General features: G+C 43.3%; 3 protein-coding genes across 4 annotated transcripts; 1 reads left to right on the plus strand and 2 right to left on the minus strand.

The window, feature by feature from the left end:
- Nucleotides 1-11,175: 11,175 nt before the first annotated feature.
- Nucleotides 11,176-18,716, minus strand: RAE1 (ribonucleic acid export 1). Of its 2 annotated transcripts, none has more exons than XM_041478519.1 (12): nt 18,626-18,716; nt 18,084-18,180; nt 17,849-17,953; nt 17,188-17,280; nt 16,709-16,795; nt 16,198-16,284; nt 15,883-15,954; nt 15,282-15,389; nt 14,873-14,979; nt 14,697-14,772; nt 13,981-14,175; nt 11,176-12,509 (listed from the first exon to the last, which is right to left on the minus strand). In XM_041478519.1, the coding sequence occupies exons 2-12, from the start codon at nt 18,171-18,173 to the stop codon at nt 12,423-12,425; spliced, it is 1,107 nt and encodes a 368-aa protein (XP_041334453.1). In that variant the 5' UTR covers nt 18,174-18,180; nt 18,626-18,716; the 3' UTR covers nt 11,176-12,422. The 2 variants fall into 2 exon arrangements, with proteins under 2 accessions (XP_041334453.1, XP_041334454.1); XM_041478520.1 differs by having other exon boundaries at nt 18,597-18,692.
- Nucleotides 18,717-19,827: 1,111 nt separating this feature from the next.
- Nucleotides 19,828-30,859, minus strand: SPO11 (SPO11 initiator of meiotic double stranded breaks). Its single transcript, XM_041478523.1, has 13 exons — nt 30,762-30,859; nt 28,582-28,695; nt 26,107-26,195; nt 25,428-25,494; nt 25,105-25,213; nt 24,429-24,515; nt 23,075-23,111; nt 22,742-22,851; nt 21,758-21,857; nt 21,218-21,255; nt 20,501-20,577; nt 20,197-20,308; nt 19,828-19,947 (listed from the first exon to the last, which is right to left on the minus strand). Exons 1-13 carry the CDS (start codon nt 30,857-30,859, stop codon nt 19,828-19,830), a joined length of 1,158 nt encoding a protein of 385 aa, XP_041334457.1.
- A 23,575-nt stretch (nt 30,860-54,434) lies between these two features.
- On the plus strand, nt 54,435-93,944 carry BMP7 (bone morphogenetic protein 7). The gene is made up of 8 exons (XM_041478402.1): nt 54,435-54,463; nt 55,101-55,588; nt 79,158-79,350; nt 89,236-89,384; nt 90,566-90,763; nt 92,017-92,093; nt 92,742-92,852; nt 93,361-93,944. The coding sequence occupies exons 1-8, from the start codon at nt 54,435-54,437 to the stop codon at nt 93,508-93,510; spliced, it is 1,395 nt and encodes a 464-aa protein (XP_041334336.1). The 3' UTR covers nt 93,511-93,944.
- Nucleotides 93,945-144,179: the final 50,235 nt, after the last annotated feature.

Here is a 144,179-nt window from a genome sequence, read left to right on the forward strand (position 1 = left end):
ACACACCTTTGGGCTGGGGCCTCTCCACCCCCGAGTCACCCCTTCTGTCTGCATGGCTTCCACCACAAACTGCACATCAGCTGCTTCCTGGGCTGCCCCAGCTAATGACAACCCAGCTGGCATTCAGTCACTGTCCTTTTACAGAGCTTCATTCTGCTCCAAATGATGGCAAAGATTCAAATCATCCAACCAGACTCTGGCAGAGTTCTCCAGAGAGACCAGCAGCATCTCTGTTCTCCATGCTTGTCAGGGGGGGAAAAAGAGCACAGGCCTTTTTGTTCTTACAACACGAGCCCCAGGTCTCTCAAAGGAGAAATCCCAGCTCCTCTTCTTCCCTCGAGGCAGGAACAGGAGTTTCTTACAGCGGAACAGAAGAAGGAAGGAGTTCAGGCTGAACCTGTGCTCGGTGAGCAGCACAAAGCCCCCGGTAGCGCTGGCCTGGCCTCGGTTCTGCCACATCCTGGAAAGCAGGAGGGGAAATGAAATCTCCTGTCTCATGGTGCAGCTATTGCAAACACAGCTCTAATGAGCTGTTACCACAAACACAGCAGGAAAGGGAAGAGAAAGTGAGGAGGGATAACTTTATGGAAGTTAATTAGTTTGCTTTTATTTTTTTCCGCCTCGTTCCTGTGAAAAGCACTCATCCTCCTCAAAACACCTACAGATAAAATCCAGCCATCAGATCAAAGCTGCAGGAGCTTGGCAGAGCCAGTTTGCTGACACATCCCCGTGCTTTTACTGCAACAATAGGAGTACCTGAGAAGAGAAGAATATATTTCAGCTTTCTTTGAGTTCTCTCAAAGATAACTCCTGTAAAGACAAGCATATCTCAAAGTATGAAGCGGCCTGGGGGAAGGCAGGACATTGCTTAGCACAAATCTAAGAGCAGACTGCAAGCAAGAAGAACACAGACCTGATATAAGCCATTGTAGGGGTGCATTTAGTCCTTTGTTATTAAGAAATAAAACTACACAGGTCAGTCAGTGAGGAGGCTGGGAGAAAAGTCATCTTTTACAGTGGGTGTACAACCATCCATATCCTCAATGTACAGGATTTGTATTGCACATCCAGAGCATCCTATTCTCATTCAGATTGGGAAGATTAATTTTATGATCATTCAACACAGTTAAGAGAACTCACTGGGTTTTTACTTACATTTGAATACATTCCTCAAGGCTTATGCAAAGTTGATACACAAAGGCTCCTTCTGGTGGACTTCAGCAGCATTATCCAAGAGGTGGAATGGAAGAGCTGCAGGTCACCAAACCAATGTGCTGGATTCCACTGACAATCCTAGAGAAGGTGGCACTGCAAGATGATCCAGGTACAAATCCATATAGAAATGGTCCCTGCCTGAAGGATGAAAAACAGATTATAGTAGAAAGTTATACCTTTGGGAGCACAAGAACAGGACAAAGGTGGGGAAAGAGCAGCAAGGAAAATGTCCCCTGTTCCTTGACCTCTGCAAATCCCTTCTGTTCTTGTCCCTCCTTGGCAGTGAAGCTCTGTGGTGCTCTCCTTGTAGACTTGTCTGAGCATTTTCCTTTCTTCCCCAGTGTCTTTGGGAAAATTGATTTGAGACACCCCAGGTCTGATCTGCGAGCCATTGAAGAACCTGCCTCATTTCTTAGCAAACTGATGGGCTTTATTTCTAAAATGGAGCAGGGCTGCTGTGGAGCTCTGACCTTTTTCAGTTCCTGCTGTGCTTAGCCAAGACTTCATTGCTGTAGGGCAGTGCCCCTGGGTTTTGCCATGGATACCCGCTTATTGCAACAACAGCAGATGAAACATCCCCTTAGAAGCTCCACAGTTAAATAAGTTAACTGGAGAGCAAGGGACTTACTGTGGGAACTGTTTGGTTTGTTGGTTTTACTAATGCTCAGTCTGGATGCTGGCCACCAGCGAGGCTGTGAACAGGGAGATCTTGAGGGAGCTGCATTCAGTGGCATTTGGTTTAGGTTATCGCAGGGAATTCTGCATCTGGGCCCTCTCAGATTTTTTGGTTTGGTGCCCTGAGCACACCATAACAATTGCTTAACCCAGAGCTGCTGCTGCAACAAGAATTGAAAAATGAAAATCGTTCTTCTTTGGGCCACTTGTAACAAAATAGTTGAGCAGAGGAGGTTCTCAATCAGGGCTGCTTTTTGGCTTTGGTTTCTGTAGGAATCCTCCAACAGGACTCTTTCCTCTTCTGAATATTCCAGAACTGGGCATGCTGAGTGAACTCTTTTTCCTTTTGCTGACTACACTGGTTACACAGAAGCAGATCATCAGCTCTAGTGGGCATCTAGATTGATCTGATTTAATGTTCCAGTAACCTGCATTAAAAAAATATATGGATATGGACATTGGTAACTCTGGGACTGAGAGAACAACAAATGGAACACCTCACTCAATTCTGCTGGACCACAAGCATATGTTAGAGTGTGGCTAAAGGAAATGTCATGAAAAATCTAATTCTACTTCCCCAAACTTTCCTGCCCTCCCATTTGATCTCCCTTCAGAAAATGAAAATTGCATATCTGTGCCATGACAAAGGACAAACAGAATCATGGTGATTGCAAATAAGATTCCTGAAAAAGAGGAGGCTTGGAGGAGACATTGCAGAGCTCAGAACTGCTTGGAGGAGCTTGCCACAGGAAGTGCACTGCAAGCCTTGGATAGAAATCTGGATGAAAATAAAGGCATAAAATATGGCCAAGGAAACTAAGAGGCTGTGCCATCACATTGCTCATACCTCTGCAACTGCCAGCAGGGAGAATGTCTGATATTCAGGAATCTTGTGCTTTGCTCTTTGTGCCACCATCACCATTTCCCAGGAGTTTCTCAGGGCACAGCTTGGCACTTTTCCTTCCACATGCCCTTGTGCCAGCCCTGTGTGTCAGGGGGAGGATGAAGCAGCTGTTTGGCACCAGCAAGGACTAGGTCAGCAAGGAAAGGTGCTTCAGTGGACCCTGTGGTGGTGTCCCCTCAGTGGTGAAGATGTGCTGCAGTGGGCACACCTACATTTCTTGGTGCTTTTTACTCTGCCCTTGGGGAATTTCTCCTCTGGCATCCCCAGTTCACTGTTTATCCAGGTACAGCTCCTGGGAGCTGTGTGTACAGACTCTCCCCAGCCCTGGCAAAACACTCTGGAGAGCTGGAATGACACTGGGCTGGGGATTGTCACAGTGTGACAGCAGGGAGCTGGGCTGGCTCTCTGAGCAATCAAAATACTGCCCTTGATTAGGATGGTGGCTTGTTTTCTGGCATTGCTGGCATCTCTGCCAAATAGTTTTGTCATCATCAGTATTGTAATGTCTTGGCCTAGAGCAATGGTAACCCTTGCCTTTCCTGTGACCTTGGGGATGATCTCTCTTTGCCCTCTCAGAGAGTGACTAATGAAAAGTGCAGATGTTCATATTGCAGCTAAATTATGCAACAAATTCAGGAAATCCTTCACTAGCTGGTGTTAGTTTCTTCTTTACTTCATAGAAGGCAGGAAAGAGATGATAAAGGGTTAGAAGCAGAAAAGGACCAGGGCAAAGCAAACAGCTCATGGTTTCTGGAACAGAAATGTCTCTCCAGATTTTCTACCACAACTCCTCCACTGGCAGTAAGCACTGGGGAGCAGGAGCTGTGAGACAGATCTAGAAAACATTTTCCTGCTACGACAGCATCTCCATCTCAGCAGAACAGTAAATATGTAGGCCAAAATACTGCCTGTTTCTCCATGTTTGCCTTTGGTGATGTCATGGAGGAAGAGTCTCTGTATCCCCAGATCTGCAGGGCACCGGGAGAAGGGAGAGAAGGATAAGGAGATGAAACCACTTGTTATCACCTGCTAAACACAACCTCCAATAAAGATTCTTTCCTTCCCTGAATTCCTGCACAGAAACTCTGTCTCTCTTTAATGGAAATATCATCCCATCTCTCTCAGGCTGGGATTTAATCATCAGAAGGGTTTTCCTCCCTCAAAAAGTTTTTTAGAAAAAAACATTCCATTTGAGTCAAACATCCAAACTACATCTCAAAATAGTTAAACAAATATTTTTGCTATTTCAATTTTATGCTGTACTTTGGGAAAATATTAATTGTAACTTCATACTTCTGAAGTTTGAAAACCATAAAACTTCGTATTAAAATGAACAAGAAATCATTTAATATTCTTTAAAGGAAGGAAGCAGAAAAAGCAAGGCCTTTTGAAACAACATTAATAATTATATTTTTTCAAATATTTATGGAGTTATGTTAAAACTAAGTGGTATTTTCTGATTTAAAAAAAGAAAATGCCAGAGGGCTTCTAACAATCTCTGCCAAAGCTGCCAGGGCCACATCTCATGACCTTTTCATGGGAGTGCATGTGACACTGGTAGCACAAACTGAGCAGGAACTGTCCACCCACTCCAACCAGGGAACAGTCAGGACACAGAGGAGCATTAAGCAGCTCTGGGATGTAGAGCACAGCTGTATGGACACAAATATTCATAACAGCAAAAGACAAGTGACTCCAGAGCTAGAGCACATCCATAGCATTGGGCAGACCCAATTTCTATCCCCCTTCCCACAGGTGAGCACAGCCAGGTCCCACCCATGGATCCCCTCCTTAACCCCATGGTCCTTTTCCCCTGTTTGCTGTATTTTAGTCCTCACTAATCCAGACTCTTCTGTCACATCACATCCAGTGAGATAAATAATCCATCTACTCTGATATCACTTTTCCAGCTGTGATACTTCTAGAAATTATTTAATGAACCTGGCCAGAAGAACATACACAAAAAGAAAAAATATTAGCATGGCAATTAACCTTCCTTAAAGTTTTTGTTTGAAACTCTTAGAGCCTTCTAGTTACCATGTCTACTCTATTTAAACACAAGGCAGTAAAGGTTGGTTGCAGTGGCTCTGAACAGGATATAAACACAATTGGAATGTCAAGACAACAAACCAACATACCAGCACTGGATGCAGAAGCTTTTGCCATGGAGCCTGGAAAGGTATTTAAAAAGAAAAACAGAGTTACCTGCACTGAAATCTGGGCAGGATGATTCCAGCTTCTGCATGATCTCAAAAAGTCCAAAATGGGCCTTTGACAAAACAAAAAGGATCAGTTATGATGGTGCCACAGCAGGGCAGCACAATCACTGACTGCAGGGGTCAAAGCTCACGTGGGCTCCTGACAGTCCAACATCCACATCCAGTCTGCTGGAGCAGAGATTCCTGATGGGGAAAAGCCATCAACAGCTCAACAGGCAGCAACACGATGTCCCCAACACTGCAGCAGGACAATGAATCAGCTGAGCATGACATGAACAAAGGCAGGCCAGTTCCTGCTAAATCACACAGCCCAGTCAGTGCCCATCCTGCCTCTGGTTAGTGGGGAAGCACATAGAGAGAGGTGCAAGGCAAGAAAAGGGCAGGTTTTGCATCCTCAGGAGAACAAAAAGGCTGATGGTATTTTGAAGTCAAGCTCGTGGATGAAGTGTGTGGATCAGTACTAAATCAGGAAATCCATTCTGCTGCTTGGAGTATGGTTTTGATTTTGCCAGTCCTGGGGTGCCAGGGCCAGTCTTACCTCAAAGGACATTTTCATCAGCCTGCAAGGAGAAAAACCACTCCTCTGTTTCCTGACCAGAGGTGTGGCTGTGACAGCACCATCCCTGCTAGGTAGCAAGTAGGTCACTGGTGGGAAATGTTACCCTGGGCCAAGCCACATTCAGAACAGTTTGGAGAGTTTAATCACCCTCTCTCATCTCCCTGCTGCTGTTTGCAGGAGCACCAAAGAAAGGCCCAGATGCTGAACGGGATGAGCTCAGCCACTGTGGCAGACACTGCAGGTCAGCACTGCAGAATTGCTCCAACACACAGCCACTGGCTGAACAAAAGCTGGAAGAGCTCAATGACAAGGTTTGGCTAAGCTGTTCTCTTTAAATAACTACCTTTCTGTGGTTTTTTGAAAGCTGTTTCAGCCCAGTTAAAGTGTTTCTGAAATGCTACATACTCGTGTTTGAAGCCTGACAATGTTCCTGACAAATGTAAATGTTCTTCTTTGCAATTATATAGATACTGCTCTTTAAATTAAACATTAATGCCTAAACAACCAACTGCTGTCTGCAACCCTGCTGCTACAGACCAAGCACGAACATTACTTAGGAAAGGGAGACCTCCAAGGAAAAGAGTCAGGTATCTGCAGAAAGCAATTACCTGTCAGTAAGTGATACCTGACTCCATATAAATCCCACTGTTACAGCAGGAGCATGGCAGACAGCTGTCCTTCCCAAGAAAAGAAAAAAGGTTGTAAAGATTGTATTTGAACTCCAGTTTAGTCATTTGAGAATAGTTTGAGCTACTGCATTATCTCTGCCCTTTACTGACTGCAATAATCATGGCATATTCTAAACCAAATGGATCTCCCTTTGCTGTAGATCAGTAGTGAGCTGCATTTTACAGGCAAGGGAAGGAAGGTGATTGAACCAGTTGGCAGTGGGTCAGAAAAGGACATTTGAGCTTACACCCTTCTGGGAGATGGCACAACTGTGAGGAGGTACCTTGGGAAGTGTTGAAGAAAATCCATTACCTGAGTTTTATTTCACAGTGTTCCCAGGAACGGAACATTGCCCCTCTCCTTGTCTGTCCAGCAAATCAACAAGCTGCATTTAATAAACATGAATGACAGAAAGCATTCCCTGTCAAACTACAAAGCATTTGTTAATGCACCCCCAAGGACAGGCTTAGCTGACCTGGGTGTTTAACATGCAGTTTGCAGCATTTTCCCATCCCTACAACAAACTCATTGTTGGATCTCAGCACATCCACACCTCCCAAAAGACACCCTGGGCAGCAAAGGGTAAACTTTCCCTACACCCCGGGAAGAGCATTACCTTAATCTCTTATCTAGGCCTGCTTTTCAGTGGCACTTGATACTGGAGCTATACCAAACACTTCCTTGAAAACATAAAGCCAGGGATTGGGTTACACACAACTGGAGATCTGTGCCACCAGTAAGACAAAAGCTCCTGTATTACCTGGCACATGCCTGCTAAATTATTGAAGTGTCCCTTCAAACTGAATATATTCACTGCATAATTAGTCAACAGAAGAAAACGGTCTCTCTTTACACAGCTAATGCTGGCAGGTATTGTATCTTTTATGCACTGTAACAAAAAGCATTTGCAGAACTGATGCAACACAAACATTTGGAATTACTCTGTCCATGCACAAGTGCTCCCAAGGCACATGCACCCCTTTTGTGGTGCTGCCTCAGTCTCACATTACCTTGCAATCAAGACCTTGCACAAGTGTTCCCAAGGCACATGCTCCCCTTTGTGGTGCTGCCTCAGTCTCACATTACCTTGCAATCAAGACCTAAAAATGTGAAATACTTTTCCCAGGTGTAGCACCATCCCCATTTCAGAATCAGGTAAACGGTGCAAACACCTGGAAGTTTGCTTTGCCCCTGAGGAAGGAGTGAGATCACTTTGGCCATTCAGTCCCATTCTGCACCAAGGGGCACCTCCCTGGGGCTGTGCATCAGTGCCACTCTCAGCTCTCACTGCTTGCAGCTGATGCCACTCCAGAGGCTCTGCTCTCCTGGGCTTGTTCCTGCTGCTGAGTTTTGGAGCACTGCTGCTCCACGTGCACACAGAGCACAGTGGCAGTCCCTGCACTTCTGCTGGAAGCACCACAGCAGCCTGCTGGTGTTGCTTCGTTTGTCCTGACCTGGCAAGGGAAGAACAGCAGCAGCTTCCTCTCGTGGAAGGGCTGTGCTGCTGCTGAGAGCAGGATGGGCCCTGCACTGCTGTATATAAACCTAAGCTTACCTGGAAATGCAAAGAGATGGCTTCCAGCTGTATGAACACCAGCTGCAGGATGAAATGCAGTTCTACCAACTCCAACCCAGAGCCCGAGGTGTGCAAAGACAACATTCTGTCAGTGAAAATACTACCAGGTTTTCCCCCTTTGAATTACACCTGTTACACCTGACACTAAGGGGACAGATGGGTTCTTTTAGGAGTCTTTGGCAGAATAAAGACAGCAGTAAACTGTAGTTACAATCAAGGTTTTCTCAGCAGGATATTCTGATTAGCATAGCACAGAATTTATTATTAGTATGGCACAAGATTTCTACAAGTAGCATGAATATGGTACTGTAAATAACAATCTGTAAATAACACAATAGAGAATGTATAATTTCTTTATAGCCTGGACCCTCTGCAAGCCTGAGGATCCTAACACATGGTTTAGTAAATCAATGTAACAATCACATAGACTTGGAAATCATGTCACAGAATGAGCCACTGAGTCCTGTGGATGCAGAGGACAGTGGAGGCACCGTGGCCATGAGGGGTCACGGGTCACTGCCCAGCAGCAGTTTGGGTCCCAGCTCTCCCCTGAGGATTTCTAACTCCATAATTTTACAGACAGAGCCCTGGGTGTTCAGCAGCAGCACCGGGCTGGCCAGGAGCCTGGGAGCTTCAAGGCCAGCAAGGAAGGGAGGAAGGGGCCTGGAGCCCAGGAACCGTGAGGCCAGCAGCCAGGGGAAGAAGAAACTTGTTTGGTTGACTTGGTTCAGGGGACCTTCAGAGCCTGATAGTGAGAGAAGGGGAACAAATACATGACCTGCTTGGTCAGATGTCTCACTGAGCAGCTAAGAGAGCATTGCATAGCTCTAAAGACTTGGTTTATATGTATGGATACCAGGTACACTCCTGAAAAACTCAAAAATAGACATTATTTCCATCTTCTTCTGAGCATTTTGGGATAACTTGCTTTTACAAGTAACTGTACCTTGTATTCCAGCAGCACTCCAGCTCCGTGCAGAGCCCCGGCTGCAGGGACAGCTCTGCTCAGGAGGCATCAGCACTGCCATCGCCTGGCACCAGAGCAGAGTTACAGCAACGGCTGCAAACTGCTGCATTCCATGCATCCTGCAGCTGCCGGGGTGGAGAAAGTTACTGGGGACTTGTTCCTGTTCTGAATTTGTTCCAGTCGTTATTGTGTGCTGCAGCTCCAGGTGATGATGATCATCACCTGGCTGGTAAAGCTGAATAACCCAAGGGAAATGCTTTACACGGTGAATCTGCACCAGAGTTTTGTGAAATATCAGTCTTACCCAAATGACTGCAAATGGCACTTAATTAGCCAATCTGGAGATTTAAAAATTAACAGCCGTTTCATTTTGCTCAGGTTCATCTCTGCAGAAAGCAAACAAATTGGAAATCTGTGGTTTCTATCATTTCAAAGGCTGGAGAGTGTAAAACCTCGTGATAGGGATCTGACACAATTCCTTGCCCAGACACCTCATCTGCAAACAGCACTTCCTCACCATTAAACTGAGCCAGGCCAAAGCAAGAGCTTTATTGAAATATCCCATGTACACCTAATCCCACCTGGACCTCAAACCCACTCCCCTCTGCAGAACAACTCAGTGACCAGTTTTTCTGGCCTAGGAGCTAAGCTGGAGTACTCACCAATTCAAGGTTGCATTTCCTGTGGCAGATGGTAAATCAATACTCTGCCTGCCTGCCATTGTGCAAACATGTCTTGTTTCATCTGTGAAAGGTTTCAGCAGACAAACTTTGCCAATGATTTCGTTTTCTGAAATACATTTCATTAAACCAATGTGCAAAACCACTGACACGTGAGAGCAGCAGCAGGAAACTCATCTGAAAATGTAAAATGTTCCCCTTTTGAGGGGTTTAACTGGGCTGCTCTTTATGCCAAAGATTATTTGCCTGCAATAAAATACATTGACAGCAAACTTTCAGAAAACTAAAAAGTTTTTTATAAATCAAGCATTCCTATGGTTAGCTTTGGGTACATGCTATCATTTTACATTATTCACTCCGTTTTTTTGGACAGGTAACTGCCATAGAATAGCAAGTTAATACATTTCCAGAAATGCAGTAACACTTTAAAGGGTGTGAATAAACTCTCATTTTTGATGCTTGAAGGGATACAGCTGTGTGTACTTTACAACAGAACCTCACAATAGTTCCAGGGAAGAGCAAATTGCCAATGTGCTCTCTTAACTTGGGTAATGGAAAACAATTCAGTTCAAAGCCTGACTCTCCTCCCAGCTGAACACATCTGATGTGCACAGCAACATAATGGAAACTATGTCCTTCTAAAATTAGTCTGAACAAGTAGCAAGTGATGATTAAATAATCCTGACAAAGAAAGTTCTCACTGACAAAGAAATTCAGTCCAGCAGAGTAAGTACTCAACATATTAACACATAATGTGTTATGAAACCAGACTCACCAGTGCTGGCCTCAGTGGCCACTGCAGCAGGTGCAGCTCCACTGCATCCCAGAGAAATGCACCTGCTGAACTCATCTGTTTTCTCTCACTCATTCACACTGTTAGGTATTTAAACAAAACGAGATTTTTTTTTAAAGCAGGAAACAATGACACATTCCATTCTTCCCTGTTTACTCCAGTGGGAGTCCTGCACACTTCAGTGATCACTTACACCTGATCTTGAGCCTGCAGTTGCTTGGTGGCATTCAGTTGACTGGGAAGTCTGGAAAAATGTGCTACCAACCAAAGATTGCTGCACAACAATCACAACCTTAGGGAAAAAAATCAACAGAAACCAAAGAAATGTTTGAGCAAGTGATCAGCTACTGATTGAAGTGCTGGGAACTCTTTCCTACCTTAAAGAAAACAAATTGTGCATGAATGTGAAATCGAAAACTATGTAAAACATAGAGGTAGCAGGGAAAAAAACCAAACTATCTTGAGAAATAAAACAGAAAATCCCTTAACAAAGCAGAGTTGGGTGTATTTAAAGGATTTTCCTCCATACCAAACAAGAAATACCCATCCAGCAAAAAACTGATGAGCACAGGGGAGAGTCTGGAGTGAAAAAGACAGTGGGCTGGAGAGTCTGAAGAGTCTGATTCATCTGTACTTACCATGTCAGGTGTCTGGCTGCTGAAATAGCAATGAACTCGATTAATCTCAGAACAAAAGGCCTTTCACACCACTTCTCCCAATTCTTTGAGGCAAACCCACAGGAATAATTCATAGTGGAACAGAAGTTGGAAAATGCATTGGATTCTCAGCTTAAGCAGCTGGAGGAAAAGGAGCTGACTTTCAGCAAATGTCCCTGAATTACAGTGAAAGGCCAAGAAGCTGCTTTGAAACAGGAAGCACGTTGCCTTGCCCACATTATTAGAACAGAACTTCTGAATATAAAAAAGCATTTAGTAAAAATTTTATTTGAAACTCAGCATGAATCCGTAACCACCAGCATTAAACCATAACAGTTTTACAGAGAATTTGTACAATATGCCATGTAATTCTATACATGCTCCCCCCAGCCCCTTTTTATTCAGTCATTATCAAACAAACAATAGTTAGACAGGAATAATAAGCATTCACTTCCAAAAAGAAAACTTTGGCATGTATACAACTGGCTAGTTAAAAGTAAACAGTGGTAGATTCAAGTCAGAAAGAGACCCACTCATTTTGTTTCACAGCATTTTTGATCAGGATGAAGCTTCCCAGCACTACTTTCTAGTTAATACAAAAATGAGTATTTTTTTTTCAGTCCTGAACACCCTCTTACAGGACAAAACCATGTTAAAATTCTCAGCTTACAACTCTAAAAGGTGTCAGCTTCAAAGAAGCTTAGGTCAAAGGGATTTTGCACACATTGGTTTGGTCATGAATAAAACCTTTAAAGGTTTGCTCGTGTTCCTGAACTCTGAGCTATTTCACCACTTGGCACCACTGCAACTTCTCCTTTGAACTAGAAAAAGCAGTTTGTTCAGAAGTCATGTCCACTGCAGGAGTTAGAAAAATCTGAAGTTTGCACTGGGCCCATCTTCTGCCTCGAGCTTCTGTCACTGCTCTTGGCCCCCTACATACCTTCCTAGTCATCTAAAAAAGGAGGGAAAACTATTTGCAAGGCATTTCTTCCTGGCATACAGCAGACAATGCTTCCATTTCAAAAACCAGAAAGCAATGAAAGAACCCCTGAATTATTAATAAGAAAAAAAACAAGCCTCCTTTGAGAAGAATTACTGGTGATTCTCCAAGTACTTACAAAAAATACAGTATTTATACAACTTCTCCAGAACGATTATAATTAACATATTTTAATGTAATACTAACAAAATAAATCCAGAGATACAAATGGTTGCACTTCAAAGCAGGAATATCCACCCCAGATGTTGATTTTGCTGCAATTTCATTATTGCTGTGGAACAGAGAGTGGTTAAGTCATGTCAATACGAGCCTTTCTTTCTTATACACATCAGAATATCTAATTTGGAAAGTGTTCTCCAGCAAGTCAGAATACATTTACTGCCATTTTTACAGTTCCTGCTAAATGTTTGTGATCCAAAGTTGACTGAACCATGGTGCAACAGGGCACAAATGGCCAAAGAGCAGAGGCAGGAAGGGCAGAACAAGGAGAGGAGTTCAAGTCAGACTCACTACTTCTTATTCCTGGGCTTCAGCTCTTCTGCTGCATTTCGCAGAAAAATGTAGTTTTTCTTCTGTGGATTATAGAATTCATGACCCTAAAGACAAAAATAATCTACATTTACTCCCTTCAAAGAAAAAATATCAGCATTACTTAAAATGTAAGAATATGAATATTCCATTAGTTTAGTTTATTAAGATTTAATCTTAAAACCTTTAAGACCAGATATTGGACCACACTGGTGGATTAGGAACAGCTTACTTGAACAAGCAATTACAAGAACTATAAAGTAAAATTTAAGAGACTTTTACCCATTTTTAAAGTATAAATAGTTTTAATTTAAAAAAATAACCACATATCTATAAGTTCTACTTTACAGATACAGCCTAGGAGCTCAGTATGATTTCTTTTAAATGTCATTCGAGGCAGAGAAAAAAGGAAACCTTTAATGGTCACCCAGCTTCACTTTATATTTTCTGTCTTTTAAATGACATAAGGTCACATTTTTTCCAAGTGGAGCCCAAGTTCTACAGGCAACTACAGAGTTTTCTGTTCCTCAGCTGCAGATGCAAATATCCTGTTTTGCATATCATTTTCATCCACATTACCAAATTAATACCCAAGTATGCAAATCAGGGAGAGTAAACACTAATAAAGCTACTGAGGTCCAACATGCAAGTTGGAAATTACCAACGCTGTGGACAAGAAATGGCTTTGGGAAGGAAGGTTAGTGCTTAGCACCAATTGATTTTACCATTTAATACTGGTTTACAGATCTGAAAGGAACCACTGCAGTCTACCCAGGCAGCAGAACTGAAGAATCCATCTGCCCTGGCACCAACAAATATTTTAATGTGGGCAGAGGACTAAAAACAATGCAGTGAATTAAAATTTAGCTCTCTGTGGTATGCAATTGAGTTAATCTATGTGATTTCTGCATTCATTTCACTCAAAACCACAAGGAACATTATCCTCCAAGCACCATGAAAATTAGTTATGTTCCAAGCTTGCTACCCTCCCTCCTTAAACTATTAGGAAGTATTGATTTTCCACAGATCATGGTTTGCTGTGGTTCTGCTGCATCTGTATTGTTAATTGTGGAAGAGAAATGCATAAATAAGCACCATCAAAAGCCTCACTAAATGGCAGTGAAAATTTAATAGAGAGCATTCAAGCACTGGGTAAGTGTTCATAATCACAGTGACAGCTTTTTTCCCTGCACCAGCAGCAGAGATGTGCATTTCACAAGCTCTGTGGGAAGCTGTCAGGGTGCCACACTGCCCTGTGACACTGCCCACGGCACAACGTGTGTGAGCAACCATAGCAACCTCTGAGTCAGGGAATTTACAGTTTGCTCATCCACATTTGTAAACCAGCATCATTTAGCAATCTTGTCCAGCTGGAGCTGAAACACCACAAATTCACAGCTTCAATGTTAGATTTCATCAGGTGGCTAAAATGGCCATTTTAAGTTCCCCTAATATTTATAAAAACCAGCAAAAGCCTCACAAGTAGAAGAGTCTTAGTTGTCAACTGGAAGTATGAACAAGAGTCTAAAGCCTTCTTACCTTTGACCAATCATAGCTGGAAGCATAAGCAAATATATTGCCATTGTGGTTGAAACAACAAGCAGATATTGGCTGGTCCAGCTGCTCTGAGGTTTTTAGCTTTGTCCGTGCATCTTTATCCCAAAAGCTGAATCTCCCATCAGACCCTACTGTGGCCAGAGTACCATGGACAGGGTGGAATGCAATCCCATTAACCTGCAGAGCCACACAGAACACCGTGTAAAACACCACACAACAGGTGATGGACACACTCACACGTGTGCTGAAGTCTATGAGAGTAAATACATTAAATTTCAACTAGATACAGCTCTTCTTTAAAATTTCTTTGGAGAAAAAAATCCCCAAAAACAACCAAAGAAAAACCACCAAAGCAACAAGAACAATTCCATCTTTTTGGCTTGGTACCTAATAATTCAATGCATAATGCCATTACACAACTATTGTTTCAATATCTGCAAAATCAACAAGTGTCAACTCCACTTGTTGACAAGCAGATTCAATGAAAGGCTGATCTAGTGCCTGTTTTATGGGAGTATAATTTTTTTTTATATACATAAAAATTGTTTTTTCTATTTTTCCTCTTAAAGAATAACTATTACAGGTCTTTAATGTGTCTAAGACAGCCTTAGGCAAGACAAAAGGTCAAGGAGAACAATTCAGAGCCAATTTTACATCAGGAGTGTACAGTGTATATCTGATACATGTTGGATACTCACAGCATAGATGTCCTGAGGTGCTGATGTGTTTGTTCCATTGGAGCGATGGCATTTAAAAGTGAAATTATCTTTTGCACTGGAAATTAAAAAATTAAAAATAATTTGAAAAAAAAAGCTTTTTATTTCCATCACTGTGGCCTGAGCAACAGAGAGAGGATGTTTTATTGAATACTTACGGGTTTGGGGGGTTGATATAATGAATAGCTACTCTGCCTTCAATGCTTCCAAGGGCAAATCCAGTTGGTTTGTTCACTTTGTCTTTGAAAATTGCAACACAGCGATGCTGAATTTGAGAAAGATACGAAGGAGTTTCAGACAGAGACATCTTTTCCACAGGGACACAAAACTTCCAAGTCATCAATGCAAGGTAAAGCAAAATCACTAGCAAGGTCAAGAGCTCAAACTCTGTTGAGAATTTGAGCAACAGTTTAAATTTCTAAATCCTTGTGAAGATGAGCAACAGATCACTGGAAAACCAGGCCATTGCCATGCTAAGATAACTTGGTTTTGAAACACTGTGTTTTTACAAAAAATGTCAAGCCCACAATGTCAATGATCTGTATAAATACAAATATTATTATTTACCTGGTGTTTCAGAGGAGATTCTATTCTTCTGAATTCAGAAGGTTGGTTCTCTAACTGATAAACTATCAAACCCCTTTCTGCAGTGGCCACAGCTGCCATAGGATGAACCTGGATAAGGTTGTAAAACAGGTTGGAAGAGAGACACTTGTGTTAATTGCATGGCAGAGCACCTGAAGGACTAGAAGGAATGAGAGAGGGAAATAGGAAGCAGATAAAGAAAAAAGTTCATTTATTCACATATCTTCAAAACAAACAGTTTTTCCCTGCCACTGAGAAATTTAACACACCAAAAACCTTCTAATTATGAGGGGATTCTTCCAGTGTGAAGTGCAATGGTGGTTTACAAACTTGTCCAGAACTAAGGGTAGCTCAGTCCTCATGCTGATTTTTGTGATGTTAAAAGGACACCAAGTGTGTTTTGTATGATGAAAATCCCTACTTTCCAGGGCCTGATCAAGAAGATCAGTTTATGTTCCAGTACTACAATCACACAGACATCAAACACCAACAGTATTCAAATCCTGTCCCACAGAAGCCCCTAAAACTTATTCCTACTCCCAGTTATCCAGCTGGCACCAGTTTGCCACAAATCCTGACTTACCACATCTGCACAGTAACACCTTTCAGGGAGCTGCAGAGTCATCATAGGAGTTGGTGAACGGGTATCCCAGAACTGAAAGGAACAGAGAAAAAAAAACAAACTTACCCCTGGAGCTCAGGATACACCTCAAATTACTACAGGACAGAGAATGCAACTGTTTCATTCTTGTTACAGTCAGAACACTGCAACTCCCTGTGAAGTGATGCTATTCCATTAATTATTAGAGCTTAATAAAATACTTTCACTTCATGTAAATATCTGTAAACACAAATTACTAGCACACTTTGTGTCCATTTGTTCAGGTAAAAATTATACCTTCAAAGTTTTATCCCAGCTTCCTGTCATCACACAGCTGTAATTGGGTGCTTTAATCCAATGGATGGTCTTCACAGGAGCATCATGCTGAAGAAGGAAAGGACAAACACACATGCAGGAAGCAATCATTAAAGAGAACAACTCTTCTTAAATTACCATTTTAGTCACCATAATTGCATATTCTACAAACAGACATTAACTTCTAATTTGAGAATGTAAATTGTAATTCTGTTGTTGCTGCAGTAAAAAGCTGGTACTTGTGAAGTCAATTGAATGACTTCTTAAAAATATTTTTCCCCTCTAATGCATCAGGGTTACTCAGTGAGATCACTGCAGCAGGGGAAAGAGCTCCCTCAAGTAAAACAGAGGAAACAGATGCACAGGGTTTTTAAACCACTTTGATCACCTGTTCAAGTGCACTTCACTATCACAGAAGTACAAAAATTAGAAAGGTATTTTTTAATAAAAACAGAAAAAGAAAAAAACATTTACTACTTTGGGCTTTACTTACTTGTGCAATCTGAATTGCTTGATTACTGTTGAGATCCCACATTTTGGCAGTTTTATCACATGAAGCAGTAAATACTTTACTCCCATCCTAAAAAATAGGAAAAAAACCCCAAGAGATTAGTGAATGGGAAAACTGTCAAGTGTTATTCTCTTCTAGAAACAGTGTAACATCAATGTAACAGGTACAGGGATTGCAAGACAAAGAAGAAACATAAATTCAAATTTATGTATTACTGTGTCATAAAAGAACAAACGGTGCTACTTTTATCTAGCTTTTAATACACTCCTAACTTTCAAGCTCACTTTTAGCCTTCTTACACCCATCCCACTAGGACACACTCAGCACACACTTACAGCAATTTCAGTCTGTGCAACAACCATGGGCTGCAGCTTCATATGGCACTATCTGCCTGCAAACCACACACCAATTTATTTGGAATTTAGGTAAAAAAGTGCATTTGTTTATAAATATCAACATACATCACTCCAGCAGGCATCGAGTACAGGCCCTGTGTGCATCTGCTGAGCCTTTGGAATTGTCTGTCCATTATCCTGAACCTCCCAGCAGCGAACCTGCAACAGGAGAAACAATTGCAGATAAACCATACTAACAGGAGCTTGAAAAGACTTGTCCTGAGACCCCAGCCCTCGTTTATCCAACAAAAAGTATGGCTATAAATACCAAAGTCTGGGTTTTTCAGAACTACTGAAACCTTGTTTTATTTTTTTGCTTATGTTCCTTTCACCTGTAGAGCCAAAACCCCACCCCACACTTCAATTCCACCTCGAGAGTGCCCTGCAAACCTGGAACCCCTCACCACACTGTCCTGGAGAGCCCTGAGCCCTCAGCTGGGCAGAACACAATTAAAAACATGCCCACATTTGTCTTCCCTCCCTGCCTGAGCCAGCTGGGATCTTATCCCATCCTTCAAAAAAGACTTGTTGTAACTTAATCAATAACTTAATCTTTTTGGGTTTGTGATGATTTATCAGCTTTGTTAAACCTAGTGCCTTGGTACCAGACATAAATTTTACAGCTCTTCAACAAGTTTGGTTTTCAGGTGCACTGCACAAGCTTTTAGGATCCCAATTTGCAGTTCAGGCACTTGATTCATCTGCATGTCTAAATGAGAATACTTACATCATTTGCCCATGATCCTGCAATGAGGAAATTACCCGGCAGCGTTGGTGGACTAAACGCTAAACAAGATATGCTGTCATCAGGTGGAGATGTTACCTCAATATCCTACAAAGGACAGGAGACAGAACAACTTTTGAAAACTGCGATCTGCGCTCTTATTCCTTCTCTAGAATGAGTCAGTGGGTCGTGCTGTGACGAACTGACACACCCAGCAGCACAGGGCCGGCACACGTACCTTCATCGGGTTGTGGTTATCGGCTGTCGTGCTGCCGAACATGCTGGTACCGCCGGTACCGAACCCCGACGTTGACCCGAACAGACTCATCCTTGCCCTGAGAACGAGTGAAAGGTTCAGCCCTGCAAGGCCCTCAGCGCAGCCACCACAGCAGCACGGCCCTGCGAGGCACCCGGGGATATACAAATACACCGAACAAAATACGGTAACATTAAATAAATCAATAATAAGACACTTCTCGTTGCTGTTGGATCCCCACAGCTCCCGGCTGCCCATCCTGCCGCGGATCCCTCTCGGGCCGCGCCCTGGCAGAGCCAACCCCGCCGTGCCCCTCGCTGGCACCCGGGGAGCCCAAACCCGAGCCCGGCCGGGAGTGCTGCTCCCCTGGCGCACACCGCAGCCGGGGCTCTCCGCCCACCCCTCAGGCCGCTCCTTTGCCTGGCCGGCAGCACCCAGCACAGGCAACGGGAAAGCCCCCTGTCGCTGCCGCGGCCCGGGGCCGCCCTCACGCACCGCTCCGGCCCGGGGCCGCCCTCACGCACCGCTGCGGGCCCGCTCCGGGCCGGGACCTGCGACGCGACCAGCAGCGAGCGCGGGACGGGCCGCGCCTCCTGCGCAGGCGCCGCGGGCGGGGCCGCGGCTGCGCCCTGCGTGGAGGGGCGGGGCGGGGGCGGCCAAGCCCCGCCCCAGCGAAAAGTGAATCCCGATTTCCTTCCCGGAGGAAGGTGTCGCGAGTTGGGGTTTTTGGGGATGTCCCCGAGCCGCAGGTGACCTGATCCTCCTGAGGTACAGCGGCTGCTGCACCAGCCCTGTAATTACATTCCCTGTAATTCCCTGGAGTTACAGTGCCTGCTGGGACTCTGCCACTGCGCTGTGGATAAAAAGGACGTTTCATTCAAGTCTAATACTGGTGGGACAGCCGTAAAAAAACCCAGCTGAATAAAGCTACTGAAAATATCGTCTGTAAGATCCATGCTGGTGGCTGTGGAGATCAATTTTGGAGGCATTTTCTATGCAGTCTGACTCCATCACGTAAAAATTAATGTACACTTTAATCACCACAGTTTTCTGCTTCTCTTTACTGTTTTACAGACAACAAAATAAATAAAATGAACAATGGATTCTGTTATGATGTGCATTATTAACAGCATTGTTTATTAAATTCTTAATCAGTAACATCTATTTTTTTTATCTGTTCATTGAAAACAAATACTAATTTGATTGCTGGAAGTTTTATAGCTGCTTGAGATATGCAGTAATAAGGAATTATTTCTGGCTTTTAAGTCCAAATTTACAGTAAACACAAAACCTAAAATAATTTCCAAAAAGAGGCACATATAATAAATTCTTAAGGGAGTCTTTCACTCCCTTCAACTACAAAAAGCTTGGTACAGCATCATGCAGTGCTTTATGACAGAAGGCAAAACAATTCCTGGATACATTTTTGAACTTCACATTTTTCTGGCCAGAAAGAACATATTTCATTATCTCTTCTATGTGTACTATTGCATATGGCACTTTTTCACAGCAGAAACCACAGAATGGGAGTAGCAGTAGTCTGCAAAAATCATAATTACTCTTATAGCTTGAACAAAGGAAGAGAGAAGATTATACTCCAGGTACAGAGATAAAGAAATTGAACAATAAACTGACAGATACTCCTTTGTCTCTGCACTTCTTTTTTTCTTAAGTGCAGTCAAATTAAATCAATATGTAGGAAAACATTTGATTTGCAGAGCAGCATTCACAGCCATCCACCAAACTGCAGTTTGTTTGGTAAATAGACTCTGGACAGGTAATCTGATGAGACAGAAGTTAAAACCTGAATTTCAGCCTTCAGTTTAGATGCTGCCATAATTTCCAGCTAAAAGAGGAAAAAAAAAAAAAAGAGGAAAAATTAATGTGTGTAGAAAGTTAAGTAAGAAAATTCCATCCACTCATGGTATGTGCATGCAGAGCTGCAAAGTGGTTCAGAGAGACATTCCAGGCTTTCTAAATCTTGCCTTTTTTTAGGGCTACAAAACCTGGCTGGTTCTGCTATCCTAAAATCTTGTCAGATACAGGATCTGTCCCGTGGGGAGTAAGAAATAGAAAACAGCAGGTTTATACAAACCTCTTTTTTCCACAGTGGCTGACAAGCAATGTAAGGTCTCTTCTGAATACTTGCTAATTTATTTTCATCTTGCTTTGTAAATGGAATCAAGGCATCTTTGCATATGTTTAATCTGGAAAGAAAATAAAATTCTTACATTTTCTCACACACTTAAAAACATATTTGTCCATCTTATTTCCTTATATTAAGCAAAAAAAATGCATGGAAAGGGTAATGGATTTAAATGGATTTTTGTGTAGTAAAATTGCATTTCCTGTCTGTGAAGGAGAAGGATACTTCTTTTTCTTCTGAGGAAATAACTCACCTCTCAAGATCAGATGGAAGGAGACCAAGCCACTTGACAGAAGGAACAGTGAGATGATGGGCCTCAAAGGACATTGACTGAAATGACAAAGGTCAGCTGTAACATTCAGTGATCTGTGGTTTAACTTGGGATGTTCTTTTTCCATTTCTCTCCTGAACAGTTCACCCATCCTGCCCTCTTCCTGCACCCATATCTGCCTGCCTTCCATGTAGTGTGTCCATACCTTGTCTGTAGCCATATAACATGATAATACTTGTTCCTCTTTACTTTTTCCATAATGTTCCACATTAACACAAGTATCCCTAAGCAACTTCTCAGTCCAGAATAAAATCTTTACCAATATAACATTATTTTGTGGAGAATCACCCATCTCACAATTAGGTTCTCCTGCTCCCAAGGTCCCTCCAGCCTTCATTCCTCTTCTAAGGCAGAAACAAATCTAAATGGTGAACCCTTTTCTATTTGGAAACTGCCTGTGCAGCAGAGAAAAACTGAAATATGGTTAAATGCAACACCTGGAATTACTATCCAGTTTCTTTTTGTTGCAGGAAGAAGCAGTTTCTGCAGACACACAAGGCCTAAAAATCACCTCTTTGTGTTGAATCAAAATGGTAAAAGGCAGCACCCATTCTGACAAAGGCTGTAGCATTTCATGCATTCCAGCTTCCAGGCTGGGCTATAAAACAAGGTATTTAAAGAGGAAAAAAATATACTCACCACAGATCCATATTTGTAGACACACATTATTTCTACACCTGGGTTGCAGAATAGCAAAAGTCAAGTGTCTGTTTGTCTGCACAATGGGCATGTTTAAGGAGACTGTTTAAAAATCAGTTTCATGGCACAACAGTTATGGCTTTATGATTAGTGAGGTTCTAATGGTTTACATATTTTTAGATTATGTCAAAACAATCAGAATCTCAGCATGTCACCTTCATGTAGTTAAATGTTTCACATTATCTGTGTGCAGTCAATTCAAACCCAAGGATAATCAGCTCTTTTACACATTGACCAACATCTCTTATTAAAAGTGTCTTTCTTTATCCTGTGTAATTCATATCTCTTAATACTATTTATTTGAGCAGTTGCTTCTCACTTTGCAGTAATCTCCCTAATTTCAGGTGGGATCAATGTAGATACATCACCTTCTGAGTGGGTTGGATTTTTGAGCTCTCAGAACCTTCTCATAAGAGTGAGAAAGGACATTCTAAACAAATTTTGCTTTCCTTTTCTGCCTTTGAGCCTCTACAGATTTACCATGTGGATCTGCATCCATAAGGGTGAAAATAGGAATTTGAAAAGAATCCCACAGCTTCCTGACCAAAAGTCGTGTATTAAGATCTGGTATGCCTCTTCCCTAAAGAAATAAAAGAAAAGTAGACAGTTTTTTATTAACTGAAACAACATCTGGCTACATATGTGTTTATATTTGCCATTTAAAAGCAAGCAAACAAACAAAATGCTGGCAGAAACATTTCTCCAGCAGCTGTTTTGCAGGGAAAGTTCTATGCTCCTATTTTGGCTTTGTGCAGAAGGAGGCCAGACTGGGAGCAGCTGGGCAGGTGTTCTGGATTATGGGCACTGCAGGAGCATCAGACATTCCTCTGTTCAAGGAGTTAATTTATAAGGTCTGGGAGTTCATGCATAGATGTAGCCTGCTGTCTGCATGGGCTGGTGTAAGAACGCCACTTTTTTATCTTAAACTAATATTTATTGCACTAATGGAGCGCTATAAAACAAGTTCTTGCTATGACTGACTGAAGCTGGACCATTTGTGGCATAGCATAGTAGAAGTGCTTATCTTTCTTAGGAATGGTGAAATGTTTTTTCCTCATTGTATGCATATTTTGTTTACACATTCCTGTTCATTCCCCTGGCTTCATAGCTCTTTCAGAACAGTCCAAAATCAACCAATTCTGTTTCATTTGGGTTTGCAAAACCTCAGGTCCTGAAGGACAAAAGGTCACTGAACAGCTGAGCCTTTCTGAGACTGAGCAGCAACTTTGCAGCAGCACAGGAAGCTGATAAGCTACCAAGCTCTAAGGAGATGTTTGGAGGAAATAAGTCTTTAGAGCATGCATTTCATATTTCTATGAGGATAATTAAATTTTAAATATTATTGTTAAATATGTTTCATATTAATTTTATTATGGCTTTTTGCCCAAGTTTGAGCAGTTCTACAATGTTAAAGTATTCCTTAAATTAGATGTAGCTGGAAGATATGAAATACAAGGTGCATACCGTGATCATGATACATGGGGACACTTTATTGAAGAAGTCATCATCCAGGAGTCTCTGGAAAGTTGCATCTTTTTCTACAATTAATATAAATTTGGCATGTGAGGTTAAATCTTTTGTGTTAAGGCCAGCTGTGTGTAAAATGATCCGTCACACCAATCAATTAAAACTAGCAGCTCTAAAATACCTGTTCTGGAGCCAAGAGCAGTGATCATGACTCAATTTCAGAGCCAACAAGGAAAGCAAAAATTACCAGAATGCTGTTTAACTTGGAATATTTCTTGTTTTTACTTTCTTTTTTTCCGTCTATGATTAGAGTTCTTGCTCAAAGGATACTTTTAATTCCTTGAACATTAGATGGCACAGTGACTGCCTAAAACAACAAAAATGAGATTAATCATTTTAAATAGAGAAAATGATATATTTTAAAATAACAACATTAGGTAATGAAGGACACAATTTCATCATGAAACCACCATTCCTCCTCTATATGATCTATATAAGATAATTTCTGACATTTTCACCTCTTTACAAGTGTATTCAGCCATTCATATGCACTATTGTGTAGTGGTCTAGGAGTCCTCCTGTCATAACAAGATACTTTTCAAAAGTATTTGTGCCACTGTTGCAGAAAAATTGTTCATCCTATAGGCATGATGGAGATAATAATACCCTGATTAATGTTTTATCTGTCTTAGCCAGAAAAAAAAGTTTGCTTGGTGTGAAGATTGCAAATTTAATACAGACTTAAAACACTTAAACATTCTTTTTGTAAGACCATTAAATTGATTCTTTTACTGGCCTCTAACCTGATTTTGTGAGTATTTTTGAGCAAAAATTTGAAGACATGGTGATGTTTGCTTTACATCTTCAGTTAGGGTTTGCTGAATCTGGCAAGCATATGGATGAGAAAACAGGAACTGGGGGAAGAACTTGGTCAAAGAGAATGTATATATGGAAGTGTGTGGTCTGTTTTAACTCCTGACTGTAAATCACCCCCAGTGCCAGGGTGGGACAACTCAGCAAATAAAAATATGGAGAACAGTAACAGGGAACTTAATGCTTACAAACAAGTGTAATGGACAGCTAAGGCTACCCTTCAATTTTGAAATGACCAACTAAGGCTTACAATGAACACATTTTTCAGAAAATTGTGACAGTAGTCAGCAAATCTGAGTTTTATTTCTGCTTTCATTCTCTGCACTGTTGTAGAAAATCTTTCAGGACTAGGCCAATTGAATCTCCTCCCATTAAACCAATTTTGATTGTTTTTTTCTCTCTGCCAAAATTCAATTTGCTGTGACAGAAATGCTTTATGTTCAGAATTCCCAGGATTCTTTGTTTCAAGAGCACTCATTCAACAGAACACTGTAATATAAAGCCTAAGATATGTAATATACACACCTTCCTCTGCAAGGATCCCATGGCAGAAGGTAGTGCTAAAAACCATATCCAAATATTTATTCCTGGTGACTCTAGCTCAGAATTACAATACAGAGTCTAAGCTCCAGAATTACAGTACAGTTAAGCAATATTTTCATCTGTTTTATTCACTCAGGTTGTAATGCCTCAATTTGTTCCAAGCAGAGGTTTGTGTAATAAATGTACACAGTAACCTGAGCTACAGGGAGTGCAGGTTATCTTGTACAGGCAGATGCTATGGGTTGTGTTTGTGGTTTATAATACATACTGTTGCACTGCAGGTACAATTCACTTTTGTACCATCTTCCTCAGTGTAACTTAAATTACCAGCAACAAAACCTTTAGTTGTAGACAGCTGGGAAAAATAAAAGTTGTACAGAGTAAATGGGAAGTTACTATATTGTACAGACAAAGCAAGAAATCTCTGAAAAGAATTCCCACTGGTACAAAGCAGTGATTCACTGCCATCAGCCTTTTAAACACTAAGCAGTGTTTTGTCCTCATGGACATAAGGACTTACAAGAAATAATCTTAGGTTTGAAGGAACCCTTGCAAGATATGAGTCAATTTAACAGATAGTTACATTTCTGATGTATTTTAACTTTCATTTAACCCCCAAATTATCAACTCATGTGAGTAGAAACTTGTAAACAGATGTCTTGCACTCTGAAGTTTAAGCACTGCCTTCTCTAGACCATAACAAAAGCTCCTGTGATTTTAGCTGGCAGTTTGTCCCAAACCCTTTAAAAAAGCAAACTCTATGAATTTTCTGTGAAGAAAAAAACCTTTTGAGTGCCACAATAAACCATAACTAGATTTCATTAGCACCAATGAGACTTTTTATTTTAACTATTTAATTCTATCTGACAACTTTTTGTGATGTTTCCCCTTGCAGTAATAAGATTTGGAAATTATGACAAAAATATTGACAAGAAGCCACTTACTACGTGTAGACTTCTCCGAGGTATCTTAAGCATGCAAGAAATGTCATTGATGATTTGGTCCACAACACTTTGGCTACCAAACAATAGAGTATCTGAATAATATATATCTCTATCAAGACAAAATATTGTATTTGTAATTATAATCCTGAAACAGCTGCAGGCTCATAGAATTTTATAAAGAATATGGTTAACCAGATAAACCTATTTATATAATCCCATTCTGTGTACAGGAATCCTGCAGGTTTGTATCCTACAGGCTGATTTTCACAAAAACATACTTAAAACACAGCTTTATTTGAAATTGCAGGAATTGACTCTGTTACCTTTTAGTCGCATAAGTGTTGCTCTGCACCATCTTATAGATCATTGATAATATTTTGAGCATCAAAGCTGAAAAAAATACATTTTACAAAATATTCTATCTATTTTCAGAAATGTGTATACAATAATTGGTCTTTATATAAGACCATATTTGTATCCCATAAAAAAAAGTTTGAAATGTACTGTGAAAATACAGAGAGATTGTACTATTCAATAGGCTCATTAATTTCTAGCATAATGAGAAAAAATATGAGGGGGTTAAGTGAGGGAACGTATGCACTAATGTCCAGGCCAAGAAATGAAATGACTGAGTTAGAAAAAGAAATGAGCTTATTGTCTGTATTCCAAGATTCCTTTCCTGGCCAGCTTTTTGAAGAAGGGTGATGTTTTTACATCAAGACTTATTGAATAAGCCTTTAGTTGATATCCATTAAGGGAGGGGAGAAACTCTAAGAAAATTGTATTAATTTCACTGTCACTCACTATAATTTAATAGATGAAAAAAAAAAAAAAAAAAAAAGAAAAGCTGAAAGGCTGATCATAGTATCAGCTTATATCAGCCACACACTTCCAAACTGTAGTGCATAATATTTTAATTTTGGATGTGTTTTAAGAAGTTGGGAACTAAGGGGAAAAAAAGAAAAGCCCAGGAACTCCACTTGGGACTTTTTTTAAACTTACCAAATCTTCTTGCTGATTGAGGGCAGTCACTTCTTATTTGTTTTGTAGTGCAACCTGGTATCATCTGTAGACCTACAGAATCTTTAAATCTGATGTAATGCAAATAAACACAATAAACTGCAAACTCCCTGAGTACAGGTGAATTGTTCTCTGCAAGGTAACTCAGACTCAGAAACCCCTTTCCTATCCTCAAATAGAGCAGTGCTATTTTCAGACTCAGCACAGAAACCATCAGCTTGGGTGGGCTTGGATTGGCCAAAGGAAAAAGGCAGCAAAGAGTTTCTCAGGAAGATGCTTCAAGACTGAATTAAAGTATAAAGCAGAAAAGTTTCCAGACAGAAATAGAAGAAAATAATTTTATACATGTTTAGAACTGTTAATATATCAGCATCAGTAATTACTTAGTATGAAAACAAAGGAAGAAATAAGAAGAAAAAATCTGAATCATTATTAAAATAAAAATCATCTGACACAAGTGACTTCCTGATGTAGACTCTAAGAAAAACTGTTACTATTTCAGAATACAATAATACTATCTAAATTATGCCCTTAAATTATTATCAGGGTAACTTAATTGTATTCTAAGTGTTGGAAACAAAAAGGGGCTGTATCTAAACAGTTGTTTAACCTAAAGGAGCTCCAGTATTTCATGCTTCACCATTTCACATCTGAAGGTGCACATTTCACTGAAAGAATCAGTTATTTTCTTAAGGACACTCCATTATTTTACTTTAAAGTAATTTAGTGCCTTATGATCCTGCCTTTAAAGCATTCTTTTCCATATCTGAGTTTTGCACGTCCATTTTAAAAGTGTGGATGGTTTAATGGCTATAATTTTATCCCCAAACCACATCGTGTTTCCAAATTCGTTTGTGCAAGGTTTTGCTCGGTGTGTCCTTTGGGTGGCAGAGCGCACACGCTGCACGAACCCGCAGGGACAGCCCGTGTAGCATCTGCCTGACAGCTTTAAAGTAACTTTATTGCCTTTGTGTTGCAACATTTTAAAGTTATTTGTGCTTTTTGCTTGCCTGTTCCCGACATTGTAACTGAAAAGGAGGAAAACTGTAATCAAGACTACCCTGAATTACTCTTAGGTTAAACCTGGATCACCCCCATTCTTCCCAGGATTGTGCTTACTCCAGCAGGGTAGTTTTCTGTAAGACATGTCTGAGATTACACTTCTCCACCAGAAATAATGGTTCTGCTTTTTTTGATGTGATTGATGACTCTTATTTTTAACATACTGTGATCTTAACTCCTTTTAATTTGAACATTTTCCCCCATATGTGTTCAGATGGTAAATAACAGCTCACATTTGTTTTTCTAGCATGGAATGCCATTTCCCCAAAGACTGCCAAAAATTGCAAAACTTTGTAAGAGTATTTTAATTTTACAGACATCTGAGTGAAACATTTTTGTCAAACTATCAAGACACAAACCATTAAATTCCCTGGAACCTACAAGCTTTTCAGTTAACTGATTACCTTCAGGCCCCTCAGGTTTTTTGATTGGCAGAAGTTTATTGTTCTCATTAAATGAGTATTCCACCAGAGTGTTATGCCCGGAAAGTTTGCTGTGCTTCCTCAACCTTAAGTGTTTGTAATGTGTCCATGTACAGCAAGCACCTCTGCAATCTTATCAAGCTGAATATCCTTTAACCCGCTGATGTCCAAAGCTCTTACAAGGCCAGACACAGATTTGTGTCTTCCTTTATTCTTTTGCTAATGTATTGTAGAAATCAGCTAATCTCTCAGGTTTGATGATTTTCAGTTTAAATGAACTCCTTGGAAAAACACTGTTGCACAAGCAACTTCTACAAGTGACAGAATGTGCTATAAAGGAGGACAGGCTTCTTTTTCTCTGATCCTGTCTAGGTCAGCTGGCAGAAGATCTGAAATTTAGATAACATACTGGAAACTTGGTTTGCTTTATTTTGCTGGTAGTGAACTTAGCACACCGGTAAGGCACACACCTGGGAGAGGTGAGATGCACCTTCTCTGAAGAATAAAAGAATGTGTTTATCACTATCATTTTGAGAAATAGGATACCATGAGGAAAAGCAGAGGAAAAGAAAGTAGGAAGCACTCAAAGGGTTTGAAGAAGAGAATTGCCAGTAATTTCTTCCAGCCTAAACCAGGTTTTTTCACTCTAATACAACCCATCATTTCTGGTTTCTACTGCTTCCAGAAAAGGATTGTTTATAGGACCTCCCTTTCCTTTCCAACCCCTATTACAGTAGTTTTACATTTCCCTTTGTGCTGTGGTCTGCTATTACTTAATACATGATGATGCCTGTTTAGAGTGGTTACTAAGCATTACTTTTTATTTGTCCATTACTTTTTAAAATTATTTCTTGATTCTAATGCTTATAGAATGATTATGTATGATTAACTTTTTTGGAAGTTACATAATCAAATTCATATTCATGGCATTTTTATTAATAGAAGGCAGGACTTTTAAATATTTACTACTTACTCTATGTTCCTCCAGTCTGTTCTGTTAGCCACTGTGAGAACAGGTGCTTTTTTTTGGGCCAGGCTTTGAAGTACACCTTGGATAACATTTTCTATTGCTTCAAGAACCTCAGAACTGAAACAAAGAGAATTAACAACACAGATCATATGATAAAATCTAGTTCTACTTTTTGTTTTATCAACTATCCCCACTCTTTCAAAAATCATGTAAACCAAAGCTGCTTACAGCATACTTAAGGTTCAGAAATGTGGAGAAACACTTTCATTTTTTAATTTTGTTTTGCTCAGTTTCCCTAATACCTTTGCCTTTCCCTTGCAAATGTAAGAATAGAGGACACAATTTAAAGTATATTTCTGTTCAATCCTGTAACCATCAAATTTTTCACCAGCTGAACTTCTAGACCAACTGGCTGGTTTGTGACTAATGATTAATGTTTTACTATAAATGAGGTAATATTGGCTTTGGCCATGATTTTGGCAAAGTTGTTTTTAAATGCTATAAATTTAAAAAGCGTTCAGGACTACAAATACTTCCTGTTGTACCATTGCACATTAACCTTTTGATCTGCTGCCCTGAACTAACTGCTAAGGATTTTAATTACATGAAGGCTCAGTCTCAACAGACACACCATGGAAAGAATCAAATCTGTATCTTTCACCTAAAAAGACAAAGCAGCCTTGCAGCAGATCCCTTACAGTAAAACTCCAGGCTGGTTTGAGTGTTATGACAGATGCTTTTTATTTTCATAAGCAATCTGACTCCAGCGTTTCAGCTGTCCTTAAAATTACAAGTGGACTCTGCACTATCCTAAGTCTAGGTAGGAATTAAAGAATTCATGGAATTTATTTTAGCTCAAAGTTTTATCAGCAAAGTCCAATTCTGTCATTAAGTAATATACAGAGAAAAGGTGAGTCAATACCAGTGCATGCCACACAAAATTAATTATCTCAAATCAGCAAGAATGATTTTTTAAATTAAGCAGAGTCTCCTTAAACAATAATGAGCTGTCATTAAAGCTCCCTTCTATCATCTAATATGCTTCTTCCATTTTATAGCTCAGCCTCCACACTCTCTCCACATTGCTGAAACTAGATTATATATTTTTTAGAGCAATTTAAAGTTCCAGAAGAACAAAAATTATTGTTGAAGACAATAAAAATCTGTATGGGCAGATGGGTGAAAGAACAGATAAGTAGAAATTCTAAATCCTGTCATTACTTTGATACTCATAAATATTTTACTTATTCACTTTATTCTGTCCACTGTAACTATCTTAATATTCCAGATGTATTTCAGAGTGTGCTGCAGAATTTGCAAGTTCAGGTTTGTGTTCCAATCCCAAGTTCCCCTTTTGCTAGCCAACAGAAATTGGAAATGTAATATGTAAAATGCAAAATAGGAGGAAGAGGACAGGAAGTCTCCGTGTACCCCCTGCTGATATTCTGTCTCTTTTTGCAGAGATTATCTGAATTTTAATAAGAAAGTATGTGACACTGGCCAAGTATGCCTACTTAAAATTCACTGTGGTTTAGTTAACAATGACATCTGAGCAGAGAAAGGGAAGGTGCTGCACAGCTCACGGGGTTTGCCTGATCATTTCCAACAGATTTCAGCAGAGTGGACACTTGTTTCTATATAGAAGGAGAACAGATCTTCAACATAAATGGCACAAAATATTAATATTATAGCACCTTTAGCAAGCTAACAAGATACACGAAAGAAACAGTTACAAATGAAAATCTACAGTGTAAGAAACTAACACACTCCAAAACTTAGGCCTGTGTATTGCTGAAGTCATGAGCCAGAGACCAAGAAATCTCTAAATAATAATGTTAATATTATCCTTTTATTTTTAAAATACTTCATGATACTCCCAGACTGTTCTAGCTGCTGAGGCTGATGTTACTGTGTGCAGAAAGACTCTTTAAAAATTGACAAGGGTTTTTTGTTGGTGTAATTCAGTATGCTCATTTTGTCACAGTTTTCTCTATTTCTGTAGCCACAGACTTTTTGGAGAGGTCTGAGGGAATGAAGATGCTGTTTGCAATCCAAGACCCCACTTGTTTTTGTACTGGATTATGTTTCTGCTTCAGCATGAGCCTATTTGGTGCAATAGTGTCCTACCTACTTAAGCATTACCACAGAAAGAGAGTGGAGGTGCTATTTTTTACATTTTTTACCTAGGGACCTGGCTCTCCTGACCAGACAGACTTGTTTCCCTGAAGCTGGCCTTGTTCCCAGCTGGAATTTCAGTGGGACACAGACCATGCTCCTCCATTAAAGCTGGTGCAGGTCAGTCCAGCTTCTCTGGGTAGGGAAGAAGCCCTGTTAAAAAGAGACAAAAAGAATTTAACACAGAAATCACAAAAAGGAAATCACACAAATGGCCTTTCTGCTTGGTGGATGTAGAACACATGACTTGAGCTCAAACCACAGGGTCACAGAAAAAAGGCAGAAATTTGCTGTAGAAACTAAAGTCAAGGTTTTCCTACCCCCTTGACTGACCAGCTTAGGGCTTCTCCCTCTCTTTATAAAGAGCAGGAGCTGGCACACGCTCTTCTGACCATCTGAGGGCTTTTTCCACCCACCCTCTCTGACTGAGGGCTTTTCCTGACCAACTTAGAGCTTCTCCCACCCTTCCAGACCAACTAAAGCCTTTTTCTTCTCTTCCCGACCAACCATGGGATTCTCCCACTCTTCTTAATTGACCAAGGACTTTTCCTGCCATTCCAGAATAACCAAGGGCCGTTTTTGGCCTTTCTGACTGACTGAGGGTTTTTCTCACCCTTTCTGAGCAGCTGAGGCTTTTCCCGCCCTTCCTGACCAACTGAGGGCTTTTCCGATCCTGACTAACCAGCTGAGAGATTTTCCCATCCTGACTGGCCAACGGAGAGATTTTCTCACTCTTCTTAACCTACCAATGGTGTTCCCCACCCTTCCTGACCTGCCAAGGCCTTTTCCCTGCTCTCCTGGCTGGCCAAGGCCACTCCTGCTGGTTTGGATTCCTGAGGGCTTTTCCCGCCCTTTTCTGACTGACAGGCGGTGGCCACGCCCACCCTGCCAGGCCATGGCCGGCGCTGGACGCTGGCCCTCAGGCCTGTCCATGGAGCTGATGGCTGACCACAAACTTCACAGCATGCCGGTTTCTGGAATAAACCCAGCCAGGCTGGCTTGGAAGTGGCCAAACAGCTGATCCATCCAGCTGCCATCTTCCTCATCCAGCCGTTTTCCTCATCCAGCCATTTTCCTCTTCCTGTAATCTCAAATGTCTGTTCCTGAATGGCGGGAAGCTGAGGGAGATGGAACTCCTGCTGTTGAAAAATCCACATCCTTCCCCAAAGTGGAATTCAACTTCCACTGAAGTTGAACTAAAGAGTTAGTGCTACTTTTTAACATTTGCCTTCAGCATTCCGAAGGTTTACGACAGTCTTGCGATATGTTGTCAAATCTTTCTCAATACGCTGTTAAAGTCTTGTATTCTGAACAAACAATAAACCCCAATTCTAAGAGTCATGAATCACTGGCTTCCAGAGAAGCTGAAATTTAAGAAAAGAATGCTAAATTTTGTAAGGGTTATGGCTGAACTGGGATTGTTGTTATTCATGTGGCGTTCCTGGCCAGAGGGCAGCGCTGCACGATGGGTGACACAGGCAGCCATAGACGGTGAATTTGGGAAGAAACCCCACACATTGAGTATTTTGGTGCATTTCACCTTTAGACGCTCAGCTTTTCCTACAAAAAATCCTGTCTGTCACTTCGGAATGTTTAAATTCATGGTGACTGCAAAGAGAAAATGCAGCGCTCCTGGGAATCCTGGTGCGGGCCAGAGGAGCAGCCCCCGGTCGCCCTTGGCACTCTCTGGTTCTGCGGTGCTTTTGTGTGCAGAGATCAGGGCTCCTGCTCCAGCAGCTCCACGGCAAAAAAACCCCAAATAACACAAACTTTAACTGCTCTTACCTTTGCAGCTACCATATGCCAAGTTGTATTTTTAGCTCATAACTGTGTCATCATAATTGATTCCTCATTAGAAGTCTCTCTGAGAGTGTTAGAAGTTACTTAGGAGATAAATATCATACGGCTTGTCCTTTCTAGGGAAAAATTTTCAAAGCTTGCTGTTGATAACATCACGTTTAGTGCACAGCAGTCAGCAGTATTGCAAGCTGTGTTCAATCCAGCTCACAGCCAACAGCATTTCAAAGGTGGTGATGCTTGGACTTGTTAGCAAATTAGATGATGTAGCTTTTAAAATGTTGCTCCATTAACTACTGCCACTGAACTTTTCTTCTTTGGTACTCGTATGAGTGAGCAATCCAAGTCCAGCCTGGGTAGGTAATTAAAAAATTCATGCATTGATTTATTCAAGGAAAACCTCAGGCTATGATGATATGAGCACAAGGTGCTTCAATTAACAAAGGGAAGCCAAAGAAAAGGGAAATAATAAACTGAAATTTTCAGAGCTTTCATCTTAAGTCTTTGGCCTTTAGGTATCTTGAGATCATTCCGGAAATATTTATGTAAAATCTCTGTAGCTCTTTCCAACAACTCTACATCAAAATCAACAGACTTTTTTTGATATAGAACTGCCAAAATTACACCATGCCCCCAGCAACAGATTGCAAACAGAACTAAATACACCAACTTATAAGAAGCCAATTTAACTACTTACTTTTTCTTCACAGCATCAAACAGCAATCATAAAAAAACTCAACTAAAATACTTAGTGTTTATATCTGAGTTAACAAAAACAAGTAACAATAACAAAAATTTCCATACTTCCAACTTAATACTGCACACATATATATAAATATAAATATCTCTAACCAGATAAATTTGTATCCAGAACATGATAAGTAAATTAACTACAATCAAGAAATGAACTAGCAGAGTCTTTTTCTAGAGTCCTCTTTCTTTTATTTTCCCTTTTAAAAATTTTCTTTTCAAAAAACCCACCAAAATTAAATTCCAAATATGGACTGCATGTTTAAAAAATTATAGAAATACGCTTCTATATGCATTTATAGATAAATGTGCATAAATATACACTCTAATATGTATTTGTATAGATTTATATACGTGTGTAAGAAGGAAAATTACTGGGAAAGCAAATGAGGAGCCATTTTTGAATGTTAAGATGAGAAGGAAGGTGTGAAGGCAGCAGTGGAGGGATGCAGTTCTCTTGTCCTGCCTCTACCAAGCTGTGCAGTAGATGGCACCACAGCTGCCAGAGAAAGTGTTACCACCCAGAAACTTAAATTTAACACTGTGATGAAACAGGAGCAGCATCTATCACCTGCCAATTGCATGAAAAGTTACTGATCTATTTCTGATGGGCAAAGCCCAGAGAAATAGGAGATGAAATGTCATTCACTGCTAACAGCTCACAACTTCAAATGGGATATCTCCTTCCAAATAACTTTGGTGGTTAAAAAGAACAACCCAAAAATAATGCACGTGTGCAGTCTACCTGGCTCCAGAGTGAGAAACACCTGCAAAGTATTTATTCTGTGGTGAGTCAAATCACTGTAAGAGGAAGTGGGGTTTTGTTCCCATCCCTTCTTTTGGTATTTTATCTTTCAGCCAAAAAGAAATTCTACAGACCATTCTTAAAAGGAAAAGTACATTTCATCTACCCTCTGTCAATTTTGAGATCCACATTTTCTTATGATTTTTGGGATAATAAAGTATTTTTGGTGGCAGGGCAAAATAGGTGTTTGAGACAAAGAAACACAAATTAAACAAAATATTACTTTTTAATAATTTAGCATAAATCCCACATGCACTCATAGTAGTTAAGCTACAAACAGGCAGCTCTGTGTGACTGAACATTTGAACACATAATTTTTACATGCTGAGAAGGCTGAGCTTGCCCAGCACTAACTTAGTCACTATTCCTCCCTCTCTCCTGAACTGGTCTCACACTAAGATAGGACACTCCTCCAGCCTATTAGGAAAAATTCTGATTAAAAAAACGTGTTGAAGGGGAAATATGTTGAAACAAACAAATGAAAGATATTTGTACTAAAATATAACTGGAAAGCAGGAATGGTTTCTATTCCATGCTCATATGACAGCTTGAAAATAGCAATCTTGAAAACAGCTGCACCATTTCTTCTGGCTTTCAAAAAGTAAACTGTCTTATTTTCTGTTTTCCTTTTGTTGGCAAAATCCTAGAAAGCATGAACACTCAGGTGTGGTTTTGCTCTTTAAGTACAAAAATGCCACCTGCTGTACATTAAAACTATTTGAACCGAAATCTGCTGCATTTATGGGAATGCTACACTAGTGGTGTCACGACCCCAGATTTCTGCCAACAGGTAAAACTTGGGGTGGACTTCAGACAGTTGTTATTAACTATTTAATAAACCCTGGGGAAAATGAAGTCAGAGGATGATGTAGGAGCTCTGACACTGAGTGCTGTGGGCCATATAAATAGTGGGTGGGGCAGTTGATTAACATTCTACTTCATTTTTGGAAGTCTCGATTAAAATCAACCTTATGTCATTCTTTAAAATGCATTTGGTGATTTTAATTGAGCTACTAATGTTAATTGGTCCACACCACAAAAATGCCAGGGGCACTGTGACGTAATTTTGGATAAATGGCAACCTTTGCTTTTGAGAATTTTAAGAGTCAGTATAAAGTATATCAAATAAAAAATAGCATGGATGTCTTATCTTAGTTTTTCTTTTCTTTTTTGTTTATTTTTTTTCCCTACTGGAGAAGAGAAAAACCATGATTCAAATATAAACACAAATTCAGCCTAAAGCATGTCTTACCAAGCTGCTCACAAGCAGTGCTGGATGCAGTGAGATTGCTGGTCAGCCTTCAGTGAAGACTCTGTGCTGCTTTTTCAGGATACAATTTTAACCCATTCAAACATTTTTCAAATTCTTTCTGCACAGACCACTCTTGACTCAGTTCTCAGAGCAAACTCAAAGTGTCAGCTGGATGTCACTGCTGTGACCCATCCCTGTACCTGGGCATGGAGGATGGGATGACATTTTGCCCTGTTTTCCTTGTCGCACTGCTGCTGGCCAGGACAGCCATCAAACACCCTGGGTTTGGTTTGATGGATCTTCTTCCAGGCAACTTTCTGCCTGCTGCTTTAGGGATCTAGGAGGCACTGGAACAGAGGAATCACCCAGATGTTCCACAGCCAAAAGTGTGTACAGCTCACAGCCACAGGAAGGTGTTAATGAAATGTGTAATAAAACCATGGAGTCTGTGCACATAAATACAAACTCCTATAATACAAAGTTCTCCCTGACTGATCTCACATATTGTTCCCAAAGGGAGTTCAGTGCAGAATTCGGGCCTTAAAGAATTGAATAGAACAGATTTATATTATTCTCCAAAGAGAAAAATCTTTTGGCAGAAGCAGGAGTTTGGAGCTGTTGACTAAGGACTTTTCTACACTGGAAAGCGGACTGGAATTGCTATTGCAGGATCAGCTATTCTACAATGACTTATTTGACCCATGACTTTTCCAGACTAGAATATCCACACAGGGAGATGTTATGGATAGTTTATTCAGAAATAACTATTTTGGTCACTTTTCCCACATGGAGAAATGCACAGTGTCCATGCATAGCAGTAGTAAGCTTGGTTTATTTTTTACAGAAAAATACTTTTTTGTCTGATATATAACATATGGCAAAATGGGAAAGTAGAAAGGGAATTTTGAATAAGATCATGATACAATTGATTAAGATCATTTAACTTACTAATATAAGATATATTATTATAATTTACTATGATGACCTACATACTAAGAACATCTTTACATCTGCAAGGTTATGTCCATTACAGGATGTTGCATCAGTTTAACTAAATCATTAAAAAACCCCTCATTTCTAATTAAGTCAATGCAAAAATATTAACAAAATTACTTGCTGTAGTCTCTGCTGGATCTCACATCTCAGTCATCAGCCTTGTAGTAACATCATACACATTAGAAAGAAATATACAACAGTTCTGTGCTTCTGCAAAATTCAGGCTTTTTTTGGTGTTAGCACATTAATTTTGATAAACAATAAATGAACAAGAAGTAGCCATTTGCTGCCAGCAATACCTTTGCTAGGTTGGGAATTCCTGTTTGTGCCTTGCATGACAAGTGGGTCTAGCACTTGTTAACAGAGTTCCTTTCTAAAAATCTGATGTAGTGTTAGTTTATTATTTCAACATTTTTCTGCATGTCCTCTACTCTGTAATGTTACAGGGTCTCTCATGTATTGTACTGGAATGCTACCATGTCTGGATCCATTCGTGAGGAGTTTTGAGTGCCAGGAATGCAAGATTAGGACTCTAGCATGTCAAGAAGGAATAAAAAATATAGAAATGACCTTGCTTAAGATACCATCAACCATCCATTAGTCCTAAGAAAATAATATCTAAAGGTTTTTTTATAAATTAAACTGAAGATTATCTTTCAGCTTTTTAGTGAAGTTTGATACTTCATCAGAACGAAAATTAACATGCTCATCAACCAGTGCAGATTCCTAGGTAGTGTGGAGAGCTGGATGAGATCATATCCTCAGCAAAATTATGGAATACTAGGAAGTTAATCAGGAGAGCCAATTCCTAACTCTCATTTTAATGATGGGGTGCCTCATGCCTCATTATTTGCTTACATGAAATGTAAGCAAAAAATAGGTGTTGCTGAACAGCTGCTCTTACACTATATTGGCTCTTCCCTCTGAAAGATTCAAGCAGGAGAGAACCATTCCTTTAAAAACATTGATTTTCTACATATGTCAGCTGTTTTGTGATGGCAAATACATCAAAAATCTTCATTTTTGAATGCATTTTTAAGAACAAGTGCAAAGCATTCAAATTCAGAGACTGGAGAAGGATGACTGACCAGGTTGTGTTGCAGATCATTCCTTTTTCTGTTTGAGAGCTAAACTGAAAGTGAACTTTTACTCTGAAATTATACACTTCAGTGTTTTATATGACACTCTTGTAATAAACATATTAAATTATATACTGTGATGCTAAAGCATTGTAATAAAAGTACTTGCTGCTGAGTGCTTGAGAAATTATGGAACAATTGTTTTCAAGTTTTCATAACTGTAAAATCCCCAATGGACTAGATGTTTGAGAGACATTTCTGTGCAGCACAAATGCATAATTTCCAAAAGCAAAACCTGTAAGTTTTGCCAACTGACCTCCTAGGTAGAGCCTTGCCCATAAATGCAGCGAGGCAGATTGGTGCTAACGATATGTAAAGTTCATCTTTGTACTCCATTCATTCTCACTTCATTACTGGCAAGATTAGTAATAGCCAATTTGCATTGATTTATACCAGCTATTTACAGTCCCCAGGGCACAGAAGTTATTCATCCATGGAAAAACCTGTCATACTCTCCTTTTTTTCTAGTCGTGCCTCTATCTATGTGGTAATAGAGGGATGGAGTTTCTGCCTCTGGTGTGTCCTGCACAGAAGCCAGTGTCTCCAAAGCCAAGCACAACAGAAAAATATGGCTCTGCCAATAGCTGGGATGGAGACCTAAAGATTACAATGAGAAAAAGGCTAAAGTTCTCAAATCGTCTTTTACACTGATTTGAACAGGCACGAGCAGCTCCCAGACACCTCTGTGTACCAATCTGGCAAGGAAAAAGGCAGTGAGGAGCAGAGCAGGGAGGCTGGACAAACCCAGATAGGCGGGGCTGGTTATGCTGTGCCCAGTTTTGGCTCCCCCAGTCCTAGAGCAGGAGAATCGACAGGAGGTTCAGTGCTGGATACTCCAGGTCAAGAGCACAGGGGTGAAATGGAGGGACTGAAGGTGCTGGGCTTGCTTGTCCTGGCAGAACAGAGGCCAGGGACTGGTCTGTGCCTGCACAGCAGTTTCAGAGATGACAGCCAAGTTCGGGGTAGGTAGTGTCATAGCACAGAACAAGGAGCAGTGGCCATAAATCACAGCGTGGGAGGTTCAGCTGAAAATTAGGAAAAAATGTTACTCATTTTTCAGGCATTCTTTGAAAAGCAAAAACAAAACTCCCTCAAAACCTACAAAAACAACACCCAAGTATGAGTACAGCTGAAAAAACCAATAGAAAACAAAAAATTGCCATCCTCTCGTTTCTTATTGTTTCAGATATCTCCTACATTTAATATTACACAGATTACAGTATTACACACATTTAATCTTACAGGCATGTTACATGCAGGTGTTACCTGATGTTGTTTAAAATTCTTTGTATGCAATTAGTAGTTGACAGAATGCCATTTTTTTGTTGAGGAATGAATTCTTTTTCTACAAGGAAACCCCAATAGTGCTTAATTTGCAATGCAATATTGACTATCATCTCTGAATCAAAAATTAGTTCTTCACAATGAATTCATTCAATTGTTTGGGCACTATTGCATCACTATGTCCAATGGGATTAAAAAGAAAAGTTGAAAAAAACTCAATTGAAAGGAAACTGCAAAACTCCATTGGCCCAAAAACCATGAGCAAGCTAATTAACTAGAGGCAGTTACTTGAATAATCAAGACAGGTTTTTTCTTGTATTTATTACCTGCACTTTCAGGTATTTGTTACATCAGCTGTGATATTTATCTAAGCATTGGTTTACCATATGTGTGTGAAAATAAAGGGGTTAATTTTGATCACTTAAACTACAGATATTCCATTTAAGGCTCTTTGTGACACCAGCAAGTTTTCACCTTTCCCTCAGGATTTTAAATCCACTAGCACTTTTCAGATGGCTTACAGCAATTTTAGTGCTTCCCAAACACAGTTCCAACCATTCAGCTGTTCGGTACCCACTGAGAAAATTGGTTTCCTTTCCTTTGCAACTTTTCAGTTTCCACAGACCAGTGGTGAATATTTTCAATACAGGCTCTCTATTCAAGAAACACAAAATGTTTACAACATGGGTGACATAATTATCTCTATACTGTTAAAAATCAAGGCATGGATTTGCCTACAGGGGAACTAAGGCTTTCTCCACAGAAAATTTGCAATTGTAAAGATACTGTCTGGAGATATATAAATATATATTTATGCTTTATTACACTGATTAGTGTTTAAAACTTTTCTTTTTTTGAACCCACTCCTGAGAGTTTACCCCTGTTGTACTGAGTCCATCAGTTTGGATCTGATTTAACAATGTCTCTGTGCTTCAGCATACTGCTGCAAGGACTCATGTGCCCACACATAAATTTTCTTGATGAGAGAAGCTTTTGTATGAACTTCTTGAAACAGTTGGCAACAAAATATAAGAAACATCTACCACACTTCGCTGGATTGGATTAAGGGATGAAAAAGTAAGAGGAGAGCAAACACCACAACACTTTGTAGTCCTGTTTGGCGACCAAGGGATAAATTGCATCCTGCCCTCTATTCTTAATAAAAAGCATAAGACCTATTATACTTGTTAATCCAAAGTCCACCTAGACTAATATTCTCCTTCTGACAGCAAGAAATACTGGCCATCATGAGAAGAGTACAAAACCAGTGTTCAGTGATGTATTCCCAACATGTTTATGACTCAAAGACTTCTGGAATAACTGGTGGGACTTCGTATTCAAGGACTTCTGGTGGTGTCTTTGTATTCATCAGGGGTGTTTTTAATGGATTTCATGCACATTTTTAGCATAACACATCCTATGACAGGGAGTTCCACAGGTTAAATACTCATTCTCAAAGATGTGTGTTCTTGAACCTAACATCTCCTAATTAGTTGTGATGCTCCTTACTCATGATGCTGAACCAGACAGTGAATAATCAGCCTTTTTCCACCTTTGCCATGCCACTAGGTTGAGGTTTTGGTGGGTTTTTTCCCAAATTTTAATGTATTTCCACACTGCTTCCCCTGATTCCTATTGTCATGGACTATGGAAGGAGGAAAAGAAAAAAAAAAAAAAAAAAAAAAAAAAAAAAAAAAAAAAAAAAAAGAGGGGGAAAAAGGGGAAAATTCCTTAACATCTGGGTGTACACAGGCAGGTTTTACCTCCTTTATATCCCTGCAGTCCTGCTAATATTTCAGACCATGAGAACCTGAGATCATAGTTTGGCTTCAAGGAAATTCAATGTACTGAAGTACACTAAGGAGATACACCATCCTCTCTCATCACTGGAGGGAATATTTTTGCCCTTGACAAAGAACTTGGGTGTCATTAAGATAAAATAGATTATGGAGAATTTGATATAGGTGTAAATGCTTCCAGATATTTAATCAATGGGGAAGCAGTGGAACAGGTTTAGGCAGCCTACAGGTTGATGACCTGTTCTGATAAAACCCGGCTGGACTATTGAAGTCATTCAATATCCATCCCTGCTGCAGTTTCTCATGGCCAGCTACTTACACGGAGCACAGAGTCCTGATTTTATTACCTTTTAACTTGCCACCCTCATACAGGTCATTGGAATGGGATATAAGAAAGTCGTTTGAAAGCAAGGCTGAAGTTTTACCTATCCAAAAAACTCTCAAAAAACCTCAACAATAAACAGCCCCCCAAAAAAATGCTCAAAAACCCCCCAAGAACATAACCAAAATATTATATATATCCAGACTGGGATGGAGAGGAGGAAACTGTAGGAAATATTGGCTATGAGTCCTACCATATGCATAGACATGAAATTTTGGCTGCCCACTCTATGAGCTAAAAGGTTGGATAGTAACAGTGCTCCAGAAAAGATTGAACCCTGGGGCTTACTGCGAGGCAGTGATGGATTTAATGAGCTGGGTGTGACTGGAGGGAATGAAGGAGATTCTTCTCAGGACGTGCCTGCACTTGAAACTCTGTGGATTTTGTGCATCTGTGTTAAATGATTTGAAAAAAACTGTTGTGTGGTGCACACACACACACCTCCTCACAACACTGCCCTGAATGCATGATATTCTTATTTCTGTCATTACAATTCCTCCTGCAATCACAACAGGCTTTTTAGGAGCTTAGTTTAATTCCTCATCTTGTTTAAACTCCTTTAGTGTTTTGTGTTATTTACCACATGTTCAGATGTGAACCGTTTTACCCCTTTCCTGTTACAAATAGAAAGAAACCTGGCAGATTAGCATGCAACTAAAGCAAAAATGCTCAGTGAAAAAGCTAATTCTATGGTTTTGCCTCTGAGCAGCAGGCTGCATTAAAAAGCACATTTCCATTTACGCAATAGAAGATTTTGTTAGTCAATAAATCCCTGCAATCTCAGAGGAAAGAATTAATCTTACATAATTGGAGTTTTGTTTCAGGAAATGAATTTATACTAAGAGATTCAATCTCTTAATTAAAAAGATTTAGTGTGTTTTTGTTCCACTTAGCAGTTTTATTTGTTCTTTAATTTGCAGGAGTCCATACTGGGAAATAATTGAATGAAAATGCCAGGAGGAATGGGATGTGCATACCAGGTCTGTGTGCAGACAAGAACCAGGATCTCTTGAGCTCTGCTACTAGTTTTGACTTTTAAAGACCTCAGAAAATCTCTGCACATGTCAGTTCTCTGTCAGTAAAATGAAATTCAGCAGTGGGTTATCTCAAAAGGCTGCTGTTAGTGCTGGAATCCAAAGAAGGAGCAGTTGGTAAATGCACTACTGGTATTACCAATGTAACAAAATCAAAGAGAGCAGGATAAGATTTCATGGATGGGAAACAGAGCCTTAACAAGAGCCTTTTTCAAATGTCTTCCTCTCCTGACAAAAGATGAGGAAATTACCTGTAAATGCATTAAATTGTATTATATGAGGGGGGAAAAAACCAAGCTGCCACCTTTATATTCTGCCAGGAGGAGAAAACCACCATTGAGCTTTACTAGGTACAAAAATGTTTGTATATTGAAAGTGATCCTGTGCCGAGTTCTTGTCTCAGTGTGGGAATTTTGTTTGCAAAAGAGCTGCTGGGATTGTTCTGCAAAGAGCATCCAAGCCTCTGGACACGCCTGCCCTTCCCAGGAACTCTGGCTGCTTGGCTTACTCTTTGTGGCTGGGAAGTCTGAAAAGAGTTCACACAGGAGCAACAGGATCAGAATTCCCCTCTCACCTCAGAAAAAGAAAAAGGTTTTGATCCAGTCAAAAAACTGAACTGAACCACAAACAAGCCCATTACACTCACAAAACCATTGCCTTCCTAACTACCGGAATAAAAATTGCTAAACTTGTTGTTTTCAACCAAATACAGCCAAATGTCTTTTAGACCTAATTAAAGATTGCTCTGGAACTATCATTTGCTATGGCTTAGGGAAGTATTCCATAGTTTCCATTGAAAACCGATGTAAGGAACCCTCACCCATGGACACAGGCACATATTTCATCCAACCCACCAGTACCAGTTCCAGGTCATGCTGATTAATGCTTTTCACATAAACACAGTTCTTATTTCAGATGTTAATGCCTTCTTAGTGCAAGGTGAAAGTCTATCCAATGTAAGAATCCCTTAAGAGTGTTAATTAAACAGGACAATAATAATCCACTGGTGATTTATAGTGAGGTGGATTACTAGAGCATAGTGGTTGGTCTGATAGGCATTTATTGCCTACTTAACCATTTAAGTATAACAAAAAAAAAAATCATTGTGGGACAAAAGGTGATGAATGTTTCTGCTAAAACAGTCCATTAAGATGATTCATTAACATTACAAAGAGGTCTGCAGCCTGTGTGCCACTTGGAGCCTTTAAAAGTCTGGGAAAGTGAGAGGCATTACCATAGGAAATGCTTTATGCTAAATGTGCGCTGATAGAATCTAAAGTCCACTTTCTGCAGATAACATCACTTTTTACATTTTGCACTACAAGGTCTGAGGATGCTTTGTACTTCTCAGCTCCTCGAGAATGTATCTTCCTAACAGAGGAGAGGAGCAATAAAAGTCGCAATGCTCTGGCATACATTGGCGTCCCTCTCGCTTCCCTTTGAACTGATGGGCCTGGAATGCTGAATCGCTGGTTGCACCACTGCGGAATGACATGGGAGCCATGAGTTATAGTCACAACAGCTACAGCTTTATTAAATGCACAGCAAATAAAGCTCCTATAATGATCTTTTCAGGTCAAATAACAGCAGATGCCTGCTGTGTAACAGCAAGGTGGTGTACAGCCCTGACTGCTGCAGGAATTGTAGGAGGGTTAAATCAGCGTGTAAATGCATCCAAAACAGCAAAATAAAGTCTTCAGTATTTTCCTAACAAATTATTCCCTGAAAGTGAAGCTAATGAAGCTTGTTTACTCATGGATTTATGTTGCTGCTCTTACATCTCCCTATTGGAATAACCCCAGGTGTCCTTCACCATATCCCACTCCAATCCCTCCAGCCTCCTTCATCCCTCACCTCCCCCCTGCAAGAACATAAGCAGGCTCCTTTATTCCCCGGGGAATACCCCAGCATGCCTTGGCATCTTCTCCCAGCCATTTCTTGACTTTTGTTTTTGATTTGGCAGCTGAATGAAGCAGTGTTTTCACCAAGGAATATCAGAGCAATGTGCAAATCAGTCGAGAGCCTTGCTGCTGTCAAACACAATGAACAATTGCTGAACTCTCCCTTCTCCCTCAGTGGGAGAATTAATAAGGATTCCTTCCTCTCCTTAGATGCTAATTCTTGCAAAACTGGTACGGACAACTGGTAAGTGTCTCCAAATCATCTACATAACCTGTGACAAATGTGTCAGCATCTTGGAAACTGGGTCAGACAAATAATTAGATTGTGTAAGTGATTTCCCTAGGGAACCAGACTAAGAGGTGTGATAGGATCTGCACTGACCAGAAGTCAGTAGAATCTTGTTTATAGTGTGTGCAGCACTTGTCCAGACTACCTGCATGGTCTCAAAAACAAGCTGGACCAGGTTCTAGGAGCACAACAAGACACTTGCATCAGACCTAATAAATTCTGCCTCTCAGTAGATAATTACCCTGGTTTATGTCTCAGTCAGCGAATTAGCACAGCTACACCAAATCCTGGGCTGGAGATGACTGAGATAGATTTGTTGTCCCTGCATGGCATGAATTTTTACTTCCAGATAGTTCAGTTAAAAGTGAAACACTAGAGATACTTAATCTGGACAGGGGAATGGAGCTAAGGGACACATGTGACATCAAACAGCTCCCCCCAGAACTGTTCAATATCTTCTAATTGTCTGGGGAGTTGGGCAAGCAACATTTAATGTCTGGTGACAAATATTGATTCTTCTAGGAAACAAGGCACTGACGGCATTCATGATCTGTGACCAGGCTGTGTTACAAAGTGTCCTGCACTGCACCAGCCTCATCTGTAGAAATGGGATAACTGTTTCCAAGCAGGGCCATTAGCCCAGTAACCCAAAAACCAGCCTCAGACTGGCAAACATCTTTCAGATGAGCTCTGCTGATTAATGAACAGAGGGTGCTGAGGTGTGGAGCTGTGCCCGGTGAAACTCACGCTCCCCACCTCTGCAAACTCCTTTAGGGTCCCCTGGGACACTTGCAAGTCTCAGTTCTTAGTCAAGAATGCCCAGGGGTGCCCAGCACTGGGGAAGAGCCTTTGTGGGAGGATCAGGCCTGGGTGTCAGACAGAAGGAAGGAAGGAAGGAATACAAACCAGTGGGAGGCTGGCAGGAGCACAGGCTAAACCAGAAAGAGAAGCTGAGCATGTGTGTCCAGTGGCTTGATGAGATTCAGAGTGGGAACAAGGATGAAAGGATTGGATTGAAAGATCCCTCTTTGCAAAGCAAAGGAGAAGGGTTGAAATTTCCACCTTTCAACACATTTTCTGATTTGCCCCCTCACACGTTGAATTTAACCTAATTTCAGTAAGAGCTGAGACAGTCACCAATATCTTCTTGTATTTTGCTCTAGATATTCCTTACAAAGTTTCCACAAACTTACCCACCAGATTTCATCACCCCAGAGCCCACTTCACTTATGATCTCTTCTTCAACCTACAAAAATACTGAAGGTAAACACCTCATATTTGTCAAACACAGAGAAATATCTCACCTCAAAAACCTGGTTGAGAATTTTTAGACAAAATGCTTTTTTCTATCATAAAACACTAACTTGCAAAAAAAAAAATTATATTTTTGCGGATTTCCATGGAAATACAGTTAGGTAGGTTCAGATATTTCCATGAGAAAAATCTGTTCTGAATGAGAATGGACTAGAAAAGTGAGGGGTGATTTATAAGATTCCCAAAGCCAGAAGTATACCCAAATATATGCTAGCACCCTACCAAACACAACAGAATAACTGTCTGTTCTTCATGCAGATATTTTATTTTCTTTTTAAAAATAAATAAATAAAATTCCCCAGGCTGAAGAGAAACTGCCTGATGAAACAGCTGGTGACTAAGTCTCACCTACAAAGCACAGGACTCCAAGCAAGCTCTTTTTCAACCCACTACAGAGCCCAGATTTCAGTCTGACAAAAATAATGTTGAAAACATTATGTCAAATGTCTGCTCCAAATCCCATAAAGCACTCCTTGGACAGGGCCCAAGTAAATACCCTAGCCACTGGATGCTGGCTATTCTGGGATGTCTCATTCTTTCTATTCATGTTTTGTTTTTTAAATCATTCTGTGACAAATCTAAAACAAATGTCAAAACCATTAATTTTTTTATACACTAGATTTTTTTTTCTGTTTCTGGTCAACTCTAATTCTCAGTGCACCACCCTTAACTCTTCAATTCATTTCTTCTCTTCTAACTTTGTCCAACTTGCTGGCCTTTAGAAGAGTGAGACATACTTAGCTCTTGCATAGGGAAAATTAATTTGATTTGTGCATTCTGTATTGTCCTATATCATTGATTTTTAAAATTACTTCACAGGCCTTTGGGGCCCATAAGCTGCTTTTACAGGGATCCAAAAAGGTAAATAAGACACATTGCTTTGGCATGACATAAAGAATTGGCTGCCACCAAAGTCTGCAAATTAGAAAACATTAAAGATCACTGTTTTATACAGATGTACCTGTGTCCTACTGCTGTTAGTATAGGTCGAAAGCTTGCAATAAGCTTTTATTTGCACTGGGATAAAAAAACTATTAACATTATTAAAAACTAAGTGAATCACAACATTTTTTGGAAGAGAGTAAGAAGAATACTTTGGCTCAGGAGATGCATGTATAACCAGATCCATCACTTTCAAGAGAAAGCAATTTTAAAACAGTCAAAGTTAATATAAAGTTCATGTTGTTACTTTTGTTTCATGTACCCATATGAAAACTGGACAAAATTATCATTTTGACACACTTGTTTTTCATTATTAAAAGTTATCCCATCTCTAATGTGATCCCTAAGCATGAGTGGCTAATCAAATGCTAATTAAAATCTGCTTCATGTGGCATTAGACAGTTAAAAATCCATGTAATTTTCTTTCCTGATTGATCTATTAATTCCCATAAACTTATTTAGCTAGATTAAAAAAATACATTTTTTTCTTTTGTCTATCCACTTCGACTTCTCTGAGGCAGCGAATTTTAGTCAGATACAGTTAATATCTTGTTCCTAGAAATTTTCAGTAAAAACTGTCTTCAAATGTGTATTTTTGAGAAAAGATATGACAAAATGAGTACTGTCCTTTCACGCTATCACATTGCAGTTACCATATTTAATCCTGAAAACTAGAGCTACCACACTCTGGATCATGCCTACATGCATACAAACAGGAAAAATGAAATCAGATCCATGGAAACACGGCAATGTGCTCACGGATCTCGGCCGTGCTGCTGTGAAAACAGCATTTTCACAAAAGGCAGGGTCTTGTCTCAGCTGCTCCTCCTCAGCACTGTCCTTTACCAGGAGCATTTTCTCTACCCCCAGCACAACAACCAGCCAGGAGACAATGGGGCTCTGCAGTTTATGAGCTCCCTCGATGGCCAAAGCGCTCTTCCATACCTACCAAATATAGCAAACAGTAAATGCTCAGCTTTTTGTTCTTGCCTCAAGGCTTAGAAACAACTTGCAAATCCTCTCAATTCGCTTTGCGTCCCCATTCCTTCCATTAGACTTGCTAACAGTATCTTTCACAAAGATTCTTTTGTTTCTACTGGAAATCTCTTAGAGATTTCTTTGACATTTCTCTTTCTCTCAGTATCCTGTCACAGGGCACTGGACCTTCATCCTGAGACTTACCCAAATCCTTCCTTTTTCCAGGACACACTAAAACCTTCCATCCCACACTTTACAAAGGAAGAGTGTAGGCACTATCCCTAACCAAAAAACCAAAACCTTAGAGCTATGAACTGCTGAACTCCTCCCAAAAATGGCAGAGTGCCTCAGACCCAAATCACACCATGGACTTTTTAAGATGTTCTGAATATTCTTACTTTTCTCCATAATTTAGCCTTTACTCAATATGCACTTTCTGTCTTAATGGATGTTCTTCTCTCTTCTCCTTCCTCAATTTCTCCCTGCTTCCAAATAAAGCAGTAGCCTATGCTTTAAGTTAGAAATACCCTTATTAAATCTGATATTAAAACACAAACCCCAACTTCTTTCAAACTGGCATTTCTACCTGCAAATGTAGCCAGTGTAAATTCCCAAACCGTCCAAATTAGGGATGTTTGCTGTCTGACTTGTCATCATTTCCCAATTACAGACAGTAAGATGCTCTGTAAACAGGTTTTTGTTGAAGTGGAAGGTCTCCTGTGCTGTTCTCCTCATGTATTCAGGACATGGAAATAGGGACAGGAATAATCAGGAAGTGATTCAAAATCTCCATAGCCCTCATCTGTGTGAGGACACTGCCTGTGCTGCACGTATCCTGCAGTTACTCAGCTGGAAGAACAGGAGTTTGGTCCTGGGTGGTTTCAGTTTATCATCATAACTTCAATTTCTGTACACATTAAACAACTGAAGCCTTTCCCCTGCTCATGATAAACATGTTATTCACGAAGATGGTTTTTACCCCCAAAACAAAGGTGAGGATCTTTCTGGAATGGACAAATCTTAACTTCTCTGGATTTTACATTTTCATGAGCTTAATAGACAGCAGCTTATCCCAAGGAAAGTAGTTAAATTTTTATATGCAACTCTAAATAGTCTATTTTGTAGCTCCTTGATTTAAACAAACAAAAAAAAAACAAACATACAAACTGCTTCCTTCTGCTCTTTTCCCGACAACCCAAATATTTAGTACTCTTTATAGGATGCTAACTGTGGAAATCCATGCTTTTAAATTATGCTTTTTGGGTGCCTTGAACAACAAAAACAACAGATTCTCTCTTGCGGTCAGACCACCAGAGCGGAGTAAAGTGCAGCAACTCGGAGAGTTTCTGCCCCATGTTCTGCTCTGCTTGTCCTTTTGAAAGGGGGCTCAATGAAGAGCCTTGTTGAGACCTCCGCTGGTGCCACTGTTTATAGAGGGGGTCATTAGGAACAGTTTAGTCAGAACAAAAGGGGTTTTGTTTCTATTGTCCCGCTTGCAGTTTGACGATGTCTTAACTGAAAAATTATCTTAATAGTCTAACAGTATATATTCGCCTATGGGGCTCAGACAACTGCAGAAAGGGCTTTGGATGAATGCTGAAAAGATGCACTTGACAAAGCCAACTCAGTGCACGCTGAGCACCATTTAGGAAGCGCATTTGTTCTGGCTGAAAACTTAGAAGCGCCAGTTTATCTCGGAAAGATAAACTCCTGCAGCACTGCACTTAGAGCCGAAGCACCCTGGGCAAAAGGGACAGCGGGGACACCGAGCGCTCCACCGCAGCCCCGGGGAGCTCCTGGCTGGCTGCAAACACCGACACCCATCTGCTCACACGGTGCTGCACCAACACACACCGGCAGAGCAAACTGCTTCTTCAGATTATTTTAAAATCCTCCCGATTCACGATTTTGTGCTGCTGAAGGTCTGGGAGAGTGCTTCACGCAGCCACTCGTAATGTGGCAAACCTCGGGAGCTGGAACCTTCCCCCAGCCCTGCAGAGCTGGGCCAAGCCCAGGGCTTGGGATTTCTGTGGCCAGGCCTTTGGAGAATCAATCTCCAGCTTCCATCTTCCTCCAGAATGGTTCAGAAACGCTGCTATAAATCACCGCAGATATAAAGAAAGTTATTTTAGAGGCAGAACCAGAAACAAAAATAATGCACATTGTGTCTCTGCAGCCCCATGCAGCTTGGAATTGGCAGCTCAAAACTTCCAGTTGGGGTGGCTCTAATGTGTATTCAAAATAAAGTGTGAAAATAATTGTTCCTATGGAAATGAAATATAAATAAAAGTAGGAGCTGAGACCATATAAGATAATGTTGGAGCAAATTCTGTTTCCTGCTTATTGAAATGCACAAGATAAGCCTCGACAGGAGAGAAGCTGCGGGGTGCAGCTGTTGTATATAATCCTGCTTCCTTCAGACCTGTAAAACCAGCAGTCTCCAAAGATCTCTCTGCTCCAGCAACACGAGTTTTATGATTCAGGGGCATGGTACATATGGTTTAGCATACACACCCCAATTTTCCATGCAACCTCCCCTGTTAGGATTACTAATACTTGTGGCATGAGTAGTTTGTACAGCAGCTGTGCAAGGGTTATGCAAGCATTTATGTACACACTGGAATAAAGGCACAAAATAATGGTTCTTTTGAGGTGTTACTCTGCACCTGCCTGGAGAGGAAAAGTAAAGCCATCCAAAATCATCCCATTGCATTCACAGGTTGGGATCAGTTTTTTTGTTCCCTTTGAAAAAAATTAATGTTTTTCGTACTTTTGTTCAGTATAAAAAAATAACAAACATCCCTGCCTTTAGTGAATGCAAACAGCAGAAAACTGAAAAAGGCATAAATATATGTTAATAAGAAGAATCCTGAATGCCTGTAGGAGCAAAGATCACCATGTATTGTAAGAAAATGTAACAGCTAAGCAGATTTTCAGAGGCACATTTCCAAGGTGCTGCAGCACAACTCAAATCTGCTCCCAGCAGTGACGTCCGAGCTCGTGCCCAGCTTAGCTTTTCACAAATACAAGCCTGAGATCTCAGACGTTCAGATTACAACGTTACCAACCAAGGAAATACCTGGGCTTGTGCCAAAAGCGTCAACCAAATCAAGTGTGCACGCAATAATTTAATAGTGCAAAATTAAATTCCGTTCTCCTCGAGCTGCTTTGGCAATATTGGAGTCTACATTAAACAATACTCCCATGCCTGTATCTATGCTGCAGAAATAGATTAGTTACATAAAGTTTAAAGAGCTTATAGAAGTACACTGGTGTATGTATGCATGCTTATACCAATATATAAACATATACAGAAAATATAGCACATGCCAGTATTCAAATTGTAGATAAATGTATACACTGCAAAAGTTTCAGTAACATGAAGTCATTTCTAATGTTCTCTGAAGTAAATAGCAATAAAAGGATCCCTGTGGTGATCCAGTTTTAGGAAGTGAAGGGCTGAACTGTGAAGGACTGAACTCTGTCCATCTTTCCCAGCTGATGAACATTAAATTCAGTGCCATAGCCCCATTTCATAAATCCCAAAATTCTATTTTAGCTTTCACTGGCATCTTCAGAAGCCATAATGCCTTTTTCACAGCCCAAAACACAGATTTCATTTCTGACTCTCCTCTGATCAGTAGCATTGAGAATCAACACTTAATTTTTATAACGTGATCAGTATTGTCCAACAGAGCACAGCTCAACCCAAATCTGTTCAAATTCCTGGATTAGAGCTAATACAATGGCTTTATCCATAATGTGATTAACTCCATGTTGGTGAATATGTTCTCAGTAATAATGCTGGAGAGATGATTAGAAACCTTTGATAAGAATGATCCAACACAGCGTAAAAAAAATACGTGAGCTAATTATGCATTCTTATACAAATAATAGTGCTATTATTTCTGCTGTATAAATGTTTTTCATGCAAAGGGCATAGACAAGCAGTTCAAAGTTCCCCAAACACATGGTAGTTTAGTGGGGCTACTTGGAAGGAGAAAAAAGTTTGCTATAATTTAGGAGTTGCACTTTGTTCAAGACAAATGAGAGAAGATGCAAAACAGAATGGAAAAGAACCATGGTTAAAGTTAAAAAGAGGACATCAAAGTAGGAAGACAAGGAGCTTGAGACTGAATCAGCAGAAAAGAGGACAAAATGCTTTGTGTCTAATTTTTGAAAAGTCATTAAATTAGTTTCTGAGCGGAACCCACACTTTTTACTGCCCGTTGGGTAAAACTGAATGCAAATGGCCAAATTCTGCCCCTGGCATACACCTCACATGGGTTCATGAGGATGACAAATTCACCAAGCACAAATGTGCACGTTTTTGTGCATTTCATGTTTTTAAATCAGCCCCTTTATTTATCTCCTAAATACACACTTCCAAGTATTCTGCCTTCCACACAAACAAAAAAATGGCAGCAGTTGGTACTAAACTCAGGTAAGAGCGTGCACACAAAGCTCACAGAGATCAAAAAGTTACTCAGTTGGTAATGTAGCTTGTGCAGAACCCCAGAAACATTGGAAGTCTGTTTTTATAGAAATTATCTGAAGCAGCAAGTGCCACCAAACAGGGATTACTTCATCACAAGCATTTAGTTTTCCTTCTCAAGAAGAGGAGGCTACACAAAAGAAGTAGAGAAGGCTAAGAGGAAAAACTGGTTCCTTAATTGATCCAGGAAGGAGGAGGAAAAAGACAGTGACATGAAGGTGCCAATATTTCAGCAACCTGTGTGGAACTGATCCTACAGGAAGCAGGATAGGGTTTACACAGCAGGCAGGAAAGGAGGAAAGAGAAAGACGTTGTCCATGAAAAAAGGTACAAACTGGATTGCCTTTCTGTTTGAAAGGTATTTGAAATTCAAGCTCAGATCTGAGGGCTGAACCACTGCAGTTTGAGCTGCATCATCCTTTATTGTATCCAGCAGAATAAATGCTGCCCTTTGTGTCCCAAAGCAAGAGCTGGGGACTTCACATCAAAAAGTTACTCTTAAACAAACTCACTTTCTCATCCCATGCTGCTGGCATGGTTTTGTTATGCTTTTTAAAGTACCCCCATTGCAAACTGTCATGCATTTATTAAACGATGTACAGGTGCAGCAGGATCATAGAAAATACTGTACAAAACTTTCCCAACTGTTGCTATAAAAGCACAGGACACAGTTGCAACATTGCCCCTCTTTTAAGAGCAGAGCCTGCATTTAATCAGAATATAGCTAAATATGGCCTAACCCAGACCACATAGATAAAACAAGAAGGAAATAGTTTCAAACATCACTTTTTCAAGAAATTTGTCAAACCAAGAGTTTTCAAGTTTTTGTTCTCTGCTCTTTCTCCAGTGACACCTACAGCTCCAAGAGCAGTTACCTAAGGTGTTAACAAGTGAGCAGAGAAACCTCCCACACTTTTCTTTCTTTCAGAGCACAACACCGACCTGAAGTTTAGTCAGTTTTTAAATGAGAGTTACAAGCAATTCCAGTACAAGTAATTTAGGCAGCAGAGACACCTGCTCTCCAGCCCACTGTTCCATCCTTGCAGACTTTTTCATCTCATATCCATGCCAAAGGCAAGGCTCCTTGTCCTACTGCTGCTTGATGAAAAGCCAACACTCACAACTCTGGAAAAACAGTCTACAAGGAACAAAAAAGGAAGAGAAATCAAGTTGTCTGCAGCTGAAAGGGAGAGCAGAGAGATCCCAAATCATCTGTCTGCCCTCCCTACAGCAGCCTGACCCAGACACCCTCTCCTTGCCCCCAGCTGTGCATTCCTGTGGCCTCCCTCCTTCCACCACAACATGGAGTCAGTCACAACAAGAGGCTGATCCAGCAGAAAATTACTTCAGCAAAAGCAAATCCACAAATGGGTTAAAAAGAAATTATTTTAAAAACAGAATCAGCTTTCTGACCTGTGTGTAAGTGTTGGTACCAGTATTGCAGAGGGGTGGGGTTGCACAGCTGAAGGTCCAGGCTGGGGTGGGATGAGAAAACAAAAATCTTTCTCAGGGGGAGCCTGGCTTTAAATCAGCTTAAATTGATCTAGAAACCACACCCTCGGCAAGGAAGAAATTTAGGCAAATACATGCGTGGTGAAGAGCAGGTTGGTGCTGCTCATCAGGAAGTACAAAAGATGCTGGAGAGTTTGATCTTAACTGGGCAGCCAAAATCCAGCTGCTGGGTACTGGTGTTTCCATCCGTGGGGAGCACTGGGAATGCAGCTACAGGGGGGATTTCTGAGCAGCACCAGTGAGTGTGGCAAGTGCTTTCTTGTTACCTAAGGTGGATGCAGCTCCACAACCTCTCTGCCCCCTCCATCCTCCCAGAGCTTGAGCCATTCCTAAACATGTGTTAGGTCTGAACTGAGGGTTTAATGCTCGTTCCACCTCTATTTCAATAGTGCCATGAGTGAGTCATTTCTATGTGATGCCTCAGTTTCCCTGTTATTAAGAGGTGCACATGCATGCATACAAACACATTATATCATTCATCATGATTCCCATGCAGTTTTTTGACTGGCTACCTGCTGTTCACACCAAGATTTGAAACAAAAAGAACTAAAAGAAGTGCTGAATATTAGTTTCCAAAGGAGTTGCAGGATCTGGTGCTGGATACTACCTGATGTTGCTTGTCTGAAAATATTAACAGAACAATCTATCAAAAACACCCCCAAAACCAATGACCTGCTTTAGTCTCCACCCCTCTTCTTTCTCCTTTGCCCAAGGAATTAATGTCAGCATAAACTTAATGTATATATATATGATTTCTGGGGTTACCTCAGGCTTGATTCAGTGACCCAAATACACCATCCTGGCTTCCCCTTCTTTCCAAGTAAGATTTGGGAAGCATTAGTTTACATTTGTCATCTGATATTATTATTATTAATTACTGTTGTAGCAGACAGCTACCTGGGCTAATTGGGACTGGAGCTGCATTACTGTAGATATTGCATCCACTGAGTTAAAAAAAGTCATTGCTTTAAGAAGCTGACAATCTATATCAAGACAATATCCCAAAAATGGCATGTACCAGGAGCAGAAGGAGATGGGAAGGCAAGGGTGTGGGGTAATGGAATGGCATTAACCACCCGTGTGCACAGGTTGATAGTTTCATTTCAAGTGAATGTTCCCGGTGTTACCATTCATAGAGAATATCTCCCCCTTCGGATTTCTAACGCTTCTCCATTAACTCTCCCCACTGCCAGCTGGAAAAAGTGAGCCGGGGCTCTGTGCTGTCAGAGACACACATTCGTGTCTATGTAGGTGAATTTATAATCATCACGTTTTAAATTATTTAATGGAGTTTGTTTTGTCACGGGAAGTCTCTTCTAATCTGAACTTCTTAAAGAAAAAGAGAAAAGAGCAGGCAGGAAAAAGAAGTGTGCACTCGTGCTTGTGCAGACAGCCGATGTACTCGCATCTATAAAGTCTGTGGGAGTTTGGGCCCCTTCCTTATACATAAACCGCCCTCTCTCCTGGGCTGTCTTCTCCTTAATGACGTTCACGGCAATTTAGGCGCTGGGGACCGGCTCAGCCTCTCGCCGAGCCCGCAGCCTCCACAAACATCCTGAAAAGCAACCTGAGCAGACGTCCCTCCTCGAGGCAGTTCCAGGGATTTTCTCTCCCGAGCGGCTTGCAGCGGGCGAGCGAGAGAGAGCGCTTGGGTTCAGCCGCCTGCTCCTCCCACCAGAGACACCCTCCCGCCGCTCCCCGCCGAGCCGCGCCGCTCACACGGCTCCGCCGCGATGCCGGTGGCGGGGCGCGGGCAGCCCGCCTCCTGGCTGCTGGTGCTGGGCGCCGCCGCGCCCGCCCTCTGGCTGCGCTGCGTGCTCGCCGACTTCACGGTGGACAACGAGGTGCACTCCAGCTTCATCCACCGGCGGCTGCGCGGCCCCGAGCGCCGCGAGATGCAGCGGGAGATCCTCTCCATCCTCGGCCTGCCGCACCGCCCGCGGCCGCACCTCCACGGCAAGCACAACTCGGCCCCCATGTTCATGCTGGACCTTTACAATGCCATGTCCGTGGAGGAGGGGGCGGCGGGGGCCGCCGCCGAGGACGGCGAGGGCTTCTCTTACCCCTACAAGCCCATCTTCAGCACCCAGGGGCCGCCTCTGGCCAGCCTGCAGGACAGCAACTTCCTCACCGAAGCTGACATGGTCATGAGCTTCGTCAACTTGGGTGAGTGCCGGTCTCGGCGGGGCTGGGTCCGGGGCAGCCGGGCAGGGAACCAGGGAACCAGGTGCCAGGGAGAGGCTGGAGCGGGGACCTGGCCACCGACGGGAGGACAGGGGCTGGTGGCGCAGGTGGCCCCGGCTGGGAGCTGTTTCCCAGCGGGTCAGGTGGCTGACAGCCCACCTGGGCAAGGAAGGGCAGGTAGCGGCCCTCGGCTGCTTTGCCAGGCGGTAACTGAGTGGCATCGACGGGGAGAGGGCTCTGAGTTCCCCTCACAGCATTTGGACAGCCACGAGCTCCCCCCACGCTCAGGTCTTTGTCGTCTGCTCCCTTTGATAGTTGCTGCGCGTCAGAAATGGGATTTGCAGGTAGGAGTTAAACAGGACGATTAGCAGGTCTGCTCCACATCCCACACCGCCGAGGAAGACGCGAAACCCCGGCAGGAGCAGAGCACGGGTCCCGCACAGCTCCCGGTGCCGGGCTGCGGCTCCTGCGGGATGCGGAGCCACCGGGGCCGCGGGGACGGATGGCTGGGACGGTTCCCTGCGGCATCCCAGCGCCGCGCTCCCTCGGCCGGAGGGGCTGAGCTGCTCGCACATGTTTTCCTAATGGCTTGGGAGGGATTCCACAGTAAATCCTTATTTACTCCTGCAGCTTTTCCTGTTGACCCCGGTTTATGCCGCTAACTCGCCTCTTTTCACAAGCACATGTGGATGGGTTTATGCAAACGATACGAGAGCTGGCACGCTTTGTATGCGGCTCACTAGGCCTCTCTAATTGGATGCCACGGCCCAATCTGATTTCTATTTGCTCGCTGTAGATTGCACACCCGTGTGGACTGACTGGGCCGGATTTGAGTAAAACATTGTCAGGGTGCGCATTCTATTTTAAATATACAATTATAGACCTGGCTCGCTCTATCCGTTTTTAGACCTCATCATGTGAGGCTCTCAAACCACACACGTACAGATTGGGTGCCTGCAAGTTCACGGCAGAACCTGAATTGTATTTCCAAAACAAGATCAGCTCAGACTTTGTCCCAAACAAAGGGAAACGCAAAGTGCAAGAGGAGCACACCTCTGGCACATAACCTGCCAGGAATTACAGACCCCCGAGACCTCCAATAAATCCATTAACACCTTTATGGATGTCCCTGTTCTGGACACTTCCACTGTCTGGAACTTCAGAAGCAGCAAAGATGAAATCACCACCTAAACCACCACCTCTCTAATCCCAGCACTTTAACTAACTTGAAAAAGCTCAGCAGCTGTAAAGGCTCTGTGACACACGTTAATAATTATTAGACACGGTAGCCATCCCGGCACAATTCTTGCATGATAAGGAGCCACGGGACGCTGTGGGAGAGCTCTAGTTTGCATGAGCTGCGCCTCCTTATTAACTGCCATAAGCTTCACAGTGGGAAGCTCGGAATTACATCTGGCCCGGGGGCTGTGCTCTGTGAGGGCTGGTGCTTTCCATTTGGAATTACAGTGTTTGTCTAGTCACTGCTGGATGCTTAAGCCGATGAGCAATGATACATTTAAAATCAAATATTTGAGCAGTCAAAAGTACCAATAGCAGTCAAATATTTGACTTTAAAGATAAGGGTGACCTTGCTAACACTGTTCTCCGTGGTTCTTGGGTCTTACACCGAGTGCAAGGAGAGTCCTGAGCAGAAGACAAAAGATGTTCAAATAACAATAGCGAAATTCACTCTTTGCTTTCCATTTCAGTAGAGAGGAAAGAACCTTATGAAACATGTAAGTACGTAATGGGAGGGAGTTTAGCTCCGCTCCTCAGGTGTAGTAATTTACTGAATCATCAGTGAAACTGCAGCGCTCCCGTCCCACAGTGCCAATGTAAGGAAGAGTCTCCTTGTCAGCTCGTGTAAGAGTTATAAGAAAGAATTAATATTTAGGCCACTGATGGGTTTGAATACAAAGGAATGGAATCGATCCATAAATGTGAAATAACATTTTGGATATGTCTGTGTCTATGTGAGAACTTTGTATGGAGCAGGTTTCACCTGTGTAAGCCATAACCCCCCATAATTGACACCCTGATGCATTTTGGTGCCTGCAGTGGATTTATTCATTCATTTCAACCCACCAGGGTTTTTTGTTAGCTTAGAAATGCAAGAGTGTTCTTTCTGCAAACTCCTAAATGATTATTTTATTTAATTGCTGTCAGCATGGTCAAGGAGTAGTAAGAGCACAAGAAAAGCTACTAAAAGCACAAGCAAAGCTACAAAACCACTAAAAGTAGTTTTAAGTACAGGTGGAATTACGACCAGCAAGGCACTTTTTGGAGGTTTATCTGTGCTGTTTTGTTCCCTTGTCAACAGTGCATGCCAGGACGAGTTTAAAAAGGACACAGATCTATAATAGCTTTCTTCATCGCTGTGCACACCTTTCATCCCATTATAGTCATTGCTCTTTCATCTTGATAGGACAAAGGCAGGCTTGTTTATGGAGGTTTTAATGAATTAGAGCAGCCACTCACTCCATATATAATCAAACACAACACCTGCTTTGAGACGTACAGTTTTCTATGACATTCAGGGAAAATTAGAAGATCTATTGTAGAACTGAATTTTTGTGGAGACTTTCTACAATGATCCCTTTTAAAGCAGAGCTGAATTCCTAAATGCAGACTGTAGTAAACTGTGTCCTACTTTTGTAAGAGATACTCTGTGAGCATTGCATTTCACAGGTAGGCTTTTATTACTATACCAGAGCCATCACAATGAGGAAGTGTCACAGCATAATAAAGTTTCATTTTAGAATGGAGGAAGTAAAAGCGAGTAAAGAAATAATACTTTGAAATTTCAGTCAATAAAAAACGGTAATTCCAGGCTTCCAAATGCTAATCTACAAAAGCACTTTTTTTGCCTTATTCATATTCTTCATCCATCTAGTTGTACAATTTTAGAGGGAATAGTATTTTTTAAAAAACTACATTGCAAGATTTACTGGGCTACACAGTAAAAATCCCAACAACAAACCCCACACACATTGATTTCTATGGAGATACTGTGTATATTTAGTGCAGAAAATTTATGCTGGGTATTGGTAGGGAGGAACCAGAATACAGGTGCTCCGTTTTAGGGAGCTTTGTACTAAGCAAAGTTTTACTTACTGTAAAATCCTGACAACTAATTAGATTTAGATTTATAACCAGTTAATTTACAGGCTACATTTTGTCTTAGCTTACACCTGTGCTAAGATGAATGGGGAATGGAGTTGTGTCAAGAATGAAGTTATTTGTAAATTAAAAGAGAATTTAGCCACAGTGGTCTGACTAAGTTAGCCAGTTAATTACTGGCTAATTTTGTAAAATTTATTACTGTAATTTTAGCATTTGGAATTTAATTTCAGATCCTGTCCAATACAGTTTACAAACTGATCCATTTTAGGAACTCAAAAAACGCAAAGCATTTTCTGCACAAGTTTAATTTCAAGTTTATAAACAGCAGCTGAGGAGTAAACATCCTCTAGATGACTTAGGCCTTCTCTTCTAAAAATAATTGCGTTGTCCTTATGCTGGTAAACTTGCCTTGGTAAACAGACTTGCTTAGAATATTTTTAAAAGAGTCGGCACAAGTGATACGCAATTTGTTAATTTGTCTCGTGGTTGATTATAAAATGAACAACGTTGTTTAATCCTGGCAAAAAAGAAGTGGGGGGGGAATTAGTCATTCTTGGAAGGAGCACTTGAAAGTGGCTTTTGTTAATATAAATCAAGAAGCTGAAGAGCCCCCAAGTTTCCTTTTATTTCATACCATCTGGCTATCCTTTTTGTTGACAAGTGTTTGGCATAGAGAGTCATCTCTTTGCCCTTTAATAACAGGCTTTAACACTGTAGGGTATTAGAAAAAGATTCTATAACAGTTAAAAAATTTCCTTCGGGGAATACTTTATAAAGTGAGCACGGGCTGCAGGCATTTGCAGCTGTAACCTGGCTTGTGTTAAAATTTGGAAGGGGCTGCCTTGCATTCCAGCTCACTACAGGCCTTCATTGGTGTACAGCCAAAGGTTAATATAGATGTCACACAGTTTTTCTTTGGAGAGCCTCAGATATAAGAGTACGAGTACAGCTGTGTTTTTAGTAACCCTTTCATAATCACTTCTTTTAAACCTCATTTTCCTGCTTGTATAAATCAAAGATTTTCAAGGATATTTGACCTGGATTTGAACTTATTTGATCTTCACATATTTCCCACTTGAAACAAAGCAGATTAAAAGTTAGCCCTGGATGCCTGGTCCCGATCACATGGTGTGTCCATACATTAGGCCAAGCCCTCGGCTCTTTTTTTCCTTCTCTTCCACCTAACGCTGTTAAAAGCTCTCAAGCCTGGACAGGTACATCCCATAATTGTTTTGGGCAGTGTGGATATGTGCAGCCCTAGGTGGTGTAACACTGGCTAAGGCAGAAAGCTCGCAGCCAAGTCAGGGTATGAAGGACCATGCAGCAAGTGACCAGCAGGTATTCCCTGAACGTACAGACCCTCCCCAGACAGAATTTAATTATTTTCTAATTTCCAAGTGTAAAAGAACAGAGCAGGACAGGAACTATTTACCTCTGCCACGGGGGTGTGCTGGTAGCAGAGAAAGGAGCAGCCAAGGACGGATGTCCTTATGCAAGGAAAAAGGACCTGGAAATTGTCCCCAGGTCTGAAATTAAATTCCAAATGCTAAAATTGACCCCCGCCAGAGCAGGGTCTTTTCTCTGTTCCCACACAGGCTGTCCTGGGGGGGTGAATCCCCCTCTGTGAGCTGCACTTTAGAAACCAAAACACAACAGCCCTTAAAGGGCTTTGAAGGAGACAAGCCTTGATGGCCAGGTCTTGTGATGCTGGTAACAGGAGCTGGGCACCAGTGGAGCGTGCAGGACCTGCTCCCAGTGCCCCCAGTTGTGCCATGCCTGTGTCTCTGTGTGTGTCCCAGCACTCCCCCTGCAAAGGAGCTTTAATGGCCTCTGGACAGGCAGCACAAAACCAGGCACTGCATTCCCTGGAAATAAGCCTGAAACACATTTTCGGGTCGGCGGGGAGAGACGTGTGAGAGAAGGTTACACAAGTGGTTGGAAACATTAATTAAAAAAAAGATTATAACTATTAAAGCCCAGTCAGAGCCGTTGACAGGCTCCTTTTAAATAGGACACTGTGATGTTTTAGTTTAATACATTCTGGCAGTGTCACTGGGGTTAAGGCTAATACTGGGATGTGTGGATCCTGTCATGTTATTGTCAGGAGGAATGCAGGGATTAGGTTTGAGAGTGGCGGTGGGTGAGTGCTGCAGCTGTGTACACTTATTATAAAAGATTTAAGTCCCACTGGTAAAATCAATATATTAAATTGCAAGAGCCTCTGTTTTTAATTAGTTTAAATCAAATATACGGTTAGTGCCATTAGGGCTGCTATCCTTGAACCAAGTGAGGAAATGCTAATATTTACGTGGAAACTGTTAATTTGTGGTTAAAATGATAACACATTTAGTTTTACGCCTCTAAATTGTCCTAACTGGATGAATACCAGTGAGAAGTTGCAATGATGGATGAAGTCATCTTGTGAAGAACACAAGTAAGCAAATTTTGATAGCATGCCAGATAAGGAGACTACCTGTTGATATACAGCATTAAGAGACCATGATATTTTACACCCTTTCCAGTCCTCCTCTCTAGGGCCTACATCAAAGTACTTTAATGAATTAACTACATATATATATATATCAAAAATATATACCCTTACTATATATGAATAAAATATGCTATTTTATATATGTATATTTCTTCTCTAAATGGAAGAAACTTCTCAAGAAATGAGAGAGCTGTTTAAATTAGTTTCAGGATGAAGATTTTCCTGCTCAACTGTTTGAAATAAACGAGACTACACACAAGGACTAATCACATGGATAAAGTTCTGCACATGCTTAAGTTTGGAAAAATGGAAACCCAAGAGAAAATTCTTGGCTAGGTCTTCATTGGTGTAAATTGTCAAATTTCTACTGAAGCTGGCCCTGTGGTCTCATTTATACAACTCTACGTCCAAAGTAATTCCCATAAACTCCCTCTTGATTTACATGAGCACCACTGAGAGCAGAATTGGGCCAAAGAAGTGCCCCTGTGTTGAAATAATGAGCAGGCAGTAGTTTCTGCTTGAGCTTCACAGAGTTTTCTCTCCTAATCTTGAAATTGTTTCTGAGGGTAGTTTCCTTTGCTGCAAACAATCAAAACATGAACCAGCTCCTATTAGTCACTGCTTATCACTATTATTAGCCCGATCCATGTTGTTGAACTACAGCTGAATTCCCATCCTTGCAACAAACAGAATTTAGCAAATAATGTTTGACAAAAATGTGAAACTGATATTTCTTAATACAAGACATATTTCATATGGGGAAACTTCAGTGCTGAAAGATTCCTGGTATCAAAATATCTGAATCACAGTACAAATAAACAGCGCCTTGTAAAGGCTGCGGGGCCAAATTCCGTGCTGGAGTAATTCCACTGAAGTTAGTGGAATTGTGCCAGGAGATAAACTGCCATCTAGATTTTTTTGGTGTTGAAGATTTTGTCAGTAAAAATCTTTGCTACAAAAGAGGTTGCAGGTAGCAAAGATCGAACTGCTTCTAATTCAAAAAGCCCTTTTGGAAATCCTTGTTTCGTTGATGAGGACCACAAAGTTTGCTGAGCCCCGCCCTGTATTTGGGTGTATGTTCTACAATTCCATTATTTATACATAAATATACCTGATTTACAGCAGGTAACAGAGAAGCTATCGTGGGTGTAATCCCCACCACACTGTGCCTTACCCCTTTTTTAAACATTTGTGCCATCTACATCTCAGAGTCAGTGAAAATCCTTCAGTGATCCAGACTGAGTGGACTGAATCAATGGCAACTTTGAGACTACAAGTTTTAGAGTAATTGCTTTATTGTTTTGGAACCAAGATGCTTACAATCCAGTTCCTGTGCAAACATGTTTAACGTGTGTTAATGTGTTTCAAAACCAGACCCTCTCCGCAAAATTCTGCTTTTCATTAATTGACATCAGTAGCATGGTACAGTATTTCAAAGCACTGGCCAAATATAAACTGTGTTTCTAATTTCCTTACTTTCCTGTGTTTGGAATGCCAATGTTAATTTGTTCCCATGGAAGAGTGAGAGCTGCCAACCACAGTTTCATATAAATGGCTTTACAGTGCAGGGCTGCCAACATTAAATGATACTTAGGAATTTTCATGACATTTTGTATTTAATGCTGTGTGTGCGAGAGAGAGAAATTGAGGGAGATGTATGGCATGTTGAACAGCACAAGCTCTGATGATCAAGGCAAAAGTTTGAAGAAATTTATCCTTTGAGAAACTGTTACTTAATGTTTCTTCTTATTTAGAATTTTTTAATAAACTGTCAGATATTACACAGCATATTCCTTGTGCCCAGCAAAAAGCTGTTTTGTAGAGAACTTTGTTGCTAACGATCCAAACAATTTCCCCCCACATCCCCCAATAATTTTAGTTATTTATTAATAGATGAGCAGATGGACTTTAGTTTATGTTGTTCCTCTGATCATTCCTCTGAAGTAGATTGTCAGAATGTGATATTACTCAATGTGAGAAAATGCAAAGGCAAAAAAAGCTGCCACTACTAAGGAACAGGGGAATTGACTGATTTTGGTTTAACTGCCAACAGGTAATTTTTCTTTAGCAGAATAGTAGCAGCTAGATAAAATCATTTGTCTTTCTTAAAGAAAATCAAGCATTATCATAACTTCTTTAGTGGTATGTCTGCCTTTGTACATAAACCAAATGTGAAGCTCCCTTTAAACAAAGTTTATTTTAAACTGATAATGGTAAAAACAAAGTCTGTTTATGTATTTCTCCTTTTATTCCTGGAAGATATTCAAAATACAAATTGTTCATGTTTCAGTAGATTCCCCTTAATGAGTGCTATGGTTTATCTCTGCATTTCCCCAGTTTATTGGAACAGGTGCAGTGTCTGCCATCGGTGCCAGCCCCGTGCTATACCAACAAACAAAGTGTTGTTTTGGTTCACTGGATTTAAAAGTCTCCTGAGAGTAAAGAAATGAAAGAGAAAGAATTTAGAAAGTGCCTAGTGAAGGAAAGGCACTTCAAGTAATGTGCTTTGTCACTCAAGTCTTCCCGTAAATTACCTTAAACTATTTCTAAACAGTTTGAAAAATATTATGCATGGAGGATTAAGTTTCTGTTGCATCTCGGAGGTTCCACACTATTCTTTATCATCCTTATCCTACCACAGTAGCTTCCAAGTTAGAGTATTTTGTTGTCAGGTTGAATTAAATTTTACAGGAGTAAAAACTCCTTTTTTCCTTCTCTTAAAGTGGAAGAACTGTGAATTTTCTTCCCCCCCCCCCCCCCCCCCCCAATGTTTCTGCTTCCACCTCATTTAAGAGATACTGCAAATAGCCATCCAAGTTTAAACAAGATTATGTTGTAATTAGACAGACAAACTCATAATTATTTAACGGCTAAACCAACAACAACAATGCTTTCAGGTTCATTTTGACAGTGTTTATCCAGTGTATCTGGAAAGGCTTACAATTAAAGTGCCTGAAGGGTGGGGATGAGGTTTTTCAGCATGCAGTCAGTGCTATCGGGTCCACCTGGCCTGGGAAACTATGCAGGCTTTGTAGTAGAGAAAATCCCTTAACTTAGATCTTCATGGCAAGCTCTTAAAAGCTACCTTCCTTAAAAAAAAAAAAAACAAAACAAAACCAACAAAAAAAACAAGGAAAAGGAGGGCAGAGGGAAGGCAGCTTCCCCCTAAGCAATAATTAAAGCGAGCAGGAGCTCTCAGAGCTGGGGCAGCAGCAGATGAGCTGATAATCAGCAGAGCATCGCCCTGGAAGGTTTTCCTGCTGCACACCAGAGCTTCTCAAAGGAGAACAGAGTTCCTGTGCTGCTGCCACAGCCTCTCCCCGTGCTGGGCAATGCTGGGCTGAATCACAGCTCCTCACAGCCCCACTGGTGTCACCACAGCCCCACTGGTGTCACCCCAGCTCCTCACAGCCCCACTGGTGTCACCCCAGCTTCACTGATGTCACCCCAGCTCCTCACAGCCCCACTGGTGTCACCCCAGCCCCACTGATGTCACCCCAGCCCCACTGGTGTCACCCCAGCCCCACTGATGTCACCCCAGCTCCTCACTCAGCTGCAGCAGCCTGGCCCCAGGCCACCCTGGCGGTGAAGTCACCAGCCCTGCCACCCCCCGAGGAGCTGGCACGGTGTCCTGTGCCCAGCCTGGGGACTGTAAATCAGCCTCTGGCCCTGCAGCCCCTGGGCAAATCCTGCCTTTGGCCACTGCCTTGGCACTGGGGGGGCCCCCTCGGCTTCACCAATTGTTCTTCCCACAGCTCAGTGGCTGTAAAACATTTTAAAAGAGACCAGAAGAGCTCTGGGAGAAGTACTAAAAAATGCTCATAAAATAATGCAGTATTAGTAGCTGGGAGTTTTAGTTCTGATGGAGAGAAGGGTTTCTTCCTGGGTGAGGACTGGGGATGGGGCTGGTTGTGTTTCTCTGTCGGTGCCTGGAGCACCCACTGCCTGTACTGAGTCCTTTGGCACCACAAGGGAAAGCAAATTCAGGTCTGTCATTTAAACAGAAGGTTAAAAATTACTGTAATTTGGAAATTCTGGTGAATTCTGGTGCTTACATGTGAGTACTGTTCTTTTGTATCCATATTTTAACAATTTATTTGTATAAGACAATTATCTGTAATGCCATGAATGATAACCAGTCATCACTAAGGGGAATCCATTCCTAATTGTATTTGTTCTACCCACAAGCTGCTCTTCCCTTGGTTCTCAAGGTTAAAACTTATTGCTTTTTCCATCACTAAAAATATTCTGAACAATTTAATCTTGCTACTTTTATTTGTTTATTACTCTGCAGTCATTATAATCCCACAGGGACTTTTTAGATGTTAATAAAGAGTACTGCACATCACTTTTACTGAAGCTTGTGTGGCACTATAAACATTATGCTGAGTTTAAGTTCCTCTTTCTGACCATATCCTTAAAAAAATTCAGCATTTGTTAAGAGAATGGAGGGGATTTTTTTTTCTTTTCTTTTTAACAAAAAGAAATAAAAGGGGGAAAAACAAAAAAAGTAACTTTAGCCTCAATCTGCTAGCTACATAAAACAGTACATGTTCAGTGGAGGCAGGGGAAAACCAGAACTCCTAGAGACTGGTTGTTTCCTTTTGGAGGAAACAATAAATGTGCCCACTTGTATTTTAACAACATTACTACTGGGCCCCCTAATTACACAAATAATCTTGTAATAAACTGCAGGAGAGAAGAACTGAAAAAGAATCATTCATCACAGATCTTTCCCCTCAGCTCAAGAGGAAACTTTTGGGTAACTACTCTTAAATCTTGGCCCAAATCAGGAGATGAAGATATTTCAGCACTATGTGATGAATCATTTGTCTCCTGGGACAGGTGAAAAGGAGAAGCAAATCAGACATGTGGTGTAAAACTTCTCTCACTGGTGTGGACACAACTTTGACCTCTGAATACAACAGTTCCTGCAATCCATGGCATGCACTGTAATCAAATTACCAGAATATTAGAGCCCATATCCACAGAAATCTCTGACAGTTCTGCTGCATTAAAGCCTGACACAGGGAATACAGAAACACACAAAAGATTCCGGGACGAGGCAGAAACACATCCAAGCAAACCCCAAATTTTTCTCCAGCAAACAGTAACTGTCATTTTACTCATTAATCCACAGCTGTGAGATGAGAGCTGCCTCACTGAAAATCCTGCAGAGGAGGGAGGTAAATCCAAGTGTGTCTGACACCCTGAGAGTCTCTCCTCCCTGGGCTGGCAGCTGTAGCCAAGTGAGAATTAGACAACCCACAACCAGCACAGCCCAACAAGTGAGCAGAGCCTGGCAGGCAGGACAGCGAGCTGGAGAAGAGTGTTCTGTGCTCCTGCTCCTTCAGAGATGCTTCCACAGGCCCCACACACTCACTTCTGTGCTATTTTTGCCACTTGCACGCAACGGGACGTGAGCTGTGCTCCCTCCATTCATGCCAGGCCCATGCAGGGACACCAGGGTGGATTTCAACAGCTGATCTTTTACCCCAGAACTGCAATTGCAAAATTGCATTTGAAGACACACAAAAACCAAAACAAAACAGAAAATGCTGTTGTTAGGGGCTGACTCAGGAGGCCTGCATGGCCCAGCCCTGGTGAGAGGCTGGGTGTCAGGAATCCAGCAGGGCTATGGTATGCAGGGCTAGGTGCTGCTGATGTCACTGATGGGCTTATCTTCTACCAAAAGAAAATTCCTCTTGTGTAAAAGGGATCGTGGGTGGGAATTAAACTGCAAATAAATCTTTGCCTCACCCTCAGATGCCGTTATGCCTGGGGCATGGGCCACCAACGTTTAGAGTGTAAAGGGGACAGACACGTGCCCATGCCCTGCACGTGAATATATCATGTTTATCTTCCTGAGGACATGCCTGAAATAACAGTTTAAACTTGCCATCACTCTGAGACACTAGCATTTTACATCTGCAAACAGGAGTGTATGTGGATGTCAGCTAGCCCCAGGTTTTCAATGTTCATAGCTCTGAGGGCTGTATAGAGTTAATAAAGAGCAAACAGCCGCCTGCCTATTTCTCAATAAAATAAATGTGTTGCACAGCAAATGTTCCTAGAAAGCAAAAAGCTCCTGTGCATGAGCTATGAGTCCCATCACAGGCTAAAGGACAGCGAGAGGGTGTGTGGTGCTGGAGGGAGGGTCATTCCAGGCAGTGACCTCCTCTCCAGGTCCCGTGTCCCAAACCCAGTGCCCCACCTGAGCTCGCCTCTCTTGGCAGCACAGAGGAAACATGATGATCTCAAAGAAAAATGTGAACTAGGTCATGAAGTCACACTTGCATGAGGAAGGGCACTCCACAGTGTCTTTGTAAGCACTAACTGAAGTTTCTAATGGTTATTTTCCAAAACATGCCTCCAAATACTTCGTTTCTGTTTAATAACTATAAACTGTGTTAATACCCCTGGACCTCCCACATACAGAACACCTGAGAAAGAGGCAGTGGCTGCTTCAGCCTGGGTGCAAGGAGAGCCCTGCTCTGGCAGGGATTTCCCTTCTGGGCAGCAGGACCTTTCCCCTCAATATTTTGTTGTCCCCTAATCTCCCAGCTCTCCTGGCCCAGAGCTGCAGATGTTTGTCAGTGCACAGACAAGCTCGAAAGGCCCAGCTGGTCGTGGTCTTGGGGCACAGCTCAGTGTGTACATTCCAAGCTGAGATTTTGCTGATCACAATCAAAGGCTGAGATCCTTATCTGGTGGCCTCATGCCTGATATCTACTGCTTATTTTGTAATATCCCACAAACTGCTCTCTCAACAGCACCAGAATCTGGGATTTCAGCTGAGAAATCCAGCAAGTCGTATGGCTTCAGACCTGGGAAACAGGTTTTTAATTATTTTCCTTTTATCCCAGTAAACCACAAGAAAGGCTGGATTCCCTGCAACTCCTGCCATGCTCCTCCCAGGCAGCCTGTGCAGGTGTAGGCCCACACTCCTGAGCATTTGGGGGGATGCTGGAGTTGTTGTGGCAATACAATATTAAAGGCGGATTAATTAGATTTATGCTATTTATTTGGGCAGCTGTTCAGTAGATGAAAGGAAGTCTAATGCAAATGAAATGAATAAGCCTTAAGAGGCCAATGTCCAGTCACTTCTCCACTCGTGTCCCTCAGCACAGCTGGTGCAGAAATGGGCACATTCTTTTGGCAAAAATGAGGCATTTGAAGATTCCATCAGCTGAGCTTTCCCTTTCAAGTGTTGCCAGTAGATGCACAACATATACATGTGCTTTTAAAAGACTTTTATTTTGAACTCAAGATGTGAATCTATGGCATTAAGAAAAGCAGAACAATCCTTTATTTAGCTGCACCTGCACCTTAATGCCTAATGAGTTTAGTCTGATGGAATCCAGACCTCAGGAAGGATTATAAATTCTCATTTGATTTCATTTACTTCTAAAATACCTTAAACCAGCTGTACCAGTCCAGAATCCAGTCCTTCTTTCTCTATCAGTTTTCCAAGTGTTGAATCTTTTGCTGTCTTAAGCAACTTTATGCTACATAATGATATTGCAATAGTAATAAAAAACAGAGAGCAGCTTAGAAAAAATCATGTTGTAGAAGATAATTAACATATAAGCATCTTAACTTCAAAGTATCACATTATGAGCATAAAAGTTTCATGAAGTCCTTTTGGCCCTGGAGGGAAGATTTGGAGCTCACTCTCCAGACACCAGAGGTACCTTTAGCCATTTCTGTCTGTTTTGTGTAAACACATCAGAGATGCTCAGGCAGTGACCTTCCCAAAATTACTGACTCAGGCTGCTTATTATGAATAGTAGCTAATTTATCAAATAAGACTTATTTACCTCAGTGTAGGTACTGGAATGCGAGGGGAAAAATTGGTCCTGTTACATCTCTGCATGATCAAATCATTGCATTGAAGAATTAGTATAACAAGATTTAGTTTTAATTTGCATGTCCTTTGATCATGCCAGATTGAGGTGCCTGTGCCCCCAGCAGGTTCTCATTTTCCTTTAAGTCCTTCCCCTGTGAGCTTTTTTCCCCCATTTTAGGTTTGCCTGTAGCAGTCTCTCACACTGCCTCTTATCTCCCCTAGCTGAATACACTTCATTTCTGACCAGATCTGCTCAGCTCTGTCTCTCCTTCCTCGGGCCTGGGGATGTTTCCATTTGCTCCGTGTGTACAAGCAGTCAGGGCAGGCTGCTGGTTTTTGCATCAGTGATATTTTGAGACCTGCTCAGTCTCAGAGCAGGTTGCAGGAAGCACCTTGGGCCCCATTTGTCAAGAGTCTGGTCTGGGGGATTATTTTTCTCAATAAACCTTATTGCCACTTAACTTTTCTCCCTCTTTGTGCTCTGCAGCCTCTTCCCCCTTGAGACACCCATCACCCTCCTGCTTTCTCCTCCTCCCTTTTCTGTGCTGTGGCTGCCACCTCAGCCTGATCCTCATCAGGAATCCTCCCCAGACTGCCACTATCTCTGTGACCCTCGGATGCCCTGGCAAAATGTGTGACTTGCAATTCACACCTCAGGCTGGCACAGCTTTCCTGGGAAATTGGCCTGGCCAGATGCAGCTCCCTGATTCCACAGCACCAGGGAAGCAGCCTTGCTGTCCCCTGAATTACAGTCAGTGAGCAGTGTGATGTAGCCATCATCTCTGCTCTAAGAGGGGAAAGAAAAATGTACTCCTGCATCTTCACATACCTCCCAGAGGATCTGGGGATGTGTGAGGCAGCAGCATGCCTCTGCTCTCAGGCTGTGTCATTCCACGTTGTGCAGACAGAGAAAAGAAAGCAAGAGCAATGATGAGCTTCTGCCTGTCCTTTTGCTCACTGCTCAGTTTGGCTGCAGGGACATTTCTAGGGCAGGGTGTGGAGCAGGACTGAGGCTGCTGTGCACTCACCCCAGCCTGCCCTGTGCACCCAGGTCCCTGCAGGAGCTGCAGGAGCCCCTGGCTTGGAGCTGCTGGCCAGGTGCATCCCCTCTTCCAGGTACACAGTCCTGCTCTGACAGGGGTGAACACCAGCCTGGGTTAACCCTGCTCCCAGAGCCAGCACGAGACATCTGTGATGGCCACAACACTGGCCAGCTGGGGGGGACACAGGATTTGCAGCATCACTACAGTCCCCAGCTTGTCTCTCTGGAAAACAGCCACCCACAAGGTTTTGGGAATGGGAGAGCTGGTGGGGTGAATCCCCAGGTCAGCACTTTCCCTTTGCTGTGAAAGGAGGAAGAGAAACAGGATCTGAGAGCCTGGAGAGGGAGGCTCTGCAGGAGATCTCCTTATAGTGGATTCCAGGAGGATGAAGGTAGAAATAGAGGGAGTCTGTCAAAAGCAACAACTTCATGAACTCCCATTTTTTTTCTTTTCCCTGTCACCCCTCCCTGAATTCTCCATTCCCTCACACTACTCAAATCCCACAGCAACCCTCAGTGCATTACAGCAGCTGCAGATGGATTGCAGCTCCATGTGCTGCTGTGTTTCACGTGACAGGGCTGTGAATAAGGTATTCTGTAGAAACACAACTCTTCCCTGCTTATTTAACTTTGCTTTCCCCAGATACACATGCAGACACAGCAAACAGCACCAGGAGTCACACCACCATCAGTCTGTTTACTATTAGGAGGGTTTGGTGTTCTCAGAGCAGTCCCACGTGTAAATTTTTCACAATACCTTTCATCTCGTCTGGCTCTGCTTTCAGCAGAGAAACCACAGCCTGAGCGGGCACCCATCAGGGTACACTCGGGAAGGAAAATGGATTACCTGTGCTTAACCTGCCCAGATATTTCATGTACATTCTTTAAAAAGAAATGGTTTTACCATCCAGCATTGCCTTGGAGTGTCTGCAGAGAAATCCCAGCAGGGAATGTCTCTGAATTCAGCCGGCAGCATGCATGATTCTCTCTGTCCCTTCCTTCCCAGTGACTGCTTCCCCCTTTGGCATCGATCATACTTGGGAATTTTAACTTGAAGGACTCCTGGGTGACACATGGGGCGAGAGGATGTGGTGACTCACAGCATCCTCTGGTCGCCACAGCACATTCCATGGTGGCACGTGGCTCCTGGGGAAGCAGGTGGCTCCCGCACCACGCTTGAATCCCTGCCTGCCCTGGGTACAACACTAACCCCAGCACTGGAAGAACACCAACTTCGGAACACCAGGAAGGGAGAAACACCAATTTCTGTCCTGAGCAGCCCTTGCTAGCTGAAGTTTGACTTAGTCAGGAAGAACTTGCTGCTGTTTGGGAGATAATTAAACCCATCTTCCCTCGCCCGGCTGTTTGCACACGCACAATGATACCATTGTTCAGAGTCATGCAACACATATGCTGACATTAAAGTGTTTAATCTTGTACTACAGTATTCCATTATTTTTTGGACATCTGTACATGATAGAAAGGCTACGTATTAAGGGATTTGTTGACAAAGAAATGGCTAATGCTGATACATGTGTGGACTGAAAGGATCTTTCCAAGTTGTGTTCTGCAGTAGGGAGGCTGCTGCTTCCCAGGCCTGAAGCCTGGCACAGATGTGATATGCACTGTTGCTATTACCACTTTTCAATTTATAACAAGGAGTCAGTGTTCAGAAGAATTTTGGAAGCTCCCTGCTGGGTTTGTGGCTAGGTGGTCTTGCTGGCAATACCAGCTCCATGCTGAAAGCTGAAAAAATGAAGTGATGGCTAAAGGGAGAATATTAACTCCAGAGGTTTTTTCTTTTTTTTTTTTTTTTTTTTTTTTCCGTGTCGAAGCAAAAAAAATGCTTACCCCAGATCACTTTGCAGAGTGAGCACTAAAGAATTTCCAACCTCTGAGTCTGGGGATAGGGATTTATGGAGCCTGGTTTTCATCTTCTTTGAAATTAGTGCATTAATCCTGCTCTCCACCCATGGATGGGGCAGGACTTTGCCCTGGCACACGCTGAATTTACCATGCAAGAAACAGTTTATCACCTTCTCCTCCCTGTACCTGGCTGTAAAATGGGTCCCTGAGCAGGGAGCAGCTGGGTGCAGGTTCCCTCCTGCTGAGCTCTGCCCTGGCTCAGAGCAGCCCCTTCAGCAAAGGGCACACGGGGACAAGGCATCCAGGCAGGGCTTGGGCAGATGAGCCCAGAGCCCCCCAAATATCTGGGGGTGCTGAGCCTGTGGCTCAAGGACAGGCTGTGTTTTCAGAAGTGGCAGGATGGCAGCAATTCCCCATGATGGGATGCATTAATGAGTTATAGAAAAACCACAGGCTATTTTTCTAGTAAGCTTATGTCACAGATCAGAAAATCGTCTGTATTTGTTTTTCCTTAGGTTTCTCCAAAAACCTGCACTAGCTTCTAGATGACTTGGAGAGCTGCAGCTATTCCATGTAAAAGGCCTGCCAAATACTGTTTTTATCACTCTTTAAAAAAAATTTAAAAATATATCCCATCACACACCCCAGGACATTTGCTCTACTCCATTTATAGAACTCCCAATTTATATTCTTCAACTATTTCTTCAATTATTTCTGTAACTGCTGCTTTAGCTGCCTAATGTCAGCATGTAAATCACGAAGCCAAGAGAATGAAACAGATGAAAACCAATCACAGAACTTTGCATTCCCAAATTCTTGCCATTATAAATTTCCTGCCACTGCCCCTGTAACTCTTGCTGTCAAGCACAATGAGGAGGGAAACATGTGCCTTCGCAGACTGTGGCCTGGCATGACATTATTGCAATAATCTTTATTATAGTCCCCCTTTTCCTCAGAAAAATATAAGGACTGATCTCGCATTTCTTGCTCAATCAGGCGTCCTGCTGAGCCCAGTAGGCTCTTTCAGCTGCAGAGACCGCTGGATCCTTCCCCTAATTGGTTTCCTCCTTCTTGAGCCTCAGCAACATAAGGAGAAAAGGCCTATATTTCATAAGTGCCATGGTTTTATCCACCAATTTAGAGACAAAGAAGTGCAATTTATAGAGGGAACATTTAATGCCTGTTAATTAGAAGCCCATCAAGAGGTCTCGAATTTGGCATCCCGAAAATTTACAGCTCAATTTCACAAGCCCCGGGCCCAAGGGGTGGCCCTGGCCTCCCTCCCGCCGTGCTGGGAGGTCCCTGGTCCTCCTGCCACGCTGCTCTGGGGCATGTGGGGAGCTGGGACAGGACAGGATCCACCCAAAAAGGTCATCTGGGAACGGGGAAATTTGTTTCCAGTTGAATACGCTTCCCAAGGGAGACAGGAGGGTGAGGCAGGAGGTGGGAGTGGAGCTTCCCTTTGAGGAAGGGCTGGTGGGGCCCAGGTGGAGCGGGTCCCAGGGCAGCTGGTTTCTGGCAGTCTCTGCACTGAAATGATGCCACAGAGCTTCTGAGGCTTTGGCTTCGGTCTCAGGGGGTGGTGACAGAGGGAAGGAAAGGTAAATTTTCTTGGAGAATTCAAATAAGACTCTGCTGGATCTCAGGACAACCCAGGCGGCCCTCGGCCACCTCTGAAGGAACAGGGCCCATTTTCTGTAGCTCTGCAGCTGCTGGAGAGAAAGCAGATAAAGACTCTCCTACCCTCTAAACTGACCACGCAGGTGGCTCTGAAAACCTGCTAGACCTTAATGCCAGAGCGTGGCAGACTTTTTTTTGGCATCCGAATCTCTGAGGGGTTTCTGAGGCGACTGCTGATGGCTCGGCAGCAGCCTGGCTGAGAGGCTGAGGCAAGGGGGTGTTGTCTTTTGGAATCTATTTTCCTTTGACTTATCTTTCAGTGTCAGGAATTCAGGACCTTTAATCTATTTGAGATTAAAGTCCTTTACAAATCCCTTCTGGCCTTTTTTGGGAGTGAAGAAGTTACAGACACCCTACTGCACATTCCTTCTGGTGCCTTTTTCCATTGTAAATGAGAAACAAGTAGCTCTAATTGTTGTAAGCACTACAATAAATGAGACAACTGCTCTCAAAGTGCCTTATAAAAACAATTAACATATTATCAGGTGAAAGCGTTTACAAGAAAATTTAATTTTTACTTGTTTATATATTCAAAGCATATTCTAAGTGCATCACCCAAATGTGCCAGGGAGGAAGAGGTGTGGAATTACCAAAGCTTTCCCAGTTTGGCAACCTGAGAACGGAGTCTATTCATCTGATGCTGAGTTTCTTTCTGCAAAGCAGTTTTTTGCATCTTCAGAAAACAAGAGAGTGAAAATACCTAAGCAGGGAGATTGGCCTCCCGTGAAACCCATTGAAATTAGTGAAAAGATTTCTATTGACCTTCCTGGCATTTAGATAAGCTCCTTAATGCTTCAATAATAATTATTTTTAACACAGTCACTCTTGGAAAAGAGTCTTGCTGTGATTCACCAGTCCTTTGCTCAACACCTGGGGCTGGTGGCTGGCATGGTGCTGCTGTGCTGAATCCCAGGGCTGAGCTGGGATGTGTGGGGAGAAATAAAAACCCTGCAAGCTGTGCCCCACCATAATCCTTGTGTCACGAGCCAGGCCTGGCTACCAGCAACCCCTGACACCAACCCAAAGGTCCAGCCAGGGCTTGCAGAATTAGCTCAGGGTGGCTTTGCACTGGCCAGCAGAGGTTTACAAAGGAGCTGCAAAGAGTTGGAGTTAGTTTATTTCTAACCTCAACATACTTTGCTGTGAAAATGACCAAACGTGGGATCAATTGAAGTTCCCAGCTTTATGCTGATGTGTCATTTGCTTTGGAAGTTTGGGCACCTGGGCTGTTAAATCAGGACCTCAAGCTTTTCAGTCCAACATTATGTTTTTGGTACTGGCTTTGACTGCATTGCTGCAAGTTGTAAATATCACCAGCCACACTGTTTCATCCCTGTCTGCTAATGTTTTTAAGTTCTGTATCTTCAGCACACGCCAGAACAAGCACCCAGTATTTGTCGACATTTTATCTCCAGCTTTCCCATATTTTTGGATCTGATACCTGGCTGCTTCACACCTGAGCACATGTACCCATCCTGTTTGCTTTTAACCATCCCTGTCAGTTGCACAACTGTGTCCTGCCTCCTCTTGCATCACCACCAGGCCACAACAGAGGCTTGGAGAGACAAAGGACTTCAGAGAGCTGGGAGCCCTCTCTGTCAGATAGAGCAGCACTCAGATGCTACTCAGATAGGCAAGGCCAGACTTTCAAAGGTGCTGATCTGACTTGCATATTTGTGACAGGTGTGGCCAAGCTACTGATAACCACCAGCCCCCAGAGATATTCCTTGTTTTGGCTGCATCTCCTTGATTGTTCCCCCATGATTTTTGGTGTCTTGCTTATTTTCACATGCATCTGATGGCCTCCTCCATCCCACAGCTCCCAGCTCCCGTCATCTCCACCTTTCCCAAGGACCATGCCAGAGGGAGTGCCTGATGATCCTCATCCACCATAGCTCCAATTAACTGCCACTCTCACCATGCCAAGGGTTATTTTACACCAGCAATTTTTGAGCCCTGTGTTAAAATAGGCCTTCTTAGTTAAGCCAGATTAAGCCCTCTGTTAAATTAGGCCAAATTAAGCTAGAATTTGTCTGCAATGGTTGTGCCTCCAAAATGCAATACTGCTTCTGAGAATGAGGAGAGGCTCATGTTTACACAGGCATCACCTGTGAGTGACTTTGGATTGTTGTTTAAGGAGAGGAAATGCCCTGTTTTCCCACAGTCAAGGCACACAGTCTGTTTCTAGCAGAATTATTTTTCAAGGGTGTTCTTCCTTTTCCTATTTTACAACCTTTGATTGCACATCCAGAGCTTTGGCTTCCTCTCCAAGCAGCTGCCTTGCCAAGGCATTTGAATTGTGAGCTGGAATTTCCAATGTTTGAAATTAGCATCTGGGCTAAAACCATTCACCAAGGACTTTGGGTAGTAGATTTGTGAGAACTATGAGCCTAGGACAAAGATGAGTTGAAGTTCTGTGGACAGAAGGGCTGTGAAGCATATCCAGCAAACATTCAAAATGTTTGATGTGTTTTAAGGGAGCATTTAACATTAATTTAACATTAATGGTGAACAAACAGCTGAGATTAAGTCCTTCAAGGATGACCAAAAGGTTCTTCTTATGGTCATTGTGTCATAGGGATCATGGATTTTATAAATCCAATGGAGGAACCACAGTCACATCCAGAGCTGCAGCAATTCTCTTGACTGTTTCAGTGAACACTTAAAATACCACTATTCCCCCTTGCCTTTTTTTTAAGCTCTTCCCCCACTCTCCCCCTTCCAGCTCCTCAGGTAATTAACTGGAAACGACCCAGTTGCAGCATTGTCAAAGGTCTAACACCCATCAAACCCAGGAAACTCAGGCTCCTTGAATGCTCCCCTGCTTACCCCGTGCTGTTGTGCTTAAGGTATTACAGGGGTCTGCGAAAAGTGCTTGATCAGATACACTGTACCACATGTTCCCAAGCACCGACACACAGCAGCATGGCTTAGGGATAGGATTTCAGCCTTCATAATGAAGAGTCTTGCTTTTATGAGTTCGAGTCAGACCCTTAACGTTATTTTAACATAGATTTTGGTGTTTAATTATGTAATAAGATTTACTGCAGTCATCTAACAGATGTTGATTCAGGGTCAGTGTTTCTCATAAATTAGTTCTGAAAGGATTTGTTACTTCTGGGTCAGCAGATAGGTCCAGAGTGCAAAGAAAAAGGGGAAAAACAATAAACACTGAGTTGAAGGGTTTCTTGGGATTCTTTCTTCAGTTACATATCCACATATTTTCATGATCTTAATGACTATAGCCACAGGAATGTTTGCTTTAACACTAAAGATGGCTCAGGCCAAAACCCTATATCCAAACATCTGCAAAGCATGGGAAAGTTCAAACTTTGGGGCTCTTTATTTTATGACCCTGGCTGTTAATTTTTCATACTAACATGACACATTTTTCCTAGGGCTCAGCAGTGGGAATTGCTGTGAACTTTAGCAGCACCCCAAAAAGTTTCATCTTCATGTGCTTGTTGTCAGACCTTGTGTATAAAGTGCAGCTAAAGGCCAGTGTTGGTTGATGTAGTTGTCATCACACACGTACTGAAAAACTGCACCCACCTTCCTCTGGAAATTCAGCCTTCCCATGTCTTTGGAAGCAAATCATGTTTGTACATCCTACTGCTAACAGCTGCAACTAAACCCACACAGCATTATACTCATTCTTCTACATTTGTGGTTAAAGGAGGGATTCCATATTAAAGTATTTTTCATTCCATTTTAATTTAGTTGCAGATAAATTCCTTTAAAACTGAAATTATGCTCTTTATATCTTATTCTGTTAGGAGTACTTTGGAGGAAAGGGATTGAGGCTTGTCTAATAGTGTTGCTAGCACGTCCAGGGTAGTTGTAGCCTGCCAAGTCTTTCACAAACACTGGTGAATATCCACAATATTCCTCCACATCAGGGTATGAGACACTAAATGTTGCCCCTGAGATGTTTTAGTAGAGGTGCAACAGAGACTGCTCAACACATAAAACCATTCGCTAAACTTAACCACCTTTGTCTTGGAAAGCTTAGAGGTTTCATACCTAAAATGCTCCTCTAGGATGAATCCCAGCCATGAGTAAGAGCTCTGAAGCATTTCCCTGAGCAGCAATCACACAGTGGCAAACTGGACTCCTCACAGAAGGGATGTGAGAGAGGAGGAAGAGTCCATGGCCAGCAGCTGAGCCTCAGCCAGCAAAGCAGCACTGAACCTGCTCCATGCTTGGACACAGCCCTGCTCCCAGAGCCTCCCCACCCTCTGTCCCTGCCATGGGGACACCCTGGCCAGGGCTGCTCTGTGTTCGTACCATGCAGAGCTGTGAATTTAAACAGCACTTTCCAGACCCGGGCTTGAAACTCCTCTTTTTCAGGAGTAATTCCCTTTAAGTCAATGGATTTACACAATGGATTTGCTGCTGCCAGAAGAAAATCAGGCCTGTAGAAAGACACATATTCTTCGCCAAGGAAATCTCAGAGCTAACTACTTGAATTGTGCAGTCAAGCTGCAGAGGGGTCAAGTGGACAGACGACAGGACTGGGACATATAGGAAGTCCCTGGTTCAAACCTCAGCTCTTAAAATGTCATGCGTTGTGACCTCGGGCGAGTCAGTTCAGCCCCTTATACCTCCATTTCCCCCTTTTCCTTTGTCTGACTTGTCTGTTTAATTTGGAATTTGTTCCAAGAAGGGTGCCTTGCCTCATGTGTTGGGCTGGGGCACTGACACCTCTCCTCCCCCTTGCTGGAGGACAGGCTTGAAGTCTTTGTTTGCTCCCAACACTGACCCCTGCTTCTGTCCCACGAGCAGGGTGACACGGGACCACCGGATGTCCATCAAGGGACAGGCAGACCTGTCACCCCGTGGGATGTCACACATCCCAGCACCAGGCTGGGAGGATCTGGCACTTGTTATTTTACAGGCAGGGCTGGGAGGTGGAAGGAAGTCCTCACTTTGGACAGTTTCTTCACAGCCCTGATCACTAAAGATCCTTTAAAACGAAAGATTTGACCCTACAGAGGAGAGCCATGAGCGTGTGATGAGTTCAGCTGGCACCAAATGTGGGTCACTGGCAAGAAAAGCCTCAAGGGCTGGAATTTGTGTCTGTAGTGTGTGGGTATGTGTGTGTGTGATTGTCAGGAGCAGAGCCAGGCCAAGAACCAGCACTCCTGAAAAGCCCCATCTGTTTGTCTCAGCTCCTTCCCACAGCAGCTCAGTCGTTATCGGTGGCAAATGTCCAGAGTCACTTGTCAAGCACAAAGCTGCCAAAAATCATTAAAACACAATGGCCCCCTGTGCCAGCCAACTGTAAAACTGCTCCAAAGGGAGCCTGATAAACACACGTATGCCCATAATAGCCCAGATAGAGGCAGGTATTTCCTCTGTGCTGTAGTGATCTGAGCAGCCCCTGAGATGCTGCCATCAGATATTCCCGCCCTTTTCTGTTGTGGCAGCTCTTGAGCGTGTTTGATGGCGAGGGGAAGGGGAACAAAGCAGGTGCCTAATGGGCTGTTTTCTGTTTCAGTGGAGCATGACAGAGAGTTTCACCACCAGCGCTGCCACTACCGAGAGTTCAGGTTTGATCTCTCGCGGATCCCGGAGGGGGAGGCGGTGACGGCGGCTGAGTTCCGCATTTACAAGGATTACATCCGCGAGCGCTTCGACAACGAAACCTTCCAGATCAGCGTCTACCAGGTCCTGCAGGAGCACCCGGGAAGGTGAGGGACCCACAGGGAGACCCTGCTGAGGGCACAACTCGCTGTTCCTGCAGGGAGTTACAGCCAGTGCTCTCAGAGGTCTTGGTGCCACCAGCACGAGTGGCTGGGTTTGGCACTGGGGCGTGCAGGGGATGCCAGCGATGCTGCCGCAGCAGCTCCTGTGTGTTGTGACATGGGCACAGGTGCCCTGGGAGCCTCCCCGTGGCCCAGGGAGCACCCCCAGCACTCCTGCTCTGGCCTCTGGGAGCACTCAGTAGCCTGGCCGTGTGCTAGTGAAGAAAAAGTATCATAAACTGGGAATATTTCAAGATTTCTGGAAGTACTCCCCCCTTCCTCCTGCCTCTGATGGATTCTGAGGTGGCAAACCCAAATGCTTCCTTTGGAATTGCAGCTTAATTACTAGCCCTTATTATCAAAGGCATTTGAGCTCCCTAATTAACAAAGACAGATGACACCATGCTTTTTATATTGACTGATTGTTTTGCATGTGCAAAACTACAAGATGAGCTATTAAATCCCTTCCAAGCAATTATTAATGTATGCCAAGCTCCCTGACAAATCCTCCAGGGAACTTGAATAAGAACATATGTTCAATTTTCTCATCTGGTTTTAGTTCCAATTAATCAGCAATCCCAAACCACTTATCAAAGGCACTTAGTTTCATTGGCACATATTTCTTTCACATACAAATCCTACCAAAAGTGAGATTGCATTTATTTATGTGAAAAGAATTTACAATCACATTCTAGTCAGAAGTTATTCTTTAGGACTACTAAATATGGGCTAATAATACTACAATTCTAGTTTAGGTTTATGAAAAGAGAAACACTAGGGATTTAAAAAGTGGAAAGTCCAAAAGGGTAAGAAAAGTATAATCAGGACTCTGGCTTTATAGTTTTATAAGAGCTAATAAAAATGCAGAAAAAATTGAAATATGTCAGGAAACCTTGTCAACTTTTTTTTAATGGTGAGAATTTCTGCTGGCTTTGCTGGATGGTAAAAATATTTAACCACTGGCGTGTTTTCTTCTACATCTGAAATTCTGATTTTATAGCTTAAAACTCATGGTTCACCTGGCATTTCTAATGATGCAATCATTTGCAATGTTTGGGAACTGTGCTAAAATGAATCTATTTTTATCAAACAGTGGTAATTCCAACTGATCACTTTAACCAGGTCTTCCTAAAAGGAGAAGGCAACAAGCCAGAGCTGTGCACAGGACCCATCAGATGTCCTGCTGGCCCTAAGCATCTCATTTCATTCCCTCTTAGGCCATTCCAGAGGCAGCAGCCTCCCTGTGCTGCATTTCTCCAGTGGGTTATTTAGGTACCAGCCTGCAGGGATGACTTTCCAGTCTTGGGAAGAGCAGAAACTGTAGATGTGCTGGCAGAGGAGGAGGCACCAACCTGTGTGCCAGGACACTGGGGAACTGCCAGGAGCCTGCTCTGGAGTGAATGACCTTCCTCATCAGATGCCAGGGAAGTTCCCCCCCGGGTCCTGATGAGTGAGGTGCCCATTAGGAATCTTACTGACAGAGTCAGAACCAGATCCGATATCTTAGTTTTACAGTGGTGCTTCCAAAAGGTTGTTACAGCTTTGTTTAGAGAGGATGGGAAGGTACTGCTGGGGAGAGTTGTGAGTGGAGCAGCAAATGCTTCTGCAAACTGTCTCCTCCACTAATTCCTATTCCTAAAGGAAAAAATAATGTATGCAAAGGGTGGGCATGTACATCAACCACTGTCTGCAAGAGGTGAGGAATCCTGCTAATTATACAGATGTTCCAGCCACTAGACTAGAGGCAATTTTACTGCATCATATTCACCACAGCAACACTATTTTTAATGACTGTTCATGCATATTCCCCTTTTGCATACATTTTGGCACAGGCAATGGTGACTTTTGAACAGCTTGTCCTGAAAAAAATATTCCTGTTGGTTTGGATTGACCAAAGGTAAAAATATTGTCACTACCATTTGTAAAAATATTTGCTCTTTTTCTGCATTTTTCCACTGACATTTTCCACCCGGCTCTGTCACAGCCCAGTCATCCAAGTCAGTGTGTCATTGGGCAAGTGGAGAAAGAAAACAAACTCTCTCCAGTGTTGATCAAAAAACACCCATTGACTTTGATGCTTCCTTGGCTGTTTGTCTCATCCTGAGCTGCTGGAAAGTCAGCCCCATCTGACGTTGTTAGCAACAAGAGCAAAACAAAGCCAAACCCTCCCCCCCACGCAGGCAGGGAAACCTGCCTTCTCCCAGGGCTCTCCTGACACAGAAGCACTGCTGGAATTGCCTTTTGAGACCTGAACCTGAAATTCTCCAGGCTGTGCAGTGCCCGAGGCACGGCAGCTCCTGCCAGGCTGCCGGGGGCAGCTCAGCATCCTCTCACACACAGCAGAGAGCAGGACAGCTCCCAGAGCCACACACAGCACAGGGCGAGCTGGAAGGCTCAGGCTGAGGGGGACTGGAGAGATTTTCCTCTGTGAGATGTGCTGGAGGCAGGACTTTCAGTGAAACCACACAAGAGCCTCCAGTTTGGAGGGTGTGATGGTGCCCTCAGCTCACATAAAGCAGAGGTATGAGCAGTTAATGACTTCACGAGTTCAGACAGGTCGGAGGTATCTAACCAGCAACATCTCTTGTGTGCACTTCATTGTCAGTGAAAAATACAGGCTTAGGTGTTTCCAGAGCAACAGCTGCACCCCCCAGCAGACTATTCCTGAAATTCTGCCCCTCAACAGCTCAAGTGTTTGCAGGGTAGAACCTCTCCCCCATCCACCTGCTCAACCTAACAACCCTGGCAGCAAAAAGGAGGACCCAGCCCTTCCTTTGCAGCAGATGAGATGTCACTTGACTTTGGACTGCCAGAAATTACATCTCTGTCAGACTGAAGATATTATTACAGGTGTTTGTAGGAAATCAGGCTAATGATCAAATATTCTTTCTGACTTTTCCAAATCTTTCCTTGCAAGGCAAGCTCTTCAAACTGGCAACATCTCCTCCATAAAAAGGAGTGCATAGCATTCTTTAGGCACACAGCATCAGTTATTCACTTTAGGCAAGCAAGTACATTCATGAACAAAAATGTCCCAAATATCACAAACACTGATGATGTTTTAATTGGTATAACATGCCTCAAAGCTCTCAAGTACATAGCTCAAAGTCCAGTGACTCATGTCTGACTTCTGTTTGGACTTCGTGGCTCACTCTCCTAAAAGCCTGGGAAGGCGTTCTACAAAGCAGCGCCTGACTTGAGCAGGGTGAGAGCAGCAGGACATCCAGTCCAGGTTTGTGGTGACAAACCCTCCTCAGTGGGAGCTGAAGGTGGCCATGGGGAACCAGGGGCTGCTCAAGTCTGCTCCCCCTGGAAAAGGAGGGAGAGCAAAGCAGATCCCAGTGCTCAGCCAGGGCATCCCCCTCAGGTTATTAACCTGGAGCTGCAGAAAAAATGCAAACTGTAGAGCAGCCCTAAAGCTCAGAGCTCGATCCTGCTTTTCTCTCTGCACCTTTTGAAGCTGAAATACCTCATCCCAGAGTTACATCTCCTATTTCATTGGACCCAGCTCTTGCACTGCAGAGTGAATCCCAGCCCCTTTGAAGTCGATGGGAGTTTTGTTACTGGAGAGAATAAAACCAGGTACTTGACCAGCCTTTGGTAATTGAAATGTAGTTGTTACATGTTCACTTTGTGGCCATTATGGATTTCACGGGCTTCAAAGGCAGTGATTTGAATGCTCATGTTACCAGCCCTACAGAAAAATCAGATCCTGCAGGATGCATTCCTGGGTTTGACTTGCAGCTGGAACGCTTTAGCTTGAGCTTCAAACTACACCACTGCTGCAGCAGATCAAACCTGAGCCCCTCTCCAGACCCCTTTCTGCCATTCACTGGAGTCTGCTTCCATGTTGTGGGTTGAAACATGTAATTCTAGTGTCTAAGAAATGCTTAGGCCTACCCAACCCATAAAGCAGATGTGCCTTCTTTTTGGGGCTTTTTTAAGTACCAGTGTGATCGTTCTGAGATGGTGCACACAGCACAGTTGGATTTAATGATGTGCCCCAGCACCATGACAGTATCTACAAATACTGACAATAACTTTGATTATAATTTTTTGGTGACTTATCTGCAACTCAGTCAATAACTACACTTATCTCTCAGCAAGCAGCAAGGGAACTTGAGCACAGAGATCCTGCAGCTCTCAAAGAACAGAGCTGTATCTGGTTTTCTCCTTCAGACCGTTCACTAAAAGCCACTGCAGCCTGCAAAACCTTTGACAAATCTTGAACTTAGCAAGGCACAACTCTTCACAGGCACTTGAGGAGCTGCAGGAGGCATTTTGCATACTCCAGTGGGTCCTTGGGTAAGTGATGCCCTGATCAACAGCCCTTCAATGCTGAGCAGAAACAGCTGTACAGAAAGTGGCAGAGATGTGTGTATAACCTCATTTCTCCCAGCACTGTTTTTACAACAGGCTTCAGGTTTAGGAAACATGTTGCATCTCAGTAACAAACTGCCATTGCCACTTTTAATCAGCCTTTGAGATCTAGATCTTACCCTTCTCCTACACTGTCTAAGAAAGGCAACACAGCTACTAGAAGCACACAAAGCAGAATTAAGGATCTGCAGCAATTTTAAAGTTAATTTAATTTTCCCCTAGATTCAGCAGAATTTACACAGATCTGTTTCACTACCAGTACAGCTAGTTTTCAGGCCAATCCTTGGAAATCACCTCTAGCAAACTGAATTCCTGCTGTGGACATCCCTTCGCCTGGCAGAGCCTCCCGGGCTGTGTTTGGCTGGTGGCTCCTGCCTGGGGGCATGGGGAGAACTTTTATCAGTGGGGAGAACTTTTATCAGAGGGGAGGGAGAGGGAAGGATAAGCAAGGGATCCCAGGCACAGGGAAGGGAAGGTGTGGGAGGAGGGCTGCATCAGGTCTGTGTACAGAGGGTGTTGCAAACGTGCCAGGGAGAGGCCCAGGGAGATCTTGGGGCCCTCTCAAAGTAGGAAAGTCTGAAAAATATTTTCCTAAGCTTGTCTTTGGACAGCTGCAGCTGACTTTAAGCAATGACACCAAGCAAACTGGAATCTGGATACGGCAGGTTTTTAATCCAAACAGATGTCTTCTAACCCCACATCTCCTCTCACCCTGCCAGGATGCCCTTTTTGCCTCCTCCTCCCTCCACCTGCTCAAACCTGGACGTGAATAACCCCCTTCCCCCAGCTCTGTCCTTGGGCTGCCTGCTGGAAAACTTGCCCTGTGCCTGTGACCCAAACAGCCCCTCTAGGGTTAGAATGTGAGTTGAGAGGAGAGGATTGTGCTCCTGCCTTAGACACTGTGCTTTACATGCTGAATCGATAAGAATTCAACATATCCATGCCTCAGGTGTTTCCTACTTTAAAACAGAAGCAGGAGGGTTAACCCACCTTTGTAAAGCCATCCAAAGGCTGTGGCAAGGTGCCTCTGTATGGTTACTGTTTAAAGCACTGATATTGGAATTCCTGCAGGTAGAGGAAGGGATCAGGGCAGCCCAGCTGCCAGGGGTGTTATCTTTGGGTGAGGGATTCCCTGTCCCTGATGCAGGCAGGGCAGCAGGAGCTGTTGCTGTCAGGACAGAGCCTGGGGGCTGCTCCCAGCACAGAGTGCTGGCTGGTCACAGAAATCATCTTGTCTTACAGTGCAATGGAAATTGCCAAGAGTCACCTCCACTGCTGCTGCCTGTCCTTTTTCCCATTTATTTTTATCCCACTTGGAAGTGCTCATTAGTGTTTACTACCACTTGTCAACCAGCAGCTTGAAATAACAGGGCTGACGAGCAGGATGGGGACAGTGAGTGAAGAAAACAGACATAAAAGCAGGGACTGTTTGGCAGGAGGACTGTCCTAAAATAGTGTAGACCTTACAGCATTATAGTCTATAAATGCAGAGTTTTATCTCCTGATCCCTTGCCAATGCAGAATTTTTGTCTCTCATGTTTTCATCCGTGTTCTCCTCGTGCCACAGCTCACCAAGGCAAGTGATTGGGGCAGATGCAGCACTTCTCATTTTTGGGTATATTTCTAGTGTTTATGGCTTCAAACCAAACTGCATCCCTGGGACTGAAAAAGTACCCCAGCAAAAATCAAAGAAGCCATACATCACATTTTCACGAAGCTTCATGGTTGTTAATTCTTTCTCTTATTTTAGAATTGCCATGTTGCAACAATTCCCTTTATCCTACACCTTCCCTGCCTTATCTGTACTTTTTTTCCTCTTATTTCTGCACTCACCCCCACAATCCTCACTTCTTCCAGCCCTTTTCTCTTCACTAAATATTTGTGATCCCTTTCCTCACCACCATCAGCCCTTTGGCAGGTCAGCCCTTCCACCTCCATAGCTCCAGCTGCTTCCCAGACACGATCTCACATGCATCCTGCCCAGCCACCCTCACGCTGCAGTGCTTGTTACTCACCCCTGAGCCCAGAAAACAAGTTCACTCAGGAAGTTTCACAGACCACACAGCACTTACATGACCTGTAGACAAATTTTTGGGAGTGCTTTCTAACAGGAGGTGACTCTCCTGTCTGGCATCCAGTGTGAGACACTACCAAAGACATCAGCAGGCAAATGCCAACCTCCTGTCTTCATCTCAGGCTCCACTGAGAGCCCGATGCTTGAGACAAGCTAGCAGAAAGCCCCAAATTTTATCATTGCTAAAAGCTCTGACACTCCCGCTGATGTCAGTTCTTTGAACGCTGAGCCATTTTGATGTGGTCTCAACAGAACATACTTGTGGTCTGGATCCAGACTTTGTAATTTATGTAACTCTAATCTAGACATTAACATTTCCATGTCCCAGCTTAATTTTCCTGTAAAAGGAAGATCATGTGCCTTTCCTATCTCTTGCTCTGGAAAAAGGCACGGTACAGTTTCTTGCATGCACTGAAATTCTAAAATGAAGGAACTGAATGCAGGGCCAAGGAACCAAAGGGGTTTTTTGCCTCCTTGCTGCAGAGCCATCACCCACATTGCTCCAGGAACGTGCTCTGTGAATACACAGTTGGAAGGTGAAGTACAGGAGTGAGATGTGCACTAGAAACCTTTTCTCTTTGGGCTCAGGTCTTTATCTCAGCTAAAACCCAGAGCAGCCACATTAGTTACACTTAACCAGCACTACCTTCTGTGACAAGTCATTAGATGGGAGCCCTCAGAATAAATGATGTTTAAGTCTTAGCAGAACAACATTTCTTTGCTGTGTTTACTGTGTCTTGTCCAACAAGGATATCTCAAGGGCTGGCTGCCTATTAGCTGGTGATTTAATGCTGTTTGCCTGTCTTTGGAGAGCAGGACATTCCACTTAAAGGAGGTTTTCTTTTTGAAAAGAACAAGAGGTTTCTTTTCATCTGAACAGGAGCCACATCTCAGGAGCCTCTGCCTGCAACACCAGTGAGGTTCTGCATCCCACCCCTGGCCACTGCTGGTGGGCCAGGGCAGAAAGCACTAACCCAGGAGTGCTCGAACTCCTCCAAAGGGCATCTGACACTGGGCTTTTTTGGGGTCCAAATGTTCCAAGTGTGTGTGGGAAGTACATTTCCCTTCAGTGGGTCTCTTTGATCTCTCTCACTTCGGGCTTCCCCTCCAGGCCTATTGTTTGCACATTGCTGTAACTACAGGAAAACAAATGCATTATACAATTTCCCAGACTGACTCACCCTGGTACTTGATGCCTCTTGTAGTCTGCTTACTCCGATTGCATCATGTCAGCATGGGAAGCTTAAAGGCTGTTTTTTCTGAGTAATAATACTGCAGTGGAGCAGTAGCTAAAACCAAAAAAAAGATTATCATGATTGCTACTGATTGTAACCTGCAAACTACAAGGGGAGAAAACCAAGCAAGCCAAGTCCCTGTTAACTAAACCTTGTGTGAATCATGAGTTCCAGTCAGGGGCCATGCTTAAATAATGGACTATGTGAATAAAACACCCTTTTCTCCTGGAAACTTGGCCTCAGCCACTGGAACGGGCCAATCCATGCAACTCCCTCATCCCTGGCCCCTCTGGGATGTGTTTGGTTCAGTGTGCTGTAAACAGGGAAGGGTGGGAGGTGCCCTGTGCTGTGGGAACGGGGCCACTGCTCCTGGGTGGGGATGAAACCCCAGGAGATTTGTCCCCTAGTTGGAGTTCAAGCTTCTTGCACTGCTGTAACTAATGTGACAGGGATTACCCATCCTGTTTAACTTCAGATTTCCTGGGAGCAAAGCTGACTGAGCTCCCAGCACCTGCCCTGAGCCTCGGCATTGCTGCACCACAGCCCTTCCTGAGCCACCCCCTTTGGCTCCCAAACATCCACTGGAACACTCCCACAGGATCCCCTTTGCCTTGGCAAGGAGGTGTTGCAGCAAGTCCAGCTCTGCAGGGCTTCCACAAATCAGAGCTTTTAAGCAAAGCAAGCTCTAATTGTACCCTCAGCATCACTGGCTGCATATGGGGTACCCAAATGGGGTACCCAAATCTGTCCTGCTTTGGGGAGGAAACACAGAATCCTCTCCCTGCATAGCCTGAGCTCTGCAGGAACTCATTTCAGAAATTTAATTCCATGTAAGCCAGCACAGTCAGAGGTGGGTGGTGACACCCCTTAGCTCACAGAGGAAAGCACCATCTCTTACACACTCTGCCCCATTAAGGTTGAAAGGAAAAATGAATAGTAAAAACATTGCAAAAACCCCTCCATTCCTGTTCTGTGTGGGACAAAAGCTTCTAATTTCTTGGTATGTCAAAGGGGAAAGAATCACTAAAAGCTGTGAGTCAAAAGCCCTTATGCCAACAGCTCTCCTCAGATTCATTGCTGATAAATTCATGTTTCATGCAAGCAAGAGGCACTGTGTAAACCAAGCTGAATATACATATGTGCACTGACAAATCTATAGTGACCAAATTCATAAGGCCTTTTAAAGCTTTGAGCATGTGATTAAAGGGTTTTTCAAGGATAGCTCTTCATTCAAAAGGATATAATTACTCTTGAACAAGTTATCATGTTTGTTCACTGTAGGTACAAAAGCAGCTCTTACAGGACTTGTCTAGACACTTCCACCATGTGTCTTTGTTCTTCTTTTAAAGTATTTTTTTATAAAACAACTGCAACAGCATCAATTTTTTGTTTAATTTGAGTTTTATCTCCTTTTTTTTCTGATAAGACTCCTTCCTTTACAGAACCTGTATTTTCTCAAATTTCAGTTTCTCAGAAATTTGCCAAGAAATGTCTTGTAAATCTGAAATAATTCTTTTTCAAAAGAATAGAATCTCTCTATTTAGGACCTTTTCCATTTTCTGATATTATTTCTTCAGCTAGAGTAACCCAACAGTGGCCTTTAAAAAAAACACCAAAGCAATGAATTGGAAAAAGGTTGTGACCCACAGCACTGCAGAGCTGTGACTGTGCAGAGGGTTATTGCCTCAATCAGTGATCTGTAACCACAGATGAGCAAATTTTTAAAAAAACCTATTACATATGTTAATGTATGCACACCAGTGTTCCAGCTGGCTTGCACCAACACTACAGTTACGCATAAAAGTCAGGAAATTGTGCGTGGAAAGGCTAATGAGCAGCACTGTCTGCCCAATTATGGGATTTGCATGTGCAAACAGTAATTCTGCAGATCTGGGCCTGGCAAGTGTTTTTTTGAAGTTGCATCAGGAGCTCAAGGTTGACAGCAAAGTAACCCCAAACCAGCTCAGCTCTGCTTCAACCCATCCTTGAGGAGGGGAAGAGGAAGAGGAGAGGAGACAAAAGAGGAGTTTCACCTGAGGGTGATTGGAGGGGAATACAGACCAGCCCAGCTCTGCCTAAAGGATGTTTGTGGAGACTCCAGTGGAAATCCTGGCTAACTGAGAATTCTGCTTTTCCTTTCAGGGATTCAGATTTGTTCCTGCTGGACTCCAGGACGATCTGGGCTGCAGAGGAAGGGTGGCTGGTGTTTGACATAACTGCCACCAGTAACCACTGGGTGGTGAATCCCCAGCACAACCTTGGCCTGCAGCTCTCCGTGGAAGGCATTGATGGTGAGTGTCACACCCCAGCAGAAATCAGGGACTCTGTTTCATGATTCCCAGCCAGGGGAAGCACTGAATATCATATGATGTAAACACAGCAGGATTTTGATGTAACACTTTATGCTTGGGCAATCCTCAAGGCTTTAAGTGAAGTCAAATACCAAAATAAATCAACCCCCAACCTTCCTCTGTATCTGCTGTTGCATGATCTGTAATCATTAAGCAAATACAATCTATTTTTAAAAAATCATACAAAATAAATGAACTGAGAGTCCTTCTCCCACTCTCCCTGGCCAGGTAGCCTTGCAGGGCTTCTCCAGGACAGTGTCAGCTATCCTTTGACATGCTTCATTTGTGGATGACAAGGCACAGCTCTGGCCTTAGCAAAAGGATCACACAACCATAACTTGGATTTAGCAGCAGCATTCAGTAGCCTGGGACAGAATAATCCTGGATATCAGCTCTGTATTGCACAGCAGCATCCAGACATCCCTTGACAGCAACAAGGAGAAACATTAAATTTCCCACTACCACCCTCTCCTTGCCTTTTTATAAATAATTGATTTAATTCTACAGAGAAACCTACTAGTTGTCTTTTACTAAAAATCAAATTATTTTAGAACCCAAGATGAAGGATGATGATGAAATCATGATGATTATGATGGATGATAATCAGAATTTTGTACAAAGTTATTAGGCATAGCGGTGGCAAGATGCAACAATAAGCAAAATGCCTCTAAACATTTGTTTCTCTCAGCTGAGGTGTATCTGGAACTCTGTCAGCATTTCATGCAAGGCATTTTTATTTTAAGTTAATAACCTTCCAGTGGGAATTTAGTGTTCCTATGGGCTGAGTTTTATGGTTCCTTTTATAGGATCACTTCAAATTATAGGTTGGTGAACTTGAAGAAACCCCTCTAAAGAATGCAGGAAAAGCTCATGCTAAGCGGATTTGGGGAAAAACAATTATATGTAGGAGAAATTAATGCAAGTTTCACACACAGATATAAAATGAAGCTAGCTGTGCTGAGCTGCTCTTGCCAGAAGCAGCTTTGCCCATTAAGCCCAGCTCTTTGGAGGGCGGATGGCATTCCCAGGAGTGCCCTGAGCAGGCAGCAGCTCTGCCCTGTGCTGTCCTGGCTGCTGCCAAAGCTGCTGCAGGCCTTCTCACCAGTGTGCCATGCTTGCAGGACAAAGCATCAACCCCAAGCTGGCGGGGCTGATCGGGAGGCACGGCCCCCAGAACAAGCAGCCCTTCACCGTGGCCTTCTTCAAGGCCACCGAGGTGCACCTGCGCAGCATCCGCTCCACGGGGGGCAAGCAGAGGAGCCAGAACCGATCCAAAACACCAAAGAACCAGGAGGCATTCCGGGTCTCCAACATTGCAGGTACAGCACAGCTGGCTGGGGCCACGTTTCTGGCTCTGGGATGATGCTGGGAATGGTTTTTCCTACATTATTTGTTTTGGTCCACCCCTGGTTTGAACGGTGTGGGGTTAGGGTTGTTCCAAAAGTGGCAGGGGAAAGAATGTTTGTTTGAAGCCGTGTTGGACTGAGGGATTTCTTAATTCAAATTTTAGAAAATACCCCAAGCACCTAACGAGAAAAACTCCTTTTCTCCCATATGAAATAAATTCTCATTTTGAAATGGAAGATAATTATGTTAAAGCAATCAGTAATCAGTGATAAGTGATCAGTGTATTTAAATCCAAATGCTGTTCATTTTCAGGGTTAGTGATTTTAAGTTCAGCCCCTAAAAAGCATAGTAGTCCCAAAATTCTTGCACAGAAGAGGAAAACCCATTCATTCTCAGGATAACCACGGCTATTCTGGGGGGAGCTGTGCTTCCTAATTTGGAAGAAAACTCCATCAGGCATTTGAAATAGAAATGTGGCTTAATTATGTGATAGCTCAGAGGAATGGGCCCTTGATGAGGAGCCCAGCAGGAGCCACAGCTCAGGGCTGGCTCTGCTGAGGCAGCAGCAAATTCCAGCTGCTTCTGGGAGTGCCTCACTGAGTGGAAGGAGAGGTTGTGAGGAGCAAAAGGAAAAGGAAAACAGAGCTTCCAATCATATTTTTATAGAATCATTAAGGTTGGAAAAGGCCTCCAAGATCATCAAGTCCAACCTTTGACCAACTCACACCTTGTCAACCAGCCCAGAGCAGTGAGGGCCACGTCCAGTCCCTTGAGCACCTCCAGAGATGGGGACTCCAATGCATTCCTGGCAGCTCCTTCCAGTGCCTGACCACCCTTTTGTGATGAAATTCTTCCTGAGCCATTATTTCTGCTTGGGCCTTCAGCTCAGGCTAGAGGTCCAGGATGGACAAAACTTTAAAACTGCACTGATTCTCCTTTTATGTATAGGCAATAGAGTGAGCTGTGTGTTGCTATTAGGAGGTCAGAGGAAGTCCAGGGGAAAAAAAAAAAAAAAAAAAGATAAAAAACCTGCTTTCCCAGGCCTTTATTGGCTTTGCACTAAAAAGCCAGAAATGCATTTCATATATGTTGAACCCAGCCACTAGAATGTGACTAAAACAGCTAAAAAACCAGCTGTAAGTGCACCAGATGAGCAGCAATACCTCAGTCCCTGCTGAGGGAGCTAGGGCTGCCCAGCCTCATGGCCACCATTGTCCCCTCACAGAGAACAGCAGCAGTGACCAGCGACAGGCCTGCAAGAAACACGAGCTCTACGTCAGCTTCAGGGACCTGGGGTGGCAGGTAAGGGCTGGGGGTGGCCAGGCTGGGGCTGGGGTGCCTTTTGCCATCATTTATCAGCTGCAGCAGTGAGATCCAGCCACTAACAGGTTTTTTGTTTTAAATCCTGAAGGGGAAAAAATATTGTTTACAGCCTTTAGCGTGCTTAAGTGCTTCTGCTAAGTTGGGTATACAAATATTTAGTGTGAGGCTGGCTGGAAGCTCAACACAGTCAGGTCCTTTTGAGGGACTGTGGCCCTGCAGATCCTCTGGCAGTGCTGAAGGCACAAATGGCTCTCCATTTTCACCTACCTGGTTTTTCTAGACCTGGTTAAAGCAATTTTCCTTCTGAAAGCTTGTGTCTGCATTGTGTTGCTGGGTGAAGTGATCCTCGTGGACAGCCAGGACGCTGCTGAATGGATAAACAACTGAACCAGATGTTCAGCAGCTCTGTGGGCACATCTGCAGTGTGGGGTGTGTCCCTGCAGGAAGAGCAGGCACTTTAGAGGCCTGTAAGAGAGCTTTAGAAAGGCCAGGGGGCCAGATTTTTATTTTGCAGGCCACTCTAACTGTGCATGGAGGTATGAACGTTTAGATTTATGTGCTGGTTGGCTTTTTGTTTCTCTGCATTTCTGTCCTTCTCCACAATCTAATGGCTCCAATCTGATCAAGGACTGGATCATCGCTCCAGAGGGCTACGCTGCCTATTACTGTGAAGGAGAATGTGCTTTCCCCCTGAATTCCTACATGAATGCTACCAACCATGCCATTGTACAGACACTGGTAGGTGCACCCTATCTCCTAGCACGGGCTCACATCTGACAGGTGCTACTCAGAAATAAATTGATACACAGTGGGTCCCTGAGCTGACAGGGGAAGGAGGAGCTGCCTTAGCTCTCAAGGAGCCTGCAGCACCTGGCCCCATGTCTGGCATGAATTAGTACCTGGCCAGAAATGACCCTGTCTTTGCTGCAGGCAGTGGCAGGCTCTCTCTGGTTTGAAAGGGCTCTGTGACAGACATTGCAGTGGGGGTTTAGTCCCACTGCACGGGAAGGAAGGAGCAAGACACGAGACCCACTGTCAGCATCTCTTGGGGAAACTCTGTAAGGATCCACTCTGTGCTGCCACCAAAAGTGGATTTGGGGTCAGGCTGAGAATCAGTGGATCCCAAAGTTAAACAACTCAGCTGAGTGAGGGTATGGGACAGGCAGAACGCTGCCCAGGAAAGAAGAATATAGGAGGAGGAGAGGGGAGAAGTAAATCTTAACATTCCTCTATTTTCATTCCCCAGGTTCACTTTATAAACCCAGAGACTGTGCCGAAACCCTGCTGTGCTCCTACACAACTCAACGCCATCTCAGTGCTCTATTTTGATGACAGCTCCAATGTTATCTTAAAAAAATACAGGAACATGGTGGTACGAGCATGTGGCTGCCACTAGATTTGTAGGACAGAGAAAGAAAGAGAAGTTATTTGTAAAGAGTGGGTTTGTGTGGCTGTGTGGGGTTGGGGGAAAGGTTGATGCTCCAGCCATGGGTTTAAAAAAGTCCCAAACCATTTTAGGACCAGGCCTCTGAAAGTTCAGACAATGGAACAGTTTCTGGATCTAAAGAGGCATTTGAACACATTTTGTTTTAGTTTATTACAGACAATGAGCTTGTAAACTGAAACAAGCCAGAGAAACCGTTTAAAACCAAATCTGCTTTCAAAATTGGCTCCTACAGTACATACTTTTGCAAATGAGTCTTTCTGGAGATTGCAAACTCACCAGTGTTGATTGTGAGTAAAACAGTAATAATATATCCAAGGTGAGACTGTGCTGTGACTAATAAGTGTGTGTAGTTCCTGTAACACGGTTTGCAATAAAATAAGTGAACAAAATATACCTGGAGTGAACAGGTATTTTGTTAGAGAATTATTGCTTCCATCTCTCTGCTTCAATTTCATAAGCAAAATCAAGGATGAATTACATACAACTTCCAGTTTTAAACTACAGTAGCAAAAGCTGGATGTGGATTGACAGAAATTCAAAGGACAGATTAGGCTAAGAAAAAAAAAAAAACAATTGGCAAGCAAAAGAGCTGAAGTAAAGTGCTTCAAAGAGTGAGAATTTTGGGGTGTACTTTTTTCTGTCAACAAGGAAGGAAATTTCCTCTAGCAGCCAGAAGGTGTTTCAATTTGCTATGAACTTGAAACAGGAAAGCAGCAAAATGCTGAGAAAGAGGGATTAAACCTGATGTTTAGCTGGGGTGTCCTAAGAAGTTACTGTAAAGCTGTAACTAAAGATCCTGCTGCTGTGTGGAAAATGTCCACTGACTTCCCTGGGGGAACAAGTTCCAGCCCTTTTCCAAGAACATGGAGACTCAAGTCAGAAGGTGCTGTGAGTTGGGATGTACACCCAGCCCCACACAGACTGGGAACCTTCCTTCCTGGGGCCAGTGCTTCTGATGAACCCCCTGCTCTCTTGGCTTCACCTCAAAAAACCCACAACAATCCCCTTCAAGGGCCACCAAGAAGCTGGAACCAGAAGCAAGAAAATGTCCCCTCCAGGGTTTTCCTTTTCCTTCTTTTAAAGTCACAGGTTACACAAACATCACACTTAAGTAATTAAGGCTCAATTAAAGTTGTTGCAAAGAAGAATACAGAGTTGCAGCAACCAATCACAAACCAATCCCCCGCTTTGGCATGCGCCGAAGTAGGATTGGTATAAATTTCACCAGGGAGATAAAAAGAAAATAATGCCCAATAAAACACCATGTCCAGCACACCCAGCTCTAAATCTCCAAACTTCAGAAAGTTAAACCTCCAACAGATGGGTCCAGGACATCATAAATTCCTGGAGATGGGTCTCTGCTCAGTGAGCAGATGGGGCCATGCAGCCACAGTAGGGACTTGGCTCCATGTCTTGCCTTAGAGGAGAGTTAGAGAAAGAAGATAAATGAAATTCTGGACTTCACTCGCTGCTCTTCTCCCTTTAAGTCACAGATCAAATCCAGACCAGATGCCTCACTTTAAAAAGAATAAGCAAAGGAAGAAAAAACCCCTACTGTCTATGAAATAAATTGGAAACTTGTTTCTGATGGCCTAATTCTCATCTCATTTCAGTCAATTGGTGTTTTCCCAGCAGTTCTCTCAGTAGCAGGATTAGGCTGATGGGAAAGGGGAAGCCCATCCATGACAGTGGTAGGTTTTGGATGGGGGCCTTGCTGAGCAGCTGTCACATTGCCAGATGTGCCTGGCATCCCCCTAGACCTCTCCAACATCTGCAGGAGCAGCCTGGCTGCAGCAGGCACACGCCACAGGCAGGACTGCAGCAAACCTCCCCACGGGGAGACTTTGGGCAAACACAGCCACACGGCAGGACAACAGCTGAAGCCAAAAATCCACCTCTCATGGAGCCTGCAGACAACACCATCCACCACAACCAGGCAAAGCTGCCCTCAGTGCATCCCTGGTTAGAGTGAGGAACTGAAATCACACAGAGAGGAAGCATCTTTTGACACTGCATACATGTACCCACCAGTGCTTCTGTAAACCTCCTAAAGGAGGTGAAGGTGCTGCCTAGAAAGTTAAAAGCTAATCATGCCTGAACTTCCCCTATTTAGTAGCCAAGGATTAGTTTTCTCTTGCGGGTGTTTCAGTGTTGGTGGTCACTGCGTTGGTGTATTGCGTTTTTAACTTGGACCACGGTGTCTTGCTGTATAGGACTCATATATTAAATATTATGTGGGGATTGTTTCTGTTTTGGTTTTTTGTTGTTGTTTTTAAGCATAATAACAGGATTTCTGTTGCTAGGCTCAACATCAGCTTCACTGTTTGTACATTTTTGTGTAAATAGTTGTCACAAGCGGAAGAAGAATTATTTATTTCCATCTCTGAATTCCTTTTCAATCACATGCAGGAAAAATGATTCTGGGTTCCTAAACACATTTGTTTCCTTATTTAAGAAGATATTTATTAACAGTTGGCAAAAATGCATACACATTTCTGGTTCTTTTCATAGAGCAGTTGTCAGAAGCCTTTTTGTACAAACTAGTAAAATAAATCATTGCAACTTTACAAAAGATATCCCGACGACATTGTGTATCTGTGTGGTTATTCTCCTTTTATTCAAAGAACCTTTTTGGCTGGACAAGGTTTCATCTCGAGCCTCTGTTTTCATGCAGCTCGGTCTCTATGTACGGGCAAAACTGCCACATGTCATTATTTGGGGCAGCTCCTTCGGTCCAAATACAACAGGGAGGGAAGAATAGCAAAAATATGGATGTGTTTTGCAGTCTGTGCTGCAAAGATCCATGATTGAATTATAGTGCAGCTGTCAGCAGCTGTTTCAAAGAAGCAGGGGGTAAATTAGTTCTGTTTACTGCTAACATAGTTCAGAGATTTAGTCATCCCAATAAAATTATAGAGGCACAAGAAAGGAAGAAAGAAACTCCAAAGAAACATCAGCCAAGAAGCTGACATTTTCTAATTTAGATTGTTTTAGCATATTTGAGAGATGCTGCTGGCATGAGGTTTCCTACTGTGGATACCACACTGCATTGGTATGGAGGCAGCTAAAAAAAAATAATGGTCTAAATCCCTCTATTAACTGAGCATTATATCGTCAGGGCACAACTGCAATTTTGGGGTTCTTGTTTTCTTTGAACTGTGAGCAGAGTTGTGCCAGCTTACATAGATATACTTTGCTAGGCCAAAGGATTAAATCATCAGCATTTGGGAGTTAATCTGCCATCTTCCGTGAGCAATTACAAATTCTTAAGTAAATTTGCTTTGTGCACTGCTCTGAGAGTCCAGGAAAGCATCAGTGGAAAGACCTGAGACCTACTCAGCTTCTGCAGGCCTGGACTAAATTTAGAAGGAGGATCCTCTGGTATTTCTCATTATGGTCCCAGTTCTCTTCATTTAGGTGTAAGGCAGGGGTGGTGCCAGCAAAGGGCAGAAAAAATAAAATAAATATTTTTGCTTTGCAGGGCCAGTCCTGCAGCCAACTGCAGCTTTACCATGGGTTCAACACGCCCAGCCATGAAATATCTGCTGGTTTCCAGCTCTGCCACAAATCCACACAACTTGCTGGATGAGCTTTGGAGCAGCTTTCCCAGCCTAGGAGCCAAAACTCCATTCCCAAGCTGGTTGCAGCCTCCCCTTGGTCTGCAGCACTCCTGTGGCTTTGTCTCCTCATCTACTGTTCTGGAAGAGGAATTCTTGACATGAATACACCCACTGCCATAAACTGGCAGGGCCATAAAACCCTGGTGAACGAGCTTCCAAACAGCTAGATTTATCTGAGTAATGACATTTTAAAGCACATTTAAAACATTTTATAGAACAGTTATTTTAGCTTCCTTTCAGGCCAAACTTTGAGGATGTTATGTTTGCTTAATTGAGCTGTTTCAGATCTGTTCCAGTACTGACAAAAAAAATCCTTTTGTCCCTATGCAGGAAACTGCCTCTGTTGCTGCCAGTGTTCATATAATAAAAAATAATGATTTAAATAAGCCTTAGTGCAATTTGAAGGTTCCTGATTGTTATGGAAGTGTCAGCTGTAAAGCCTAAAACCAGAGAGGGACAGCAGAGCTTGCACAAGCACAGCTCAGGGCATGGCCAGGATTCCCTGTGCTGCTGGATTCAGTCTCTCAGCTCTGCCTGCAATGGGAACAGATACTTCTGGATAAAAATCCCCACAGAGTTCAGAGTTTGCATCCTCTGTACACTTCCATCCAGACACCCTGCCTGCTGACTTCCACTGCTGCCACAAACACATTATTCTCAGTATCCAACCTTCCTTCAGAGAGAAATTCTGCCCAATTAAGCTAAAAGGAACCAGTTTGAAGTCTTTTATTTATCAGGTAATGATTGACAAGACCTCGAGGCAAAAACTAGGAACACTTTATACTACAGTCACTCATTACCCAAGCACGAAAGCAACAGAAATGGGTTATTATGGCCACTTTGAGTTACTCTGTTTTAAATAAAAATATCCATTCCCTTTTTCTGCTTAATGCTGTGGAATCTGTGTTCCTAAATCAGCAGCTGAGAAAGACCAGAAGTTTAGGGTAGCAAGTTTAACACACTGATTTGTTTCCTAGCTGGTTTTCCAAGGGTCCATTTACCAAGCAATGTGAACAGACTTTTTAGTTTTAAAAATTGGAAAGTTGTTTCTTGGTATTGTGAGGTTTACCACTTTGGGATAAATCTGCTGTTTTCTCCAACACAATCCTCGTGTATGAATTGATTCCATAAATGAAGACAGCACAATCTTTACACAGCTTAAGTTTGGCTTTGCACTTAAATGGAAAATAGGACAAGCCATAGACAGATTAATGAGCTTCACACTTTTCTCCTCCCAGTGAAAGGTACTGGGAATGCTGGGGGAAAAAAGAGGGCTCAGCCTCAGCCCCACAAACCCTTAGAAAGACAACTTTGCACTTGACCAGCTTTTGCAGGCATGGTTAAAGCTAAAGGCTAAAGCCCTACACGGGACTGCTTGAATTAACCTCACCCTCAAAGAACTGCCTTGCTTGTCTGCAGTAAAACCCAATCCCAGGCCAGCCAGCAGTGATTTGGGGAGGGGAGCAGCTGTGTCTGGGGTGAGTGGCTGTGCCCAGTGCAGCCCCATGCCCGTAATTAAAACCACGCTCAGAGCTGAGGTGACCCCTGAGTGAGCAGCTCTGTGCTGCTGATAACTTGGCCCTAATGGGCTTATTTTAAGAAGCTCTTAAGAAGAAAGGAGGGGATGCCAGGGGCTCAGTGGATCTGGTGTGCTTTAGTGTGTCAGCACCTGGGGCTCCAGCCCAGCACGTTGGGGTTGTGCTCCATTTCCTGAGCAGATCTACAGGTTTGGGATGTCACTGTGGCTGTGGAGTGCAAAAAGGACCACAGAGGCTTTTTGACCTGGCTCCCCACCTTCCCTTCCCTTGCATGATCTCTTCACAAAGGTCCAGAGTGGACAGTAGCCCCGGGAGTGGCCAGACACTGATGGTGACACCAGCCAGGTGACCTTTGGCTTGGCTAATGAAGGAGAACTGTTGCAGGCTGCTGGATTTATTCCCATGCTATTTGTTGCTGCTGTGTCAGGTGCTTCATATAAAATATGTGGAAGCAGAGACATTGAGTGTCTGGATTCAGTTATGAGGGGTCAGAGCTCAAAGATATCATTTCTCAGGTCCCAACAATTTAAGTCATTTTGCTCAGTGTTTAAAACAAGCTGTAGACAAGAGCAGAGCAGTCAGTGTCTCTACATCTTCCACCTCAGACTCTTTAAAAAGAGAGATTAGGGCAGCTGCTTAATGGGAACAAATTCCTCATTTTAGCTTCTATCTTAGGCTACATACTAAGCCCACAAGAAAGGAAGACAAACCAACACATCAGCTGATCCAAAGCTGACATGTGAGGAGCTTTGCTTCTGATTTGTTTATCCATTTCTCACAATGATCTACTGCCATTGCTGACCTGTATTTGGCTCCTGAAGTGAGAAACCAGCTCTTAAATCCACTGAAATGAGTTGTTCTTCCTTAACAGGGAATGACCTGGCTGAACTGCAGTTTCAGGAGTTGATTACTCCAAAATTAATTACTCCAAAGATGGATTTCGTGACACCTCAGGGGTAAGTTTTAGAGGAGACAGTGAGTAGAGGTAGCACCAGGCCTTTGTGAGAAGAAAAAGTGCAGCTACTGCCTTTTCCATTGTACATCCAAGTTCTGAAATCCATCTTGCAGGGTTCCCCTGGAAACCCAGCCAGTGATTCTGGGGAGAAGGAACACGACACTCAGAGACTGGGCCACCATCAGCTTGGAGCAACTTGAACCAGGAGATCTTTTTCCCCTAACACCAAGGCAGACTTTTTTTTTATTCTAAATCAGAAAAATGCACAAGTGATTCCAAGTTCAGCCCATGAGTTGTTTTGGTTTCACATGACTACTGAGAAATCAACTGTAAAAGCTGGTGCAGTTACATAGACACATACCATGCACAGAATGTGAACTGTAAATACTGGCAGGGAGTCTGGTTTAAGAAGCTGCAGTTAATGTTGTGTCAGAACAGCCCTTGGAACCCCCATTTCCAGAGACTTATAGTGCAGGGGGTGGGGAGGGAATAAATCTGATTTTGCTGGAGCTTTGCCTACAACTTCTCAGCCATAAAGCCTTTATTTATGGCTGTTACACAGCATGAAGGATTCAATTTGTTCTTTGTTATGAATTTCAGTGGATCATGTAACTGTTTATTTCCAGATATTAAAAAAAAAAAAAAATTGGTATTTTTGGTTTGCAGGAAAAAACAAAGCTCCTCATAGTCTACATTAGTGGGGATGTGCTTAGACCACACTTGACAGAGACAGGGGGTCCCAAAGCCCTGAAATTTCCTCCTTGGCCAGGAATGGCAGCAGCCCCCTCCAAGAGCTGCTGGAGGCACTTCTTCATGGGAGTAGGTGGAAAAGCATAACCAATTCAAGGCACAAACTGGATCAGCTCTTCACAGCTTTGAGGGATTTCCTGCTTCTAGTAGCAGCTGAGAACAAGATGCTCAATAAAAAAAAAAAATCACAGCCAAAAAGAGATGTGTGTCTCCAGTGACTCAGTGCACTTTGCAGTGGCAATGTGGAGTCACAATGACAGTCCTATTAATTAACACTTGCTAAGCATTCCCTCTTCAAAGAGTTTTCATTGATGACAGTTAAAAAGGAAGATGCTTGTATTTTGCATTCAGTTATTTCATGTTTCTCATCTGGCTCAAGAACAAGCCTTGAGAAACCTGTTTTTGGGCAAGAGGTAACAGCCTCAAGTTAAAAGGAGATGGAGGCTCCTTCCTGGGAGCTGGGGGAGATTGACAGCAAATTAAGCCCACGGGTCAAATATTATGTTCTCCAGATGGGAGTGACAGTCTTTGAGGAAGCAGATCTGGTTTTCTGCTGCAGCACCTCTCAGAAAATGAAAAGAAAAACATCTCTGCTGGCACTGCAGGATACTGGAGTGGCTTTTGCTTCATTTCCAGCCCACGTGTCAGACATACCCTGGTGTCTCCTCAAGTGTCCTCCTTCCCTTGATCAACAGAGGTGGAAGACCAGGGAAGGATCCAGTCTGTCCTTCACCTGCCTCCTCTTGAAACACTCCCAGCAAATGGAGAGGTGGCACAGATCCCAAGCATTGTCACCGTCTAGGTCAGACCCTGGCATACCAGAGACTGCATTTACTGCTCCTACAGATTAAAAAACAAATTATTTGGGCTGATTTGTTGCCAGTATGAGAATAGGGACCTCAGGGGCTTGTTCTAGGCTCAGGATCCCCCAGTTCTGTCAGCCTCTGGTTGAAAACACACAGGTTAATTGGGCAGAGGCATGGAAAACCCTCCCCAGCTCTGTTCCCTGCCTCTGCAGGGAGTGTGAATAAACAGCATGCCAGAGGTCACACACGCATTTGCAGAGAAGTTTACATTTAATCAACATCTGTCCCTCCCACCCAGCACATATGAGAATCTTCTGGGAAAAACAACAGTTAATCAATTCACAAAAATATTGAGCTACAGCTCTTCCCTCCTCAGTCAAATTAAAGACCTTTTGTGTGCAGTGACAGCTGATAAACTCTGTGCCCTGTACTTCAGGTCCTCATTGCTGGTGTCTGCCTTAATTGCTGCTTCCCATTTGCTTTGGCCCCTTCTCAAAGGAGGCAGCACATCTAATTGCACATGGAGGGAGATGTCTGCCTCTGATCTGCCTGAGCAGCTTCTCCCTCAAGTAATTTAGAAGTGTCTCTGTTACTCTAAACCAGTAAATGAGAGCAGCTTTGGGATTCAGCCATCTCCCCCAAACTAAAGGGTTTTCCCTGTTCAGTAGGATGTTGTCACATTTGGCTGCCAAAACTGCTTATTGTGCTGTGAGTTGTCAGCCAAAATGAAGCTCCACTGCTGCCTGAAGTTGTTTTTGTTGAGGGCTCCTCATCTTTGAGAGGAAACTGCCATATCCCCCCTCCCCACTCCATTTTCTCCTGCCATTTACTCAACTGCATTGACAGCAGCAGCAACATAAAAAGTTTGTGGTGATGGCACTGGAATTCCTCAGTGGAGTTTGTCTTAAAAGATCCAGAATACCAGATATCTACTGAGCTATATATAGAGATAGGGCTACATCTCTGAAAAATTAAAAAAAAAATACCTATACTTCTGAAAGCCACAAGGCCACAAAGATAGATTATGTGAATTACTGTCATTACCAAAATTGCTGGTTAAAGAACTTCTAAGCACCCTGCGTTGCTCTAGAAGTTTGACTATAGGAACCACTGTAATTACAAAGTATTTTAAATCGTGCCAGTACAAACACGATCTGGAAATGGAAAATACCGTGCTAGTCATTGCATCTGGAAATTAATGGTTGGCATGGAAATGCATGGAACTGGTTACTCATGCTGAGCAGTGGGCACGGTGAAGTCATGTCCACCACCACTCCTGGCTACCTTGGACTACAGGCAAAGGTTATTTCCACTCTCACCCACACTTCTGGCAGCCCCCAGGTCCAAGGGCTGCTGCTCACAGAGAGCTGGCATCACTGGCAGGGGACTGAGCTGTCAGCTCACAACATGCCCAGGTGTCCAGAAAGGTGTGACACACAGAGGGCCACACAAGCCACATCACCCTCTATCACAAGATCAAATCAACATTTAAGTCAAAAAAGCATTCTAATGAGTTTATTTGGAATAATAAACGTTAAGAACTTCTTGCTAAAAAACCATGAGAGAGGACTTTGTAACCAAGCAATTTCCACTAAAGAAGGGGAAAAGCCAACCAACCAAAAAAATCTTTAGAGCAGCTTCCAGAGTCAGCTCACACATTTTACTGGCAAGAACAGCTTTTCTGCCCAGCCCCTGCCCAATGAGGGAATGGTGGGGGCACAGCAGAGAAGGACAAAGCAGAAACTCATCCATTTCCATCCCACCTGAGCCCTGGAACACAGCAGACAGGTCCCTTCCCCACCCCTGTCCCAGCTGCAGGTGGGAGGGCTCGCCTGTTGCACAACATCCTGGGCACTAATCTCCAGCTCCATCAGCCTGGAGAGTGCCTGTCCTTACCCACTGCACTGCAGCTGCTGTGGCTTCTGTCTGCCAGATCAAAGGACAGCTTATTCCAACAAGCCAGAGTCACTCAGGACTGCCCTGGGATGGAGCTCAGAGTCCCTCCAGCCAGAGCTGCAGGCTGAGCTCTGCTGTCCTCAGGACAAGAGCAAACCAGCTTTCAAAGGCAAAGCATTCTTTGTTTGTGCACCCCTGGTTTCAAGCAACGCTTTTGGTTCCCAACCTGGATAGAGCAACATCCACTCTTCCCAGCAGATCAAGCTACAGCAGCAAAATTCACAATTTCAAGATTATTTTGCCTGCAGAGTGTGAAGAACTTGCAGGAACCACCCCCAACCCTGTCAGTGTGAGGGGTAGCAGCAGAACAGGGCACAACACACAGAGCCAGCAGACAAATTTTGCCAGCTACAACAAGTGAGGACACTGCTTAAATTGCTTCTGTCACAACCAGCCCCAGTCCTGGTCATGACCAAAAAGGAGGCAAAGCCAGAACAAATAAATCATTATAATAATAATTAAAATAACATAACTCTAAAAACATGACACAGAATCTCCTCTACCAGGATGCACACACTATTCAAGCTGCAGCCTGTTCAGTGATCAATCCAAACACCTGTTTCTCTGCAAACCACTGCATCATTTCATTTAGGACAACAAAAGATAATTCTTACCTCTCCAGTATCAGAGGTCACCTTTTTTGGTTTCCTCCATGCACTCTTCTCAAGAGAAGTAGGCTGTGACACCAAGGCAGCACCAGCATTTTGTCCTTCCAGGGAAAAGAGAACTTGCTCCTTTCTGAAGTCACCAAAATACCAGAGGCCACAAGACCTTTCCCCTCCCTAGGACAAACTCTGGCCTCTCTAACCAAGCCCCAGAACCAAACTCCCAGCTCAGTCCTCAGTGACTGGTTTAAAGCCCTACAACTCAGTCCTTTCTGGGAACTTCTGATTTTCACCTCATTTGGTGATAATTTACCCATCAGCTTTTCAATTAGGAGGCAGGGTTGTCTCTCCCGCATGTGCTATGGGTTAAGTGTGGAGAAGCCTCTCTGTGCCCCTCTCCCAGGCTCCAGCCCCCAGGACCTCACTAATTAGTCAATCACCCGTGCTGCTGATCACCTTCCCCTCTGGGTTGTAGTCTCACACAGCCTGTCTGAGTCCCCTGATGGCCACGAGAAGCCACCCACACACCTGGCCCCTCTGCAAGGGGACTCTCTACCCCACATCACTGTGGGGACTTGGCAGAACCTGCCTCTGTCTTGCCTCCCTCTCCCTGCCCAGAGAATCAGGGTGTCCAAGCAGGTTCTGGGCTGGTTCACAAGTCCAGCTGGGCAGTGAGGAGATCCTAGTGAAATCACTCGTTCCATGGAAAGCCTGGGCTAACACAGGTGGATTTTTCACATCTCGTGGCTCATTTTAGCAAGGATTGCTCCCAAAACAGTCCTCTCCCAAGCTGCTGCAGAAGGTTGGGGGGCCCCACATCTGCAGAGGGGTTGGGAGCCCTGCCCACGTGTGTGGGTGTGCAGCAGGGTCTCAGATGCCCAAGGCTGCACACAAGGAGGTTTGGTGGAGACACAGAAACCTTGTTCCCCTCACATGTGCCTTGCAAAAGCCAAGTCTGGCTGTGCTGTCTGTCCCCAGCCCTGTGTCAGCCTCCCAAGCACTTCTGCATCTTCCTCAGAGCCACAGCTCGGGTGATCAGCACCACTTTCATGTGGTCTTTGCTCCCTCTGCATCTGGGTCCCACATTTAGGAATCCAGCACTTTGCAGTGCAGCAGGGATTGGGTGACAGTGCCCCAGCCACTTAACTGGTTGTTTGCCAGTCCCCCCTTCTCTGCAGAGAGATCCTGCTCCAGTTCAGATGGATGGGCAGCACCTCCCACACCTGCACAGGAGGGTTGTGAGTCCAAGGACTGCAGCAAACCACACCATGGCTTAACACAGCCCTTACTGTAAATTAACTGACTTACACATCGGAGAATTTCAGAGCCTACTCTGGCAAAAGTTCCTATACTGGATATTGATAATTTCCACTCTCATTTCTGTCCTTTAACAAGACATAACTCAGTATGACGTGGAAGGAGCTGGACCTGGAGTCTTGCTTTCTCTTTCACATCAATCACTGCATAACTCTGTCCAGGAGGCCTCACCCACCAGTGCCAGTTTCCCCGTCTGTAAAATTTTAATTTTGCAGGATTTTGGAAGGAATGGCTATGATGGGATGGGCTGTAAAGGACAGAAAGCACTGCATGCAGGGGGCAGAGGTTGTGGTGAGGAGTGTGGAGTGACCACAGGAACGAGGGCAACCAGACTGCCTGGAATGGGTCACCTCCAAAGCAGGAGCTGGGAAATCACACAGGAGGTCAAAAAATGGGGAAATGTTTGGCCCCCATCCACCTGTCCTCATGCAGGCAAGGCAGGGGCCTCCCTGATACTTTGTTCAATGGAAAATTTATCCTCTCCAGATATTTGTGATGTGTCACATCTCTCAGCCTGCTGCACACACAGATCTGCCAGCTGAGGGTTTTATGGGCCCCGCAGGGAGAGGAGCAGAGTGAGCTGATCCCATCGCCATGGAGAAATAATTAAGAGGTTTTGTTGAGTAAGGCTTGGAAAACAAAAAGTGGAAATGACTAAGGGTCTTAATTGAAATATATTTCAAATTTACAGTTTCATCAATAATTTCCTTTTTCTCGACTGAAAAACACCTCTGGAATAATAATTTAAAAACCTCCATGAAAAAAGGTGTTGTATAAATAATGTACAGATGTCAGACATGGGGAAGAATTATTTTAGGTTTAAACTTGCAGCACAGTTTGAAGGAAGGCTGCGTGAAGAATTTTTAAAAATACATTCATTTTTATTAGAACTTTATGTTTGCCATTTTTCAGCCTGTTCCTCATAAAAAGAGCAAATTTGAGCTTCTCTGGAACTGTGGTTTCCATAAGCCAGGTTTAAGTGTAGGCACTAGACAATCCCTACAAGGGGAGGGAGCTGGATCTGGGAAAGGCTCTTGCAAACTCGAGTCAGTTTAAAAACAAAATGTGTATTTGTCTGGCTGTAGGGATGGAAGAAGATTTTTGGCTCACTCATGAGCTGTTTAATTAATCCACAGAAAATAGTGGAGCTACACGGCCCAGAAAGCTGGGAATTGTGGGGATCCCTGCTGGCTGTGGGCACAGCTCTGAGGATGGAGCTGGAGTATCTGGCAAAATCAGGAGCAAGGATGGCTGAAGAGGTTGTGGGTGTTGCTGGGGACATCTGGAGACCCATGGGACTTCTCTGTGCCTCCTTCCTGTGTTTGCACACCAGGCACTTGGGGCAGACCTGACCCATCCACGTGGATCCTCTGCAGCTCACGTTTCCCAAAGAAAGTCGAGGCTCCTTTGAAAGCTCATCTTGTTTTCTCTAATTCAATCCGGAAAAGAGTCATATTAATACCAACAGATACTGCCCACACACAAATCAGAAAAATTAAAGGGCATTGCAAAAGTGCCTGTTTCCAGTGGTCAGATGAGCTGCAGACGGAAGCAATTGGAGCTGCATTAAAACTAACAGGCTGTAATTGTCCAGAGGCATTGTCTCACAGTGCAACACTTCTCTTTGGCTCTTCCCAGAGATTTCTTGGAATTTTTTCAATCGCTTTTCTGCTTGAAGTATATGCTGCATTTCAGATCTTTCCTTTCCATGTCACAAGAGAATGAGCTAAAAGTTCATCAACAGCCTATGGCAACATCTCAGTGGAGAAAGTTGAAGTCATTTCTTAATGCCATTTCTTATTAGCTATCATCATTGTGCAAATGCTGCAAGTACAAGAGTGCAGGAGGTCTGCTGTTAATCATTATGAACCTTGGTTTCTCCCTGCCTAGCAGTTAAACCTTCAGAATCATTTCATTTCTTTAAAATATACAGAAAACTGGCTTCTCCCAGACCCTTGGGTGTTCTAGTGAATAATACCGTGGACTCAGTTCCCAACCAGCTTTCTGTAGTTAGTTAGTTAGATAGATCTTCTATTTAAAGATAAGTTCCATCCCACCCCTCTGCAATCTGGTTATGATTACTGGTTACTGCCACCCGCAGACTGATAAACTTATAACAGCTGCATTGCAGGAAATCACCTCCAATTCAACCCTGATGTTGTAGGGATGTCTTTAGTTAGCTTAAATAGGCTTTTAACATTCATTTTTTTGTGTGCAAAACACCTATCATTAATTTTGACTCGAGAGATCAAACAGTTAACAATGTGTTGATCCTAGCTTACTTTTAAGTGATGTATTGTATCATTTCTGAGAGTTATGAGGGGTTGATATTTTCTTTTACTAATGCATCAAAGTCGATAAGTGAGCGGGGCAAACCCGCGTCCTGGGAAAGGAAGCTATTAACAGCTCTGCTCGGAAGGTTCTGAGGGCCACATTGCGTCATAGCCCTCGAGTTTATTGAATGTTAACTCTTTTTTTTTCCCCCCCTAACCAAAGGAAATGAGTTTCTATAATCCTCTGCTTTGAGCTGCATCCTCAGTGGGGTAATGAAAAATGACCCACGCCATCCGATAGCGCGCTGCTTTGCACACAATAGATCTTCACAAGGGCAGGCACAATGCTGCTCCAGCTCCAGCTCTTTCTCCTTGTTGAAACACACAATGAATTTATTTATTGCTGATCTAAAAGGCACTCGAACAGAACGGGCACAGCGGGGGAATCGCCCGAGTTTAACTTGGCAGGGTAAGAAAGCAGCCCCGGAGAAAATGACCAATGTGCAGACTTGGGAGAGCAGAACACTTTTATAAGGAGGTTCTTGAAATGGTGGGTTCGTGCACACGCAGAGAGCAAGGCAAATTGGTTCCACGAACAAGGCATCTGCTTCCTTGAAAACTTTTTTTTTTTTTTGGCAGAATTTGTATGCGAGTTGGGCATGTTGAGTGATTTATGGGGCCATTAAACATACACTAAATCAATCTCTATTAGGGGGGGAAAAAAAAAAAGCACCATGTACTTAAAAAAGGCCCTGGAGCGAGATTGCTGAACCCAAGGTCTGATGTTGTGAGGCAGAATGGTCACTGGCAATTTGGAGATGTAACATGAACTCAGTCAGTCAATTTGGATATGATAGTTTTTAATGTTCCATGAATCCAGCAAAATGTGTATCCAATTAACTACTACTAAAGGACCTTATTTATAAAATAATACTTTTGTGGTCAGGTTGCACTTTTTTCCACTCATTTCTGCGCACAGTTCAGGTTGCACATTTTGTGTGTTTGATTAATACGGACAAACATCCGTTTTGGGCTGGCTGCTCCTGGCAGGGCTGGGCAGAGAAGAGGCTTTGTCCCCATCACCACAGATTTAGGCTGGGAACGGAGGCAGGAGAAGGATTTTCTGCTGGAACTAAGCAGCAGGAATTAAAGCAAGAGGTTGTCCTTTGCTGAGGGATCTCTTCTACAGGAAGATCCAAGTGCTGGAAGCACTGAGTTGGCAAAGCCCTCAGCTGTTTACTCAGTGATGTTTTCAAGCTGAAGAAATTTGTAGGTGGTACAAACATGGCCTTCAGTGCACAGGAAAATCATCCTCCTTAGAAAACACATCTGAGTTATTTAAAGGATATGTGCAAAACGTATGCATCCCAAAACAGCCCCTTTTCCAACTCAATTTCATTTTAAGACTGTGCAGTGGGCAGACATTCACAAATTCAGGCAAAACAAGGTTTTAAGAACTCCCCTCTGAATTGCCTATGCAAACAAGCATAACGTTGAAATGGAAACAGGCCAAAAGTGTTTTGTGAATAGAGCATTAAGATATTTTCTTCTTGACTTGGTAAGGGATGGAAAATCTGTAGCAAAGCCCTACAGCTTGTCAGAGAAAATTCTCCTGTGTATGTGTGTGCACACACACACCTAAATGCAGGAGAGTGACATGTAAAGTTTCTGACATGCCACAAGATGGGATGGGGGAACTCAGGAATGCTCTGTGAATCTAACATTTCTCACCCAAGTTCAGCATTTTATGCCCAGCTTTTCGCCAGTATTGTTTTCGGTCAATTTTTTTTTTCTGTTTTCAAAACGAAAATATTTTAAGTGTGAAATGTTAGAGTTTCAAAAATGAATAAACAATTTTGTTAAAAATTAAAGAAAAAAAAAAATGATCCAAAGTGCTCAGGGAAAACAGAATGAAAAGGCAAAGGAATGAGATTGTGGCAGGAGCTGACATGGATACAAGAGAGGACATGGAAGTGATGAGGCTTTGACTTGCTCCACCACAGCCCAGCACCTCCTGCAGCTCAGGGATCATCTGGAGAGGTGTGTGCAACAGAGAATCAATCTTTTTGATGGAAAAGAGGCAATGGGATTTAAGTTTTGGATCCCACTCTCACGGCCCTAGGGTTCAAGGGCAGCTGAAGAAACAATTAATGTAACAAATGTAAACCAGGTAATTACTTTGGTGATACAGCCTAGTTGCAAGGACAACTGGATTTCTCTGAGTACAGGGAGATTGCATGCAGTGTTTTCTGGTATTCTGGCAACCAAGTGCACACTCCTGAGACTCACATTTCCAGAAAATCCAGAAGCAGATCATCTCTCCAAAGACCAGGAAAACTGCAACAGCAGCAACATTTGATGGAAGACACCCCAGGCAGCTCAGTGGATTATAGGGATGTACAAGAGGGTTCTCCCCAAACTGCAGCTGACAAATTTTGCAGCAGCCCTTGCTCAGAGCACGCACTTGATGGGGACAAAAGCCCTGGGGTGTCCTTGGCTTGGGAACTCTGCCCTTTTTGGAGCTCCAGGGTCTCCTTGCACCCGAGCCTTGCTGCCACTGCAGTTCAGCCTGTCCTGGGGCACTTCTCACCAAACCACATTTTTTCCCTTCTCCTGCTTGCACAGTCAGTGAAATACCCAAACCTGCCTCGCACATTCTCCTTGGCTTTTCTCCTCTTTTTCATTTGCATTAAAAAGAAGCAAAACAAAGCTTCTCCCCCCAACTCAAAACAAACCCCTTTTCTTCCTTTCATTCACGGCAGAAGAAAAACCAACATAAACAAAGAAACAACTGCCTTCCCTCCTCCCTCCTCAAACCCTCGGGGGCAGTGTGGAGGTAGAATGCCCTTTCTAATTTCATTGACAGTGCTGTTGATATATAGGGTAATTTTATCTTAACAACCTGTAACAAAGGATAAGACAGTAGTCGTCCTGCATTCCAGACAGTAGGAGATGTTTACTCATTCTCCCAGCAGACTCTCTCATCATTCATCTAGACTTTATTGGGATGCCAGGAAATGGGAAACCTATAATTTGAGAAATGTATCACACAGAGAAACTTCTTCTGTTTGGTAAATAAAAGGTAGCTGAGGATCTGAGGTTAATTTGCTTTTAAAAACCTGTTCTCACTCACCAGTTTTCTCATTTCTTCCCAAAACTTTACTTTGAGCTAAACCTTTACAGAGTGTGGTATTGAGGAAAAACAATCACTGGGCACCTCAGGAAGGACTGGGATGTGTCCTAACCCCAGGGCTCTGGAATCCTATGCTGTTTTTTGAGCTGCCAGGCGTGGCTCAGCCTTCAGAGCATGAAATGTGTCTGTGGCAGGGATGGTTTTGTCTTTATCTTTGGAGGCATCACATTGTCCATGCTGGAAACACTCTGAGCAATCTCCTTCCGTGGGGCCAAGAGGAGGGGAAGGCAGAGAGAAGAAAGCACACATTTTGTAGCAAACATTCTTACGGGTTTTTGCTCCTTAAGTGACTTTCACATGAGTGTTTATTCCTGTTTACGTAGCTCGACATGAATGCCTGGCTTTGATTTGAGGACAAACTGCCCCATAAACTCGTGAATGTCTGAATTTAACCTTCACCTTTCCCCCTTAACCTTCACTCTTGCTTTCCCCTCCATAATTGGTGACATTCTCACAGCCAAATTTAATAAAATATGTGTTACTGAGAGTGAACTAGCCTGTGAGCACAGATGGAGGCAGGCAGGAATGGTGTGTGATGCTGGTCAGTGCAGGGGAGAAAACTCCTGCTAAAACCAAGTACCAGGACAGAATTCCTGCTGTTCAGGACCAGGATTCCCAGTGGCCAGAAAACCATTAACAATTGAATGAGCCCAGTCCTCCTCTACCCATCAACCGCAGCTTGGCTTCTCCCTCTGACAAGTCAAACAAACACCCAAATCCATCAATTCCACCTTCCCTAAGTGCCACTGCCTATGGATCAGGGCTCCTGCCACACCACCCACCCATGCTGGCTGCTGTGGGAGCTGATCAGCCTCTCCCAGGCACAGCATGCTCGTCCTGGAAGGAAGCAGCCATCCCTCCTGGACACCCATCAAAGAAACCTTTCTGCTTTAAGCTGTGCTCCAGCCTCTCCGCCAGGAGCAGGGCTTGCTCTGGCATCCTCCTGACAGCTGCCACTGCAGCTGTGTGGGCTGCACAGGCTTCATCTCTGCTTAGATTTGGGCCCTGTGGTTTTGAGGCTTCTCACCCCATGACAGATTCCCGAAGAGTGTGGTCGTTGTCATCTTCCCAGTAGCCATTAAAGGCAGAGTTGAAGTCAAGGTTATGTTGCACCACAAACCTTTGAAGAGCTTCTTTGCCTGCTCTGCAAAGCAAGCCCAGAAGGCCACTGATGTTCTTTCCTGGGTCCAATCCACCTCTGCTGTGAGCTCCACCTACTCCTGGGAGTGACTGCAGGGTGAATGTGGTCAGCCCTGTGGTCATTAAAGGCCTCTCACACTTGGACATATCTGATCATAGCTGTTTGACTGCATGGCACAGAAAAGACATTTTTTTTTCTCTCATTTTATACATGAAGTCCACTTGGAAATGGACCTCAGCAGCTGCAGCTTGCTGGAGGCAGTAATGGATGGAGGTCATTTATCCTGGGTACTTTTTTTACCCTGAAAGGAAATTTACTTTTTAAATGCAGTCATTGTGGGGTAAGAAGAGAAGGAGGAGGGAACTGAGAGAGGATAAGAGGCGTGCCTTTAATGACAGGAAAAGAAAAAATCTGTGAGCTCAAACTAATGCAGCTCCCAAACTCAAATAGATGTCACCATGGTGACAAAGCCCCAGACTTCATAAATTTTTTCCTCTTCCCGTTTGTGGTGAGCTCTGGTACCCTGTTAAATACATCCAAAGCCTTTTAAAGACTCATTGGAAGCATCTGATCCAGTAGAAGATTTCCTCATAATAACACTCATTAGATATGGGGAGAAACCACATCTCAAGCTGCCTTCCTGTCTCTGAACACTAAAGACATGAACTTTGGAGTTAGAATTCATTGCCTATATGAGGCTCTCTTGCATAAATATGATTTCCAGCCCAAAAATTCCAGGGGGGAGGCCTGTGGTAGGGTAACAATCCCCAAGATCCCCTTCACCTCAAGATCTGTTAATCAAAACCCAGGGATTATACATGTGTCAGTAAATAATATTTAATACCAATCCAGTGATGAACTGGAACTTGAATCAGGCTGGTTTGCACAGCCCCAGCCCATTTAACCTTTCCAGACAGATTTAACTCATCACACACGTGTCCTTACAGCTCAGTCAAAGCACATCCCAGCACTCCAGAGCCATCACCAGCTCAGGACTGTTTGGAGACCAGTGTGAAACCTCCTGGCAATCACTGCAGACAGCAGCAAATAAAACCAGCATTTCATCACCTGACCCGAAAGATCTCTTTGAACGCATCTGATGCCCCCCAAACCTGAGACTCACAGCAGGTTCTTCTGTGAAATCCAGCCAGTTTTGGGCCCCAGTGTTGACCAGATATACCTCACTCAGCATTTGCCAGCTACAAAAATGTCATGGGCCTGAATATTTCAGGATTTACAGCTGCAGAAAACTCTCCAGTGTCACCTTTCTCCCCTTTTATGGCTCAGCCATAATCTTAAATTCAGCTGAATACAAAGAGCTGCCTGTAGACAGCTAATCCTAAAGACAGAGCTTTGTGTGAAACTTGGAGGGAGAAAAAGAAGGAAAAAGAAAAAAAAAAATCACTGAGAGGGATTGGCAGGAAAGACAAATATTTTTGGCTAATTTTTGCTAGTATCCTTCTACCCTGGTGGGGCTGAACTGAGAGGCTCCTCTTTTGCCCATTCTCACACCATGTGCTCACCAAAGCAGAAAATTCAGCACACAGCAAACACCAGTGGGGTGGGAGGGGATGCTGAGCTGGGGAGGAGCAGCAGCCTCTGCTGTCACACGGGTGAGGATTATCCTGGGGATCAGCAGCGAAACCCGGGGCTGATAATGCTGAGGTAATGCTGATAATTACACAGCAAAGCCAGCCTGTAACCCAAGTCCTAATTGCATTTAAAGAGCTCTCCTTGCCTCCAGGGAGGCGCTGGCGTTGGATCTTCCTTGGGAAGCTGAGTGCTCCTGGCTGTCCCAGACTCCCCAGGCACTGGGGACCTGCTCCTGTCTCAGAGCTGGAGCAATATCTGCCCAAGCTGCTCAAATTTGTGCAGAATTTCCAGCTGTGCTGACCTTTATTTACACAGGCTGTGATCCAATTCTTTGTCAGAGTAGCCTGAGGCACACCAGGTCCTTCCACCTTTTGGCCCTGGTCTTTCCACCAGGGTCAGCAGAGTTGTTCCAAGCACCTTGAAAGTCACCTGACATTTTCCTTGCCATGCCTTTCCTCAACACAGAAATGCTGCCTTCAGCCACCAATGGATTCCCACAGGTATTGGGAGGCAGAGGAATAAATTTAACCTTAAAAAAGAATTCTGTAACCACCACTGAATTTCACATAGTGACGAAAACCCTCCCTAAATAGAGACCACCCTGCACATGGGAAGACAGTGACCTCCATTCCAGTTTGAGAAACCACCAAACAAGGGGAATCTCCATAAAAAATACACTGCATGTTCTTCCTGCCTGCATGGAATTGTCTGCCCACATTGCTGCTCACCTGCATCAGGAAGGAAAACGTGAAGGATCCTGAAAACAAGCTAAAACAGCTGAAAGCTAGACAAATACATAAAAAATAAATAGCATTTTTCTCTCCTATTGTATTACTACAGTGTGTGTACATAAAGAAAAATGGGGTTTATAGGGTTTTTTCCCTTCATGTGTTAATCACTTAGCAATAAGCTTAATTTTTGTATTATTTTGGGAATTAGTATTATTAGGGGAATGAGGAATGTCACCCATATGAAGGATGCTGAGAAGAAAGCAGAAGTGCCCTGATGCTCTCTGGCCCTACCTCACAGTGTGTGCAGGAGCTCTGGATAGGAACCCAGGGAGGCTTTCCAGGGAGCAGGAATCCCTCCCTCCCAGCACTCAGCACCCTCAGCTCCTGGCTCCCAGGGACACCCACGGAGGAGCTTCAGGATGACTCCGGTCTCCTTTTGATGCTTACAACTCCATTTTGCAACCACTGCCCAGGACAGCTTGTGAAACCAAAGAGGGATGATGCAGCTTTTATTGGGAGAGTTTTTACCCACTGGCAGCTGCAGGATGCTGTTTTACAATCTGTGCCTCTTTGATATCTGACACAAGCTGCTGTGTGGCTGCTTACCTGCTGAAACTGTTTTGATTTGTCTTGCTTCTTTCTTGTCTGCATATGGTTTGTGTCTAGGTATACTTTGCTAATCTCTCATGGCATTTTTTAAGTAGCCCAAGTGTTTTTGCCCGTGCTATTTTTGGTATGCTGAGTCTAATTGCTACCTTGCAATAAAAAGAATCCAAGTGAAAAATATATTCCCTACTTTAGTTATGATCAACTCTTTAACACAGAATTTAAAATATTAACAAACATCATAGAGCTCTCTGCAGTCATTATAAAAGTACTTCTGAGGGAGAAAATTAGTGTTTTGTTACAATATTTATCTAAATGTATTAAAGTAATATACAAATCTGAGATTAAAACCTTTAAGGCAGAATCTGCAAATTTTATAATATCATATAATTGGATAATATTAAATTAATAACAAAAACCAGCACATTTCAATATCCTTCCACAAAAAAAAGTAATTGTATCCCCATGCTAAACACAAAGACCTAAGACACAGTACCAGATTCCCAGGAAATAAATGCTTTACCCAGGAGGCAGCTGAGCTGTGCTCATTTATATCCCCTGAGAATGTGCCTTGATCAAAACACTTGGTCAATGTTACAGGACAGAGAGGAAACAGGAAAAGATGTTGAGTGCTGCTTTTGTGATTTATCCATCACACAATGTTTCCTCACTTTGCACGGAGATGGGCAATGCAGCACACTTGACCTCAGAAGAGAAAACTCATTAATTTTTAGGTGTGGTTTTGGTTTCTCTGAAGGGATCAGCCTTGCCTCCACACAGGTGCCAAAAGACAGCCTCACTCACCTCATCCTCACCCCTGTCTGGGTGGGACCAGCTGGGATCTGGCTCTGCACAAGAGGGAAGGACCTGTGGATATTCCTTCTGGCTGAGAAGAGGCTGTGGAATGCCCTCTGTGCCAGGGGGGCAGCCTGGGCACAGCTTAACCAGCGCCACTGCAAGAGCTCTGCTAAGCCCTGGCCTCAGGAAATCCTGATTTCCAGGAATAAAAGTCTCTTTCATCTTATGGGCCACTCCTTCCCCATGCTTTAGAGTGAGAGGACCACATAATCCTGTTTTTCTGTGGGGATGTTTGTAACCCAGGGACAATGTGAAATCCTGCTGCAACCAGTCCAAAACTCTTGGAGGAGAATCAAGGGATGCTGTTATTTGTTATTCCCAAGGGAGAGGCTGGTGAGCAGTGTCTCAGAGAGCTGAGGGAGAACCTCAATAGCTCCCACTCCTGTTCCTCCTTACATCACCTTTTGTTTCAGAAATCCAGCAGGAATAAGTGTTCGGACCCCTTGTTGTTGTGATCTAAATTTCTTCCCCATAGCACAAGTCTTTATCTCTGCTGAACTTTTCCAAACCAAAATTGCTCATTCCGATTGCCAGAGCTAGAACTAAATTAGAGACAGAGAAAATTTGGCGCACCAGAATTCCACTCTTGGCTGAGGAATCACTGTGAGTGAAAGGAGGAAGAAGCTGCCATTCCTGCCACTCACACAGACCATCTCACTGGGTAATACCAGAATTTGCTCTGCTGAGGTAAAATCATCTCACCCATTAGGCTAAATGTGCTTTTACTGATTGTCTTAACAAACTGCGTTGAGCCAAACTGTTCTTACCTCCTGGAGATGTGCCTGGAATGGAATCATTTCACATTGCTCACAGAGTGAGGCTGCAGGAGCTGAAGACCCATAATTTTAGCCCAATTTAAGCAGCTTTTAAGTTATATATAAAATACATATTAATAATATATATTATATTAATAATATAATATAATATATAATGTTCTATTATATTATATAATGTTATATTCTAAATTAATCATTGAAGTCTTAGCCGGAAGAATTTGTCACCCATGGACAGGAGTAAAGTGCCCTGGAATAGATGCGAATTTCTTATTGGGTAAAAGCAACAACTTAAAGAAGAGCAAGAGGAAGAGGGCATTAAAGTGCTCTAGAGAGAACGGTACTGGAGGGACCCTGGCAGCACCGGAGATGCCCCGGAGGAGTCCCGACGGTACCGGGATGTACCAGGAGGTACCGGGGTGTCCCGGAGGCGGGTGTCCCCGTGGTACCGGGATGCTCCCGGGCGCTACAGGGGTGTCCTGGGATGTCCCGGGACAGCGGGATGCTCCCGGCGGCGATGGAAATGCCCGTCCGCTCTCTGGCGGCAGAAGAGCGGAACGGCAGCGCCGCAGCATCCCCGGGACGGGAAATCCCGACCTGAGAGCGGAGACACGGACAGCGGGAGCGGCTCCGAAAGGGACCCGCACCGAGAATGGGCTCTCGGCTCCTTGCTCCTGCTCTGCGGGAGCCGCTGGAAAGCCAGCAGCTCCTGGGGAGGACCAGCAAGGTACAAGGTGTTAAAGGGAAGGGTGAGGAATGGGGAGCGCAGGGCACAGAAAGAGCAGATCAGGCACCTCTGCCGTCCCTGCCACGCCGAGCCCTCCTGGCTCCGCACTCCTCCATCCCCTCCCTCAGCCCACACACGCTGCTCTCCGAAAAAAACAAAGCTGCGTTCCTGCAGCAGGTGCTCACTGAGCTCCCAGGCTGGGTTTTGCAGCAGCAGGTCTCTGTAAGTCACCCACAACATAAAACCATGCTCTGTGTGGTGTGCACTGGGGCCACTCGAGGAGATGAGGGTTGGGGGTTCAGATCTCAGCGCTCTGAGTGTGAACCAGCTGTGCAGGGTCAGCCCTGCTCCTGGAAGGCAAAACCCCGTGAAAACAGCAGCTGCAGAGGCTGGCCAGGGCCTGTGCTCACCCTCTGCACCGGGCCTGAGCGCGGGGTCGCTGCTCTCTGGTTTGGGGCACAAGGCAAAGCAGTACCCCGACTGCCAGGGAGGGAACCTGCACCAGCACGGCCACACTGGCAGCTTTTAGCCAAGTGTGTTTGTTACCTTCCTTACAAGAACATTTTACAACTATTCCACTTTGCCAGGCCGAGCTAACTTCTGTGGCATTTCTATACTGCACACAAGCCAGGAGTGCCAACAATGACTGTGCTCCTAAACTGGACAGGAGCTGCACGTGCCAGTTGTATCCCATGGAAATGCTCCTGCATTGATGGAGCACAGCCAGAAACAATTACGGAACCAAAACTTACCTAGCCTCACCATAAATGGTCCTGCTTTAACTTAAAAATACACATTTAATCACATTTTATGTGGGTGCTGGACTTCTTTTACCTTGCCATCCAACACAGTGTCTGACATCACTGAGGGCACCAGTCTGGTTCATGGCTCCTCTCCTTTAGGCTGCTTGTCCTTCCAGGTAAATGGAAATTATATTTCCATTTACACATCTATCTATCTATCTATCTATCTATCTATCTATCTATCTATCTATCTAATCTCAATATCTCGACATATGGTTTTTCATTGCTGTCAGCCCTCTTCCCTCCTCCCAGCAGCAGGATCCCCAAACCACACCTGAGCTGTGGCTTTGTCCTCACCCACCTTCCAGTGGGAGCCCACAAACCTTTCCCCCCACTGAAATGCCGTTCCTGGGTAAATGTTTTCCCGTGAGTATGGTGCGGATGCTCCAGATGCCGATCTCGCTTTCTGATGGTTCCGTGGCTGGTGAGGGAGCGAGGGGCACAAGTGGAGCAGCCCCGCTGTGCTGTGGGCACTCGGGAACGATTGTCCTCACCCACCTGTCCCCTCCTCAGGGCGGTATGTGCTCGATGGACGTAAAAAACTCCCAAACACCTGCGTTTTTCCCGAGTTTGCCGTCAGCGGGCAGCGAGTGCCGCGCGATGCCGGGAGGCGGCGCTGGCGCCGCGCCGGGAGCCGGGAATGGGCTGGGAACGGGCTGGGAATGGGGATGGGAACAGGGCTGGAACGGGGCAGGGAACGGGCCGGGAATAGAGCAGGGAACGGGGCTGGGAACGGGGCAGAGAATGGGGCAGGGAACAGGGCTGGAATGGGGATGGGAAAGGGCAGGGAATGGGGCTGGGATGGGCCAGGAATGGGGCAGGGAACGGGGCTGGAATGGGCTGGGAATGGGCCAGGAATGGGGCTGGAACGGGGCTGGAATGGGGCAGGAAATGGGGCTCGGAATGGGGCTGGGAATGGGCTGGGAATGGGCTGGGAATGGGCCTGGAATGGGGCTGGAACAGGGCTGGAACGGGGCAGGAAATGGGGCTGGGAATGGGCCATTCCAGCCCCATTCCCGGATCCCGGTCCCCGTGTGCCGCTGCAAACCGCAGCGAACGGGACACGCAAACACCGGCAGCCCAGCCCGGGTGCCAGGCAGGGCCCCCAAGCCCCGGACAGTGAACTGTTGTTATTTGGGAGGGCGGCTGGCTCCTGGAGCAGAGGTGCCCCCGCCGAGCCGGGCATTCCCGGTGACACGGACCCGCTGTGCTGGCAGTGCCACCCGGGCTCTGAGCGCTGCCAGCAGCTCAGGATTCCCTTCCAGTGAGGAGCCCCGGGGATGATCCCCTTTTACCCTTTGCTCAAAGGTTTAGGTGTCAGAATGAAATGAAAATTTAGTTTCAAAGACAAGCATCTCAAACTTTTCTTGGAGCTCCGAAGAGTATCCTCACAGCGACCCCTGAGCATCACTGTGAAAGGATTCTCTGCTGGGTTTCTCTCTGAGTTTTTAAACAACTGGTTAGCACCTTCTCTGGGAGGAACAGGGCCTTTCTCACATAGAAACCATTCCTTGGGCCTGGCAATTTTATCATATAAATAAATACAGATAAATACTTCAGAGTACTCTTCAAGCTTCTTCTGAGTTAATAAAACAATAGCAACAAGGCTGGGTTATGACTTCTGATATCTTCCCAAACACGTCCTTTAGAAGAGTAACTGCTATGGTGCTGATTTAGCATTCCCAAATTGTTAACATTTCTATTTTAGCATCACAGAAGCCTAAATGCTGTGCAAGGAGTTCCAGTTACAAAATTCTCTCATACTCCCAGGATTCTTAATTTCTGAAATGGTATTTTATTGCCTTTGTTTTGCAAATGGCAAAAATACAATGGCTCCCATTATGAAGTTTTGCACTTTTTGAGTGAAGTTATGCAGTGTCTGAGTTTGCTACACAGAATATTTTGAAATAGTCTTTGGATAGATCTCTTTGGGATCTAGCAGATCTCTGATCTACTGCATGACAACTTGCCCTCACCTGTGCACCATCCTGGTCTCTCCATCCCCAACAAACAGCTCCATCCCTGGCAAAATAGCACCACAAATGCTCAGTTTTCCCTCTAAATCTTGCACCTATTTAGAGGAGTTTCCCTTCTCATTTCCAAAGCTCTGCATAACTTTGTGCCAGGCTTCCCCTCTCCCTCATGTCCCAGGCTTATCCCTGCCTGCTGCTGCTGCCTCTGCTGCCTGTGCTGCATTTCTCCCTGCTTTTACACTATTCCAGTTGCCTGGAATAACCTTCTTATCAAAATGCAACAAGCTGTCTCCAGCTCCTTTGCAGACCATATGAACATCCACCTGCTCCCCTGACAGTAACCATATGCCTCTGGATTTGTTCTGGAGCGTGGGAGGCTGCTTTGTGCAATTTGGGCAAGATCCAGCTCCCACTGAAATGAAGGATAAAATTCCTATTGATTCCATGGCTCTTGCACCAAAGGCTCAGATTGGAAATTTCATGGGATGCTTTCCTCATGTTTTAATTATTGCAGCACACCAGGCACATTTGGGATTCTGAATGCCAGCAACGATTATCACTAAATTGTGGTGATATAACACCAGGCAAAGAGGTAAGGCTGGGCTTGCCATCTCAGAAGGGCAGCACAGAATCACTGTAAAGTGATTTGTATAAAACCTCTTCACATGGCAGAGTTTAAAACACAGCACACACGGAGATAGAGGCACCTAAAGATCCAGACTCAGCTGGGGGCAAATCCTCCCAAGCGCAGCTCTCCTCGGTGATCCGAGCACACAAACTATCTCTGCATCAAAAGAACTCTGTCAACACTATTTGTGCAGAATCATAAACATAATAAATCTTGCCAACTCCTCCGTGAACTGGCTATTTATTGCGCTCGTCTCCGAGGCTTTCTGATGCCGGAGCTGGAGGCTGCAAACATAAATACTGAAATGATGTGTTGCATATGCCGAGGCTTAATTTGCTGTGTTTGATTTGAGGTTTAGTTTTGGAAGCCCCTCAGTGTGTAGCCTGCAGTGCTCCCTGCTCAGGCTGAGAGATAACAGAGATAACAGAGCCCAACAAACCTCGTCAGCCTCCCTGACAGATGCAGGAGTCAAAGTGATGGCGTGAGAGTGGCAGCACTGTGAACTTCCACAGCACAGCTGGACCAGCATGAAGGGCAAACAGAGACAATCCAACCCAGAGCAGAGAAAAATCCTGAGAGCAGAGAAGGTGGGCAAAACCTGTCTCACCCTCACCATCTCTGGTGGTGGTGGGAGACCTCCAGTGTGGGTCTGTCTGCCTTGCAGGTGTGCTCAGGATTTTCTTCAACCCCAAAACCAAACCTGGCAGCTGATTTGTGCTAAGAACTAGATCTAGGCAAGCCCTGTTTTTTCACTAAAAATGCCATTTCTGCAATTTCAAACTAAAGAAGTCTTGCCCAGATAGGTGTCCCCCACCCAGGGAGATGATTCCCTGTTCCTGGAGGTCAGTGATTAGAGCAGGCACAAGGAAGGGGCAGATCCAGCCTTAGAGTGCTGGGTGGATGTAGAAATCCACCTTTTATCATCTCCCCCTGGTTCAGTGACCATTTCAGGAAGTGATTTAGTGGAACAGTTCCAACGGGAGCTGTTGGAACTCCTGGGAAAGACAGAAATAACCTGATGACAAAGGTGGCTTCTGAGGTCCAGGATCTTGCTTGCTCATTAATTTGCTTCCAAAAGAGAACAGAGAGATGGAGCTGAATGCAGCTCCCCAGCATCTCTTTTACCCTGAATTTTGGAGCAGACAAGAACACATTGGCACCTCTAGCTGTGGGTCAGTGATTCCTGATGCTGGGCTTACATTTTGGCCATTTCTTTTCTTACAGAAGATTCTGCATGACAATTCTCATCTGAAAGAGCTAACGAATTTCAGCAAGAACAGAAATGCCAAATTCCTGCTTCCAGTGAGAAAATAAATGTATTTACCCTGGTTTTATCTGAAAAAGGCCTTCTTTCTCCCTCTTTTCCTCACACATTTTAATTGCTACTTGTAATCTGGATAAAATACTATAAAACTGAAGCAATATTTCCTTATATATCTTATAATGCCCACAGGAATTCAAAGAGGGACTTTGTATGAAGTCTCTTGCACAGTTTTGTGTCTACTTACATGATGCATCCAGCTGGAAGTTAAATGCCAGGTGAGGAAATGGAGAAGGATGATGCAAGTTGAACTTGTCTTTATAACCCTGGGATGCAGGAAGTGATGGTCTGTCTGATAAACCTGAAAGAAGAACAGATAAATTCATCTAGCATTCTGGGGGGAATGGTCTGCACACCTCTTGCAGTTCTTTTCATGAGAAATTCTTGCCTGCTTTCTGCTGCTGCTGTCTGGCATCTCCTGTGCTTGAAGGACAGGGAGAGTTTTTAGGAAAGCAGAGGGAGGTTTCTTGAATGAAGCACGGGGTGTTCAAGCTGCCCAATTTTAACAAAAGCCACTCATGATTTCGGGTGCTGGATCTGACACATCCAAAAGAGACTGCATGAGCAGTGAGGTAAATCCACTCTTTTGGATAAAACAAGAAGTGACTTCAACTTTGATGGCAACTGAAACCAAACCTGACAGCACATTTAAACATTCTGTTAATTTAGAAGAGGAAAAAAGGCAAAATGAAAATCCACTTTAGTGATCTTTTCCCTGGGCACGAGGGAGAACCAAACCCTCCCACCAAAGCTGAAGCTGAGCTGTGTGATGGTTAAACCTTCACCTCTACCTGTCAGTCACCACTGCCTCGTGCATCTGGGCTGAACAAATCATTATTGGCTCAACTTCTGCAGCCCCTCCATGGGAAATTATTGACTGCATGGAAAACATCAGTGGGGCAGATTCATGTGCAGGGCTGGCTTTTCCTCTGGATCAGTCCTGCTCCCCATCCCGTTCACTCAGCACATCAAAAATTGCAAAATTATTCACTATATATATGTATATTAACATACGTATAGGAACCTCCCCTCTAGCTGCAATAAAGTGGTTAAACAGAATTTAAACTGTCATTAGCATACCATGAAATCCCCTATTAAAACCTGGGAAAGGATGTATAATACTTCAAATATACTTTTATTAGATTTTTGAGTGAAATGTTGTTTCCAAATCAGAACAAATTAAGATGTTTGTTTTACATAATTGGTGTAATTGGTAACTTAAAATACAGCCTAGTGCAGGATTATCTACTTTTTATCTCTGGCAATTTCCATGTTACAAGATCACAGTCTGTATTTTACCTTTTCATAAAATCATTCAGTACCTCCTGATCTACATTAGGTCTTCCTAAAAGTTCAAAACACTGGTTCTAAAATAATGAACCTTCCAAAGATTTTTTGTAATCAGTTCAATTCCACCTGTGGACACAGCAGAGGGCTGGGAGCTAATCTCCTTGCCACTGCTGTTTCCCTTTTTTGTTTTCTTTTTCCCTGCTTAAACTCCTGACAGCCAAAGGGCTGTTCCTGGGCTCAGACCACACGAGGAAACATCAGCTCCAAGGAGGATTTTCAAACAGAGGAATTGTCTTCCTGTGTCCAAAGTCAGATCTGTGAGGACACGTTCACAATCAGAAGAGGCACATCCTCCCTCTCCCGGCCCAGAGAACACACACAGCATCTAAATCTCCCACCCTGAACTCTGGTTTGGGATTCATTCAGTGCTTCCAGGTAAGATATCAGTGTTATTTTATCAACAAACCCCAACCAAAGGTCCCATACAGAGCTGTGTGTTACAGAGGGACACTGGAGATGGATTTTACACGAATATACCGAAAGCTCTGCAGCTTTGCCTCGTTCAGCTCTGCCTATTCTCAGTGTCTGAGGATGGGTGGCAAAGGGAATGCATTTAACAAGAAGAAGACGACATTAAACATCAAACATCCCTTTGCTTCTGACAATTAATTGAGAAGAAAACCCCATAATCAGTTGCAGACTCTCTGTGTGTCGTGAGCGTGACTCCGCTCAATTACCGCGGTCCAGAGCGAGGGCTTGGTTCTCATCTTCGTGAGGATGGGGAGGCAGCAGACAGAGCTGAGGGGTTAAAGGTGGCAGGAGGAGGTCACCAAGGGTGTCACTGTCTCTGAGTTAGCCATAAATAACAGGAACCAGTGTGGTCTTTGGTTTATAGTGCAGCTTTAAACCCTGGCTCTCAGGGAGGTGCTGGGCACACGGAGATGCCCCGCACCAAGGCAGGGCTGACGGGGCTGACGGGAGCAGGACACATCCCAAAAAAGGGCTGCCCAGGGAAATTTGGCTGTCCCATCCCTGGAAGTGTTCAAGGCCAGGTTGGACAGGGCTTTGAGCAACCTGGCCTAGCAAAGCTGCCCCTCAGTCTGTAGGTTACGTTTGCTTTCACCTGAAAGCAAAAAATCTTACAAGGAAGCACGCAATGCTCTAATCTCTTAGGACAGCACTTGCATAAAAGCAAGTGTTTATATAAATGATGCCACTCACTTCAGGCTGATTTTAATCATCAAAGGAGAAAAAGCACATTTTGTTTGGTCTTTTACTAGTCAAAAATGGCTGGTATTTAATAAGCCCTGGAGCCAGATCTCAGTAGGACAGGCTTTTTATGGGCCAGAGGCACCTACTACACTGTCCTTTGCACACACAGCCACTGACCTGTGTCCAGCTGATTTGAATTTACTTCCTAAATCTGATGCTTCACCCAGTTAGATCAAAACAAGAAGAAAAAAAAGAGAGAAACATGGCATTTCTAGACCACAGTTCTTGGTGTCACTACACATTACTGATAATTTAGGAATGCTACAGAACATCTCAAGTTTAAAGTACTTTCATGGTTCCAACGGAGAGCTAAAACAGATGGGGTTTCAGCATGACCTTTCAACCCACCAGACACTGTTGACCCAGATTATAGTTCAACAAAGCTGCTCCTGGGTTCATGTTACATTTTGGGAGAAACACCAGGGTTACAGTGAGAATGGATATGCTGCCCAGAGGCAGCTCGGGTGGCAGCTCAGGTAGCCACGGGATGGGAATGGTGCGTCAGTCCAACTCCCTGTGCAGATATCTTTATATCTCTTTTGGAGAGAGCCTCTGCTCTCTGCCACAAAATGCTGAGAAAATAATTCAGGAATGGGAGAAAGAACAGTGATTTTACTGGGAAGTCAAAGAGAGGATAGAAAATCAGTAAAATGGTTAAAGCGCTGCAGTTGAAAACACTCTTTTTCCAAGCTCAGGCTTCACACCAGAAAGCTGGAGCTGAAGATCTGGTGGTGCTCAAAGACAGCAGGTTTTACCACAGAGGTGGCTGCATCCCAGCACTGGGGAGGGATTGCTGGTCCTGCCCACCCAGGATCCCCTGGACTCATCTCTCTGAGCTCAGCCAGTTGGGAACTGGAGGGGCACCATAAACCACCAAGCACTGTGGCTTCCTTTTGCAACTGAGGGAGTTCCTGTCAATGTGCTATTATTTTAGACATTGCAGCACTAAAAATAGTGCCTGTATTTTTTTTTAGCAAGCTTGTTGTTTTCAGGAGCTCTGAAAATATAAAGGGTTCCATAAGTGCTCAGAATAAGCTTGTGAAATAGCTGGAATACAAAACCACTTGAAAATGCTGTTTGTTACATTTCCCTATGAGCTCAACAATAAGATTATGCTATGCAGACCATTTTGCTAAAACACTGGGCTCTTTACTTAAAATGTATTTTACTGTAAGAAAATTTGGGATGTCTACCTAGTTTTTCTTTATTCCATATGGCAGCAAAAAATCTGCATTCTCACAGAATCTTCCCAAAATGCTATCACTATGCCAAAAGCCTCTTCTATCTCCTTGCCCCCATGACAAAATGTTGATGATCCAGACCTTAATGATGTCTGCTAGTAACAACACCACCCAACAAACAAACCTTATGTCCTTCAAGTGGAGATCAGCTGCACGAGAAGGACCAGGCTGCCTTAATCCTCAAAAGACTGACATCTGTCCTAATTGTGAAATCCAAACAGCCTTTTTAAAGCAGCTTTTGAAGGTGCTGCCCACGTGTGTTGGTGTTTGTTGGAGCTCTGCTGGAGCCTTTGCCCTGACAGCAGCAGAGCCCCTGTGGGGGCAGTGCCCCTTCCCTCCTGTCCAGCACAAAACCCTTGGGATAAAACCCGAGGTACCAGTGGGGGATTTCCTAATGCATCATCCCAGCAGAGCTGGATGCTGAACAAGCAGCAGCTTATCACCAGGTCGCTGCTCTGTAGCTGAAATGGATGATGATGTGCTGGTAACTTGCCAACATTTGGTGATGCAACATTTTTACAGATTATCCCCTATGATAAAGCCTCTGCATTTAATGAGTTTTGCCAGCTCAGTTATGGTTTGCACATGGTGAGTTTTGGGCTGGACTTAGCAGTCCCTTTCATCCAAATTTTCAAAGTGACCCGTCCATATTGGTCAGGTCTCAGAGCTGCCTTGTCAAATACCTGTTTAAGCCCCCTAAGAGCATCAGGAGTGGATGTAGGGATCCCAGCTGAAGGTCTGGAGCAGCCACTGGCAGTGGGCAGTGACAGCTGCCCTGCCTGGTGGGGAGCCTGGGAATGCTGTTGGGTGACTTTAATTTGCTGAATTTTGAACCCAAGTTTCAGAGTGACCCCTAGCAGGAGTTCTATAGATTAAATACAGAACACCTTAAAAAGAATCTCATTCTCCTTACTCTGAATCTGCCACCTGCTCATTTAATTTTGATACCCTTTTGTTGCTTTCTTAGAAGAGACATTCAAGAACAAAAAAATACTTTTTAGGACTTACTCAAAAGTGTCTGACACCCAATACTCACCCTGGATTTATCTGAGCTATACCTTCCTGCTTTGACTAACACACACCTGCACAGAAATCAGATCTTACATGGCAAAGCAATAATCTACTCAGGTTGTAGACATGAATTAATAAAACTGACACTAATTGCTAGATTTGTTGCTTCTCCAGGCCTGCACTGCCCTGTTGCCAGGGGACATGGAAGGATGGGGAGAGGCAGAGATCAGCATCCAAAAATAGAAGAAGTTTGTATTTAGATGACTGTGAATATACACAGCTACTCCTTGCTCATCTTCCTTCACTGTTTATTTTCTGGCTTTAATTACTTTAAACCCCTCATTTTAAAAGACCATTATTTTCAAAGACCATTATTTTTTAATAAATCTTTTTCTCCCACCCCCAAACGCAGGTTTAACGTTACAGCAACGGCTGCAAGTCCAAAGGAGACAGATTTTCTGTCCCCACCCATGAAGAACAGTTGATTCACTCCCAGCCTTGCCAAGGCCATATGCAAATTGTGCTAATAGGAGCAGCTGCTGGCTGCACAGCCCAGGGGATAAACACAAGTTATGTTCATGCTGCTGCCCCAGCTCCCATCCCCAGCATCACGCTTGGCTGGATGGAAAGCACCGTCCCTGTGAGCTCTCTGCAGCCCTGGCAGGTAACTGTGAGAGAGATGTTGAGCTGGGGATGCAGCTCAGGCAGCAGCAGGGAAGCCTGAGCAGGAAAATGTGTAGGAAAATGTGTCTGGGCTCTCCCACAGCAAACTGGCACTGTCCTGGGGTGGCCGTGCCAGGCTGCAGCACATTAAGGTTTGGCCTGTGCTTTCTGTCCTTCCATCTGGATTTCATCCTCCTAAACCCCATGAGTGGATGTTATTTGTATATATTCTGCAACTGACAGGATGTTTTATAGAGTTGTAGGGTAAGCACAAGGAGGATACCTGGTGAAACTGTTCTGTGTAAAACACAAACGACAGACTTTCTGCTTTGCTCTTTTAAAGCTCATCTGGCACAAATATCTGGACGAAGCTAAGGCAGGGAAAAACTAAGCCAAGGCTGCTGAAAAATGGGAAAGCCTGAGTGAGCTTCCCATTTTTCACTTCCCATTTTTCCCCTTCCAAGAGCCCTCTGTCCCTGCTGCTGCTGCCCCACAGAACTCCAGGGCACGAGCCCAGCTTGTCACTTTTAAACAGTGATCTGTTTTTAAGAAATCCTCTTAAAAATCCTGTATTAGGAAATTGTCTTAGTGCTTCTGAGTTCCTTTGGTGGAAATTGAATGCCCCTGCTTTGTTAGCAGGGTTAGGATGTCAGGCACCAAAGACTGATTCCATTTTGTCATTTAGAAAGTGTATTAATAAATGTAATTAGAAGGTATTAAAATGGCCTTTATCATCCAAGGGACATCACTGCACTGCCTTCTGCTCCTGTCCTGTTCTCAATCTTAAACTGGTTATCCATGCTTCTCTTTACCTAAATAAGTCTGGATTTTTGTAACATGTTTTGCTGTGGTGACTTTATCCTTTGGTTTATTTATTTACTTGAATCAGAAACCAGAGCCAGATCAGCCTCCTGTGCCCTCTCATCTCTTGTTTGCTCACACAGCCCACGAAGCAAAGGCAGCCCAACAGAACAGGTTTGAGAGCATCCCATGCTGTACCTGTGCACATTCCCAGAGCTTCTCCTGGATCCATCCTGGAGGAGACAGGAATGTCCATCCCATCCTGTGGGCTGCAGCTTCCCAGCTCAGGTAGGAAACCCACATTGTTCCAGCCCACGTGGATCCTGGTGGAGCTTTGGATCAGTCTTCCCCTGTAGTGGTTAAAAAAAAATCAAATATGAGAGAGAGATTTCTTGTGATTTTCAAGATTTCAGAGCTACTTCAAGGGACAGGACTTCAATGATTGTGTGACATACAGTTTGAGTAAGGGTGAGGCTGAATTTATTGGAAAATAAATAAACTCTTTTTAGCTCTGGAGATAACAAAATTTAAAAAAAAAAGAAGCATATCCCCCTACTTTTCCTTTTTCCCTGGATCACATAAATTTGGGGTTAGAACATTATCAGTGTGAGACACAGTGAGTAGTGAATGCACAAATGTTCAGAATGGACAATTTATTCTGGGATAATCTCTCCTGCTCAAACCCCATCTTTCTGCTCCCTGAATAATGGTTTGCAACCATGTGTCCAGTAGTCTCCACATTTGAGGCTGAATTTAACATTCCACTTTGGGTACAATTTTTAGTTCCCTTGAATGCTTGAGAGGAGAATAAACATTCAACTTTTTTTTCCTCCTCAAAATTCCTGCCTTTGGCTTATTTTAGGACTCTTCTGACCATCACTCTAGACTTCATATGATGCTCAGGACTCCAGAGTTCTGCCCAATTTCAGGTTTTATGATAAAAGTTTTACCAGATTTACCTTCAACTTCAGAAGATGCAAATCATTTCTACTCCCAATTTAGTGAACAACCATCAGCCAAAGAAGCCCTCTTCCTACCTCAAGAAATTACATTGTTTAAATGGAAAAACCCCTGGTTTTAATTAATAATGGAGCATGAAACACATATAATTTACAGCAAGGGCCCTGGAGAAAAACTCTACTGCTGTCAAATTACTTCAGCAAAATGATCCATAGAATCAAAATTCCAGTCACAGCAACTTGAGCTGTTCTAGACTGTAATCAGGGGAAAAAATGGCTCCACCTACTCACCAGTGAAAACAATACATCCCCTGAAAGAAATCCTCCAACTTTCAGTCCTTCTGGGTCTTGTGCAATATTTTGTGGCTTTTCCTAGCACTGTTTTTATGATGTTGACAATCAGATTTTCAAGTGACATCAATACTGGTGGGACAAAACCAGAAACAAAATGAACTGGTTAGAGCATAGATGTTCTGGAAAGTCAAAGCAAATAATAAATTTAAAAATGCACTTAAAAAAACCTCATAGTGGATCTTAATTCAGAGCTTGCCTTTTTTATGGCAAAGGCAAATCATCAGCAGCTTGTGTTCAAACTTCTATCAGTATTTCCTTTCCAAACACTCCAGGAGTGTAGGTAACAAAATAAAGTGTGGCCACACACAAGACAAATGCCATCTCAACTGGACCAAAGTGCCTTAATGTCTTCTAGCTCAATACCAGCAAAAGTCCACCAAAAAATAACCACATAATTCACCACCCAAACGTCAGTCTTTCCCTTAGCACGAATCAGAGACTCCTATAATTGCTCCCAAGTGGCTAAACCACAAGCATGGAATGAAATGAACCATGATAAGAGTCTCTCATATTAAAAGCATCATAAAAGCCTGAGCACAAAGCCTAGCAAGAAATGCCCTTCTCCACATGGCCCAGCTCCACCCGCGCTGGAATTCAGCCGCTCCGTGACAATATCCCAGACATGGCATTAACACTTCTGAAAACTCTTAGGGATCAAAGGTTGCCCCGTTCACAAGTTTTTTCATACCGAGGACATGATGAAGTAGTCTGGCTCCAGCTGGAAAAATAGTTCAGATGGCACCCGAGGGGCTGTGGTGAGAGGAGGTGGTGGAGAGCTGGCACCGAGGTTGGCACCAGCCTCCTCTGCCCTCATGCAGAGCACGCCTCTGCTTTCCAACCTCGGCCTCTGGTGCTAAAGCTGCAGAGGCATTTTGTGGATGAAGCCCCAAACATGGGGAAAACTCCTGTTTGCTCTGGAGTTAACTCAGACAGCAGAAACCTAACGAGGAGCTTGCTGAGGAACACGGCGCTGCAGCAGAAGAGGCAGCTCGGAGGCATCCAGCCTGGCCCGGGCGAGGGGAGGGCAGCATCCTCCCTGGGACTGACACAAAGTCAGCCTGGAAGCTGTGCAGACAGACAATGATGTTTTTATAGGTGACACATCCAGAGCTAATGCAGCTTCTCTGCTCCTGTGACAAAACGGGCTTGTCACCGCTCTGTCTGTGCTGGGGCGCGAGGAGAGCTGCGCTGCTGCCGCCTCCAGCTGCTGGGAGCTGCACTCCCATCCTCTTTGCGCTGGGAATTAGGTACTCAGCACAGCATTTGCAAGACCCCAAATGACTCAGCCATCAAAGCTGTGTTTGCAGTGATTTTTCAGGAGTTTCAAAGAGCCTTCTGACAACGTGTGCCTAATTCCTTTAGGCGCTATCAAAAATGCTGCCTACCCTGGGGATGGCTGACTAAACAGAAGTCTGAGCGTTCATGTCATAAATATCTGGAGACAAGCCTGTTGATTCAGTGAAATGTGTGGTTGGCTCCTATTGTAAGTGCATTCACAGAAAACCTCACAGTGTGCTGCCGCTTGGGATTACTTGCGAGCAAAATAAATGACAAACATTTTGGGGGGTTTTTTAAATAACATTTTGGTACATTACAAAGTGGCTTTTCTTTTAATTTTACACCACATCGTTTAGGATGACATGAAGCGACATAATTTGCTGAGACAAGATACATACAAATAAATAAATAAAAAGGGATTAAAAGGAAAGCCGGTCCTGAAAGTCTGTGAGTTGGAAAAGGCTGTAATTTAAACCAGAAGGGTCTGGATCAGATTATCCTGACAAGCTAAAAGGAGGCAAAATTGTGCTGTGCATTTCTAAAGCAGAAATGAAATGGAGGGGAAGCAATGGCTTCAAAGTGAAAGGGTAGCTTACAAAACCATCTAATTCCAGATCTGAACCCAGATCTGATAATGTTTGGTAGCTCCAAGCAAACCATGGACCTTCAGAATTCAGAGTCAGTGATGGGCCAGGCCATGGACCAGCAGGACAACCATATCTCAACACATATCTGTGGGAGAGTCAAACCATTATTCAGCAGATCATATTGAAAATGATCTTCCCATGGAATAATATCTTGGACACTGGGAGGCAAACACAGCCATCGACCACCTTTAGGAAATTCAAACATCTTCAAATTCCGCGATTGTCTCCACTGTAACTGCAAAGCCACGGCAGTGATGGGACAGATTTACTGCAGCAAAAATACAAACCAGCATCTGTGACACTAACTGGTCAATCAGAAACCAAACCAGCTCAGAGGATTGAGCTCTAGCAGAGAACAAAGTCAAGCATTACCAACCAGAGCAAGGCAGACCCAGCTGATCTGACAGCTCAAGAAACACCTTATTTTACAGAGTGCCAAATTCCAGAGCCTCAGCTGAAGGCTGTGGGCAGAAGTTGAAGCAGTGACCTTCACACTCCCCTCAGCTGAACTAGCTGGGATCTGCATCCCAATTTTTTTTTTCCTGAAATTTTCCAAAATTTTACCATGGCAAATAGAAGTGTCACTGGAACAAATATTTTACAAGGAAAATTACACATTTCTTATGGTCAGTATTTTCCACTGGAAACCTTTCATTTCATAATAAAATTAATTATAATATGGATTTTGTGGAGTAATTTGAAGAAAAGGAGCATTATTAAAACAATACTCATCTAATACAAATAATTACTATAATAAAACTTCAAAGAATAGATGATCATATTTACATTATTCTGTACTTTTTGTCTGAAGGTATCCTATGCAAATTTGAAAAAGAAAGTACTAGAGAAGTACGGCAACTTCTGGATCTTAGCAGCTCTGTTAACCTCTCTGGGTTAAGTGTCAGGTTAAAAATAAATCTTTAACTTCTCAGAGGCCTAAAAGTGCAAAGAACCAGTTTTTCACAATGACACCCTCCTTGCATTTGTATAATCTGGGTTTATGGAGAAATGGCAGCAGAATCCTGGCACTGGCACTTTAACCAGGAGAGCAGAAATACAGCCATGCCAAAAGCCAGCCCTGTGCTGGGAACAGTCACAAATCCAACCTCTTGGGCAACACTTCAGCAAATGCAGCCCCAACTCTTCTCCCAGTCAGGGGAGAGAGTCCCTGGCTGTCTATTCTCAGACAAGTAGAAATGTAGCTCCTACTTGCTGAGGTTTTAATGTCATATTCTTGATAATCTCATACATTGAGCATGAGATCCAGCCTCCTGCCCCAAGCCCTTCAGCTCATGCAATGCCTCTCTTTACAGCTTGCTTACAGATATGTTTCAATTGGCAATATTCGAAATTTCCAAATGGAAAATAGCTCCTGGTGTGTGAATATGGCCAAATCACAGGATGATTTTATTCCCACCAGTTGTTGCCACGCAGTATGAAATTACAGCTTGTATTACTCCATACCATGGCTTGCAGAAATTTGGACCAAAACTTTAAAAATATTAATGTGTATGCAAATGAAGTCTTGCACATAAATCAAGCACACACACTTAATAATCTGGTGCTTTGGCTTTATGAAATGATAGATCAAAGCAGAACAAATGAGAAGATGGAGCCCAAATTAACACATTAACTGAAACAGAGCCCTCTCAGATCCTGGAAACCACTCTCTGTCTGGGTGTCACATATCCAATTACATTCCTCGTAACTCAAATGACAGAACAGACTGAGAGAAGCGAGGATGCCTATTCCTACTCATCACCAGCTACTCATAGTAATTTTTTTCAGAGTACTAGTAATTATCCTTAAAGGAGAACAATTAAAATCCAGTGTAATTGGAAGTCTGGTTATGATTACGGATGAGTCAAAGTGCTTTGGAAAATGAACACAGAACTGTTTGGAGCTCCATTGGTATTTTATTAATCATGTCATTAAAATGGATACATAAAGTGGGTGTAGCTATACGGTGGGATTTTCAAAAGCTCTCAGCACCAGCCACACTCTGCTCCTAGTAAAGTTGGCAGGAATTTTATTCCTTGAGTGTAATGGGAGCAGAGTTACTCCAGAACAGGGCATTTTTATAGCATCCAAACCTTATTGTTCACAAGCAGCCAATTCTCTCAACATTTCTTTAATTCTTTCTGGTGATCCCATAATCCTGACATTATTTCCCTGCCCCACTGGCAGCCCCAGGACTGGAGGTGCTGCAATACCTTGAGCCTGGGGAAATATGGGGCAGAAACCTCCCTTTCCTCCCCACAAGGATGAGAACTGGTAGGAGCTTTGAGGACGGGGGGATTTGGCCTGAGTTTGCTGCTGGGGGCAGAGTGCACAGACTTGGCCTTACAGATCTCAAGAGTAACACAGCAATTGGGAGCAGATGGTTGGCATCAGAGAGCAGCTTAAAGAGACAGCACTGAGAGTGGAGAGCTGAAAAATAACATAACAGCAGATTTATTTGTGGTCTCTAGCCCAGGGCTGTCTAAGAAATATAAGCAGTGGTTGGTACTTTCTGCTCGTCACAGCTAACGTGGGACCTTGAACCAAACAGATTTTGGCTTTCTGTTTTGCAAAACCAAAGCCTGATCTGGTAAGAATAAGTCTAAACAAAGCATGACCCCCCTCACACTGTTCCTCTGATGTGGCCCCTTCAAGCACCAAAACTCCAGAGCAGGTCCTTAAGGAAGAGAGGGAATGTACCTCAAAAACACAAAGCTCCAGATCTGAACGCTTTCCAGGATTTTGCCCATGAATCTGTTTGCTGGCACTGGAAGCATGGACTGAACCATGTTGGAAAGAAGGACAATGGTTTGTGCAAATGAAAGGTCAAGGATAAGCAGGGGGAATGCAGGAGTAGCTGTCTGCTCTGCCCACTGCTTCAGCCAGCTCTGGAGAAACCCCTCTGCAGGCATGGACAGCCTGGAAAGACACCTAACAACACAGATACTTGAAAGCTGTGACTATAAATTCTGCCATTTGTTTTGTGCAACAAAATCTTTATTTTAGGAACCCACCTACTGAGATATTATTTATATCAGTCATACAAATGGCATTTAAAAGGTATCAAAGGCTCTCAGACAAAATCCAAAGAATACACTGAAATGCTGTTCTAACAATTGAGAGGATTCCCTGCATAAGATGCTAAGATCTAAATTTTCATTTTGTAATTAAAAGGAAAAAAAAAATCTGCTTGTAATCCTCTTGAAAAGTGATCCCCTTGGACTGAATATTCTTAATGCTTTACATCTGAAGGAAGCAAGGTAAAGGCAGTACTATACTGCATTTTGTTCTATCGAAGGGAAGCTGGAAATAATCTGGAGAAAAGATCATTTCCAACTTTCCAGCTCTTTTTCTATAATTAACAGGATGTAAGACATAACAAACAGAGGCTGAAGAAAACCACAAACTCTCCATATGGGGTTCAGTTCCTGTTTACTAGTATCCTGTTTACAGCATAGCCTTTGATGGTCAGATAATCAGGCCTCTCATGTTCCCAGAATGACCACACTTATTCTGTACTTATTTAAGGCTGGGAAGACTTTTTAATAAAAAAATATGTCAAGGAAACAAAGCAGAGAGATTATAACAATATGCATCACTACGGAAATACCAGACTCATTGTTATAGAATACAAAATTACCAAATACCCTTTTGTGTGAAAACAGAAGGATGATGCGAGTTGCCAGTTCAAAGGGAGGCAAGGAACAAAGTCCTTTCCCTCTTGCTGCTGTCCTGGTCCATGTCTGGGTCATGTCACTCAGGTGGAGGAAGGAGAAATACCCATTTCCCAGCACAGTTCCACTGCTGGCCAAGGGCTCCCTTGGGCAGGGGGCAGGTGCTGCTTCCCAACCTGCCCTCCTCAGCTCCAGGCACAAGGAGGAAAAGGGGTTCAGCTGCAGCTCTGGCTGCTGCTTTGCTCCTCTTTAACACAGGGGCCAGTTCAGAGCCTGGCCCAGTCCAGCACAGGCTGGAGGTAAACCTGAATGGCACCAGAACAAAGAAAACCAAACCATTCTTATCCTGGGCAGAATTCCCACCTTGTTGTGCCCAACTCTCTTTCAGCTGAAGAGTGAAGTGCATACAGAACCTGTCCCAGATAACAAAAATTTTGCAGTATCAGCTCCTCCTGTGATATTCCTGGGCCCTTGGGCATAAAGCTTGGCTTTGGAGACAGTTCTTTTCCAGTTGTGACCTGGACTGGACCACAGCTCTAGGGACAGTTCTGAGCTTGGGAAATCCACAGCAGCCTGGGGTCACTACAACAGTTCTGGTACTTCTTGCTATGATGTCATCTTCCACTGCCTTCTCCACAAAAAAATATACCCTCCTCTCTAGACAGCTTCTTCCCTTTTCTTTGTCACACACAACTTTTAGAAACTTCATTCGACTTGGCACAGACCAAATTTTTGTCATGTTTTGTCACAGATTCAACACCACTAATTTAATTGCAAACTTTTTTTGACACTGCTGGTTATGTACACAGTGTACAGAACGTACAAAAATAGGAATTTCGATTTTTTTAGTTGAAAGGAGGGTTTAGGAGTAGAGAGGCCTGCTGTAGGAGGGTTTCCTATTTTCATTTCTTCTTTTGAACTTGTGTTATGAGAGCAATAATTTAGAGAAATTACACATGGCAATCAAGGTTTTCTCATCACTTTCCATATGCTAAGAAAAGTTGCAAGTGTTTAAGTAAATAAAATTAAGACTGATTACTAGATAGTCACTGAGAAAACATTGTATGACAGCTTTTATCTCTAAGAGAACTAAGGTTTTGTTATAAATAAAACTGCTGAAATTATGCATTGCAAACAAATAAGGTTTTGCTTATTTAGATTTTTCTTCTGATAATTTTTTTTTCATAAATACCTTTTCATTTTGCTTTTAAATCTGTTCAGAGTTTAAAATGGTTTACATCCTAAGCCACGTTGCTATACCAGATTTACTGATGTCATCTATTTGCTTTCTACACTGAATGTATAAAAGGACAGCTCATCAGAAAGTCAGGGGAAGTAATCTATTGAGATAATCTGAAAGTCTAACCCTTACAGGATTCTGCCTGTATCAGCTAAAATCAGGTGAATTTATAGGCTCTCATTCTTCCAGCCCATTAGTAACACTCTTTGGATTCATTTATTTATTTATTCTCCCCAAAGAGCATCACTCATATCTTATGAAAGCAGAGGAAAGTCCCCGTGACTCATAGAAACACCTTAATTAGTGAAGTTGGAGAGGAGTGCTGGTCAGGATATGATTCCTTGGGGACATGGTCTCCTGGGAAAACGGCCAGTGCTTAAAAATTTCTTGGAAAAAGATGGAAAACAGATGGAAACTTTTTCAACACTACTGTTTTGGTATGTAAATTATTTCAGTGCTCCTAAAGAGGTTGAGATTAAAAACTTCAGAACATAGTTAATTAACGGTGATAATCTTAATATAGTTTGCACCATAAATATACCTGGCCTTTAACCCAAGAATAAAAGAGATGTTTGGAGGGGTATCATGGGTGTGGGAGATTTTGATCTTGTTTAGCCTGAGGTTTATCTCAAGAACAGTCTTTGGCCAAGATCTCCTTTCACAGTCTCCTGGTGCATACCACTATAAACGAGGCAAGAATCTGGCCCAAAAATGTTATCAGGTTTAATATCATCATAATTACAAACAGCCCATTACTCTCAGTAATTACACCACAGAGATGGGAGTTTAACTCCATCCTTACTCAGAGATGTTACACTTCTAGGTGGTGCCCATGGCACAGCCATATGTTCATCATATATTCCACCCAATATTCCTTAGGGCAAAGGTGACTTTAAGTCATGTTGAGGACATCCCTTTGGAGCAGAGCCCCTTCAGACAAGGACTTGGAAAAGTAATTTTTCAGGAAGAATTAATAAAGCTGCTTTTGAGAGCTCTCCATACCTGAGAGCCAGGAATCTCCATAAGCAAATAACATTCCCAAGGGCTTTTCAGACTGCAGGAAAATAATTTCATTTCAGTCAATTGCTCCCTAACCATGAGAAAGTCTTAATGACGTGTTGGTCAAACACTGTCGCCAGTTCAGCACAAGGTTTGATAGGTCAAACACAGGCAGAATTTCATAAACCTGGCTCAGGGCTCAGTGCCACATTCATTACTCAGGTGCTGCTCACAGCACCTCAGTATTGTTCATCAAGGTCAAATGAGTCACCTCTGCAAGACAGCAGGAGATGGAACAATAGAGGCCAGTCCCAATTCCCTTGATGCAACCAGATAAAGGTACTTTCTGCACCACAAACACACCACAGCTGAGAAACCTCTTACCAGGCTGTGAGTTGCTATGAAAATACAGTTCTTTTTGGGGTATTTTGTTCTGGGGCACTGGAATACCAAAGATCTCTCAATATTTTTATGGGACAAGCAATTTGACTTTGCTGTTCTGAACTCTGTAGAATCCATCTTACAAGTTCAGCCATCTGCCTGCCATGGGCCATGAGCAGCTGCCTTCTAGCAGAAAGTGAGGATTGGTCATTGTTTTATTATTACTGAACACCCTTTATGTTGATAATAAATCACTTTAACAACCTTGTCCCTGCAAGGCTCCGACAAACCCTCTATTGCACAAGCCCACGTTCCACCCTCTCAATCCAAGAGTTTTGGGGACACCACTGCCTCAATTTCAGCTCACTGTGCTACCTACATCCTTTGACAACACAATCCCCTGGCCAGGAGCTTCCAGGAAGTGCAAAAACCTCCTCAATGCTCATTTCCTGAGGTGCCAAAAGGCCAGGTCTTCAGCTGAGATATTCATCACGGAGCCATGGTTTTCTCAGTAAAACTGCTCTCCAAGAAATCCTTCTCATGGTGCCTTGCTGAGAAGATTTTTCTATTCTCTTCAGTTATCAAAGAAGAATAAATATTAAGTAGAATTGGTCAATAGTTTTTAATGTGGTTTCTTTTTATTGCTGGATTATGCTGCTTTGCCCAAACAGATATAGTTGGGAGGGGTGGGATGGCTTCAGTAGATTTTTTTCATTTCAATTATTCTTCTAAAAACAATGGCTTTGAAATGGTCAAAGAAGCTTTCTTTGACATTTTCAGAACTGAATAAAATCTTCTTCATTTGAAGCAGCTTTTAATTTTCAAATATAAGTTGACTTATCACCAAAAAAATCTAAAGACAGAGATGAGTGGTTTTCTGTTGTGGTATGGGAAAAATATCTGAAATCTTAAAAGGTCTCAAGGTACAATGAACACATTTTTTGCTGAATTCTAAGACTAGATATAAACTGCATATACTTGTGGATTAACTGACAGAATTATGTTTTCCAGAATAAACCAACAAACCAAAATCTAATCTATGAACTATGAGACATATTGACAATAACTGCATTAAAGTGAAATTTCCTTGATTGAAATTAGTGCCAAAGCATTCACTGAGCTGCAAAGACTGGTCTGGACATATCACACCCAGCTTTTTCTCAGGAGCAGATCTTGCAGAAAGACCCAGTGGGTTGAATCTGATCTGATTCTACTCTCACCATCATTTCTAGCTCCTCCACTCCAACTGAGACAACTTCACCTCCAAAAAACCCAAAGAAAAAAATCTTCAATTGTGCTAAGATTTCAAGACACTGGAGTTAGAACTCGGAAATGGGCCCTTTTTGATTGAGAATGTGACCAAGAACAGAAATTAGGAGAAAGGAGAAAAGAAACCCCCACGTGCTCTCCAAAGTGAGTGGCGTTTAAATATCAACCATCAGCCTCTGCTCATCAATGGCTCACTCAAGTAGTGCAAATATGTCTTTTAGTCAAGTATTAACCCTGCTAGAAAGGGGTTTACAACAGAGAAGTGGTCAATCAAACTCTGCTCAGATAACAGCTCTCCACCACACGCTCCCTTGGGAGCAGCCCCTAAACAACACACCAGATCTCCTAGGTAACTGCAGCACTAGATGAGAGCTGTTTTATTAGTTTCCTAATTAAATTTCACAAACTTCATAGCAGTGACAGACTCCTGGTTATCTCTGCTGCCGAAATTCAGATGGGATGCCAGAGGGAAAGGATGGGGCCGCTCCTCTTATTGCCTGCCAAGATTTTGTGCTACCGGTTACACTCGTCAATCTCTATCTGGAGCAGTTAAGAGCTATAAAGAATTCATTAAAAGGGCTGAGATTTATTAGAGGCTCCTCAAGCTCATTAAGGATGCTGATGAAATGTGAAGCCCTTGAATCCACACGCCATCTAAGAAACGTTCAAGTGGAGCCTATCAAGTTTTGGCAGAGAGGGGGAACAATTTCTTTTTTTCAGAATTTTTCCCCCAAAAAAGTAAAATCTAAGCTATAGTTCTAATTTTTGTTATCATTGCTAGAAATTATACTTTTCAGCTGTATCTGCTTCCTCCACCCCCTTCATGAATACAAGATGACAGCAAGATTTGGGTGTTGCACAGCCAGAAAGACAGGAGGGAGATAAGAAATATTCAAATTGGGTATAAAATGTGGGAAAAGCAATAAAAAGGGGGAATTGGAGGACTCAAGTAGCAACTGCTGTGGAAAAACTAAATTCCTCCTCAAAATACCCCCAGTGAAATACTGGAATAACTAAAAATAGTGAAAATGTGTTTGTTTTTCTCCATTTTCTGCAGGAATTTCAACTGTTTAAACATTTCAGTTACACTCAAAGCTCAGAAGTTTTTGGACTGAATAATGTTTTTATTTTCGACTAAGCTTTTAATTTCCCCTTTTCAATGAAAAAATGCATGTGCAAAAAAAAAAAAAAAAGGGCAGGTACTTTCTGCAGAGTTATTTTGTCTCTGAATAAATCCTCGAAAACATTTACTTCTGAAAATGCCAGATATAATTGAAGGAGAGGAAGAAATAGATGAAAGGAAATGTGGAAAATTTTCACCCCTTTTGAGCTGTAAAGAATGATGCAGAGGAGATTCCAGGTGTGGACTTGCCTTTAGCCCATCTCCAAAGCTGAGCTTCTCCCTCCTGCACATCACTCAGCTCAGTCAATAAAGACAGATCAAGCCCCAAACAAGCTTCTGAAAGGAGAGGAAAAAACCTCAAGCCGCTCTCCTTTAAAGCAAGAATTGGCAGAATTTAGCTCAGCAGTGACCTCCAGTCCAGCTTGGTGTGAGATATTTTCTACAGGGTCTTGTAAATGCAGCAGCTCTGCCTCAGACAGCTTTTCCTCTGCGCATAAAGACTGAGATGCCAAAGGCACAGGGAGTTTCTGTGGCCAAATGAAATTAATTTTGTGCACCAGGCTTCCCCCCCAGGGAGGGATTATAGCCCAGGTAATAAGAGAAATTCTCTAACGAGTATGCATGTGAGAAAAAGCAGAGTCTCTGTGCAGGGTGTTGGGTTTGGGAGTGCTGTCACCCCATGCAGGGGCAGCCCAGCCCATGGTGGCACGTGCAGGGCTGGAGATGAGAATGCAAACACAGAGACTTCCCTGAGTGCCAAACGTTTGTGTTTGCTGTATTTTGTATATCTTGGAATGCAAATATGGTTGAGAAAATGATGCTTTGCATCTAGATGGAGATTGAAATCTGAGGTTCCCACAGATTTGTTCTCATTCAGGCCATTCTAGAGACATATGGAAATACCCCATAAACTTATGCTGTAACAGGAGAAATGTCAACAGAAACCTTACCAAACACATCAGGAGAACATGAGTCTACAATGCCTTCTTTTCTTAGTCCTCTCCCACTTTTATGTTGAAATAAATGCTTATTCCTCTAGGATTATGTAAATTCTGCTTTTTTTTTTTTTTTAACTTTAAATCAGTGTCAGCAGAACAAATTACCTCCCTGACCAACACCTAACAGGTCAACACCTATTTCAAGAGGATTTCTTCTGACCACCAGCAACAACCACAGAGGAGTTCTTTGTGTGTTGAGAGAAGGAGCCTTGTCCATGTAACCAGCAGAGCAAAGTCAGGGCTGACCCAAGCAGATCAGCACCCAAACAAACCCAGAAAACATTAGCAGAAAATCTTAAATTCACAGATAAATCAGTGTTCGTGTGTGAGATCTCCCTTGGCAAGGCAAACACGTGTCCCTGCAATCCACACACAGGAACACGTGAAGAGACTCTGCCAAACAAAACCGTAACAAGTTCTTGCAATGCCAGTGACTAAGACTTAGCTGAGTTAGATAAGGCAGGGAAGCCTAATTTGAACTCAAAACCCACCTGAGGAAGAGATGGCTTCGTACTCTTTTGACTGCTGTTTCCAGGTGCAGGGATGCATGTCCTGCCCCTCTCCCTGCTTTCAGGGGAACTCGGGTGACTGAGTGACAGAGAGCCCTCAGTGCCCATCAGTGATGCTGTCCAAAGGGGAGATTGAGCAGGAGCCAACCAACACCTGGTAATGGTGGGATCACTCCAGAGCTGGGACACACCTCCTGCTGTCCCACCAGAAACAGCCCATGGCCCTACAGACACACAAATCTCAGGTGCAGATGCAGGCATGAGACACCTGGGGTGTGGCACTGCCCTGCTGTGGCCTGGGTCACAGAGCCCAGCAGTCTGGGAAGTGTGGATGATGATAAATTCCAAAACTCAGACTGCTTCTTGGTATGTAACAAGTCACTGCAGAGATACAACCCTTTCCAACCATCACACAAAGTCAGTGACAAAGCCCAAACAGCTCTCATTTTCTAATTCTGAGCTTAAACTGCAGAAGAGCCTTGAGTCCTCGTGCTGCAGGGTGGGTGGCTCAGACTCACAGATGTTTGTGCATTTCCCTGTGTTTTTTTAAGTGTGTGTGCCTTTCTTGGAAAGAGCATGATGGAAAAGCCCCTGGTTCATCTCTCCCTGTCTCACTGCTGAAGAAAAGCAGTGGCAGTACACTAAAGAATCAGCTGAGTTGCACTGGGGACCCAGAAACCCTTAAGCAATCAGAAAAGCTGTTTGTGGTTTTGTGCCTTCAAGTAATACTAGGACCAAAACTTTTATGCACTTCTCTAAAAAGGAGTGGAACTCCAAACCTCTGGGCTCACTTCTCGACAAGGTTCAAAATATTTATGCTCTAGAGCCACCTGGAAAAAATTGCCTACGAGTTACAGCTCAGTACTTTCCTCAGGAAAATGACACCAGCCTTTCTCCTGCATCTCTTTAGCAATATCAGTGATCTAGGTGAAGACATTGTTATGCCAGCATGGATTAGTTACACAATCATTGCTTGTGGAGGGTGTGGGAAGCTCATTATATCCCTACAACAGACAGCAAAAAGATAGAGAGGAGGATTTTTTTAATCCACAAGACTCCCAAGAGTAATAAATACAGCCAGCTCTGGAGCCCACCAAGCAAGCAGGTGAAAATACATTAACACGAGCATTTACTGTAACAAGTCTCTTTTTCCCCCTCCAGACATTTCTGCTCATTCAAAATGTGCAGCGATAAATCAAATTAGATCAAATACAACTGTCTGAAAGGAAGCCACACAATAATCAGTTTTGAATTTTCCCACCCTTCTCCCATAAAAAGCCAGTGCAGTATTACAGAAAGTTAATATGTGCATCTTGCCCATTATATCTGGCTTGAAACTGTACAAAATGACATCTGATAGCAGCTTGTATGGACAAGCTCTTATTAAACATAATTACTCAACAAGGTCTATCCCAAATCAGTTAATGATCGGCAACAGACAGAAATTTACTGGTATTCCCTGACTTTGCATATTATGGGAGTAGTTTTTAATATTAAAAAGTTCATATCATTCCTACTACTCTTTGATTTGCTACTGATGAGGTGAAAGTAAAATCTGATTACATTAATTGAGCGTGTTGTCAGATTGTCACTTTTCTCCTTTTTAATTGCCTCCCGTCTCCTTCATCAGCCCTGACAAGCCACATTTTCAGCCCAGCATCCCACTTTGCATGCCTGGTTTTCCCATGTGCAGTGCCACAGAACTGGTTGCTCCCCGAGTTTCCCCAAGCTGCAGGATCTCGTTGGGGTAGCAGGGATGCCAGGTGGAGCCCTGCACTGCCTGGGAACACCTAACAAGGGTTTGTATTTCCTGCTGCAAAAGTAGGAAATTAGAAAACACAAGGGACAGCACAACTGAGGCTGTTTGTGATGGTTTGTGCTATCACAGGGGTCGTAGACTCCTCCTGGATCCTAATGGGTGGAATTAATAATTCCTCGTGTGTGTGTGTGTGCTTCAGCTGCCCTAATACAAAACAGCATAAAAACTGTCTCAAAGCTCTGTGTGGCAATTCAAGGGGTGGTTTTACATTCTCAGGGGTTATTTAGAACTTCTCTTTCCAAGCTGCTGAGCAGCTTTTCCCTACTCTGAGGAGCAGTGTGTGTGTTTTACTGTGAGCTTGCTCCTGCAATGTGGGAATCTGTGCAGGGCTGAGCAGCAAAAGGCAGGAGCAGACCCAGTAAAACATTTCACCTCATGCTCTCCTCCTTTTCTCTCTGAATCCCCAAACCACCCAGAAAGAATTCTCCCAGTAACTGAATTTTATTCCAAACTTACCCAACACAGTTTTAAATTTCTTGAGACCTCCTTGATTTCCACAAAATGCTGTAATCTGCCTGGGAGTTAATCAAGGGGTTAATTAGTTAGGTAGTCCCCTTACACCCCCGCTCTATTCATTTGTTTTAGGTGAAGTTACACCTAGTTTTAAACTGCCACTGTAGGAGAGTCCCAACTTGTTTTGCTATCAGTTGGCTTTGATAATTTGCCAGGGAGTTAATCCTGCCTGACACGCAGCTCACAAGATACAGCTCACCTGTGCTTTATCAAAGCAGCTCCCCTCTGCTTCCAGAGTGGGGAGTGCAACCCTGCAAAACGCACTTTGTAAATGATTCTGCGTGTGCTTTTAAATGTTTTTTTGGGTTTGGTTTTTTTTTCCCCCCTTCAGGAGTTCTGTCTGTCACATTACAGCTCTGGCTGTGTTTATAGAGTCACCTTCTGTCCCAGAAATTTGCCATGTTGCCACG

Source organism: Pyrgilauda ruficollis, unplaced genomic scaffold (genome assembly GCF_017590135.1).
Source record: "Pyrgilauda ruficollis isolate IOZ18807 unplaced genomic scaffold, ASM1759013v1 scaffold45, whole genome shotgun sequence".
Lineage (NCBI taxonomy): Eukaryota > Metazoa > Chordata > Aves > Passeriformes > Passeridae > Pyrgilauda > Pyrgilauda ruficollis.

Bases quoted from the DNA above. Each gene is read 5' to 3' on its own strand.
- RAE1 (XM_041478519.1), bottom strand. From the start codon at position 18,173: ATGAGTCTGTTCGGGTCAACGTCGGGGTTCGGTACCGGCGGTACCAGC. The intron at 17,281-17,848 runs GTAAGTATTCTC...CTCCTGTTGCAG, and splicing joins CAGGATCATGGGCAAATGAT to GTTCGCTGCTGGGAGGTTCA. The intron at 14,773-14,872 runs GTAAGTATTCAA...TTTAATTTCCAG, and splicing joins TATATCAACCCCCCAAACCC to TGCAAAAGATAATTTCACTT.
- SPO11 (XM_041478523.1), bottom strand. From the start codon at position 30,859: ATGGAGGAGCATGGTCTGTGTCCCACTGAAATTCCAGCTGGGAACAAG. The intron at 24,516-25,104 runs GTAAGTGGCTTC...TATTTTTCCCAG, and splicing joins CTCGGAGAAGTCTACACGTA to CTGTCTACAACTAAAGGTTT. The intron at 20,578-21,217 runs GTGAGTATATTT...TTGTCATTTCAG, and splicing joins TCTACAAATATGGATCTGTG to TCAATGTCCTTTGAGGCCCA.
- BMP7 (XM_041478402.1), top strand. From the start codon at position 54,435: ATGTACCAGGAGCAGAAGGAGATGGGAAG. The intron at 79,351-89,235 runs GTGAGGGACCCA...TTTTCCTTTCAG, and splicing joins CTGCAGGAGCACCCGGGAAG to GGATTCAGATTTGTTCCTGC. The intron at 89,385-90,565 runs GTGAGTGTCACA...CCATGCTTGCAG, and splicing joins CTCCGTGGAAGGCATTGATG to GACAAAGCATCAACCCCAAG.